This window comes from Pseudophryne corroboree, chromosome 6 (genome assembly GCF_028390025.1).
Source record: "Pseudophryne corroboree isolate aPseCor3 chromosome 6, aPseCor3.hap2, whole genome shotgun sequence".
Lineage (NCBI taxonomy): Eukaryota > Metazoa > Chordata > Amphibia > Anura > Myobatrachidae > Pseudophryne > Pseudophryne corroboree.
Window position 1 is genome coordinate 318499443 of NC_086449.1, and position 144179 is coordinate 318643621.

The 144179-nt window shown below is 42.8% G+C and overlaps 1 long non-coding RNA gene across 1 annotated transcript; it reads right to left on the reverse strand.

The window, feature by feature from the left end:
* Positions 1 to 24555: 24555 nt before the first annotated feature.
* On the reverse strand, positions 24556 to 79718 carry LOC134935225 (uncharacterized). The gene is made up of 3 exons (XR_010179998.1): positions 79605 to 79718; positions 29137 to 29283; positions 24556 to 24717 (listed from the first exon to the last, which is right to left on the reverse strand). It is a non-coding gene; the product is annotated as an uncharacterized LOC134935225 (long non-coding RNA).
* Between the last annotated feature and the right edge of the window lie 64461 nt (positions 79719 to 144179).

Below are 144179 nucleotides of genomic sequence, written 5' to 3' on the forward strand. Positions count from 1 at the left end.
TTCATTACAAACAATTAAGCAAATTAAGTAGTTTATGACAGACGGGAATGTGATGATCAAATTCAATTTTTTATATTCGAAATGAATTTCATTTTACATTTCTAGCTGTTATACAATGCACTTTTCTCATTTTAGTTATATAAATTATCTAAATGACACTTTATTACATTTACTCATGTTGTTAGCTGTACGGATGGTGTAATGGTTAGCATTAGTGCCTCACAGCACTGAGGTCATGGGTTCCATTCCCACCATGGCCCTAACTGTGTGGAGTTTGTATATTCTCCCCAAGCTCTAGTTTCCTCCCACAATCCCAAAAATATACTGGTAGGTTAATTGGCTCCCAACAAAAAATAACCCTAGTATGCATGTACATGTGTTAGGTAAAATATATATTGTAAGCTCCACTGGGGCAGGGACTGATGTGAATGGCCAAATATTCACTGTAAAGCGCTACGGAATATGTGTGCACTATATATATAACTGGTAATAATAATAATAATATTTTGAGTGACATAGTTATATACTAGTCCTGAGGTAGCTCCTCCATCCCCCTGCCTCATGCCTTGAACATCTCTACTTTTCTTACATACTGCCATCAGGCTACCTTCCGCTTGCTTGCACCTCATGTCATCTGTCTGTTGCCCCTTCCCACTAGATTGTTAGCTCTTCAGAGCAGGGTCCTCTTTCCTCTTGTTGTCAAAGCCCTCTTCTCGACATATTTCACTCACAGCTCTCTCCTACTCAGCGACCATCTTTACCTGCGTTTTCTCCTGCTGGTAAAGGTTCATCTCTATCTCTGGCTGCCAGCCCCAAGTAGTACAATGATTACTCCCTCGCTACTTACATCTCAGCTGTATTATGTTTTGAGAATTGTGTTGCTCTTTGTTACCTGTACTCTATTTCTGTTATTTATTTACTGTAATGCTAAGTTTTGTCTCCCTGTAGTATGCTTTGTACTGTGCTGTGAAACAATTGTGGCACCTTATAAATAAAATTTAATAATAATAATACAGTTAGCACGGAAAGGTTACAACACCAACAAATTTTATTTCTAGAAATTCAACTTTTGTTGACTCAGAGGAAAGCAACTAAACAAATCTAATTTGGCAATTCATCTAACAGGATGAAAAATGGTATTTGACTTAAAAGTGACTTGGAAAAATTCTATTGATAAATCATCTCAATAATGGCCCTCCTTCAGATAAAGTTGGAGTTGCTATTGCTGCTACTTACATAGAAGCAGCAGCTATAGCACTAATATGGTAATGCGACAGGAGGCGTCACGGTTCCTGCATGTATTACTGATCTGAGCTACATCCTAGGACGTAGTAACGGATCATCTATGACACTTTTAGTTGGTTGCATGACCTATTGGGTCGCGCAAGCTGGCTGCCATACAGTATTTGCCACTTTGTGACCAGGAAAGCTTCATCCTTTAAGCGATACACCTACATTTTAAGAAATAGAGGTCATTGCCGACCCCTTAAATATTGAGTATTGGTGACAAATTCACCAATACACGTGATTTTTGCCAGTGTTGAATTTTTCGACCAGTCGACATAACGGCACAGTTATTGAAAAAGTCAAATGTAAATTTCTGACCCCTCTATACCCAACACTACATTACTGGGCCCATTGTAGATAAACACACACACACACACACACACACACACACACACACACATTAGCACTGATAGAAAAATAATAATGCACATAGGCCACCACAGTTGAAATAATAAAGTAAATTGGTCACCACAGTTGAAATAATAACGCACATAGGCCACCACAGTTAAAATAATAAAGCCCAAAGGCCACCGCAGTGAAAAAAAAAAATATTGGGCAGGATTCAAATGTTAACGCGCCCCCTATCTCCCGTCTAAAGTGACAGGAGATAGAGGGGCAATATTCAAATGTTCCCCGTTTCTGCCCCTATCGCACCCAGCAGTACAGTCTGGTTTAGGCGAGCAAAGCACCTAAACCTGACTAAACTAATGAGCGCAATAGTGAAAAGACCTGTTTGGGCGCCCAAACGGGTCTCTGTACATGCATTTCAGCTCGCTATCTCCAGGGGGGATCTTGTCGCACCTGTCGGCAGTAACGTTAGAATACTGCCGGCAGGCACAATCGCAGCCGGGAGGGGAGTAATAACATCTGAGACCGGCCCATTGGCTTTACATGAAAAATAGCATGGGAAAATCAAACTTACATCTGTGTCTAAGCCTCAGGCTGTGGCGTACCTCATACGGCTGATTGGTGTGTCTATCCCTTTTATTATAACTAGGGGCCCCTGTGTCGTCGACCCCTCTTTTGGCTCCTGTGTGAGCCATGTCCCATTTCTTCCCCATGTGAAAGTTCGCTGGTCCTGGTGTAAGAGCCATATCCTCCTTCCCCTTTTGTGAGCCATGCCCCCCTTCCCATATGTGAGCCACCCCCCCCTTCCCACATGTGAGCCAAGTCCGCTTTCCCATATGTGAGCCATGTCCCCTTTCCCACATGTGAGCCATGTCCCCTTTCCCACATGTGAGCTATGTCCCCCTTCCCACATGTGAGCCATGTCCCCTTTCCCACAAGTGAGCCATGTTCCCCCTTCCCACAAGTGAGCCATGTTCCCCTTCCCACATGTAAGCCATGTCCCCTTCCCACATGTGAGCCATGTCCCCCTTCCCACATGTGAGCCATGTCCCCCTTCCCACATGTGAGCCATGTCCCCTTTCCCACAAGTGAGCCATGTTCCCCCTTCCCACATGTGAGCCATGTCCCCCCTTCCCACATGTGAGCCATGTCCCCCCTTCCCACATGTGAGCCATTTCCCCCCTTCCCACATGTGAGCCATGTCCCCCCTTCCCACATGTGAGCCATGTTCCCCATTTTTCCTATGTATGTGAGCCATGTCCCCCCATCCCCCTTTGTATGTGAGTTATGACCCCTCCCCCACTTCCCATATGTGAGCCATGCCACTTATACTGGACTGCCAGTGCCCACTGCTGTTCTCCCGACTCCACAGAGAGCGCCAACAGCGCGTCACCCTCCAGGCCGGCTCCTCTTAAGCCAGCGTACAGCTGCTGCCAGGGTTGCGGATGAATGTCATGTGATGACCGCGAACACACACTGCAGTGCACAGCTGAACTCACAGAGGTGGAGCGCTGCGATGATGCTGATTGGCACTCCGTTTCAGCTCGATGTCTTTTAACCTGTGTGTTCTTTTGATGCAGGAAAGTCAGGTCGGGAGACAGTCGAGGAGCCAAGTGCCCCCTTCAGGGTTCGAGCCCGACGGCATTTGACTCCGCTGCCTGCGGGACTTCTGCCCCTGAGCAGTAGTGGCTTAACAGAGCTGTAATGGGACACTCTTATTTAGGTAAAGTTCATTGAAGTCATGTCAACTGAACTGGGGGCTATGCAAAGTTCCATAAAATCTTACATAACCCAGTTTTCAGATATATCATATGAAACAAGTATAGGGTGGTGTAAGCTTGCTATGATGATGATGATGATGATGATGGTGAGTAACAATGTGTATGGATAGAGGCAGGTGTATATCTCTGCAAATGGGGGAATAAACATTTATTTCTGTGCGCACAATACACTGCCAATTTGCCTTCAACTCTGCTTAACCAGTTGCCTGGCATGTTGCATTGTTTGCAACCACATCAGTCTGCAAGTTATCTGGCCTGGTCACAAATGAGGTAAATAGCCAACTGCTGGGAGATATTCTTCTAGCAGCCGTCAATCACAGAAGGACCCTCCGATCCCTCTGCATCCTCTGCACTCTCCCCCACTATCTGCTGTGCTGCCAATCACTGCTGATCGGTCAGCACAGCAGCATCCCCCACCCAGCTGCTGCCCCCCTCCGAGGGTGACACACGGGTGCGGGCCGCACCCCCTGCACCACCATTGTTATGCAACTGATGCAGAGACCTTTTTAATACAAATATATATATACAATTGATAATTTTCCTGTGATCTACATTTAATACAGACAGCATTCTAGTACACTTAATAGATGGAGTATTTTATGTTAATGTTACATAGTTTTTTGTTACAGATTGGGTTCAGTAGGTGCTATGGAGAATCCCTCAGGTCATCTATGGCTCTGCTTATACTGTAGTTTCACCTGTCATTCAACCAAATTCTATTTAGAAGAATTCTCTCCTGGATGTTTCTGACAGGGAACATTTTAGTTGCCTAAGCATTTAAGCTAAAGATGTGCAGCAGGCATTTTTCGTGTTTTGCATTTTGGTTTTGGATTTGGGTCCGCGGTCGTGTTTTGGATTCGGACACGTTTTGGCAAAACCACCCTTTCGGATTTTTGACGGATTCGGATGCGTTTTGGATTCGGGTGTTTTTTTTTTTTAAAACTCAAACACAGCTAAAATAATAGAATTTGGGGGTAATTTTGATCCTATAGTATTATTAACCTCAATAACCATAATTTCCACTAATTTCCAGTCTATTCTGAACACCTCACAATATTATTTTTAGTCCTAAAATTTGCACCGAGGTCGCTGGATGACTAAGCTAAGCGACCAAAGTGGGCGGCACAAACACCTGGCCCATCTAGGAGTGGCACTGCAGTGTCAGACAGGATGGCACTTAAAAAAATAGTCCCCAAACAGCACATGATGCAAAGAAAAAAAGAGGTGCAAGATGGAATTGTACTTGGGCCCTACCACCCACCCTTATGTTGTATAAACAGGACATGCACACTTTAACAAACCAATCATTTCAGCGACAGGGTCTGCCACACGACTGTGGCTGAAATGACTGGTTGGTTTGGGACCCCACCAAAAAAGAAGCAATCAATCTCTCTTTGCACAAACTGGCTCAACAGAGGCATAATGTCCACCTCATCCTCATCCTCCGTTTCCTCACCCCTTTCACTGTGTACATCCTCCTCCTCACAGAGTATTAATTCGTCCCCACTGGAATCCACCATCACAGGTCCCTATGTACTTTCTGGAGGCAATCGCTGGTAAATGTCTCCATGGAGGAATTTATTACAATAAATTTTGATGAACATCATCTTCTCCACATTTTCTGGAAATAACCTCCTACGCCAATCGCTGACAAGGTGTCCGGCTGAACTAAACCCTCTTTCGGAGTACACACTGGAGAGGGGGGGGGGGTGGCAACTTAGGTAAAATAAAGCCAGTTTGTGCAAGGGCCTCCAAATTGCCTCTTTTTCCTGCCAGTATATGTACGGACAGTCTGACATGCCTACTTGGATGCTGTCACTCATATAATCCTCCACCATTCTATCAATGGTGACAGAATCATATGCAGTGACAGTAGACATGTCAGTAATCGTTGGCAGGTCCTTCAGTCCGGACCAGATGTCAGCACTTGCTCCTGACTGCTCTGCATCACCGCCAGCGGGTGGTTTTGGAAATGTTATCCTTTTCCTGGCAGCTCCAGTGGCAGTAGAAAATGAAGGAGGAGCTGTCGGCGGGTCACGTTCCGCTTGACTTGACAATTGTCTTACCAGCAGGTCTTTGAACATCTGCAGACTTGTGTCTGCTGGAAAGAGAGATACAACATAGGCTTTAAACCTAGGATCGAGCACGGAGGCCAAAATGTAGTGCTCTGATTTCAACAGATTGACCACCCGTGAATACTGGTTAAGTGAATGAAGGGCTCCATCCACAAGTCCCACATGCCTAGCGGAATCGCTCTGTTTTAGCTTCTCCTTCAATGTCTCCAGCTTCTTCTGCAAAAGCCTGATGAGGGGAATGACCTGACTTAGGCTGGCAGTGTCTGAACTGACTTCACGTGTGGCAAGTTCAAAGGGTTGGAGAACCTTGCACAACATGGAAATCATTCTCCACTGCACTTGAGTCAGGTGCATTCCCCCTCCTTTGCCTATATCGTAGGCAGATGTATAGGCTTGAATGGCCTTTTGCTGCTCCTCCATCCTCTGAAGCATATAGAGGGCTGAATTCCACCTCGTTACCACCTCTTGCTCCAGCTGATGGCAGGGCATGTTCAGGAGTGTTTGCTGGCTCTCCAGTCTTCGGCACGCAGTGGCTGAATGCTGAAAGTGGCCCGCAATTCTTCAGACCACCGACAGCATCTCTTGCACACCCCTGTCATTTTTCAAAAAATTCTGCACCACCAAATTAATTGTATGTGCAAAACATGGGACGTGCTGGAATTTACCCACATGTAATGCACGCACAATAATGGTGGCGTTGTCCGATATCACAAATCCCCAGGAGAGTCCAATTGGGGTAAGCCAATCTGCGATGATGTTCCTCAGTTTCCAGAAAAGGTTGTCAGCTGTGTGCCTCTTATGGAAAGCGGTGATACAAAGCGTATCCTGCCTAGGAACGAGTTGGCATTTGCGAGATGCTGCTACTGGTGCCGCCGCTGTTGTTGCTGCAGGAGGCAATACATCTACCCAGTGGGCTGTCACAGTCATATAGTCCTTAGTCTGCCCTGCTCCACTTGTCCACATGTCCATGGTTAAGTTAACAGTGGGTACAACTGCATTTTTTAGGACACTGAGGGCACTTTTTCTGACATCTGTGTACATTCTCGGTATCGCCTGCCTAGAGAAGTGGAACCTAGATGGTATTTTGTACCAGGGACACACTACCTCAAGCAATTCTCTAAGTCCCTGTGATCTAACGGTGGATACTGGACGCATGTCTAACACCAACATAGTTGTCAAGGCCTGAGTTATCCACTTTGCAACAGGATGACTGCTGTGATATTTCATCTTCCTCGCAAAGGACTGTTGGACAGTCAATTACTTACTGGAAGTAGTACAAGTGGTCTTCCGACTTTCCCTCTGGGATGACGATCGACTCCCAGCAGCAACAACAGCAGTGCCAGCAGCAACAGCAGCAGTAGGTGTTCCACTCAAGGATCCATCGGAGGAATCCTAGTTAGGAGAGGACTCATCAGACTTGCCAGTGACATGGCCTGCAGGACTATTTGCGTTCCTATCTAAGGAGGAAATTGACATTGAGGGAGTTGGTGGTGTGGTTTGCAGGAGCTTGGGTACAAGAGGAAGAATGGATTTAGTTGTCAGTGGACTGCTTCCGCTGCCACCCAAAGTTTTTGAACTTGTCAATGACTTTTGATGAATGCGCTCCAGGTGACGTATAAGGGAGGACGTTCCTAGGTGGTTAACGTCCTTACCACTACTTATTACAGCTTGACAAAGGCAACACATGGCTTGACACCTGTTGTGCGCATTTCTGTTGAAATAATTCCACACCGAAGAGGTGATTTTTTTTTTTTGTATTTTGACCAGACATGTCAATGGCCTTATTCATCCCACGGACAACAGGTGTCTCCCCGGGTGCCTGACTTAAACAAACCATCTCACCATCAGAATCCTCCTCGTCAATTAACTCCTCAGCGCCAGCAGACACCCATATCCTCATCCTGGTGTACTTCAACAGTGACATCTTCAATTTGAATATCAGGAACTGGACTGTGGGTGCTCCTTCAGCACTTGCAGGGGGCGTGCAAATGGTAGAAGGCGCCACCTCTCCCCGTCCAGTGTTGGCAAGGTCAGGCATCGCAACCGTCACAATTGGACTATCCTAGGGGATTTGTGATTTAGAAGAACGCACAGTTCTTTGCTGTGCTTTTGCCAGCTTAACTCTTTTCATTTTTCTAGCGGGAGGATGAGTGCTTCCATCCTCATGTGAAGCTGACCCACTAGTCATGAGGAACATAGCAGGGGGCCTTAGCCGTTCCTTACCACGCCGAGTCGTAAATGGCATATTGGCAAGTTTCTCCTGAGATGATTTTAATTTAGATTTTTGGGTCATTTTACTGAACTTTTGCTTTTTGGATTTTATATGTTCTCTACTATGACATTGGGCATCGGCCTTGTCAGACGATGTTAATGGCATTGAATCGTCTCTGCCATGACTAGTGGCAGCAGCTTCAGCACTAGGTGGAAGTGGATCTTGATCTTTCCCTATTTTACCCTCCAAATTTTTGCTCTCCATTTTTTAATGTGTGGAATTATATGCCAGTAATATATCTGGAATTAGACGGCAGTAATGTCTGGAATTAGATACCACTAGATAGATACCAGATACCACTGTGACTGGAATGATGATGACCTATGCACAGTGACAAGACACAACCACAGCACCCTACAGCAGCAAGATGCAGCACAAGACACTGATGATACTACGGACAACTGACACTGAGCAGCACGATTAGCACAAGACACTGTACTAGTATTAGTAATGTAGTATTACTGAGCACCACAAGACAATGAGCAGTGATACTGAGCACTGATGATACTGAGCACTGATAATACTGAGCACTGATGATACTATGGAGAACTGACACTGAGCAGCACGATTAGCACAAGACACTGTACTAGTATTAGTAATGTAGTATTACTGAGCACCACAAGACAATGAGCAATGATACTGAGCACTGATGGTACTGAGCACTGATGATACTACGGAGAACTGACACTGAGCAGCACAATGCAGCACAAGACACTGTACTAGTATTAGTGAGCAGCACAAAAGCACTCTGGAATTGTCACCCCCTAGATACCACTGTGACTGGAATGATGATGACCGATGCAGTCACAGGACACTCCTACCAGAGCACCCTACAGCAGCAAGATGCAGCACAAGAGAAACACTGTACTAGTATTACTGAGCAGCAATAAATACTGATACTGAGCACTGATACTGAGATTTGACACTGACCACGTCCTCTCTGTACCCTCTACAATGCACGAGTGAAAATGGCGGCGACACGCGGCTCTTTATATGGAATCCGAATCTCGCGAGAATCCGACAGCGGGATGATGATGTTTTGCCTCGTTCTGGTTTTCCGAGTCATGCAGGACCAACCAAGCCTGGCTCGGACCCTTGTTTGACACGTGAAGTTTGGTAGGGTCGGTTCTCAGAGAACCGAACCCGCTCATCTCTAATTTAAGCATTTGGTTGTTTAGTTATTGGCAGCACTTACTGGTGCTGCATGTGAAAGTAGCATGTGGGTAAAATGGCGTGGATGGTATTAGCATAAGGTGGTGTAAGCAGAGACTGTGATTGCATTATATATACAACATATGATGGCAAAGAGACTGTGATTGCATTATATACATATATATTATTCCCTAAAGGTTCTGGTAAAAGTGAGCCCTAGAGATCTTGTTCTCAAAGATATCTAAGAGTGAACAAATAGCGCAGTATTGGTAATTGATCTTTATATATATATATATATATATATATATAAAATGGCAAAGAGAATACAACACAATCATAGTGACCAGGGACAAATATCTGCCTGGATCATGGTTAATAGCTGCAGCCAGGAGCTGTGCTCTGAAGCCCAGCCTGACCCAGGTGCTTGGAGGGCTGGCACAGTTGGCACAGGTTACCTACTATCAGTTTTGTTATTTGGAGGCTATTTTTCAGCTCCGGGCCCTGCTCTGTACAGGACTATTACATTGTCTCCTTACTTCAATATACGGTAGTTTCCTCTGAAAACATAAGTGAAAAATCTATCACTGCACCACAAGGTAGGTGGTATTCTTTTCTGTACATAGTGAATTGAATCAATAGCTTCACTTCCAGCTTGTGTAGGTTTTGCAAAAATGCCCACATGTGTTTTTATGGCTACACAATGCACTGCTAAGCTACGAAATGCCACAAGCTGAGATAACTGATTCATCTCATCAGGAAGAGTCCTTGCTGTTAAGTCATATGAGTGAAGCCTTTGGAATATACTGTATTTACACTAGAAAAAAAACATATTGAATGGATACTACGCTATCAGCTGCATAGATAAAACATTTTAGTATGCCTTGATACATCAAAATACGTTATCAGTGCTTTCTTCCTCAAGGTTTGTGCATGTGTAGCAGGGCATGCTTAGGTGATACCACTATAGGTTAATACAAGACAGGGAATAAAATAACGGTTGCTACATACCTCAGTGCAAGCCTATTCAACTGCAGCCAACTACACACTGGCCTACTGTAAGTGCTACCTTATTATTATAGGCAGAAGTGGTATACAGCTTGTGTGCGAATTTCTTATGTCAAGGTAAAATAGATATAGTCAGCAAATATAAATATGAATGCTACTGTATTTCAAAATTATGCAGTAAACACAGTAAATATGTAGAATTACAGTTTATAAAAATGGATTTAATTGTATAATAACCCTTTTATTTGAAGTTATTATAATAATATGTAGCACGGCAGAGCGTACCCCTAAACCACACACACACACGGCAAAACCTGTAAAAATTATTTGGATAATAACCCTTTTATTTGGAGTTATTATAATAATATGCAGCATAGGAGAGCGTACCCCTAAACCACACACAGCAAAGCCTGTAAAATTAGTTGGATAATAACCCTTTTATTTGGCGTTATTATAATAATATGCAGCACAGGAGAGCGTACCCCTACACCACACAGGGCAAAGCCTGTAAAAATTATTTGGATAATAACCCTTTTATTTGGAGTTACTATAATAATATGCAGCACAGGAGAGTGTACTCATAAACCACACACACAAGGCAAAGCCTGTAAAAATCATTTGGCTAATAACCCTTATATTTGGAGTTATTTTAATAATATGCAGCACAGTAGAGCATACCCCTAAACCACACACACACTGCAAAGCCTGTAAAAATTATTTTGATAATAACCCTTTTATTTGGAGTTATTATAATAATATGCAACACAAGAGAGCGTACCCCTACACCACACAGGGCAAACCCTGTAAAAATTATTTGGATTAAATATTAATAACCCCTTTATTTGGAGTAAATAATATACAGCACAGGACAGCACCACTGGACTTATATGGCAGTACCACTGGAGTTATACGGCAGTACCGCTGGACTTATATAGCAGTACCCCTGGACTTATACGGCATTACCGCTGGACTTATATGGCAGTACCACTGGACTTATATGGCAGCACCACTGTACTAGACATATATGGCAGCACCACTGGACTGGACTTATACAGCAGCACCATTGGACTTATGGCAGCATAGGACACCACCACTGGACTTATGGCAGCACAGGACACCACCACTGGACTGATATAGCACAAGAAAGTACCACTGGACTGGACTTATACAGCAGCACCACTGGACTTATGGCAGCACAGGACACCACCACTGGACTGATGTAGCACAAGACAGCACCACTGGACTGGACTTATACAGCAGCACCACTGGACTCATGGCAGCACAGGACACCAACACTGGACTTATGACATCACAGAACACCACCACTGGACTGATGCAGCACAAGACAATCAGTACCACTGGACTGGACTTATACAGCAGCACCACTGGAATTATGGCAGCACAGGACAACACCACTGGACTTATGGCAGCACAGGACACCACCACATGACTGATGCAGCACAAGACAGCACCACTGGACTGGACTTATACAGCAGCAATGGACTTATGGCAGCACAGGACACCACCACTGTCACTGGACTGATGCAGCACAAGACACCACTGAACTGATGCAGCACAAGACACCACCACTGGACTGGATTTATACAGCAGCACTGGACTTATGGCAGCACAGGATACCACTACTGTGACTGGACTGATGTAGCACAAGACAGCACCAATGGAATGATACAAAAGAGCACTTTGCCACCCCACGCGCCACGCCACTTTCCCACACAGACACTGAGGGGACATGTCCTCTCGCTACACTCTCCAGGACTGGAGTGAAGATGGTGGGGCAGTGGTGCAAAATATACAAAGTCTGGATCTTGCGAGAATCCGACACCAGGATGATGACGTTTTGCCTCATGAGTGTGGCAGGAAAAACCGAGCTGGACTCAGATCTGGACTCAGATCGTGAAGTCCGGGGGAGTTCATATCTCTGAGATCCAAACCCACTCATCCCTATCTATAATGGGTGCAAAGTGTTCGGTACACACAGACTACCGGGTCCAGGGGCCCCCACACCACACACCCACATAATTATACTTATCTCTCCAGAGTCCCGCCGTGGCGGCTGGCTGTGCAGACAGAAATCACTGGTAAAATAACCACCATGGCATGCGCAATAGAGATAACAGAACAAGGAGCAGGCGCCATGGGAGACCTATACTGACCACATACCCAGATAAGGAATTATCTTTTAATAGCATTTTAATTTCGATCATTTGTGTTTGTATTTATTGTCCAATTTTTTAACTGTGCATAATTGTTTAATAAATAGTATATTTATTTTTTACCAATTGGACATAGTACCTTATTGTTTTACACCATTGGTCGCTTTATCCTTCATTCCAATTTATCAATATATGTAATAATATACAATATGTTAGAATGTAATAGCAATAGCCACCATAGAATCCAAATACAATACAACAGAAAGACTAGGGCTGGCAAATAATATAAACAACAGATTTACCACCAACAACAACATCATCATCCTCATCATTACATCACTTATATGATTAATTTTAAACAGTAAAACAAAACTGTAAAAATGTAGAGTCAGTTACTACAATAAGGCAAACTAAGATCCAACATACATTATTGTGTGCACTAAAAATACTTCATAATACTAAACCACAGTATACAGTATGCTGTCACTCACAAAAGATGATGCAGTGCCTCCATCTAGGTCCTAATAGTGGACTCTCTGCCACAAATAGGTGACTTCTTTACTCTACCAGGTTGACTTGGAAGATTCCCTGCTTGAATTTCCAGACACAAGTTATTTATATATTAAATGGGGAAAAGGCCACAGTGTCACATTACAGTTTGCTGTTATCAGACATATGGCAGTAATATCTGAGATAATAGTTACCAGCCCATCAAAATAATGGAGCAACATAACTTTCTACTTTCATAATGTGTCTCAGACTATGTACACTTATTTAATATTGACCGAGTTTCTATAATGCTCTTAATACAGTGCTAAACTCACATCAACTGACTGTAAAAATAAATACAGTCTGATACAGCTCTGGAAAAACGTCTTGAATTATTATGAAGAAATTTAAAATATTTAGGTTAATCTGGCTCAGTTTTTGGATTAATTCTAGATCAGTGTAATACTTGTAATATTTTCTGGTTATTTAGAGTTATGTGATTTGTACCAGAGGTATTGGGTGTACATGCGGAATACATAGGTGTGACCGGCTGTCAGTATGCCAGTAGTCAGAAGACTGACAGCGGCATACTGATGGTGAGTATACCCTCCCCCCTAACCCTAACCCTGACTTCCCGCAGCCTAATCCTAAACCTCCCAACCCCCTGCAGCCTAACCCTAAACCTCCCCAGTGATTCCTAAACCCAAACCCCCCTCCCCACAGCCTAACTCTAACCCTACCCAACTTTCCCTACCTAAACCTAACCTACATTAGAATGCCCTGTTGCACCCAGTTATGCTCTTTCAGTTTCAAGAAGAGATGAGTTTGGTTTGCACATTACTTTGAATTATCTTTGGTTGCATACCCTTGGTTCCAACATTTTTTGCAGAGTTAAAATATATAATATATGCACCACAAGTGGACTTGTGTTCAATTCTGCATCCACTCCATTATGGTTACATGGCACATAAGTCATTGGTCAAAAACACATGTTGCAAGATTGTTACAGAAAATGCATTTGTTTGTAGCTTCTCTCTATTAAGGGCTACATTTTACAGTCTGGACCAAGCGCTACTTACTGTAGAGTAATTCTGAAAATTCCATGAAAAATTATTCCAGTGCTGGGTCATTGTATTGATGGTCAGATTATATTTGATTTCAAATTATTAAAATTACTTTTTTCATGTATTATAAACTATGTAGTTGTATCTTCATATACTGTACATCTTTTAAATTCCCTTAATAAAAAACTGATCTATGGCCACACTAAACACACATATATAAGCTACAATTTACAGATTGATTTAGAGTTAATAATTTTATTTATTTACACATTTTTTCTTATGTATTTTTTACAAATAAAAAAGTTTATAAATAACATTTTAAAAGAAATTATCAAATGCAAACAGTATTATCTCCACTTTGGGATACAAAAATAGTTCCGACAATTGTGACACTTAATAATTCCCAGCCACCACATTTCCTTGTCTGTCCAAACTCTCTGTGACCTTTAGAACTATTCTGTTTTAAAATTTAAATTAAATTAATCCTTGTTGCAAACATCAGTGATTGAGCCAATAACTTGTGGTAACCACTATAATGGATATTCCTAAATTACTCTTTAATTGCTCATGCATGTAAGCTAATACTAATGAAATGTCCATCATAGTTAATTTGAGTGTGCCTAATTCTTCTCAATAAGAATTAATACATTTTAGTAAGACTAACCAATCAATAACTTTTTTCTGCATTCTTATAGGTCGTTTCAACATGAGTATCAGCATGAACACTTAAGAAATACCCAACGTTATTTATACCGTAATTCTGAAATTAGACATTATTTGACAATTTACAAAAATGAACAAATCTTTTTTCTCATATTCAAGTAAATTCATCAATGACAGCAAACCACTTTATATACAGAAATATTGAGGCAAAATTGCAAACTTATGTAAAATGACAGCTGTACTGTAAGTTAATATTTATGATAGATAAATGTAGTGTTATATTTCTATTCATAAGAGTCATGTCCGTGGGTGCTTGAGCATCCCCAATATGTGCATTGCTACTATCCATGTCCACAGATTACATATGTGGGCACACACTATAATTTAAAAGAGTTGGCTCCTATACTGTATTTCTAAAAGAGATATGAAGGGAATACCATATGTTTGTTTTGGCTGTAAAACAGTCTTTTTGTTTTGGTTTTGGCAAAACCACCCAGATGTGTTTTTGTTTTAGATTTTGAAATACTTGGACAAAAATAATTGAACTGTTTTTGTTCCTACCTTCACATTTTAATTAGTAGCATTCATTTTCAGTCATTTACATTGAATTGTACAATGGCCACTGTCAATATTGTCACCAATAGTGGCTGTAGGCAAGATGGCTGGCTGAAACAGAAACATATGGCGGTTTAATAAAAAATTAAACCAAGTTATGCATCAGTAGTAGACAGGATGGTTATTTTAGAAAAGAATAAACACCAAGGTATACATTTGACCCTGCACAGAACCCCCACCCCCCACTCTCCAAAAAACAACAACCATACAATAAAATAAAATAAATCTTTATTAAAAGTTCAAGTGGTTAAATGAAAAGGTTGTTGTCAAATCTTTGATAGCAAGTGGCAAAACCTCCGAGAAGTTTCCCCAAAAGTAATCAATACAATTGTATACATTTGAGCAATATTGGAAACAGTGACTGAATTTCAAGATAACAGTTCTGCTTTCCTTATATTTTTGTGGTGTAGCAGCAGTTACAATTAGCTACAACTTTGCTTTTGTTTTGTGTTTTCAGCAAATCTGCCCTCAAGTGTTTTGGTTCAGATTCTCATTTGGTTTTGGATTTCTTTAAAAAAATGTAAATCATCTAAAACCATGTAATTTGGGCATATTTTTGTTTCTGCATTTTTATTAACATCAATAACGTTCATTTGCAGTAATTTCCAGTCAATTTTGACAACTTCACAGCTCACAATATTGTTTTCACTAATATTGACCAAAACCTGCAACAAGCTGACTGGCTAAGCGACAGAGCAGCAGCACAAACAAACACATGGCACTTTAAAAGAATGTATCACATCTATGAAAAATAGTTGCACAGCATTGGCAGACAGGATGACAGTTTAAATAAACTACAATTTTTTTTTCCATTAATCAGGAAATACAGATGTGTCCTCATACATCATTGCTTCAGTTATGCCAAAACAGGCCCTCTTGTCACACCTGCTAGACTCTACTAGTGTTGTGCATCTTTTTGCCAAAGATGCATGTTAGTCGCAAACGTGATACAGCTAAGTCGCACCAAGAGACTGTGTTGATTAATTTGATAAGCAACACTTTTTTATATCTGTGTGCAATACAGTGATATAGAGAGTAGCCTTCTTGTAAATGAGCTGGAGATCCGTGTTATATACTGCTGCTGCTGCTGCTGCTGAAAGTGATACAACCCCCAGTGGGCTGTAACAGTCATGTATTCTTTAGTTTGACCAGTATCACTTGTCCAGATATCTGTAGTTAATTGGATAGTCAGTACAATATTTTTTTTAGGCAAAGGATAACTTTATGTTTCACTTCCCGATACAGGTGAGGAATTGCTGTTCTTGCTAAATGGAATTGAGATCGAATTTGGTAGCAGGAACATATGACCTCAACTAAGTACCTAAAACCAGATGCATTGATGGCATATACTGGATGCAGATCTAATGCTAACATACCCATCATGGCTTCAGTGATCCACTGCCTAACAGAATGGCAGCTGTCTTACTTGGTTCTTCTTGCAAATGCTTGTCTTACAGTCAATTGCTGTTTTAAATTAATAGTCTACTTGGTCACCTTCTGGGATGAGGAGTCACTCCCAGCTGCAGCAGTCCCAACATAGAAGGATTCTTTTTGGAAATCCTGAAGGTTAGGATACAAAAGTATTACCTTCGATCACTAGTGAGGAGGCGGATGATGAGGGTGTTGGCAGTGGAGACTGCATGTGATGGTCTAAACTGCCGGTAGCTGATGCTGGACTGCTTGTTATTATTTTACAGTATTTTTAAGATTTTGATAAAGAATGTGCGTGAACCACCTTCAAATGATGTAACATGGAGAAGGTGCAAAGATGGTTAATGTCCCTACCTCCACATACTTTGGACTCACAAATGGTATCGATGCTTTGACAAATATTGTCAGGATTTGGGTAAAAATGGTTCCACACAAAAGAGGTGGATTTTTTGGCTATATACCAAAGCATGACAATGTCCTTCTTATCATCATTGGCAAGTACTGCTGTCAGTGGTGGCTAGTTTACTGTACTTTGACACAACAACATTGTCTTAAATGTCTTCTTGGCCAACACATTCATCATCAACATCAGATAGACAAATAGACAAATATCCCTCTCATCCTTTTGCACGTCCACAGTAGCATCATCAATCTCCATGTCTGCTCTAAACCATCACTATCTTTATTTTTAATACTACATATCCTCATATTTGCAGAGGGTTCATAAATGGTGTAAGAAGGCTTCTCAATGATTACAGTGTCAAAATCAGAAATGTCCAACTTAGATATAGCACTTGTGGACACCCTTAGGGATTTGTGAAGTTTGTGAACAAATAGTTTGTTCTTTCGCCTTAGTGTTCTTCTTTTTGTGTACCGATTTGCCTGTGTTTCAAAGATGACACATCTAGATTTCGAGAAAAAAGGTGTTGAATGCAAGCTTACAGAAGAAGGACCACCATGGTCTGAGCCTTTCCTTGTGGTTTAAGGTATTTTGGCAAGTTAACAGTGTATATATTAATGTGAAGGATCTCTATTGATATTAAGGTTGTACAATAAGGTTTCTGCACATTTTTTAAATTGAGTAAAACATTGGTAACTAATAAGTACTCCAGTCACTAAAAACAGCAAAATAACTTATGTTCTTCACATACTTTTATCATATATCTATTGATAACTCCTGTCAATAATTCTATAGTTACTGTACTGTATTAAAAATTTCAGTGGTGATAATGGGCACCTTTGGTATGTGCCATTGTTTATCTCGTTGTATAGAATATAGATTTCAGTACTCTCAAAGAGACCAAATTTGCATATGTCTTCTTTCTGGTAGCCCTAGTAGTTGGTGTAAAAAAGTTTCTCTGCATCTACAGAAAGCATTAACCTGGTCTTCTTTTTGCCTACATGTTACTCCTCTATGTTTAAATATTGTCTTCTATTGTCAGGAGCTTGTTGTCCTACTTTGTCTGGGTTTAATAAATAAAAGATCATTGAATTTATGTTGCTTTTATCCTAAGTTCTAATGTCTGTATTTAGAGGATCAATAGGTCAACAGATCTGGCAATGGAAAGGGTCCCTGGTTTTCAGATAACTGCAATCCAATCCTTCCCCCAGCTTTTCTTTTAAAAACACTTTAAAAACACTTTTGAGAACTGTCATTGTAAATCTTGGTATGGATTGGGTGTTATTTTTTTAAATGTTACATTAAAAATAGTTTGTGTATTCATCAGTGCTTGAAGCATTATCATTTCTGTTCACCTGGGGTTATTTTATGCTGTTTGTATTATTCTTTTTTTTTTAATGTTGCTGTTCCACAATACCTATTTTGCACTAAAAAGAGTTGATGCTGAGTTGGATATATGCCAGTCTGCATAGCATACAATATGCAAAATGGTTCCCCGCAGTGCCAGAAAATAGGCAGCACGCATATACTAATATGCAGCTTTGCTATAAACTTACACTTGTGACTGGAGAGTCAGCATAGGTATGGTCTAACAAAGATTAACTATAGTAATGACATGTTTGCTTTATTGTGAACAGATGCAGATCCACACATATATTTTTATTTGTAGGTGCCTAATGGCTATAGCAAATACACACTGATCATGAAGATGATGATGACTTCTAGCCAGTTGATTGGCTGTTTCTAAATTGATAGGTGCTTTCTTCATTGCTCATGGACATATTCTAAGATTTTGTGAGCATATTTACCAAGATTTATTTCATAGGGCAGTTATTACTACGGTATTCAATAAGTCTGTTTTATTTTATTTTATTGATAAACAATCAAGAATAAGTAGTATGTTATCAAAATAAATGTTTCCTATATTGGTTTTATGTGTCTGACAAAATCCTACCACTTATGCTACTGTTGTAAACTTGCACGCATCTTGTAATTTTTGTTACTTTGTATATGTATGTACAGATGAAGCTATGCTAATCGATGCTCTGTTTGTGACTAGTTGCACCCTGCCGGGAGCGAATGGGATGCGCGTGCGTCGTAGACACATACGTGCCCCATTCACTTTGAATGGGACTGTCTGAGTACGCTAGGTGGTGGGTCGAGGCGCAGGTGCATCTAGATATGCCGCTAAACCCTGCCTGCGATGTAGCCATGCTCAATGAGCATGGCTCCATCTGTAATTTGGACAAAAATGCAGTTAAACTCAGCAGGAGCCCCTAACTCTTTTTGAAATTGTTTGGTTGATCTTTTAATTCTGGCTGTTCATAAGCTGCAGTACTTCAGGCAGAAACTTTCTTATACCTTTTGTCAAAACACCTGTTTTAACTATTATAACAACCAATTTAACTCTGTTAATAAAGACACAACAACTGTATATGGCATTAAATTGTTCATCAAGTTATTGATGACATTTAAAGATAAAAATTATGGCAAATAAACAGGAGGCAGGCAGAACATTACTTAGTCTAGTAATATAACAGGCTCTGCAACCACAATAGCCTTAATACATCAAAATGGGGTGCAATCACCTAGCCCCATATAATAAGATTAAAGCCTCTGCAACCACAGTAGACTTAAGCTATCAAAATTGGGTGCAATCATCCAGCCCAAAAATGCACAGCTGGCAAGTTATTTATCCTTCATATCCACACCAAAACAGTGAGACCCATCTGGTAAGATGGAGTCACTGACCTCCATAATAGAGACTAACAGTCAACATTATCCTGTAAAAGAGAATGAACCTGCTGTGCACCATAACTGATTTGATCAACCAGACACTGTGGCACTTTAAAGAAAAAGAGGAGGATGGGAAGTTTGTCAGCACATTCCCTGAATATCAGACACATAAAGACTCGTAAGGCCCAGATCCACCTCTCCCTAGCTGAGTGATTGGCTAGCCACAATAGTCATAACATAGGTTTTAGTCCAGCCTACAAGTCTAGGCTTTGTGTCAGAATTGAACCCTTGTTCAGATTTATTGGACTTCTCTCAGCCTATATATCTGTATCGCTCATAAATGCCTTAGTTATTTTTGGGTCTGATTCTAGTACAGCAAACATTGTGTCTTCCAATCTTTACTGGTCTACTGACTTGTTTACATGCTTGTTTATATACATAGAATTTGACGGCAGATAAGAACCACTTGGCCCATATAGCCTGCCCCTTTTTTAACCATATTTTTATTTCAAACCTTTTCTCTGCTGTTATTGTTGTTACTTTATTGTAACTGAAAATATAAATAAAGCTGATCACGTTATACAAAAATAAAATTGGAATTTATGTGTTTTTCTAATGACTTTAATCACACAGTATAACCATTAATCTGCATAAGAATTGCCTAAAATACATTTTATACAAAAAATATGTGCAATATCAAAGACACACGCATTTAAAAAAAGCACTTAAGATTGCTATGCATTATATTTTTGTGAAACGAATAAAAATTCTCCCCCTTTTTATCACATAGTTGGCAGGGAAACAGCTTCTTGAAATAGCGCCAACTTGCTTTGTCTAAATAATCGCAAAGGATTTGGAACTCATAAATTCAAATTGAAAATAAATACTAACATTATGCATCTCTGTGAAGACTACAAACTGTTTAGTAGTAACAAAAAAAAAAAAGAAAAAAAAAGGAGAAGAAGCTGTGTGTTGGGATTTGGAAATGATTAAACTGGAGAAACTCATTCCATTACCCGAGCAGTGACCTATTGTATTTACTTAACCAGTCATATGAAACATTAATATTATTGATAGAAAATGCATTGTTGCTGTGGCTAAATGAAAGGAAATGACATTGACATTATCCAGTAATATAAAGGTTCTGCAAGGATAACTTCACATCAAAGATAACGTAATGTTTGGGATGAGGCCATATGCTTTATTAGCACTTTTAGCAATCTAAGTACAGATAAGAGAGATAGCAGTGCTCACTAGATAATTACTCTTATACACTTAAATGGTTTTCTCAATTTTTCTCTATTTTTGTGCACCTAGGCTGACTGTAAAGTACTATGATTTTCTTCCCTGGCTGTCAGATGACAGTAAACAGCTGGATTGCTATACATAAAGTCATTGGCAATGCACCTACTATTAAGCAGGATGAAACCTTACCTGACCACCAACCACAATAATTTAGTGGATATATGGAAGTCATGCATAAAACATTAGTTGCCTCCGGCTTCTCATGGACCATTGCCCATTCAGAGGTCTTCAAAATGAACTATATTAACTACAAAACACACATTTCAACCATTAACACTTTACAGTAACTGTTAACCACAAGATGTTACTAGTTATTGCCATGGACATTGCTACACATCAATATTCTCTGTAATATTAATATTTTGTTCCTTCCTTTCAAATCCTCAACAATAATGTCATATATCAACCATCACCCATGCATCTACAACTGTCTGCTCTGAAAATTCCCAACCTGCTATCATAGGGGACAACATTGGCCCTCATTCCGAGTTGTTCGCTCGTTCTTTTTCATCGCATCGCAGTGAAAATCCGCTTAGTACGCATGCGCAAAGTTCGCACTGCGACTGCGCCAAGTAACTTTACTATGAAGAAAGTATTTTTACTCACGGCTTTTTCTTCGCTCCGGCGATCGTAATGTGATTGACAGGAAATGGGTGTTACTGGGCGGAAACACGGCGTTTCAGGGGCGTGTGGCTGAAAACGCTACCGTTTCCGGAAAAAACGCAGGAGTGGCCGGAGAAACGGTGGGAGTGCCTGGGCGAACGCTGGGTGTGTTTGTGACGTCAACCAGGAACGACAAGCACTGAACTGATCGCACAGGCAGAGTAAGTCTGGAGCTACTCTGAAACTGCTAAGTAGTTAGTAATCGCAATATTGCGAATACATCGGTCGCAATTTTAAGAAGCTAAGATTCACTCCCAGTAGGCGGCGGCTTAGCGTGTGTAACTCTGCTAAATTCGCCTTGCGACCGATCAACTCGGAATGAGGGCCATTGTCAGATATCACTGGAGGGGAACAGAAAGAAAATGTGCTGTAATTTCTATAAAGACAAAGCAACAGTATTTTCGGACTAAAACTTGACAAATTTTCCATTAATGATTAATCCCTTAATGGCTGGCTCAGAGTTCAGACAAAGTAAATAGCAGGAGAATTTATAAATGGGTTCTGCCTAAAACATAAACAGGGTGAAAGGGTATGCAGTAATAAAGTTGACTTCCAGAATGTAGACAAGATCTGAATGTCGATGTGGAAAGAACGTCGACATTAAACATTTCAATATTCACAACTGACATAATGTTGAGATTGGCAAAATATCGACCTGGTGAATAATTACAGATGATTTTTGGGTTAGGGTAATATTAGGGTTAGGTTAAGAGATTAGGTTTAGGGTTAGTGTAATATTAGGGTTATGCCGCAGTTAGGATTAGGGTTAGAGTAAGATTAAGTTTAGGCGAAGCTTATTATTATTATTATTATTATCCTATATTTTTATGGCATCACAAGAGATCCACTGCACCTAACACAGTGCATAAACAAATGAGCACAACAAGAAAATGACTTACAGTACAAGACAATGTAGGACAAGTATATGGTATATAAACATTTCTGCATCAGCGGACTTGACACTGAATTAAGCATCAGGGTGGCAAGAACCGAGCGTAAGGTGCTGTTGTAGGGCATATGGAGAATATAGTCTAAGAGAAGGAAAACTACTTAAGGGGAGAGTGCCCTGCTCCTGAGAGCTTACATTCTAAAGGGGAAACAGACAGGGGTGACACAGATGGGGTAGACAGTGAACGTGGAACAGAGGGTTAGGGTGAGAGATGGCTGGTTTTAACAAAGAAGTGGGTCTTGAGAGCACTTTTGATAGATAGGTGGACAGTCTGATGGGGAGAGGTAGATAATTCCAGAGATACAGTAGGGAGCAGCATGTGCAAAATTTTGGAGGTGGGATTGTAAGGAAGTAATCAATAGAGAGGAGAAGCAACGTGCATTAGCAGAGCAAAGAGGGTGGACAGAAGTGTAAAGGGAGATATGGTCAGAGATGTAAATGGGAGAGGAATATGTGAGGGGTTTGTGAGTGTAAAGCTGAATACACACTATAGGATTATCTGTCCAATCTTTCTAGTTGGAATGGAAATCTGGTAATGTATAGGACCAAATAACAATTGACCATTTGCTCCCAAACAATGGAAAACAGAAAAAATGGTAATTCAGACAAATTGATTAAATCTGTTTGATTTAACCAATTTATCTGAACAACAATTTTTGTCCATTTTCCAGATATTGGGAGCAAATGGTTGATTGCTCCCAGACATTACCATACAGTATTTTCGTTACAACCAGCCAGGTTGGACAGATAATCTTATAGTAGTGTGTATCCAATTTAAGAAGCTTGAATTGGATTCTGAAGGAGTACCAGCAATGCCGCCATCAGGGTGGACTGTTGGGACAGGAGTCCTGGGCCCGGATAAAGAAGGGGGCCACCACTGGCTCCTTCCACCAGCCAGAGACATACAGCAGCAACTGCCACTGTGTGAATAGACCTGATGGAAGACAGGATCTTCAGTGACATCATACTGTAGGTGGAACCGAGAATGGGAATTGGCAGCTGGAGGTGCATGTGAAAGATCCGGGGAGGGAGAAGTCAAAGTCAGTGGTGTTGTCAGCCACTGGGGCCATGCATTCCAGGCAGCCCAGGGACACAGGGCGTGGACAGGTGCAGTGACAGGGGTGGATGGCAGCCAGGGAGGGAGTAAAGCCTGCGCTGCTTAACAGACAACATCCAGATGGTGGTTTTGGTCACTTGGATTCATATGGAGGAAGCTGGGAGCCGTGAAAGTTAATTTCTTAATGAGACGCAGCGAATGAACTTCAGCGGCACACGGAGTTCAGCGGTATACGGAGTTCAGCGGCACACAGAGTTTTTAACGTGATACAGGAAGCCGGAGGACGGGTAGCGGCAGAAACAAACCCCCGAGTGCACAGCTCTGAGCAAAAGCCATATTCTCGGAGTAGGGGGAAGGTCACTCTGCATTTTCAGTGTCCGGGAGGTCCGGTGAGATAAACCCTGTTTTATAAAAATTCAATGCCGAACTGTTATATCTGCTGAATGCTGAAAGCTGTCTCATTGATACTTCACTTTGAACGGTTATCCCCAGTGAAAGTTGCTTTGCCCACTAACAAAGGATTGTGGGTTTTTTTTGCATTTTTTATTGACTTTTTTTATTGACTTTTAAATAAATAATTTTTGTCTCATATTCTGGATAAACGATTTCTTTGGAAATATATACTAAAGGGAATAAGAACTATCTGTACATGAAATCATTCAAAAAACAGCGCTGTGTGAATCCCTGAGATCTTTCTTGGTTTTTATCCAGATGGTGGAGACCTAACGGAGCACCCTGAAAAGCACGGGCATCAATACATCTCATCCCTTACGCACTCTGGGCAGAGGCAAGTGAAGTGGGCAAGGTGAAGGAGGGAAACTGCGCAGGAGTAGCAGCCTTTGTTGACTCCCTGTATAACATCATGTGTCTCTATATCATTATCATATGTCCTTCATATAGTGACCATCTGGTCTATATGTATACACTATATATATATATATAAAAAGAAAAAAGGGTGATTCTGGGTGCGCTAGAACATACCGTAACTGTCATCCACAACCGTACAAATATAAACAATAATTCGGGAATCCAAATGTTTAATACATAAAAACAGGGGATTTTACCCTTCACATAAAAACAGTCCTTTCTGGATTTTAGGCAATACAATACGTACAAATATATGATAATAAGTGTACAACCAATGTTGGTTCAATATTACTGGCTGAACTGCATGTGGCAACGGGTGGAGGCAGATCTTGAAGAAATCCAACGCATTTCGTCCCAATCTGGGACTTCTTCAGGGGTATTAATCTAAACAAAGATATATACTAACTTAATAAAAGGTATATGGCTCTTAATCATTGTTAATAACAGGTAAGCCTATACAAACCGGGTGCTAACTAGTTTAGGGAATATCAGAGCTGGTGAGTAGCACTGATAACTTTACAATTAGTTTGTCTCCATATTTACAAAAATGATACCAGGGTTACAAAAAGTTCAAATGTAAAGCCGTTTGACATTACACGGGATATTAGAAACTGGTTAAACGTTGTAATGACCACTTAACACCCTAAATAGCAGTTATAGATGGCAACCTGGATCTAAAATCAATGACTGGGGAATTAAACTAATATAGGGATAAACCTACAGTAAACTACATTATCCCGATTTGTGTGCAACCCAGTATTGGCATATGTTTAAAGAGAACTGCCCATTTACATCAGTACATGGTTAGATGACAATAAGTTGGAACAGGATGGGCCCATAAGATATTATACGAAGGAAACTACATCAATTCCTTCATTCAAACCATGAGGGGTTAAGGTATCGAGAGTAAAGATCCAAAAACTCTCTCGTTTTGCAAGAAGTAGATCTCTGCTGCCACCTCTGATAGGAGTTTTAATATGGTCTAAAACAGTAAATACAAACGTGGAGGTATGAAGCTCAGAGTTGTGTTTAGCAGCAAAATTATATATATATTAGTGATGAGCGGGTTCGGTTCCTCGGAATCCGAACCCCCCCGAACTTCACCCATTTTACACGGGTCCGAGGCAGACTCGGATTTTCCCGCCTTGCTCGGTTAACCCGAGCGCGCCCGAACGTTATCATCCCGCTGTAGGATTCTCGCGAGATTCATATTCTATATAAGGAGCCGCGCGTCGCCGCCATTTTCACTCGTGCATTGGAGATGATAGGGAGAGGACGTGCAGCATTCTCTAAGTTGTGTTCAGTGTGCTGCAAATATCTGTGTGCTGCAAATATTTGCGCTCAGTGTGCTTGCAAATATCTGTGCTCAGTGCGCTGAAGTGAAAATATCTACGTTCTCTGCCTGAAAAACGCTCCATAGCTGTGCTGCATTGTAGTATATAGCAGGAGGAAAGTGCAGAATTTTGATGACCAGTGACCACCAGTATTATATCAGTACGGTACAGTAGTCCACTGCTCTACCTACCTCTGTGTCGTCAAGTATACTATCCATCCATATTCCATACCTGTGGTGCATTTAAGTTTTGCGCAGTATATATACAGTAGGAGGACAGTGCATATTTTTGCTGACCACCAGTATATAATATATAGCAGTACGGTACAGTAGTCCACTGCTCTACCTACCTCTGTGTCGTCAAGTATACTTTCCATCCATACCTGTGGTGCATTTAAGTTTTGTGCAGTATATATATAGTAGGAGGACAGTGCATAATTTTGCTGACCACCAGTATATAATATATAGCAGTACGGCACAGTAGTCCACTTCTCTACCTTCCTCTGTGTCGTCAAGTATACTATCCATCCAGCGACCTTGGTGCACCTCTTTTTTTTCTTTGCATCATGTGCTGTTTGGGGACTATTTTTTGAAGTGCCATCCTGTCTGACACTGCAGTGCCACTCCTAGATGGGCCAGTTGTTTGTGTCGGCCACTTGGGTCGCTTAGCTTAATCATCCAGCGACCTTGGTGCACTTCTATTTTTCTTTGCATCATGTGCTGTTTAGGGACTGTTTTTTGAAGTGCCATCCTGTCTGACACTGCAGTGCCACTCCTAGATGGGCCAGGTGTTTGTGTCGGCCACTTGGGTCGCTTAGCTTAGTCATCCAACAACCTCGGTGCAAATTTTAGGACTAAAAATAATATTGTGAGGTGTGAGGTGTTCAGAATAGACTGGAAATGAGTGGAAATTATGGTTATTGAGGTTAATAATACTATGTGATCAAAATGGCCCCCACATTTTATGATTTAAGCTGTTTTTGAGGGGTTTTTGTAAAAAAACACCCGAATCCAAAACACACCCGAATCCGACAAAATTTTTTCAGGGCGGCTTTGCCAAAACGCGTCCGAATCCAAAACACGGCCGCGGAAGTGAAACCAAAACCAAAACACAAAACCCGAAAAATGGCATGTGCACATCGCTAATATATATATATATATATATATATATATATATATATGTATGCACTACACCCTTTTTTATTACGAACTGTCCTATCTGTATAGTATGTGTGTGTGTGTGTGCGTATATATATATATATATATATATATATATATATATAAAAAAAAATGAGTCAGTGCATAATGTTCCATCTATGTATTACTACGGTGCTTGTTTTCTCTTGATTTCATTTACAGTACTTTATGCTCTGGAATAACCCCCTAAATCAGTGTACTGTACATGTAATGTCTGTTATTGTTATTGTTGTCATGCTTTGTATTGGATGTATAGCCCATTACCAACGAATGTGTGGGGGATTTGGCATAAATTGTGGTTGTGTTGTTTGCTATGGAGTGCATGATTATTAGAGATGTGATGCTGGCACTTTTTGTGTTTTGTGTTTTGGTTTTGGTTCTAATTCCACTTACATGTTTTGGCTTGGTTTTGCCAAAACCACCCTTTCGTGTTTTGGTTTTGGTTTTTGATCTGGATGATTTTTGAAAAAAACATAAAAACAGATAAAATCACAGAATTTGGGGGTAATTTTTTCTCCTACGGTATTAACCTCAATAACAATCATTTCCTCTCATTTCCAGTCTATTCTGAACACCTCACACCTCACAATATTGTTTTTAGGCCTAAAAGTTGCACCGAGGTAGCTGTATGATTAAGCTAAGCGACACAAGTGTGCGGAACAAACACCTGGCCCATCTAGGAGTGGTACTGCAGTGTCAGTCAGGAGGACAGATATAAAAAAAGGCCCCTAACAGCACATGATGCATAGAAAAAAAAGAATTGCAATGAGGTAGTTGTATGACTAAGCCAAGCGACACAAACAATTGACCCATCTAGGCATGGCACTGCAGTGACAGACAGGAGGGTAGATATAAAAAAAGGTCCAAAACAGCACATCATGTAAAGAAGAAAAAGAATCGCAATGAGGTAGTTGTATGACTAAGCCAAGCGACACAAACAATTGGCCCATCTAGGCGTGGCACTGCAGTTGCAGACAGCAGGGCAGATATAAAAAAGGCCCCAAATAGCACATCATGTAAAGAAGAAAAAGAATTGCAATGAGGTAGTTGTATGACTAAGCCAAGCGACATAAACAATTGGCCCATCTAGGCGTGGCACTGTAGTCGCAGACAGGAGGGCAGATATCAGAAGAATGCCCCTAACAGCATATGATGCAAAGAAGAAAAAAAGGTGAGCGAGGTTGCTATATGACTAAGCCAAGAGACACAAACAATTGGCCCATCTAGGCATGGCACTGCAGTGGCAGACAGGAGGGCAGATATAAAAAAGGCCCCTAACAGCACATGATGCAAAGAAGAAAAAAAGGTGCACCGAGGTTGCTATATGACTAAGCCAAGTGACACAAACAATTGGCCCATCTAGGCGTGGCACTGCAGTGGCAGACAGGAGGGCAGATATCAAAAAAGGCCCCTAACAGCACATGATGCAAAGAAGAAAAAAAGGTGCACCGAGGTTGCTGTATGACTAATCTAAGCGACACAACCACCTGGCCCATCTAGTAGTGTCACGCAGTGGCTGAATGTCGAGAGTGGGCCGCAATTGTTCGGTCCACTGACAGCATCTCCAGCACGCTCCAGTCACTTTAAAAAAAATCTGCAATTGGTGGACATATACGGCAGTACCCCAGGACTAATACAGCAGTACCCCTGGACTCATACGGCAGTGTCACACAGGATGGCACTTTTCAAAAACTAGGCCCCAAACAGCACCTCATGCAAAGATGTCGAAGAGGTGCAATGAGCAGGGCCGGTGCAAGGGTGTTCGGCGCCCCCCTGCAAACTATAAATTTGCGCCCTCCCTACCATACTCAATAAAGGGACAGTGCATGCCAAAGTCGCATGCCGCAAATGGGTGGGGCAATGCCACACAATAGTACCAATTGCAAAATTGCTAATGATAAAATCGCATGCTGGGTGCTGCCCAGCACAGGGCTGATTTGTGGATGCCCCCTGCCTCTGCAGCCAGGCAGCAAAGGCAGACGCAGAGCTGCCCCGAACACGCCTCCGTTTCCCACGCCCGATCAAACGCGCGCCACCTCCCCTTCAACGCCACGTTGCTGCCCCGTACCACCCCGCAAATGCCTCTGCCTGTCAATCAGGCAGAGGCATTTGCATAACTGAGATGCGATCGCATCTCCCCACCCACGCAGAGTGGGTATTGTGTGTGTGCACTGCGGGGGAAAGAGGGGAGATGCTATCGCATCTCAATAGTGACTGCTACTGAATACCCCTTCAGTTGTCTTGCCTTGTCCCCCCGGCTTAACTTAACTTACTTTTCTGCCAAACGCGGACCCGCTTTGCCTCCGATGTGTGCGGCATCACTGGTATTTGTGCTGGAGCTCCCTTTCTGCTGGGTAGGGGCTTGGAGCCTCTTCTCGCAATATGGATGGACCGCTCTAATAGTTGTGCCAGTAGGCTGCCTGTAATGCAAGAATGCTGTGATGGGTAACATGCTTAGGGGGATAGGGCTACAGATGACAAGTGGCCCCACAGAAAATCTTCCCGCTATAGGTGACCTGCCAGTGCTCGAAGTGGCTGCTGTATACCGCCCCACTTTGAGCAATACATATCTATCTATCTCTATATATATATATATATCTCTCTCTATATATATATATATATATATATATATATATAAATACACACACACACACACACACACACACACAGTATATACATACAAACACACATATAGTCATGCGATGGTTCCCTAGAATGGGGCTGCCATATCCTTGTAGAAGAAACCAGGCAGCGCTCAGCGGACTTGATGAAAGAAATTTTTAGTGTATTATGATACAAAAGAAGGCATTGTGTGCCGACAATTCAACACCGAGGAGGCCGTTTTTTCTTAAGGAGACATTCCAGTCCCATCCCAGGGAACCATTGCATGACTAGATTATCCATAAGGAGGGCACCGTGGCATTCATTTCCAACAACAGTGGGTGCCCACTCACAATTATCTGTCAAAATATATATATATATATATATATATATATATATAAAATGGAAATCCACTCCCACATATATAGAGATAGATTGGTATATAGACAGATACAGATGGAAGATAGATAGATAGATAGATAGATAGATAGATAGATAGATAGATAGATAGATAGATAGATAGATTAAAATTGGACACACACAGAACCGATACCCGTTACTGGAACAGCATGTGTATGTCTGTGTATGTACAGTGTTTCAGGTGCAAAAGAAATTAAAATTTATAGCAAAACACAACAATATAACCTGGATAAATGTGCTTGTCACCCTACAGTTAAATTATCAATTGCTGCTCCCACTTTATAGCCTGAAGTTACGCTATATAGATTTCACCAGTATGTATAGATAAGAGAGCGCATACATTTTAAACACATTTGTTACACAATAAAAATGTTTTTCCCTTATAAAAGATACATTTTACCCATTGGTCATTCACATGTATACATATTAGTACTGGATAGAAACACTTCAGGTCTTTGGTATCTGATATATTGCTTCAATGTAGTTGATAAGTTCATTTATATATAAGCACATCAGTCCGTAGCTGTTTAGCTCTTACCATCCACCGCTCTTTTACCTGTATTGTTCTCAATCTCCCTATACCTTCACTCAGCCTAGGTGGCCGATATCGGTAATGTCCAGCTGTTAGAAGCCCTGGATCTCTATCCGTGCAGGGGCTGAAGGTATGGGCAAACCGCCTGTATGGAAATCATGGTGGCTGGGTCCGGAGGTAAATGCTGTGTATAGCGGCAGTGAGGTCCCTGCATCCGGTGTTTACTGTGCAATGGCAAAGCCTGAGAAATGTATTCACCGGGTACCCGCTTCGGCAATGAGCCGCTTAGCTTCTCTCGTCCGCTGCCACAGTAGGGATTGCGGTATCAGGTAGAGAGCGGAGGCCTACTGTAGCACCGTGCAGCTTAGCTTCACCTCTCCACTGCCAGAATGGTCTGTGCTGTTTGCAGATGGAAAGCGGAGACCGGCTGTAGCGACATACCGTATGATCTCTCCTTATTACAGTTGAAGCTGAATTAGCCGCCTACAGGAGGGGAGCATAGGAAACAACAACGGAGCAAGCAGGTGTTTTCCAAGTCACAGTACAGAAAGTCCTTAACGTGTTTCTCCGTTATATCTTTCTAACGGTTTCATCAGAAGGTATGTCCTTGTGCTCACAAGTCCTTGTATTTAACCAGGGTATCCTCAGCTACGAACTGATATGCTTATATATAAATGAACTTATAAACTACATTGGAGCAATATATCAGATACTAATGAACTGAAGTGTTTCTATAGCCTCCAGTACTAATATGTATACATGTGAATGACCAATGGGTAAAATTTATCTTTTATAAGGGAAAACATTTTTTATTGTGTAATAAATGTATTTCAAATTGATGCTCTCTCTTATCTAGATAGATATATAGATAGGTGAGACAGACAGACAGACAGACAGACAGACAGACAGACAGACAGACAGATAGATAGACAGACAGACAGACAGATAGATAGATAGATAGATAGATAGATAGATAGATAGATAGATAGATAGATAGATAGATAGATAGATAGATAGATAATCACACAATCACACATAGAAAGAAAACTCACCTAATTCCTCTGTAGGGTCCCGGGCAGTCTCTCTGATGATCAGGGCCCTGGCAGGTGAGATGACTCAGTGGAGATGGGGGCATCTAGTTGCTCCTGGCAGTACTGCAGTCAGCAGTAACTGCTGCTCTCTCTCTCCCGCACCCAGCTTTTATTCTGCGTCCGTCCCTCCGCCCCCCCTCCTTCCTCCCTCCAGCGGCACAGGAGATCACATCAGCGGCGGGGCAGGGCTAGAAGATGCCGGCGCCGCTGCTTGTATGGTGTGAGAGGCGTTGTGGAAGCCGGCAGCAGTAGCGCACAGCAGAAGGAATGCAGAGCAGGGAGAGCGCCTTTCCAGCATTGGCGCCTACCTGCTTTGCATCCCTTTGCTGAGCGGGTTCCGCCGGCTCTGGCAATGAGGTAGCTGTATGACTAAGCCAAGCGACACAAACAATTCCAATTGGAATTATATGTCCAAATCACAGGAATAAATTGGCAAGATCACTGTAATTAGTAATTATACGTCCAAATCACTGGAATTAATTGGCAAAATCACTGTAATTATACGTCCAAATCATTGGAATTAATTGGCAAGATCACTGTAGTAATTATACGTCCAAATCACTGGAATTTATTGGCAAAATCACTGTAATTATACGTCCAAATCACTGGAATTAATTGGCAAAATCACTGTAATTAAAAGTCCAAATTACTGGAATCACGGGAACTGTAATGGCCTCAGTTATGAGGGCTTCCACTGTCATGTGAAGCTGAACCACTAGTCATGAATTAGTAATTAGTAATTATACGTCCAAATCACTGGAATCAATTGGCATAATCACTGTAATTATACATCCAAATCACTGGAATTAATTGGCAAAATCACTGGAATTATACGTCCAAATCACTGGAATCACTGGAACTGGAATGGCCTCAGTTATGAGGGCTTCCATTGTCATGTGAAGCTGAACCACTAGTCATGAACATAGGCCAGGGCCTCAGCCATTCCTTTCCACTCCGTGTCGTAAATGGCATATTGGCAAGGTTACGTTTCTCCTCAGACCATTTCAATTTCTTTTTTTGGGTCTTTTTACTTAACTTTGGCTTTTTGGATTTTACATGCCCTTTACGATCACAATGGGCATCGGCCTTGGCAGACGACGTTGATGGCATTTCATCGTCTATGTCATGGCTAGTGGCAGCAGCTTCAGCACTAGGAGGAAGTGGTTCTTGATCTTTCCCTATTTTATCCTCCAGGTTTTTGTTCTCCATTATTTGTTGGGAGTTATATAAGACAATGGGGGTAATTCCAAGTTGATAGCAATTGGGCAAAACCATGTGCACTGCAGGGGAGGTAGATATAACATGTGCAGAAAGAGTTAGATTTGGGTGGGTTATTTTATTTCTGTGCAGGGTAAATATTGGCTGCCTTATTTTTACACTGCAAATTAGATTGCAGATTGAACACACCCCACCCAAATCTAACTCTCTCTGCACATGTTATATCTGCCTCCCCTGCAGTGCACATGGTTTTGCCCAATTGCTAACAAAAATCCTGCTGCGATCAACTTGGAATTACCCCCCATATGCGGCACAGGAATGACTGGAATGACTGATGGCCACTACACTACCACTGGTCTGATGCAGCAAAACACAGCAACACTGTAAGGGACTTGTTGTTATTATTATTATACAGCAGCAGTGGACATATAGCAGCAGCGTATACCACTGTGACTGCCTCGTCACTGGAATAACTGATGAACAGGACACTACCACTGGTCTGATGCAGCACAACACAACAACACTGTAAGGGACTTGTGGTTGTTGTTATAATTATTATAATACTGTAGCAGTGGACATATAGCAGCAGCATATATAGTCACTGGAATGACTGATGGACAGGACACTACCACTGGTCTGATGCAGCACAACACAACAACACTGTAAGGGACTTGTGGTTATTATTATTATAAGGCAGCACTGGACATATATCAGCAGCGTATATCGTCACTGGAATGACTGATGGACAGGACACTACCACTGGTCTGATGCAGCACAACACAACAACACTGTAAGGGACTTGTGGTTGTTGTTATTATTATACAGCAGCAGTGGACATATAGCAGCAGCATATACCACTGTGACTGCCTTGTCACTGGAATGACTGATGGACAGGACACTACCACTGGTCTGATGCAGCACAATACAAAAACACTGTAAGGGACTTGTGGTTGTTCACTATGACTGGCTGGACTAATGCAGCACAATACACTGACTACACTGGACTGGACAGCACAACACAGCACAAGACTCACCACCCCACTTTCCCGCCTCCACACAGACACTGAATACTGAGGACACATCCTCTCAATGCACTCTCCGAGACTAGAGTGAAAATGGCCGCGACGCGCGGCTCCTTATATGGAATCCAAATCCCACGAGAATCTGACAGCGGGATGATGATGTTTTGCCTCGTTCGGGTTTCCGAGTCAGGTGGGAAAACCCGAGCCTGGCTCGGAACCGAACTCGAAAGGCAAAGGCCGGTAGGGTTCGGTTCTCTGAGAACCGAACCCTCCCATCTCTAATGATTATATATATTTATATAGTTATACAGGTTTAATGATTTAACTGTGCAGTTATGAGTCATTAATTTTGAAGGTGCTTGAGAATATTGTGTTTAAATGCAAATTTGTTATGCCACTTTGCTTATTGATTGAACTCATGAAACTTGTTTCCTGTAATTGGTGCACTTAGGAAATGACAGTATAGTCCCATACACACTGGACGATTTTGAGCTTAAAGTAGCTCACTTTTGGCATTTTGAGCTAGTTTGAGCTCAAACTCATCCTGTGTGTGGGCTAGAGTGAGCGCTGATGCGCGCTCCCATATCATCGCTAGGCCCGCCGTATGTCGAGCTGTTTGTACAGCCAAGTGAGGCACTTTCCACAGTCTTCTATTGTGGAATGTGCTTCACCCCCTCTGGGGAAATCCTATGTCAGAATGATTGCGTCCTCACCATGATTCACTGGTTCAGGAGAAGGCAGGGCCATGATGAGCCAATTCAATGTGAATCATTCACAATGTCGACAGTTGAAAGTCAATAACCTCAGAATGTTGACATGTGAGATCCCGACATACTCAGATATTGGCATTCGGGTTAGGTTGCATTAAAGGTGGGTTAGAATTATGCACTAGGTGAAGGTTACTGTAGGATTAGGCTGCGTGGGTGGAAGCAAGGTTCAGCCTTTAGTGATATTGTTAGGGATTAGGGCTAGGTATAGTGGGAGAATAATCGCTACAATGCAACTCATCAGATGTCTGTGCTGGAACTGCTCCTCACATGACTGCTTGAACCTGGAAGGTGGCACTAAAGACACTTCTAGGTGGGATTTATTGACATTACATAATGTTGACATTTCAGCAGTGATGATGAATGTTGCCTTGGTTGATGCTGACATGCTAAGCCTATCAACATTTCAACCTCGTCGGCATTCTTATATCAACATTTTAAATGTTGACATAATGAATGTCAACCTACAGTAGTATACCACTTTTGTTGATAAGTATGAATGAAATCTGTTCATCATACTCTCTTTCCCTCTGCATCAGATTGCCTTGTTAGTAAGGAGGTGTGACTGAACCTTGTCACTATAGGCGCTGGAACATGGAGGACAAGGGAATGACTCACCCTCCCCACCAAATATTTGAGAGGCACCAAAGTACTGGATCGTGGGGTGCAGTGCAACCGCCTTCTACAGTTAATACAAGCAGTGTCACCTCCCACCTCATAGCCCTTCTCTGCTTGCCTCCAGGTCCCTACTCCCCCCTGCACCCAGCTCCAACCCCTACAGTGTGTGGCAACTTACTATGCATTGTCCCTCCCTCTGGGACCAGTCCTGTGCCCTTCTTACCTCCCAATCAAAGGCGTAGTGTGGAGACCTGACACCCGGAGCAGGGTCATGTCACAGCACACCCATCCACTACCACCACACATACATACCTGCATACGTACATATATAGATTCACACACATACATAAACACACACATATAGACAGATATATGCACATACACACATAAACACACATATATACACATATAGACATACATAAACACACATATACACACACAATCAAATATACACACAGATAAACACATAAACACACAGACATACAAAACACATACATGTACTCACACATACTGTATACAAAGATATATACACATATACACACAGACATACATAAGCACACACATATACACACATATATACACACACAGACATGTACATGTATACACATAAACACACACATATGCACACAGACATATACACACATTTACACACAAACACTCACATTTACACACACACACACACACACACACACACATACATACATACATACACACACACACACACACACACACACACACACACACACAGACATATACACATAAACACACATATACACAGAGTATACACACATTAATTCTAACCAAGAGAGCAGCAGCAGATCCGCTCCTCGTTCTAGAGGGTCGGAGCTTCTATATGATTGACCTCTGTGTGTAGAAGGAAAGGACTAAGGAAAGGGAAGGGGTGGCCACCACACTGCCTGCATGTTTTTTATCAATGAATGCAGATACCTGACAGCCAGAAAGGTCCTTCTGACAAGTCTCCAAACCTCCACTCTTCCCTTACAACACACCACACTACCACTACACTGTTCTGGACTCTCTGCACTGCAATCAGTGACATGGAACATGCAGGCAGTGTGGTGGCCACCCCTTCCCTCTTTTCCAGTCATCTCCTCCAACCCCGAGATCCTGGCTTTCAGCTCTGTTACAGAGAGCTGGCACCTTCTGTTCCCAGTGGCGCCTAGAGCTCAAACTCCACCCTCGCTTTGCCCCTGCTCCCACTTCATATGTTCCTCACCTCTTCCCCCTCAGCTCCCCTTTGTCCTCCCACCCCCTTACCTTGCAGCACCCCCTGACTTCCCCCAATTTCAAACTGGGAAGTTTCATTATCTTCCATGCATAGCCTCAGCCAAGGTATGAGCTATGAGTGGATAAAGTCATTCACATGTTACAGTTATGGTTTGGGGGAATATTTATTATACACATTTTATGGTAAATCACCTGAAAAATGTGGATACAATTAAAATGTAAGTATACCCCAAAAGTATTACAGGAGTTCCACAGCAGATATCCAGGACATCTGTTGCACTTTCCTTGTTTCCCATCACAATAGTGATGGCATTAGCCACTAAAGTCTATGGGCTACATATGGCACAACTTACCAGGAGAGGGATTGTCCAGATGCCTCCCTGGTAACAGCTGCTGGTGCATTTGCTGAGTAATGTCCACACATGTGCAGTAGGTCCACAGCATAAAGTAAGTTGATCCCTAATGCAATCACTTTAGTTTACACATTGGGGGTCATTCCGAGTTGTTCGCTCGTTGCCGATTTTTGCTATACTGCGATTAGTCGCTTACTGCGCATGTGCAAGGTTCGCACAGCGCATGCGCTTAGTTATTTTACACAAAAGTTAGGTATTTTACTCACGGCATAACAAAGCTTTTTCATCACTGTGTTGATCGTAGTGTGATTGACAGGAAGTGGGTGTTTCCGGGCGGAAACTGGACGTTTTATGGGAGTGTGCGGAAAAACACAGGCGTTCGAGTTGCAAAACGCAGGAGTGGCTGGAGAAACGGGGGAGTGGTTGGGCAAACGCTGGGTGTGTTTGTGACGTCAAACCAGGAACGAAAAGGACTGAGCTGGTCGCAATGGCTGAGTAAGTCTGGAGCTATTTAGAAACTGCTAAGAAATTTCTATCCGCAATTCTGCGAATCTTTCATTCGCACTTCTGCTAAGCTAAGATACACTCCCAGAGGGCGGCGGCTTAGCGTGTGCAATGCTGCTAAAAGCAGCTAGCGAGCGAACAACTCAGAATGACCCCCATTGCTTGGATGGGCTTCTATCGAGCACTTGTCCCTAGATGTGATTTTTAATACATATGGGCAGAGATTAATTTCTTATTCCCCAAACAGCAGCAATAAGAAATTTTATTTATTGAGTCTAAACCTCAAAAAAAACAGTAAATGGGCCCGTCAATGTTAAAATGCACGTGGTTTCTCTGGCACTGTGGTGCCCTACAAATAAATTATAATGATGATGTGGTGTGTCTATGTGGAGTGGCTTGCCAGTTTTAGTATGCACATTTTGATGTGTTTGCCATCCTGCAAATCTCACTTGCTTTAGCACATATAAATGATGATTAAAGTGAGTGACAGCATGCAATAACATTCAAAGTAGACAATTCATTTAGCTGTGATTTCCGCAAAGTTCTGATGTTGCAACGGTTTCTCTGACACACAGCGGTCAACAACATTGCATATTTATGTATCCCATAGAGATGCACAGGAAAATAAGAAAATTTGTTGTAGCATAATTCTCAGGGTTGAGCACAGTATAAAAGCCTGGTCACTCAACCCCGAGAATTGATGGCCTTTAGGGAGTAACTGAATGAGATTTTTCAATCTGCTGGGGAGTGGTGAAATCTGAGGTTGTAGACTAGTGTGTTAGGAGTGTGCCTGCAATATGGACAAAGTAATTTAGGCAGCAGACTGCCTGTGGTTTTCTACTGTGGTAGATGTAGATATACTGCATGGAACTTGTTTTAGAGAATGACTCTGGACAGAATAATAAAAACTTTTCATTTAAGATGAGTAGAGATGAGCGGGTTCGGTTCACAGAGAACCGAACCCCCCGAACTTCACGTGGTTTACACGGGTCCGAGGCAGCCTCGGTTCTTCCCGCCTTACTCGCAAAACCCGAACGGGGGAAAACGTCATCATCCCGCTGTCGGATTCTCGCGAGATTCGGATTCCATATAAAGAGCCGCGCGTCGCCACCATTTTCACTTGTGCATTGTAGATTGAGTGGAGAGGACGTGGCTACATTCTCTGCCAGAAAAGCCCATTATCAGCTAATGTCAGCTCAATATTTGTGCTCAGTATCAGTGCTGCATTGTGGTGACCAGTATACTGCAGTACAATAGTCCATTGCTGTATCTTGCTGCTCCATCTCAGTTCTAGTATCCTCAACAGTGCTCAATATCTGTGCTCAGTATCAGTGCTGCATTGTGGTGACCAGTATATAATACTGTAGTACAATAGTCTATTGCTGTATCTTGCTGCTCCATCTCAGTTCTAGTATCCTCAACAGTGCTCAATATCTGTGCTCAGTATCAGTGCTGCATTGTGGTGACCAGTATATAAAACTGCAGTACAATAGTCCATTGCTGTATCTTGCTGCTCCATGTCCGTTCTAGTATCCTCCTCAACAGTGCTCAATATCTGTGCTCAGTATCAGTGCTGCATTGTGGTGACCAGTATATAATACTGCAGTACAATAGTCCATTGCTGTATCTTGCTACTCCGTGTCAGTTCTAGTATCATCAACAGTGCTCAATATCTGTGCTCAGTATCAGTGCTGCATTGTGGTGACCAGTATATAATACTGTAGGACAATAGTCCATTGCTGTATATTGCTGTTCCTTGTCCGTTCTAGTATCCTCCTCAGCAGTGCTCAATATCTGTGCTCAGTATCAGTGCTGCATTGTGGTGACCAGTATATAATACTGCAGTACAATAGTCCATTGCTGTATCTTGCTGCTCCGTGTCAGTTCTAGTATCCTCCTCAACATTGCTCAATATCTGTGCTCAGTATCATTGCTGCATTGTGGTGACCAGTATATAAAACTGCAGTACAATAGTCCATTGCTGTATCTTGCTGCTCCGTGTAAGTTCTAGTATCCTCAATAGTGCTCAATATCTGTGCTCAGTATCAGTGCTGCATTGTGGTGACCAGTATATAATACTGCAGTACAATAGTCCATTGCTGTATCTTGCTGCTCCATCTCAGTTTTAGTATCCTCAACAGTGCTCAATATCTGTGATCAGTATTAGTGCTGCATTGTGGTGACCAGTATATAATACTGTAGTACAATAGTCTATTGCTGTATCTTGCTGCTCCATGTCAGTTCTAGTATCCTCAACAGTGCTCAATATCTGTGCTCAGTATCAGTGCTGCATTGTGGTGACCAGTATATAAAACTGCAGTACAATAGTCCATTGCTGTATCTTGCTGCTCCGTGTCAGTTCTAGTATCCTCCACAGTGCTCAATATCTGTGCTCAGTATCAGTGCTGCATTGTGGTGACCAGTATATAATACTGCAGTACAATAGTCCATTGCTGTATCTTGCTGCTCCATCTCATTTCTAGTATCCTCAACAGTGCTCAATATCTGTGATCAGTATCAGTGCTGCATTGTGGTGACCATTATATAATACTGTAGTACAATAGTCTATTGCTGTATCTTGCTGCTCCATGTCAGTTCTAGTATCCTCAACAGTGCTCAATATCTGTGCTCAGTATCAGTGCTGTATTGTGGTGACCAGTATATAATACTGCAGTACAATAGTCCATTGCTGTATCTTGCTGCTCCATCTCAGTTCTAGTATCCTCAACAGTGCTCAATATCTGTGCTCAGTATCAGTGCTGCATTGTGGTGACCAGTTTATAATACTGTAGTACAATAGTCTATTGCTGTATCTTGCTGCTCCATCTCAGTTCTAGTATCCTCCTCAGCAGTGCTCAATACCTGTGCTCAGTATCAGTGCTGCATTGTGGTGACCAGTATATAATACTGCAGTACAATAGTACATTGCTGTATCTGGCTACTCAATGTCAGTTCTAGTATCATCAACAGTGCTCAATATCTATGATCAGTATCAGTGCTGCATTGTGGTAACCAGTATATAATACTGCAGTACAAAAGAACATTGCTGTATCTTGCTGCTCCATCTCAGTTCTAGTATCCTCAACAGTGCTCAATATCTGTGCTCAGTATCAGTGCTGCATTGTGGTGACCAGTATATAATACTGTTGTACAATAGTCTATTGCTGTATCTTGCTGCTCCATCTCAGTTCTAGTATCCTCAACAGTGCTCAATATCTGTGCTCAGTATCAGTGCTGCATTGTGGTGACCAGTATATAATACTGCAGGACAATAGTCCATTGCTGTATCTTGCTGCTCCATCTCAGTTCTAGTATCCTCAACAGTGCTCAATATCTGTGCTCAGTATCAGTGCTGCATTGTGGTGACCAGTATATAATACTGCAGTACAATAGTCCATTGCTGTATCTTGCTGCTCCATCTCAGTTCTAGTATCCTCAACAGTGCTCAATATCTGTGATCAGTATTAGTGCTGCATTGTGGTGACCAGTATATAATACTGTAGTACAATAGTCTATTGCTGTATCTTGCTGCTCCATGTCAGTTCTAGTATCCTCAACAGTGCTCAATATCTGTGCTCAGTATCAGTGCTGTATTTTGGTGACCAGTATATAATACTGCAGTACAATAGTCCATTGCTGTATCTTGCTGCTCCATCTCAGTTCTAGTATCCTCAACAGTGATGAATATCTGTGCTCAGTATCAGTGCTGCATTGTGGTGACCAGTATATAATACTGTAGTACAATAGTCTATTGCTGTATCTTGCTGCTCCATCTCAGTTCTAGTATCCTCCTCAGCAGTGCTCAATATCTGTGCTCAGTATCAGTGCTGCATTGTGGTGACCAGTATATAATAATGCAGTACAATAGTCCATTGCTGTATCTTGCTGCTCCGTGTCAGTTCTAGTATCCTCCTCAACAGTGCTCAATATCTGTGCTCAGTATCAGTGCTGCATTGTGGTGACCAGTATATAATACTGCAGTACAATAGTCCATTGCTGTATCTTGCTGCGCCATCTCAATTCTAGTATCCTCAACAGTGCTCAATATCTGTGATCAGTATCAGTGCTGCATTGTGGTGACCAGTATAAAATAATGTAGTACAATAGTCTATTGCTGTATCTTGCTGCTCCATGTCAGTTCTAGTATCCTCAACAGTGCTCAATATCTGTGCTCAGTATCAGTGCTGTATTGTGGTGACCAGTATATAATACTGCAGTACAATAGTCCATTGCTGTATCTTGCTGCTCCATCTCAGTTCTAGTATCCTCAACATTGCTCAATATCTGTGCTCAGTATCAGTGCTGCATTGTGGTGACCAGTATATAATACTGTAGTACAATAGTCTATTGCTATATCTTGCTGCCCCATCTCAGTTCTAGTATCCTCAACAGTGCTCAATATCTGTGCTCAGTATCAGTGCTGCATTGTGGTGACCAGTATATAATTCTACAGTACAATAGTCCATTGCTGTATCTTGCTGCTCCATGTCCGTTCTAGTATCCTCCTCAACAGTGCTCAATATCTGTGCTCAGTATCAGTGCTGCATTGTGGTGACCATTATATAATACTGCAGTACAATAGTCCATTGCTGTATCTGGCTACTCCATGTCAGTTCTAGTATCATCAACAGTGCTCAATATCTGTGATCAGTATCAGTGCTGCATTGTGGTGACCAGTATATAATACTGCAGTACAATAGAACATTGCTGTATCTTGCTGCTCCATCTCAGTTCTAGTATCCTCAACAGTGCTCAATATCTGTGCTCAGTATCAGTGCTGCATTGTGGTGACCAGTATATAATACTGTTGTACAATAGTCTATTGCTGTATCTTGCTGCTCCATCTCAGTTCTAGTATCCTCAACAGTGCTCAATATCTGTGCTCAGTATCAGTGCTGCATTGTGGTGACCAGTATATAAAACTGCAGTACAATAGTCCATTGCTGTATATTGCTGTTCCTTGTCTGTTCTAGTATCCTCCTCAGCAGTGCTCAATGGCCCTCATTCCGAGTTGTTCGCTCGGTATTTTTCATCGCATCGCAGTGAAAATCCGCTTAGTACGCATGCGCAATGTTCGCACTGCGACTGCGCCAAGTAACTTTACTATGAAGAAAGTATTTTTACTCACGGCTTTTTCTTCGCTCCGGCGATCGTAATGTGATTGACAGGAAATGGGTGTTACTGGGCGGAAACACGGCGTTTCAGGGGCGTGTGGCTGAAAATGCTTCCGTTTCCGGAAAAAACGCAGGAGTGGCCGGAGAAACGGTGGGAGTGCCTGGGCGAACGCTGGGTGTGTTTGTGACGTCAACCAGGAACGACAAGCACTGAACTGATCGCACAGGCAGAGTAAGTCTGGAGCTACTCTGAAACTGCTAAGTAGTTAGTAATCGCAATATTGCGAATACATCGGTCGCAATTTTAAGAAGCTAAGATTCACTCCCAGTAGGCGGCGGCTTAGCGTGTGTAACTCTGCTAAATTCGCCTTGCGACCGATCAACTCGGAATGAGGGCCAATATCTGTGCTCAGTATCAGTGCTGCATTGTGGTGACCAGTATATAATACTGCAGTACAATAGTCCATTGCTGTATCTTGCTGCTCCGTGTCAGTTCTAGTATCCTCCTCAACAGTGCTCAATATCTTTGCTCAGTATCAGTGCTGCATTGTGGTGACCAGTATATAAAACTGCATTACAATAGTCCATTGCTGTATCTTGCTGCTCTGTGTCAGTTCTAGTATCCTCAACAGTGCTCAATATCTGTGCTCAGTATCAGTGCTGCATTGTTGTGACCAGTATATAATACTGCAGTACAATAGTCCATTGCTGTATCTTGCTGCTCCGTGTCAGTTCTAGTATCCTCCTCAACAGTGCTCAATATCTGTGCTTAGTATCAGTGCTGCTTTGTGGTGACCAGTATAAAATAATGTAGTACAATAGTCTATTGCTGTATCATGCTGCTCCATGTCAGTTCTAGTATCCTCAACAGTGCTCAATATCTGTGCTCAGTATCAGTGCTGTATTGTGGTGACCAGTATATAATACTGCAGTACAATAGTCCATTGCTGTATCTTGCTGCTCTATCTCAGTTCTAGTATCCTCAACATTGCTCAATATCTGTGCTCAGTATCAGTACTGCATTGTGGTGACCAGTATATAATACTGTAGTACAATAGTCTATTGCTATATCTTGCTGCTCCATCTCAGTTCTAGTATCCTCAACAGTGCTCAATATCTGTGCTCAGTATCAGTGCTGCATTGTGGTGACCAGTATATAATACTACAGTACAATAGTCCATTGCTGTATCTTGCTGCTCCATGTCCATTCTAGTATCCTCAACAGTGCTCAATATCTGTGCTCAGTATCAGTGCTGCATTGTGGTGACCATTATATAATACTGCAGTACAATAGTCCATTGCTGTATCTGGCTACTCCATGTCAGTTCTAGTATCATCAACAGTGCTCAATATCTGTGATCAGTATTAGTGCTGCATTGTGGTGACCAGTATATAATACTGCAGTACAATAGTCCATTGCTGTATCTTGCTGCTCCATCTCAGTTCTAGTATCCTCAACAGTGCTCAATATCTGTGATCAGTATTAGTGCTGCATTGTGGTGACCAGTATATAATACTGTAGTACAATAGTCTATTGCTGTATCTTGCTGCTCCATGTCAGTTCTAGTATCCTCAACAGTGCTCAATATCTGTGCTCAGTGTCAGTGCTGCATTGTGGTGACCAGTATACTACTCAGTTCTGGACGTGTCTGGACGTGTCTGCAGGAGCTCCTGAGCTCCATCTGGTTACCTGAGGGATCCCGCCCCCTCTCCCAGCTGTGGGAGCTTGGGAGCGGGCAGCAGTGCTAAGGGACTCCCCTGCCTGGAAGGGCCCAGCTGGGGTCTGTGTCTTTAACTATTAGGGGGTGCCAGGAGGTACCCTTTAATCATGAGGAGGTCACGGAGGATTTTACTGGCTTCCCCAGTGAAAGTAAAAAAGAAAGGGAATGAAGGAACATCTGGCAGGATTGCAATGGCGGCTGCTTCTGCAAAAGAACAGAAGAAAAAGCTTCCGGAGTCAAGATCTGAGTGCCCAGGACCTGCAGGGGCTAGAGGTGAGCAATATACCCCCTCCGTGCAAAGGGGGGGTACCTCAGAACAAAAAGCGCAGAGAGCAGAGAGCCCTGGAGCAGGAGCTGTAAAAGGTCCTCTCGCTGAAGGGGAAATTGTGCCTGCGGGTCCATTTAAGGAAGGGGAGCGGCAATCGGCGCTGCACGGAGCAGAGAAACCCCAAGAAGGGTCTCTGTCCATGGTAGCCCCCCTTACAGTGTCAACAGCAGCAGGTACCCCTGGGGGTGGTGTAGCCCCTGGGGGGAATGCTGTAATGGCCGGGAGTCCCTGTGAGGGGAGAAGGGGGAAGCTGCAGGACGGAGGAGAGCGGCTGGTGCCGCTGGTTGAAAAAATAAAAGAAAAAGAAATGGAAAAAGTATACTGGTATGAAGCCTCCCCCGAGCCTCCTGAGCAGGCAGATAGTACCTTTGGGGGCAAGCTAGCTCCTAGGGGGGGATCTGCGGATGCTGGGGGGTTAGGGGTTAAAGAAAAGGAGGAGTGCAGTATGGAGGAGAGTTCGGCATCGGAGGGGTTAAACTCAGAATCAGAGGAAGATTCAAGTACAGAAGAGATCCTGGCAGGAATGTCATTACAAGAGTTAATATATGAATCCAAGAAAGTTAATAACCACATCACAGAGGCAAGGAAGAAAAGGAACAAGTGTCAGGTATGGGAAAGACAACGGTACAGGGACCAAATAGAAGATCTTACCCTGTATCAGGCACGTATAAAGGAGAAAATGGTGGCTGCCCAGGAGGATTTTAGCAAGAAGGGAAATGAAGAAAATCCTCCGGCACGGCAAGGGTTAACAGCATTGCCAGCTGCTAAGGATTCCCCTGTAGCGATGCAAGGTCCAGCGGAGAAGGGGGAGCGGCCCCAGAACGGAGTCCCGGGTGACGGGGAAGTGGAGGAGGAGCCAGCAGTAGCACAGTACCAAGGGAGTAGAGGGAACCCTGATGACGTGGCCAGTGGAAAGGAGAGTCCAGTTTCTATGGAGGCAGAGGGGAAGTCTGTGGCAGAAGTTGAAACTACTCCGGCTGGCGGAAAAAAAAATGAGACGGAGCGCCCAGCACAGCGGCAGCAGGGGGATCCTGGAGATGTGGCAGGTAAAGGAAAGAGTGGAAAGGTGAACGGAGCTGCAAGTGCCAGGACCAAGGTATCAGAGAGGAGTGGTGCGGGGATCCCGGTGGTAAAGCAGAAGATGTCAGAGGATGGCCCGACCAGCATGAGTAGTGGCAAAACAGCTGCGCAGAATGGAAAGGAGCTTACTGGAGACAGTAAGCTGGAGGTGAGTGACCTTAGCAAAGAAAGAAAGGAGGCAACTGGGGGAGTACCAGAATTTTTTTTTGGGTGGAGGGGGCCCAGTTGGGCTTTTCAGGGGGGAGGGGGGCCAAGGTGGAAGCAAAGAGAACTTAAAAGAAAGTATAAAAATTAAGAAAAATGAAAGTGAGAAGTCTAGCAAAGTCCAAGGTCAACCAAGGCTGGAAAAAAAACTACTTTCAGAACATGAAAGGGAAGTTGTGGAAACTGTGTATGGAAATTTGCAGGCACCTGAGAGGATACGGGCCGCTGCAAAGCTGATAAGTGCAGTAACTCTGAAACATAAAGACAAAAGCAAGAACTTGGTGCCTGGTAAAGAAAAAATAAATATGATACCTATTCTTGTTCCACCCCCAGGCCCTACCCCTGTCTTTGGTGCTGCTACAGGTACTGATGGTGTATTGAGGGAAGTGGAAACTTCTTATGCTAAGGTACTGAGCAATCCAATTGTTTCAGGGCAGGGTGGAGATGCGGGGGGAGGTAATGCAGAAGCGGGAGGGTTCGGTAGAAGAAAAATAATACATTTTAAGTGGGTGGGTGAAGGGGGCGCCCCTTCAAAAGTAGATTTCTTAAGGAAATTTTTTGATTTGGGTTTTGTGGCCAGGCAGTTGTACTCCTGCATTCACCCTGTGAACTCAAATGAGTTTGATGTGGCCTTTATGGCAAACAGGGTGATGCAGGAGTGTTTCTCAAAGTTGTCTGATCTGGAAGAGGGGAGTTTTTTCAATAATTTTACTTTCTTCATGACGGGGAAGGTGGATAGCACAAGAGTGTCTATTCTTGTGCGAAATGAGACAATTCCAGAGAACGACATAAAATATTGGTTGAGCAGGCATTGTGAGAAAATACTAAGCCTTGAGAAGTCGGACTATACGTTGGGGGTGTGGGGTGGAGCATGGTCTGCAAATGTGTGTTTGACGAAAAGCTGTGAGGGGGTGAAACATCTGCCGTCCGCCGCGTATATTGGCCGCGATCGCATTCAGGTGTTCTACCAGGGCCAGCCGAAGACTTGCTTTAAGTGTGGTGGCCCTGGGCATTTGAGCCATGAATGCGACGCGGTCAAATGCAATTTATGCGGCGGACTGGGCCACACCTCAAGGTCATGCAATAATATTTGTTGTAATTTATGTGGTGGTGAAGGGCACCCTTACAGTAGGTGTCCGGAGGCGGAAAAAACAAAGGAATGGAGAAGTAGGAGGGAGAGTATTGAAGAATTAGGGACGAAGAATAAGGCAAGAGTGGTGGAAGAAAGGGGAAAAGAAGTGCGAAGAGGGTCAGTGAAACTGAGGGAAGGAAAGACGGAGTGGAGTTTGGCGGGAGGAAGGGTGAAGGGGAAAGAAGATGAGGAAGAAGGTTTTCAGCTAGTGATAAAAGGTGGGAAAAGCAAGAAATCAGTAATTAAGGAGGACTTATTATTATTTAATAGGTTTGAGGGAGTTCCCACTGATGAAGAGGAGGGGGAGGTGGTAAAGGAAAAGGGTGGGTTGGTGCTGAGGAGAAAGAAGGTAAGGAAAAGGAGGCAGAGAGAGAGGGGAAGTGGGGAAGGAGGAAAGAAGAAGAAGGAGAGGAAGGACAGTTGTAGGGAAAGTTCAGGCAGGGAATCAGAAAGTGAACTAGAATGGGACCCAGCAGGTTCATCCCTAGTGGGAAAAGAAAAAGTAGAATCAGAGATAGAGGAACTGAAGATGGAAGAAACAGAGGAGTCGCAAGAGGGGAATGGACAGCAGGTCTTGATAGAAAAGGAACCTCCTGTAAAGGATTCTATCCGGAAACCCCCGGATCCTGGTTCGGGTGTGGAGGGAGCCGGGATGAAAGAAGGAGAGGCTGTTGTAAGAATGGAATGTGGTGTTGGTGGTGGTGATGGTGATGGTGGTGGAGGGGAGAAGTGAATAAGGATAATGGGTAGTGAAACTCAATCACCAAAGAAACATGGATCTCCACCCTATACGATGTGCCACGATTAATGTGGCTTCCGTTCTTTCCGATAAGGCTCGATTTATGGCTTTTGATTTTTTTAACAACCAGGATTTTGATATTTTGTTTTTGCAGGAGACCCGGGTTAACAGGTTGGCGGCTCTCCACAAAGCCAAAAACGAGTGGAGAGGTGGGCCCTCCTATTGGTCTCTAGCGGCTGAGCCTTATGGTGGGGTGCCGGTACTTTTTGCCGGCATAGTAACTGTGCACAAGGTTATTGAGTTACAAATTGGAAGGTGTATGATCTTAGATGTCACCTTGAGAGGGCATGACCTAAGGCTGATCAATATTTATGGGCCCCAGAAAGCCTGGGATAGGAAATGCCTTTTCAAGAGGATCAAGCCATTTCTTTTTACGGCCCAGCAAGTTGTTTTTGGTGGCGATTTTAACGCCGTAGTTAGGCCAAAAGACAGGGGAGGAGCCAAAAAAGCCATGGGCTATGATTCAAATTATTTAGTATCAATGGTTAGACAGGCTGGTTTGGTTGATGTCCATATTCGGCACCATCCAGACCTCACGGGTTACACATATTTTAGTGGTCAGAGTAGGACTAGAATAGATAGATTTTTTGTTAAAGAAACTTCCAAGACTTTGCCTTCACAGGTAAGGTTGGTAGAATTTTCGGATCACGGGTTCTTGACTTTTTCTTTGAATGCCTCACAGTCGATCTCGAAAGGAAGGGGCCTATGGAGGCTGAACTCAGAGCTCTTAAAGGAAGAGAAGGTAAGACAATCTTTTAGGGAATTCTTCCAAGCACAGGAAACACTGTTGGAGGCAGGATGGAGTAGATCGGAGTGGTGGGAGGAGGTCAAAGAGAGGACCCGAAGGTTTTTCAAGTGGCTGGTAGTAAGGAAAAACTTGGTAAAAAAAAATGCCTACTATGCTCTGAGGAGGAAATTAGATTTCCTGATCTCTGAAAGAGGAGATGATGGGGAAATCTCCCGGGTGAAATCTCAGATGCAGCAGTTGCAGTATAGTCGACTTTCGTCTTTGATTCAGGAGAGGGATTATGGCAAGTACCACTCCCCGGATCCCTACCAGAATTGTAGGCGAAAGATCGAGTTAAAGGAAATCAGAGGTCTGATTGATGGAAAGGGTGTCGTGCAGGAGGGAAGAGAGGGAATCCTGGAAGTCATTAGAACCTATTACACTGATCTGCTGTCTGAGAAGGCACTTAGCAGAGAGAGGATGGAGGAATTTCTGGGGAGGATACCAGGGCTTGTGGAACCGGATGCCTCAATTGATTGCTTAGAGAGTGAGATATCTGTGGAGGAGGTCAGAGAAGCAATTGGCGGTTTAACATCAAAAAAGACACCTGGGCCAGATGGTTTGACAGCTGAATTCTATAAAGAATTCTCAGACGTCCTGGCACCTCGTCTCGTGGAGGTTTTTAACAGTGGCCTGGCAGAGGGAGAACTCCCTCCCTCCATGAGGCTTTCTGCGCTTATTTTACTCTCTAAGGGAAAGGACCCGGCTCGCATTGAGAATTGGCGCCCCATAGCACTTCTCGATACGGATAGGAAGGTGTTGGCAAAAATCATATTTAATAGGCTGATGGAATTTTCCGGGCAGTTGCTCTCGACTTCTCTGCATTGTACTGTGAAAGGTCGAAGCACATTTAGTGCTGTCCTTGGTGTCCGGGAGGCCATAGAGCGGTGCAGGGTTGAGAAGTGGGGGAAATACTTACTGGCATTGGATCAGTCCAAAGCTTTTGACCGAGTCAACCATGAGTACCTCTGGACTTTGCTGGAAAGGTATGGCATTCCAGTTAAACTAGTCAATTGGCTACGTATATTGTACAACAAGGCCGAGAGCTTCCCGCTTGTTAATGGTTGGGTAGGGCCTGCCTTTGTGGTGAACTCTGGTGTCCGTCAGGGTTGCCCCCTGAGCCCTCTTCTTTACGTGTTTGCGATCGATCCTTTTATTCGGAGGATTGAGGACAGCATGGTGGGAGGGGTGCAGCTGGGCCAGGGAGAACAACTAAGGGTAATTGCCTATGCTGATGATGTCACAGTGGTTCTGTCTTCAAATACAGAGGCCTGTGATGTGGACCAACTGATAGGCGAATACTCTGGAGTCTCGGGCTCCATGATAAATCAGGACAAGTGTGAAGCTTTCTGGATGGGGGAGGAAGGTAGAGAATTTGACCTTCCGGACAGCCTCCCCGTGGCCAGCCATCCAATTAAGATTCTAGGAATAAGATTCGACCAGGGCGATTATGCCACAGCAAATTGGGAAAGGATACTGGAAGAGGCGACCCGGAAAGTAAAAAGTTGGAGAGGATGGAAATTCTCCCTGAGGGAAAGGGTTGATTTGTGTAAAACCTATCTGATTCCATTGTTTTTATATGTCAGTTATGCTTGTTTTTTGCCAGAACAACTGTGGTCTAAAATTGGCTCTTTGTGTTTCTTGCTGTTGTGGGGAAACAAAATGAATATGGTCAAGAGAGGCATTGCATGCAAACCGAGGACCAAGGGGGGACTGGATATGGTCAACCCGGTGGTGTTTTTTATAACAGCTTTTTTAAAAATGAATTTTGGGGGTCTGTTTTCAGAGAACCCCCCTCGGTGGGCAGACGGTTTTAGAGAATGGATATCTCCCTTCCTCACAGTATGGATAGAAGGAGGTCACTTGAGAAACTCTCGGCGTAGAAGAGGCCACCTCCCGATCTATGTGATCCAGTGCTTGAAAGTGATTGGGCGATGGGGCTTGGGAGTGGGGGAGTTAAGAGATCTCAGTAGGAAGGAGTTGGGGAAGAGGGTCTTGCAAACTCACTTCCATGTCCCATTGGCCCTGAAGGATTGCCCAGAAACTGTATGTTCAGAAGGGATTTCTCTGATAAATTCTCAGAGGATCCCGTTGAAATTTAGGGACATCGCCTGGTTCTCATTCCATGGGAAGCTCTATGTTAAGGGGAACCTGAAGTTTAGAAGATCCAATGATCGTGATTGTCCACGGGAGGAGTGTCAGGGTCAGGAGGAGAGTATGGACCATTTCTTGCTTCAGTGTCCTTTTAATATAAACATTTACAAAAGAGTGTCAAGAGCTCTAGGAATACCTTGTCTTTCTGGTTTGGATTACCAGGGATGGGCATATGGGGCATTCAAAGGGTATGAGGATTTTGATTTATGCACAATTTTTATGATAAGTCTAGCTGTCAGGTATCACTTATGGAATGCACGGTGTCAGGTTTCATTGAGAAATAAAATCCTTCCCTGCGAAATGGTGGAGGGCTTAATACTACATGAGGTGAAGCGGATGATGGAAATGGAGGAAGAGAGATTGGATGTCATCAGTTGGTCCCACTTGTGGCGCCAGCTGAAGCCCCCTTAGTGGGTGACGGAAAATTTCTAGCCTCCAGGTACTGGGAAAAACTTTTCTATAACTATCTCAATTTTAAGTTGAAATAGAATTTTGAGACTGGTTTTCTTTTATAAATGGTTGCATACACTGGAAGTGCTGCCAAGATTATTATTGACTTCTCGTTTAAATGTTGGTTTGTTTGGGATGAAAGTAGAGTAAATGGTATAAAAGGTGAGAGGATGGGTGGAATGAAAGTGGAGTGAATGGTGGTGGTGGGGAATGAAAGGAGGAGCGAGAGAGGAATGTATGGGCTCAAGAACAGGTGAAGGGGAAGCATGGAGGAAGAAGAGGAGGCAAATTGTGGTAAAAGAAAGTTTCTAAAGGAAATTGTTAGAGTTAAGGGAAAGTGTGTAGGGAATATGTAAAATGGGGGAAAATGTTAAAAATAAATGGAAAATTTCTGTTATTGTTCAATTTTTTTACTTTATTTATATGTTGTAAATTTGTATATATGTAAATAAGATGTATGAAGGTTGCAATATTCAAATAAAAAACATTACCAGTATATAATACTACAGTACAATAGTCCATTGCTGTATCTTGCTGCTCCATGTCCGTTCTAGTATCCTCAACAGTGCTCAATATCTGTGCTCAGTATCAGTGCTGCATTGTGGTGACCATTATATAATACTGCAGTACAATAGTCCATTGCTGTATCTGGCTACTCCATGTCAGTTCTAGTATCATCAACAGAGCTCAATATCTGTGATCAGTATTAGTGCTGCATTGTGGTGACCAGTATATAATACTGCAGTACAATAGTCCATTGCTGTATCTTGCTGCTCCATCTCAGTTCTAGTATCCTCAACAGTGCTCAATATCTGTGATCAGTATTAGTGCTGCATTGTGGTGACCAGTATATAATACTGTAGTACAATAGTCTATTGCTGTATCTTGCTGCTCCATGTCAGTTCTAGTATCCTCAACAGTGCTCAATATCTGTGCTCAGTGTCAGTGCTGCATTGTGGTGACCAGTATACTACTCAGTTCTGGACGTGTCTGGACGTGTCTGCAGGAGCTCCTTAGCTCCATCTGGTTACCTGAGGGATCCCGCCCCCTCTCCCAGCTGTGGGAGCTTGGGAGCGGGCAGCAGTGCTAAGGGACTCCCCTGCCTGGAAGGGCCCAGCTGGGGTCTGTGTCTTTAACTATTAGGGGGTGCCAGGAGGTACCCTTTAATCATGAGGAGGTCACGGAGGATTTTACTGGCTTCCCCAGTGAAAGTAAAAAAGAAAGGGAATGAAGGAACATCTGGCAGGATTGCAATGGCGGCTGCTTCTGCAAAAGAACAGAAGAAAAAGCTTCCAGAGTCAAGATCTGAGTGCCCAGGACCTGCAGGGGCTAGAGGTGAGCAATATACCCCCTCCGTGCAAAGGGGGGGTACCTCAGAACAAAAAGCGCAGAGAGCCCTGGAGCAGGAGCTGTAAAAGGTCCTCTCGCTGAAGGGGAAATTGTGCCTGCGGGTCCGTTTAAGGAAGGGGAGCGGCAATCGGCGCTGCACGGAGCAGAGAAACCCCAAGAAGGGTCTCTGTCCATGGTAGCCCCCCTTACAGTGTCAACAGCAGCAGGTACCCCTGGGGGTGGTGTAGCCCCTGGGGGGAATGCTGTAATGGCCGGGAGTCCCTGTGAGGGGAGAAGGGGGAAGCTGCAGGACGGAGGAGAGCGGCTGGTGCCGCTGGTTGAAAAAATAAAAGAAAAAGAAATGGAAAAAGTATCCTGGTATGAAGCCTCCCCCGAGCCTCCTGAGCAGGCAGATAGTACCTTTGGGGGCAAGCTAGCTCCTAGGGGGGGATCTGCGGATGCTTGGGGGTTAGGGGTTAAAGAAAAGGAGGAGTGCAGTATGGAGGAGAGTTCGGCATCGGAGGGGTTAAACTCAGAATCAGAGGAAGATTCAAGTACAGAAGAGATCCTGGCAGGAATGTCATTACAAGAGTTAATATATGAATCCAAGAAAGTTAATAACCACATCACAGAGGCAAGGAAGAAAAGGAACAAGTGTCAGGTATGGGAAAGACAACGGTACAGGGACCAAATAGAAGATCTTACCCTGTATCAGGCACGTATAAAGGAGAAAATGGTGGCTGCCCAGGAGGATTTTAGCAAGAAGGGAAATGAAGAAAATCCTCCGGCACGGCAAGGGTTAACAGCATTGCCAGCTGCTAAGGATTCCCCTGTAGCGATGCAAGGTCCAGCGGAGAAGGGGGAGCGGCCCCAGAACGGAGTCCCGGGTGACGGGGAAGTGGAGGAGGAGCCAGCAGTAGCACAGTACCAAGGGAGTAGAGGGAACCCTGATGACGTGGCCAGTGGAAAGGAGAGTCCAGTTTCTATGGAGGCAGAGGGGAAGTCTGTGGCAGAAGTTGAAACTACTCCGGCTGGCGGAAAAAAAAAATGAGACGGAGCGCCCAGCACAGCGGCAGCAGGGGGATCCTGGAGATGTGGCAGGTAAAGGAAAGAGTGGAAAGGTGAACGGAGCTGCAAGTGCCAGGACCAAGGTATTAGAGAGGAGTGGTGCGGGGATCCCGGTGGTAAAGCAGAAGATGTCAGAGGATGGCCCGACCAGCATGAGTAGTGGCAAAACAGCTGCGCAGAATGGAAAGGAGCTTACTGGAGACAGTAAGCTGGAGGTGAGTGACCTTAGCAAAGAAAGAAAGGAGGCAACTGGGGGAGTACCAGAATTTTTTTTGGGTGGAGGGGGCCCAGTTGGGCTTTTCAGGGGGGAGGGGGGCCAAGGTGGAAGCAAAGAGAACTTAAAAGAAAGTATAAAAATTAAGAAAAATGAAAGTGAGAAGTCTAGCAAAGTCCAAGGTCAACCAAGGCTGGAAAAAAAGGGAAGTTGTGGAAACTGTGTATGGAAATTTGCAGGCACCTGAGAGGATGCGGGCCGCTGCAAAGCTGATAAGTGCAGTAACTCTGAAACATAAAGACAAAAGCAAGAACTTGGTGCCTGGTAAAGAAAAAATAAATATGATACCTATTCTTGTTCCACCCCCAGGCCCTACCCCTGTCTTTGGTGCTGCTACAGGTACTGATGGTGTATTGAGGGAAGTGGAAACTTCTTATGCCAAGGTACTGAGCAATCCAATTGTTTCAGGGCAGGGTGGAGATGCGGGGGGAGGTAATGCAGAAGCGGGAGGGTTCGGTAGAAGAAAAATAATACATTTTAAGTGGGTGGGTGAAGGGGGCGCCCCTTCAAAAGTAGATTTCTTAAGGAAATTTTTTGATTTGGGTTTTGTGGCCAGGCAGTTGTACTCCTGCATTCACCCTGTGAACTCAAATGAGTTTGATGTGGCCTTTATGGCAAACAGGGTGATGCAGGAGTGTTTCTCAAAGTTGTCTGATCTGGAAGAGGGGAGTTTTTTCAATAATTTTACTTTCTTCATGACGGGGAAGGTGGATAGCACAAGAGTGTCTATTCTTGTGCGAAATGAGACAATTCCAGAGAACGACATAAAATATTGGTTGAGCAGGCATTGTGAGAAAATACTAAGCCTTGAGAAGTCGGACTATACGTTGGGGGTGTGGGGTGGAGCATGGTCTGCAAATGTGTGTTTGACGAAAAGCTGTGAGGGGGTGAAACATCTGCCGTCCGCCGCGTATATTGGCCGCGATCGCATTCAGGTGTTCTACCAGGGCCAGCCGAAGACTTGCTTTAAGTGTGGTGGCCCTGGGCATTTGAGCCATGAATGCGACGCGGTCAAATGCAATTTATGCGGCGGACTGGGCCACACCTCAAGGTCATGCAATAATATTTGTTGTAATTTATGTGGTGGTGAAGGGCACCCTTACAGTAGGTGTCCGGAGGCGGAAAAAACAAAGGAATGGAGAAGTAGGAGGGAGAGTATTGAAGAATTAGGGACGAAGAATAAGGCAAGAGTGGTGGAAGAAAGGGGAAAAGAAGTGCGAAGAGGGTCAGGGAAACTGAGGGAAGGAAAGACGGAGTGGAGTTTGGCGGGAGGAAGGGTGAAGGGGAAAGAAGATGAGGAAGAAGGTTTTCAGCTAGTGATAAAAGGTGGGAAAAGCAAGAAAACAGTAATTAAGGAGGACTTATTATTATTTAACAGGTTTGAGGGAGTTCCCACTGATGAAGAGGAGGGGGAGGTGGTAAAGGAAAAGGGTGGGTTGGTGCTGAGGAGAAAGAAGGTAAGGAAAAGGAGGCAGAGAGAGAGGGGAAGTGGGGAAGGAGGAAAGAAGAAGAAGGAGAGGAAGGACAGTTGAAGGGAAAGTTCAGGCAGGGAATCAGAAAGTGAACTAGAATGGGACCCAGCAGGTTCATCCCTAGTGGGAAAAGAAAAAGTAGAATCAGAGATAGAGGAACTGAAGATGGAAGAAACAGAGGAGTCGCAAGAGGGGAATGGACAGCAGGTCTTGATAGAAAAGGAACCTCCTGTAAAGGATTCTATCCGGAAACCCCCGGATCCTGGTTCGGGTGTGGAGGGAGCCGGGATGAAAGAAGGAGAGGCTGTTGTAAGAATGGAATGTGGTGTTGGTGGTGGTGATGGTGATGGTGGTGGAGGGGAGAAGTGAATAAGGATAATGGGTAGTGAAACTCAATCACCAAAGAAACATGGATCTCCACCCTATACGATGTGCCACGATTAATGTGGCTTCCGTTCTTTCCGATAAGGCTCGATTTATGGCTTTTGATTTTTTTAACAACCAGGATTTTGATATTTTGTTTTTGCAGGAGACCCGGGTTAACAGGTTGGCGGCTCTCCACAAAGCCAAAAACGAGTGGAGAGGTGGGCCCTCCTATTGTTCTCTAGCGGCTGAGCCTTATGGTGGGGTGCCGGTACTTTTTGCTGGCATAGTAACTGTGCACAAGGTTATTGAGTTACAAATTGGAAGGTGTATGATCTTAGATGTCACCTTGAGAGGCATGACCTGAGGCTGATCAATATTTATGGGCCCCAGAAAGCCTGGGATAGGAAATGCCTTTTAAAGAGGATCAAGCCATTTCTTTTTAAGGCCCAGCAGGTTGTTTTTGGTGGCGATTTTAACGCCGTAGTTAGGCCAAAAGACAGGGGAGGAGCCAAAAAAGCCATGGGCTATGATTCAAATTATTTAGTATCAATGGTTAGACAGGCTGGTTTGGTTGATGTCCATATTCGGCACCATCCAGACCTCACGGGTTACACATATTTTAGTGGTCAGAGTAGGACTAGAATAGATAGATTTTTTGTTAAAGAAACTTCCAAGACTTTGCCTTCACAGGTAAGGTTGGTAGAATTTTTGGATCACGGGTTCTTGACTTTTTCTTTGAATGCCTCACAGTCGATCTCGAAAGGAAGGGGCCTATGGAGGCTGAACTCAGAGCTCTTAAAGGAAGAGAAGGTAAGACAATCTTTTAGGGAATTCTTCCAAGCACAGGAAACACTGTTGGAGGCAGGATGGAGTAGATCGGAGTGGTGGGAGGAGGTCAAAGAGAGGACCCGAAGGTTTTTCAAGTGGCTGGTAGTAAGGAAAAACTTGGTAAAAAAAAATGCCTACTATGCTCTGAGGAGGAAATTAGATTTCCTGATCTCTGAAAGAGGAGATGATGGGGAAATCTCCCGGGTGAAATCTCAGATGCAGCAGTTGCAGTATAGTCGACTTTCGTCTTTGATTCAGGAGAGGGATTATGGCAAGTACCACTCCCCGGATCCCTACCAGAATTGTAGGCGAAAGATCGAGTTAAAGAAAATCAGAGGTCTGATTGATGGAAAGGGTGTCGTGCAGGAGGGAAGAGAGGGCATCCTGGAAGTCATTAGAACCTATTACACTGATCTGCTGTCTGAGAAGGCACTTAGCAGAGAGAGGATGGAGGAATTTCTGGGGAGGATACCAGGGCTTGTGGAACCGGATGCCTCAATTGATTGCTTAGAGAGTGAGATATCTGTGGAGGAGGTCAGAGAAGCAATTGGCGGTTTAACATTAAAAAAGACACCTGGGCCAGATGGTTTGACAGCTGAATTCTATAAAGAATTCTCAGACGTCCTGGCACCTCGTCTCGTGGAGGTTTTTAACAGTGGCCTGGCAGAGGGAGAACTCCCTCCCTCCATGAGGCTTTCTGCGCTTATTTTACTCTCTAAGGGAAAGGACCCAGGTCGCATTGAGAATTGGCGCCCCATAGCACTTCTCGATACGGATAGGAAGGTGTTGGCAAAAATCATATTTAATAGGCTGATGGAATTTTCCGGGCAGTTGCTCTCGACTTCTCAGCATTGTACTGTGAAAGGTCGAAGCACATTTAGTGCTGTCCTTGGTGTCCGGGAGGCCATAGAGCGGTGCAGGGTTGAGAAGTGGGGGAAATACTTACTGGCATTGGATCAGTCCAAAGCTTTTGACCGAGTCAACCATGAGTACCTCTGGACTTTGCTGGAAAGGTATGGCATTCCAGTTAAACTAGTCAATTGGCTACGTATATTGTACAACAAGGCCGAGAGCTTCCCGCTTGTTAATGGTTGGGTAGGGCCTGCCTTTGTGGTGAACTCTGGTGTCCGTCAGGGTTGCCCCCTGAGCCCTCTTCTTTACGTGTTTGCGATCGATCCCTTTATTCGGAGGATTGAGGACAGCATGGTGGGAGGGGTGCAGCTGGGCCAGGGAGAACCACTAAGGGTAATTGCCTATGCTGATGATGTCACAGTGGTTCTGTCTTCAAATACAGAGGCCTGTGATGTGGACCAACTGATAGGCGAATACTCTGGAGCCTCGGGCTCCATGATAAATCAGGACAAGTGTGAAGCTTTCTGGATGGGGGAGGAAGGTAGAGAATTTGACCTTCCGGACAGCCTCCCCGTGGCCAGCCATCCAATTAAGATTCTAGGAATAAGATTCGACCAGGGCGATTATGCCACAGCAAATTGGGAAAGGATACTGGAAGAGGCGACCCGGAAAGTAAGAAGTTGGAGAGGATGGAAATTCTCCCTGAGGGAAAGGGTTGACTTGTGTAAAACCTATCTGATTCCATTGTTTTTATATGTCAGTTATGTATGTTTTTTGCCACAACCACTGTGGTCTAAAATTGGCTCTTTGTTTTTCCTGCTGTTGTGGGGAAACAAAATGAATATAGTCAAGAGAGGCATTGCGTGCAAACCGAGGACCAAGGGGGGGCTAGATATGGTCAACCCAGTGGTATTTTTTATGACAGCTTTTTTAAAAATGAATTTCGGGGGTCTGTTTTCAGAGACCCCTCCTCGGTGGGCAGACGGTTTTAGGGAATGGATATCCCCCTTCCTCACAGTGTGGATAGAAGGAGGTCACTTGAGAAACTCTCGGCCTAGAAGAGGCCACCTCCCGATCTACGTGATCCAGTGCTTGAGAGTGATTGGGCGATGGGGCTTGGGAGTGGGGGAGTTAAGAGATCTCAGTAGGAAGGAGTTGGGGAAGAGGGCCTTGCAAACTCACTTCCATGTCCCATTGGCCCTGAAGGATTGCCCAGAAACTGTATGTTCAGAAGGGATTTCTCTGATAAATTCTCAGAGGATCCCGTTGAAATTTAGGGACATCGCCTGGTTCTCATTCCAAGGGAAGCTCTATGTTAGGGGGAACCTGAAGTTTAGAAGATCCAATGATCGTGATTGTCCACGGGAGGAGTGTCAAGGTCAGGAGGAGAGTATGGACCATTTCTTGCTTCAGTGTCCTTTTAATATAAACATTTGCAAAAGAGTGTCAAGCGCTCTAGGAATACCTTGTCTTTCTGGTTTGGATTACCGGGGATGGGCATATGGGGCACTCAAAGGGTATGCGGAATTTGATTTATGCACAATTTTTATGATAAGTTTAGCTGTCAGGTATCACTTATGGAATGCACGGTGTCAGGTTTCATTGAGAAACAAAATCCTTCCCTGCGAGGTGGTGGAAGGCTTAATACTACACGAGGTGAAGCGGATGATGGAAATGGAGGAGGAGAGATTGGATGTCACCAGTTGGTCCCACTTGTGGCGCCGGCTAAAGCCCCCTTAGTGGGTGATGGAAAATTTTCAGCCTCCAGGTGCTGGTAGAAACTTTTCTATAACTATCTCACTTTTTAGTTGAAATAGAATTTTGAGATTTGGTTTGATTTTAAATGGCTGCGTACACTGGAAGAGCTACCTAGTTTTGTTATTGACTCCTCATTAAATGTTGGATTGTCCTTGGAGAAAGTAGAGTGTATGGGGTGGTAGGTGAGAGGGTGAGTGGGTTGAGAGTGGAGTGAAAGATGGTGGTGGGGAATGAAAGGAAGTGTGAGAGTGGTATGCATGGGCTCAAGAACAGGTGAGGGGGGGTAAGGAGGAAGAGGAGGAGGCTAGTCTCAGGACAAGAAGGTTCTTAAGGAAGTTGTTAGACTTAAGGGGAAAATTAAAGGGAAAGATGGAATTTGGAAATATGTCAAACAGGGAAGAAGTGGTAGGAAAAAATGGTTAAATTTGTTTGAGATTGTTGTTCTTTTTTATTATTTATTTATTTATTGTAAATTTGTAAATGTGTAACTAAAATGTAAGAAGGTTGCAATATTTCAAATAAAAACATTACCAGTATATAAAACTGCAGTACAATAGTCCATTGCTGTATCTTGCTGCTCCGTGTCAGTTCTAGTATCCTCAACAGTGCTCAATATCTGTGCTCAGTATCAGTGCTGCATTGTGGTGACCAGTATATAATACTGCAGTACAATAGTCCATTGCTGTATCTTGCTGCTCCATCTCATTTCTAGTATCCTCAACAGTGCTCAATATCTGTGATCAGTATCAGTGCTGCATTGTGGTGACCATTATATAATACTGTAGTACAATAGTCTATTGCTGTATCTTGCTGCTCCATGTCAGTTCTAGTATCCTCAACAGTGCTCAATATCTGTGCTCAGTATCAGTGCTGTATTGTGGTGACCAGTATATATTACTGCAGTACAATAGTCCATTGCTGTATCTTGCTGCTCCGTGTCAGTTCTAGTATCCTCAACAGTGCTCAATATCTATGCTCAGTATCAGTGCTGCATTGTGGTGACCAGTATATAATACTGCAGTACAATAGTCCATTGCTGTTTCTTGCTGCTCCATCTCAGTATCCTCAACAGTGCTCAATATCTGTGCTCAGTGTCATTGCTGCATTGTGGTGACCAGTATATAAAACTGCAGTACAATAGTCCATTGCTGTATCTTGCTGCTCCGTGTCAGTTCTAGTATCCTCAACAGTGCTCAATATCTGTGCTCAGTATCAGTGCTGCATTGTGGTGACCAGTATATAATACTGCAGTACAATAGTCCATTGCTGTATCTTGCTGCTCCGTGTCAGTTCTAGTATCCTCCTCAACAGTGCTCAATATCTGTGCTCAGTATCAGTGCTGCATTGTGGCGACCAGTATATAAAACTGCAGTACAATAGTCCATAGTTGTATCTTGCTGCTCCGTGTCAGTCCTAGTATCCTCAACAGTGCTCAATATCTGTGCTTAGTATCAGTGCTGCATTGTGGTGACCAGTATATAATACTGCAGTACAATAGTCCATTGCTGTATCTTGCTGCTCCGTGTCAGTTCTAGTATCCTCAACAGTGCTCAATATCTGTGCTCAGTATCAGTGCTGCATTGTGGTGACCTGTATATAATACTGCAGTACAATAGTCCATTGCTGTATCTTGCTGCTCCGTGTCAGTTCTCGTATCCTCCTCATCAGTGCTCAATATCTGTGCTCAGTATCAGTGCTGAATTGTGGTGACCAGTATATAATACTACAGTACAATAGTCCAGTGCTGTTCTCGTTGCCCAGTGGCAGTTCTAGTATCCTCAACAGTGCTCAATATCTGTGATCAGTATCAGTGCTGCATTGTGGTGACCAGTATAAAATAATGTAGTACAATAGTCTATTGCTGTATCTTGCTGCTCCATGTCAGTTCTAGTATCCTCAACAGTGCTCAAAATCTGTGCTCAGTATTAGTGCTGTATTGTGGTGACCAGTATAAAATAATGTAGTACAATAGTCTATTGCTGTATCTTGCTGCTCCATGTCAGTTCTAGTATCCTCAACATTGCTCAATATCTGTGCTCAGTATCAGTGCTGCATTGTGGTGACCAGTATATAATACTGTAGTACAATAGTCTATTGCTATATCTTGCTGCTCCATCTCAGTTCTAGTATCCTCAACAGTGCTCAATATCTGTGCTCAGTATCAGTGCTGCATTGTGGTGACCAGTATATAATTCTACAGTACAATAGTCCATTGCTGTATCTTGCTGCTCCATGTCCGTTCTAGTATCCTCCTCAACAGTGCTCAATATCTGTGCTCAGTATCAGTGCTGCATTGTGGTGACCATTATATAATACTGCAGTACAATAGTCCATTGCTGTATCTGGCTACTCCATGTCAGTTCTAGTATCATCAACAGTGCTCAATATCTGTGATCAGTACCAGTGCTGCATTGTGGTGACCAGTATATAATACTGCAGGACAATAGTCCATTGCTGTATATTGCTGTTCCTTGTCCGTTCTAGTATCCTCCTCAGCAGTGCTCAATATCTATGCTCAGTATCAGTGCTGCATTGTGGTGACCAGTTTATAATACTGCAGTACAATAGTCCATTGCTGTATCTTGCTGCTCCGTGTCAGTTCTAGTATCCTCCTCAACAGTGCTCAATATCTGTGCTCAGTATCAGTGCTGCATTGTGGTGACCAGTATATAAAACTGCAGTACAATAGTCCTATGCTGTATCTTGCTGCTCCGTGTCAGTTCTAGTATCCTCAACAGTGCTCAATATCTGTGCTCAGTATCAGTGCTGCATTGTGGTGACCAGTATATAATACTGCAGTACAATAGTCCATTGCTGTATCTTGCTGCTCCGTGTCAGTTCTAGTATCCTCCTCAACAGTGCTCAATATCTGTGCTCAGTATCAGTGCTGCATTGTGGTGACCAGTATAAAATAATGTTGTACAATAGTCTATTGCTGTATCATGCTGCTCCATGTCAGTTCTAGTATCCTCAACAGTGCTCAATATCTGTGCTCAGTATCAGTGCTGTATTGTGGTGACCAGTATATAATACTGCAGTACAATAGTCCATTGCTGTATCTTGCTGCTCCATCTCAGTTCTAGTATCCTCAACATTGCTCAATATCTGTGCTCAGTATCAGTACTGCATTGTGGTGACCAGTATATAATACTGTAGTACAATAGTCTATTGCTATATCTTGCTGCTCCATCTCAGTTCTAGTATCCTCAACAGTGCTCAATATCTGTGCTCAGTATCAGTGCTGCATTGTGGTGACCAGTATATAATACTACAGTACAATAGTCCATTGCTGTATCTTGCTGCTCCATGTCCGTTCTAGTATCCTCAACAGTGCTCAATATTTGTGCTCAGTATCAGTGCTGCATTGTGGTGACCATTATATAATACTGCAGTACAATAGTCCATTGCTGTATCTGGCTACTCCATGTCAGTTCTAGTATCATCAACAGTGCTCAATATCTGTGATCAGTATTAGTGCTGCATTGTGGTGACCAGTATATAATACTGCAGTACAATAGTCCATTGCTGTATCTTGCTGCTCCATCTCAGTTCTAGTATCCTCAACAGTGCTCAATATCTGTGATCAGTATTAGTGCTGCATTGTGGTGACCAGTATATAATACTGTAGTACAATAGTCTATTGCTGTATCTTGCTGCTCCATGTCAGTTCTAGTATCCTCAACAGTGCTCAATATCTGTGCTCAGTATCAGTGCTGTATTGTGGTGACCAGTATATAATACTGCAGTACAATAGTCCATTGCTGTATCTTGCTGCTCCATCTCAGTTCTAGTATCCTCAACAGTGCTCAATATCTGTGCTCAGTATCAGTGCTGCATTGTGGTGACCAGTTTATAATACTGTAGTACAATAGTCTATTGCTGTATCTTGCTGCTCCATCTCAGTTCTAGTATCCTCCTCAGCAGTGCTCAATACCTGTGCTCAGTATCAGTGCTGCATTGTGGTGACCAGTATATAATACTGCAGTACAATAGTCCATTGCTGTATCTTGCTGCTCCGTGTCAGTTCTAGTATCCTCAACAGTGCTCAATATCTATGCTCAGTATCAGTGCTGCATTGTGGTGACCAGTATATAATACTGCAGTACAATAGTCCATTGCTGTATCTTGCTGCTCCATCTCAGTTCTAGTATCCTCAACATTGCTCAATATCTGTGCTCAGTATCAGTGCTGCATTGTGGTGACCAGTATATAATACTGTAGTACAATAGTCTATTGCTATATCTTGCTGCTCCATCTCAGTTCTAGTATCCTCAACAGTGCTCAATATCTGTGCTCAGTATCAGTGCTGCATTGTTGTGACCAGTATATAATACTACAGTACAATAGTCCATTGCTGTATCTTGCTGCTCCATGTCCGTTCTAGTATCCTCAACAGTGCTCAATATCTGTGCTCAGTATCAGTGCTGCATTGTGGTGACCATTATATAATACTGCAGTACAATAGTCCATTGCTGTATCTGGCTACTCCATGTCAGTTCTAGTATCATCAACAGTGCTCAATATCTGTGATCAGTATTAGTGCTGCATTGTGGTGACCAGTATATAATACTGCAGTACAATAGTCCATTGCTGTATCTTGCTGCTCCATCTCAGTTCTAGTATCCTCAACAGTGCTCAATATCTGTGATCAGTATTAGTGCTGCATTGTGGTGACCAGTATATAATACTGTAGTACAATAGTCTATTGCTGTATCTTGCTGCTCCATGTCAGTTCTAGTATCCTCAACAGTGCTCAATATCTGTGCTCAGTATCAGTGCTGCATTGTGGTGACCAGTATATAAAACTGCAGTACAATAGTCCATTGCTGTATCTTGCTGCTCCGTGTCAGTTCTAGTATCCTCAACAGTGCTCAATATCTGTGCTCAGTATCAGTGCTGCATTGTGGTGACCAGTATATAATACTGCAGTACAATAGTCCATTGCTGTATCTTGCTGCTCCATCTCATTTCTAGTATCCTCAACAGTGCTCAATATCTGTGATCAGTATCAGTGCTGCATTGTGGTGACCATTATATAATACTGTAGTACAATAGTCTATTGCTGTATCTTGCTGCTCCATGTCAGTTCTAGTATCCTCAACAGTGCTCAATATCTGTGCTCAGTATCAGTGCTGTATTGTGGTGACCAGTATATAATACTGCAGTACAATAGTCCATTGCTGTATCTTGCTGCTCCATCTCAGTTCTAGTATCCTCAACAGTGCTCAATATCTGTGCTCAGTATCAGTGCTGCATTGTGGTGACCAGTTTATAATACTGTAGTACAATAGTCTATTGCTGTATTTTGCTGCTCCATCTCAGTTCTAGTATCCTCCTCAGCAGTGCTCAATACCTGTGCTCAGTATCAGTGCTGCATTGTGGTGACCAGTATATAATACTGCAGTACAATAGTCCATTGCTGTATCTTGCTGCTCCGTGTCAGTTCTAGTATCCTCAACAGTGCTCAATATCTATGCTCAGTATCAGTGCTGCATTGTGGTGACCAGTATATAATACTGCAGTACAATAGTCCATTGCTGTTTCTTGCTGCTCCATCTCAGTTCTAGTATCCTCAACAGTGCTCGATATCTGTGCTCAGTATCATTGCTGCATTGTGGTGACCAGTATACAAAACTGCAGTACAATAGTCCATAGTTGTATATTGCTCTTCCGTGTCAGTCCTAGTATCCTCAACAGTGCTCAATATCTGTGCTCAGTATCAGTGCTGCATTGTGGTGACCAGTATATAATACTGCAGTACAATAGTCCATTGCTGTATCTTGCTGCTCCGTGTCAGTTCTAGTATCCTCAACAGTGCTCAATATCTGTGCTCAGTATCAGTGCTGCATTGTGGTGACCAGTATATAATACTGCAGTACAATAGTCCATTGCTGTATCTTGCTGCTCCATCTCATTTCTAGTATCCTCAACAGTGCTCAATATCTGTGATCAGTATCAGTGCTGCATTGTGGTGACCATTATATAATACTGTAGTACAATAGTCTATTGCTGTATCTTGCTGCTCCATGTCAGTTCTAGTATCCTCAACAGTGCTCAATATCTGTGCTCAGTATCAGTGCTGTATTGTGGTGACCAGTATATAATACTGCAGTACAATAGTCCATTGCTGTATCTTGCTGCTCCATCTCAGTTCTAGTATCCTCAACAGTGCTCAATATCTGTGCTCAGTATCAGTGCTGCATTGTGGTGACCAGTTTATAATACTGTAGTACAATAGTCTATTGCTGTATCTTGCTGCTCCATCTCAGTTCTAGTATCCTCCTCAGCAGTGCTCAATACCTGTGCTCAGTATCAGTGCTGCATTGTGGTGACCAGTATATAATACTGCAGTACAATAGTCCATTGCTGTATCTTGCTGCTCCGTGTCAGTTCTCGTATCCTCCTCATCAGTGCTCAATATCTGTGCTCAGTATCAGTGCTGCATTGTGGTGACCAATATATAATACTGCAGTACAATAGTCCATTGCTGTATCTTGCTGCTCCGTGTCAGTTCTAGTATCCTCCTCAACAGTGCTCAATATCTGTGCTCAGTATCAGTGCTGCATTGTGGCGACCAGTATATAAAACTGCAGTACAATAGTCCATAGTTGTATCTTGCTGCTCCGTGTCAGTCCTAGTATCCTCAACAGTGCTCAATATCTGTGCTTAGTATCAGTGCTGCATTGTGGTGACCAGTATATAATACTGCAGTACAATAGTCCATTGCTGTATCTTGCTGCTCCGTGTCAGTTCTAGTATCCTCAACAGTGCTCAATATCTGTGCTCAGTATCAGTGCTGCATTGTGGTGACCTGTATATAATACTGCAGTACAATAGTCCATTGCTGTATCTTGCTGCTCCGTGTCAGTTCTCGTATATTCCTCATCAGTGCTCAATATCTGTGCTCAGTATCAGTGCTGCATTGTGGTGACCAATATATAATACTGCAGTACAATAGTCCATTGCTGTATCTTGCTGCTCCGGGTCAGTTCTAGTATCCTCAACAGTGCTCAATATCTGTGCTCAGTATCAGTGCTGAATTGTGGTGACCAGTATATAATACTACAGTACAATAGTTCAGTGCTGTTCTCGTTGCCCAGTGTCAGTTCTAGTATCCTCAACAGTGCTCAATATCTGTGATCAGTATCAGTGCTGCATTGTGGTGACCAGTATAAAATAATGTAGTACAATAGTCTATTGCTGTATCTTGCTGCTCCATGTCAGTTCTAGTATCCTCAACAGTGCTCAATATCTGTGCTCAGTATCAGTGCTGTATTGTGGTGACCAGTATATAATACTGCAGTACAATAGTCCATTGCTGTATCTTGCTGCTCCATCTCAGTTCTAGTATCCTCAACATTGCTCAATATCTGTGCTCAGTATCAGTGCTGCATTGTGGTGACCAGTATATAATACTGTAGTACAATAGTCTATTGCTATATCTTGCTGCTCCATCTCAGTTCTAGTATCCTCAACAGTGCTCAATATCTGTGCTCAGTATCAGTGCTGCATTGTGGTGACCAGTATATAATTCTACAGTACAATAGTCCATTGCTGTATCTTGCTGCTCCATGTCCGTTCTAGTATCCTCCTCAACAGTGCTCAATATCTGTGCTCAGTATCAGTGCTGCATTGTGGTGACCAGTATATAATACTGTTGTACAATAGTCTATTGCTGTATCTTGCTGCTCCATCTCAGTTCTAGTATCCTCAACAGTGCTCAATATCTGTGCTCAGTATCAGTGCTGCATTGTGGTGACCAGTATATAATACTGCAGGACAATAGTCCATTGCTGTATATTGCTGTTCCTTGTCCGTTCTAGTATCCTCCTCAGCAGTGCTCAATATCTGTGCTCAGTATCAGTGCTGCATTGTGGTGACCAGTATATAATACTGCAGTACAATAGTCCATTGCTGTATCTTGCTGCTCCGTGTCAGTTCTAGTATCCTCCTCAACAGTGCTCAATATCTGTGCTCAGTATCAGTGCTGCATTGTGGTGAACAGTATATAAAACTGCAGTACAATAGTCCATTGCTGTATCTTGCTGCTCCGTGTCAGTTCTAGTATCCTCAACAGTGCTCAATATCTGTGCTCAGTATCAGTGCTGCATTGTGGTGACCAGTATATAATACAGCAGTACAATTGTCCATTGCTGTATCTTGCTGCTCCGTGTCAGTTCTAGTATCCTCCTCAACAGTGCTCAATATCTGTGCTCAGTATCAGTGCTGCATTGTGGTGACCAGTATAAAATAATGTAGTACAATAGTCTATTGCTGTATCATGCTGCTCCATGTCAGTTCTTGTATCCTCAACAGTGCTCAATATCTGTGCTCAGTATCAGTGCTGTATTGTGGTGACCAGTATATAATACTGCAGTACAATAGTCCATTGCTGTATCTTGCTGCTCCATCTCAGTTCTAGTATCCTCAACATTGCTCAATATCTGTGCTCAGTATCAGTACTGCATTGTGGTGACCAGTATATAATACTTTAGTACAATAGTCTATTACTATATCTTGCTGCTCCATCTCAGTTCTAGTATCCTCAACAGTGCTCAATATCTGTGCTCAGTATCAGTGCTGCATTGTGGTGACCAGTATATAATACTACAGTACAATAGTCCATTGCTGTATCTTGCTGCTCCATGTCCGTTCTAGTATCCTCAACAGTGCTCAATATCTGTGCTCAGTATCAGTGCTGCATTGTGGTGACCATTATATAATACTGCAGTACAATAGTCCATTGCTGTATCTGGCTACTCCATGTCAGTTCTAGTATCATCAACAGTGCTCAATATCTGTGATCAGTATTAGTGCTGCATTGTGGTGACCAGTATATAATACTGCAGTACAATAGTCCATTGCTGTATCTTGCTGCTCCATCTCAGTTCTAGTATCCTCAACAGTGCTCAATATCTGTGATCAGTATTAGTGCTGCATTGTGGTGACCAGTATATAATACTGTAGTACAATAGTATATTGCTGTATCTTGCTGCTCCATGTCAGTTCTAGTATCCTCAACAGTGCTCAATATCTGTGCTCAGTATCAGTGCTGCATTGTGGTGACCAGTATATAAAACTGCAGTACAATAGTCCATTGCTGTATCTTGCTGCTCCGTGTCAGTTCTAGTATCCTCAACAGTGCTCAATATCTGTGCTCAGTATCAGTGCTGCATTGTTGTGACCAGTATATAATACTGCAGTACAATAGTCCATTGCTGTATCTTGCTGCTCCATCTCATTTCTAGTATCCTCAACAGTGCTCAATATCTGTGCTCAGTATCAGTGCTGCATTGTGGTGACCATTATATAATACTGTAGTACAATAGTCTATTGCTGTATCTTGCTGCTCCATGTCAGTTCTAGTATCCTCAACAGTGCTCAATTTTCTGTGCTCAGTATCAGTGCTGTATTGTGGTGACCAGTATATAATACTGCAGTACAATAGTCCATTGCTGTATCTTGCTGCTCCATCTCAGTTCTAGTATCCTCAACAGTGCTCAATATCTGTGCTCAGTATCAGTGCTGCATTGTGGTGACCAGTTTATAATACTGTAGTACAATAGTCTATTGCTGTATCTTGCTGCTCCATCTCAGTTCTAGTATCCTCCTCAGCAGTGCTCAATACCTGTGCTCAGTATCAGTGCTGCATTGTGGTGACCAGTATATAATACTGCAGTACAATAGTCCATTGCTGTATCTTGCTGCTCCGTGTCAGTTTTAGTATCCTCAACAGTGCTCAATATCTATGCTCAGTATCAGTGCTGCATTGTGGTGACCAGTATATAATACTGCAGTACAAAAGTCCATTGCTGTTTCTTGCTGCTCCATCTCAGTTCTAGTATCCTCAACAGTGCTCAATATCTGTGCTCAGTATCATTGCTGCATTGTGGTGACCAGTATATAAAACTGCAGTACAATAGTCCATTGCTGTATCTTGCTGCTCCGTGTCAGTTCTAGTATCCTCAACAGTGCTCAATATCTGTGCTCAGTATCAGTGCTGCATTGTGGTGACCAGTATATAATACTGCAGTACAATAGTCCATTGCTGTATCTTGCTGCTCCGTGTCAGTTCTAGTATCCTCCTCAACAGTGCTCAATATCTGTGCTCAGTATCAGTGCTGCATTGTGGCGACCAGTATATAAAACTGCAGTACAATAGTCCATAGTTGTATCTTGCTGCTCCGTGTCAGTCCTAGTATCCTCAACAGTGCTCAATATCTGTGCTTAGTATTAGTGCTGCATTGTGGTGACCAGTATATAATACTGCATTACAATATTCCATTGCTGTATCTTGCTGCTCCGTGTCAGTTCTAGTATCCTCAACAGTGCTCAATATCTGTGCTCAGTATCAGTGCTGCATTGTGGTGACCTGTATATAATACTGCAGTACAATAGTCCATTGCTGTATCTTGCTGCTCCGTGTCAGTTCTCGTATCCTCCTCATCAGTGCTCAATATCTGTGCTCAGTGTCAGTGCTGCATTGTGGTGACCAATATATAATACTGCAGTACAATAGTCCATTGCTGTATCTTGCTGCTCCGGGTCAGTTCTAGTATCCTCAACAGTGCTCAATATCTGTGCTCAGTATCAGTGCTGAATTGTGGTGACCAGTATATAATACTACAGTACAATAGTCCAGTGCTGTTCTCGTTGCCCAGTGTCAGTTCTAGTATCCTCATCAGTGCTCAGTATCACTAATCATTGTCTTGTGCTGCATTGTGGTGACTATAATTCCAGTGTCTTGTGCTGCATCTTGCTGCTGTAAGGTGCTGTGGTAGTGTCCTGTCACTGTGCATAGGTCATCATCATTCCAGTCATAGTGGTATCTGGTATCTATCTAGTGGTATCTAATTCCAGACATTACTGCCGTCTAATTCCAGATATATTACTGGCATATAATTCCACACATTAAAAAATGAAGAAGGAAAATTTGGAAGGTAACTAGGGAAAGATCAAGATCCACTTCCACCTAGGGCTGAAGCTGCTGCCACTAGTCATGGCAGAGATGATGAAATGCAACAACATCGTCTGCCAAGGCCGATGCCCAATGTCATAGTAGAGAGCATGTAAAATCCAAACAACAAAAGTTCAGTAAAATGCCCAAAAATCTAAATTAAAAGCGTCTGAGGAGAAGCGTAAACTTGCCAATATGCCATTCACGACACGGAGTGGCAAGGAATGGCTGAGGCCCTGGCCTATGTTTATGGCTAGTGGTTCAGCTTCACATGAGGATGGAAGTACTCATCCTCCTGCTAGAAAAATGAAAAGAGTTAAGCTGGCAAAAGCACAGCAAAGAACTGTGCGTTCTTCTAAATCACAAATCCCAGAGGAGAGTCCAATTTTGTCGGTTGCGATGCCTGACCTTCCCAACACTGGACGGGAAGAGGTGGCTCCTTCCACCATTTGCACGCTCCCTGCAAGTGCTGGAAGGAGCACCCACAGTCCAGTTCCTGATAGTCAAATTGAAGATGTCACTGTTGAAGTACACCATGATGAGGATATGGGTGTTGCTGGTGCTGAGGAGGAAATTGACAAGGAGGATTCTAATGGTGAGGTGATTTGTTTAAGTCAGGCACCCGGGGAGACACCTGTTGTCCGTGGGATGAATAAGGCCATTGACATGCCTGGTCAAAATACAAAAAAAATCACCTCTTCGGGGTGGAATTATTTCAACAGAAATGCTGACAACTGGTGTCAAGCCATGTGTTGCCTTTGTCAAGCTGTAATAAGTAGGGGTAAGGATGTTAACCACCTAGAAACATCCTCCCTTATACGTCACCTCAAGCGTATTCATCAGAAGTCATTGACAAGTTCAAAAATGTTGGGTGACAGAGGAAGCAGTCAACTGACAAATAAATCCCTTCTTCCTCTTGTACCCAAGCTCCTGCAAACCACCCCGCCAACTCCCTCAGTGTCTATTTCCACTTTTTTGACAGGAATGTCAATAGTCCTGCAGGCCATGTCACTGGCAAGTCTGACGAGTGCTTTCCTAACTGGGATTCCTCCAATGGATCCTTGAGTGTAACGCCTACTGCTGCTGGTGCTGCTGATGTTGCTGCTGGGAGTCGATCGTCATCCCTGAGGAGAAGTCGGAACTACTACTTCTACTACTACTTCTAGTAAGCAATTGACTGTCCAACAGTCATATGCGTGGAAGATGAAATATCACAGCAGTCATCCTGTTGCAAAGCAGATAACTCAGGCCTTGACAACTATGTTGGTGTTAGACGTGCGTCCGGTATCTGCCGTTAGTTCACAGGGACTTAGAGAATTGCTTGAGGTAGTGTGTCCCCGGTACCAAATACCATCTAGGTTCCACTTCTCTAGGTAGGCGATACCGAGAATGTACACAGACGTCAGAAAAAGAGTCACCAGTGTCCTAAAAAATGCAGTTGTACCCAATGTCCACTTAACCACGGACATGTGGACAAGTGGAGCAGGGCAGACTAAGGACTATATGACTGTGACAGCCCACTGGGTTGATGTATGGCCTCCCACAGAAACAACAGCAGCGCTGCACCAGTAGCAGCATCTCGCAAACGCCAACTCTTTCCTAGGCAGGCTACGCTTTGTATCACCGCTTTCCATAAGAGGCACACAGCTGACAACCTCTTACGGAAACTGAGGAATATCATCGCAGATTGGCTTACCCCAATTGGATTCTCCTGGGGATTTGTGACATTGGACAACTCCACCAATATTGTGCGTGCATTACATGTGGGCAAATTACAGCACATCCCATGTTTTGCACATACAATGAATTTGGTGGTGCAGAATTTTTTTAAAAACAGCAGGGGCATGCAAGAGATGCTGCCGATGGCCCGAAGAAATGCGGGCCACTATCGGCATTCAGACACCGCGTGCCGAATACTGGAGCACCAGCAAACACTCCTGAACATGCCCTGCCATCAGCTGAAGCAAGAGGTGGTAACGAGGTGGAATTCAACCCTCTATATGCTTCAGAGGATGGAGGAGCAGCAAAAGGCCATTCAAGCCTAAACATCTGCCTACGATATAGGCAAAGGAGGGGGAATGCACCTGACTCAAGCGCAGTGGAAAATGATTTCAACGTTGTGCAAGGTTCTCCAACCCTTTGAACTTGCCACACCTGAAGTCAGTTCAGACACTGCCAGCCTGAGTCAGGTCATTCCCCTCATCAAGCTTTTGCAGAAGTAGCTGGAGAGATTGAAGGTGGAGCTAAAACAGAGCGATTCCGCTAGGCATGTGGGACTTGTGTATGGAGCCCTACATTCACTTAACCAGTATTCACGGGTGGTCAATCTGTTGAAATCAGAGCACTACATTTTGGCCACCGTGCTCGATCCTAGGTTTAAAGCCTACGTTGTATCTCTCTTTCCGGCAGACACAAGTCTGCAGATGTTCAAAGACCTGCTGGTGAGACAATTGTCAAGTCAAGCAGAACGTGACTCGCCAACAGCTCCTCCTTAATTTTCTACCGCCACTGGAGCTGCCAGGAAAAGGATAAAATTTCCAAAATCACCCGCTGGCGGTGATGCTGGGCAGTCAGGAGCGATAGCTGACATCTGGTCCGAACTGAAGGACCTGCCAACGATTACTGACATGTCGTCTACTGTCACTGCATATGATTCTGTCACCACTGAAAGAATGGTGGAGGATTATATGAGTGACAGCATCCAAGTAGGCATGTCAGACAGGCCATACTTATACTGGCAGGAAAAAGAGGCAATTTGGACGCCTTTGCACAAACTGGCTTTATTTTACCTAAGTTACCCCCCCTCCAGTGTGTACTCCGAAAGAGTGTTTAGTGCAGCCGGTAACCTTGTCAGCGATCGGCGTAGGAGGTTATTTCCAGAAAATGTGGAGAAGATGATGTTCATCAAAATGAATTATAATCAATTCCTCCGTGAAGACATTTACCAGCAATTGCCTCCAGAAAGTACACAGGGACCTGTGATGGTGGATTCCAGTGGGGACGAATGAATACTCTGTGAGGAGGGGGATGTACACAGTGAAAGGGGTGAGGAATCAGATGATGAGGAGGAGGTGGACATCCTGCCTCTGTAGAGCCAGTTTGTGCAAGGAGAGATTGATTGCTTCTTTTTTGGTGGGGGCCCAAACCAACCATTCATTTCAACCACAGTCGTGTGGCATACCCTGTCGCTGAAATGATGGGTTTGTTAAAGTGTGCATGTCCTGTTTATACAACATAAGGGTGGGTGGGAGGGCCCAAGGACAATTCCATCTTGCACCTCTTTTTTTTTTTATTTATCCTTGCATCATGTGCTGTTTGGGGACTATTTTTTTAAGTGCCATCCTGTCTGACACTGCAGTGCCACTCCTAGATGGGCCAGGTGTTTGTGCTGCCCACTTGGGTCGCTTAGCTTAGTCATCCAGCGACCTTGGTGCAAATTTTAGGACTAAAAATAATATTGTGAGGTGTGAGGTGTTCAGAATAGACTGGAAATGAGTGGAAATTATGGTTATTGAGGTTAATATAACTATAGGATCAAAATTACCCCCAAATACTATGATTTAAGCTGTTTTTGAGGGGGGTTTGAAAAAAAAACACCAGAATAGAAAACACACCCGAATCTGACAAAAATTCTTAAGGGAGGTTTTGCCAAAATGCGTCCGAATCCAAAACACGACCACGGAACCGAATCCAAAACAAAAACATAAAACCCGAAAAATGCCAGCTGCACATCTCTAAAGATGAGATTAATCAAACCTTCTAAAAAGGCCAAGTAGAAAAGTTGTCCACAGCAAACAATCAAATTCTAGCTATCATTTAACTAGTACAGTCTATAAATGATAGCTAAAATCTGATTGGTTGCTGTGGGAAATACCTTGCTTGTCCTGTTCAGAAATCTTGATAAATCTCCCCTTAGTTAGATACCAGGGCCAATATTTACTAAACATCCGAGTTTGTCCGATTTGTGGTTTTTTCCCAACACGGGAATTCACTAAGCACAAATCTCGGCAGTGTTTGGGCTATTCGTAATGGTTTGATTGGCAAAGTTCAGAAATACGAATGAATAGACCATCGGTCAAACGCGGCTGTTATTTCATACAACATGGGTATTCACTATTCATTCATATTTGGGTGTTAGTCTCTGAGTGCTCAAGTGCGGGTGTATTTTTTTGCGAATCGTTAAAAAGAGCAGCAAAAAAATAGACCTGCTTTTTCTAGTCGAGTTTGGATAACCATGCACGGATCAGTGAGATCTGTGCATGGTTATCTTTGGGAAAGGGTCTGTTTACTGTACAAACTGGGGAAAAAAATTGCGTGGGGTCCCCCCTCCTAAGCATAACCAGCCTCGGGCTCTTTGAGCTGGTCCTGGTTGAATAAATATGGAGGAAAAAATGACAGGGTTTCCCCCATATTTGATCAACCAGCACCGGGCTCTGCGCCTGGTCCTGATGCCAAAAATACGGGGTACAAAAAGCGTAGTGGTCCCCCGTATTTTTAACACCAGCACCGGGCTCTAGTTAGAGAGATAATGCCACAGCCAGGGGACACTTATTTTGGTCCCTGCGGCCCTGGCATTAAATCACTAACTAGTCACCCCTGGCCGGGGTACCCTGGAGGAGTGGGAACCCCTTAAATCAAGGGGTCCCCCCCCCTCCAGCCACCCAATGGCCAGGGGTAAAGCCCGAGGCTGCCCCCCCATCCAAGGGCTGCGGATGGGGGGCTGATAGCCATGTGTAAAAAGAAAGAATATTGTTTTTTGTAGCAGTACTACAAGTCCCAGTAAGCCTCCCCCGCAAGCTGGTACTTGGAGAACCACAAGTACCAGCATGCGGGGGGGAAACGGGTTCTCTGGTACCTGTAGTACTAATACAAAAAAAATACCCAACAAAAAACAGGACACACACACCGTGACAGTAAAACTTTATTACATACATGCACACCTACATACATACATACATACATACATACATACATACATACTTACCTATGTTCACATGATTCTCGGTCCACTTCTCCATGTAGACTCCATGGGGTACCTGAGAAAAAAATTATACTCACATAATCCAGGGTAGCTTCTGTCCTCTTTGTAATCCACGTACTTGGCAAAAAAACAAACCGAAAAAGCCGAACCACGCACTGATAGGGGTCCCATGTTTACACATGGGACCCCTTTCTCCGACTGCTGGGACCCCCCCTGACTCATGTCAAAGAGGGTCCCTTCAGCCAATCAGGGAGCGCCACGTCGTGGCACTCTCCTGATTGGCAGTGCGCTCCTGTAGTGTGATTGAGGCTGCGCACTGAAGATACAATGTAGCGCATAGGCGCTCCATTGTATCCAATGGTGGGAACTTTGCGGTCAGCGGTTGACCGCGAGTAACCTCACCGCTGACCGCAAAGTTCCCACCATTTGATACAATGGAGCGCCTATGCGCTAAATTGTATCTCTGCCGTGCGCAGCCTGACTGACAGCTCAGGAGCGCACAGGCAATCAGGAGAGTGCCACAACGTGGCGCTTCCTGATTGGCTGAAGGGACCCTCTGTGACAGGAGTCACGGGGGGTCTCGGTAGTCGGCGAAAGGGGTCCCATGGGACATGGGACCCCTTTCAGTGCGTGGTTCGGGTTTTTCGGTTTGTTTTTTTGCCAAATACGTGGATTACAAGCTCAGAAGAGGACCGATCTACTCTGGATTTTTGTGAGTATAATTTTATTTTCAGGTACCCCATGGATTCTACTTGGAGTAGTGGACCGACCCTGGTGTAAACATAGGTTAGTATGTGTGAATTTAGGTGTGCACGTATGTATTAAAGTTTTACTTTCAAGGTGTGTGAGTTCTGTTTTTATTTGGGTATTTTTTTTGCAGTAGTACTACAGGTACCAGCGGGCCCGTTTTTCCACCACATGCTGGTACTTGTGGTTCTCCAAGTACCAGCTTGCGAGGGAGGCTTGCTGGGACTTGTAGTACTGCTACGAAAAACAATATTCTTATTTTTACACATGGCTATCAGCCCCCATCCGCAGCCCTTGGATGGGGGGGACAGCCTCGGGCTTCACCCCTGGCCCTTGGGTGGCTGGAGGGGGGGACCCCTTCATTTAAGATATCCCCACTCCTCCAGGGTACCCCGGCCAGGAGTGACTAGTTTGTTATTTAATGCCAGGGCCGCAGGGACCAAGATAAAAGTGTCCCCCGGCTGTGGCATTATCTCTCTGACTAGTGGAGCCCGGTGCTGGTGTTAAAAATACGGGGGACCCCTATGCTTTTTGTCCCCCGTATTTTTGGCATCAGGACCAGGCGCAGAGCCCGGTGCTGGTTGTTTAAATATGGGGGAACCCCTGTCAATTTTTTCCCCATTTTTTCAACCAGGACCGGCTCAAAGAGCCCGAGGCTGGTTGTGCTTAGGAGGGGGGACCCCATGCAATTTTTTTCTTGATTTTTAACACTTTCATTTTTTTTAAAGGTGCACAATGAAGCCCTGCACGGATCTCACAGAGTCGGCCGGGATTCCTTGTGTTTTGTCAGGCAGTGTTTTACTCATCACTCCCGTAAAACACTGCCTGACATTACGAATCACATCGACATCGGAAAAGACGAATGTTGCAAACTCGGCAGCTTAGTAAATGACCGTATCAAGATTCAAAAAGTTGCAGTAAAATGCACCCGATACCATTCGAGTTCAAACACCCTTAAAAACGGCTAAAACACGAATATTAGTAAATATACCCCCAGAAGTGTTAGTGCAATATCTTGTTATACCTGTATACTTAGGTGCATGTTTTTTTTACACAGCCCAGTTAACTCCAGTGTTCGCTCAATCACCATTCCTAATATCTTTACTTTTACAGAAACATTAACAGGGACTCCTAGCCAGTCTAATAGAAATGAGCACTTATAGTATACAGTAAATATGGAGTAATTAGCTAATTCACTAAGGGAATCTTTACATGCATCTTACATAGGGATTCAGTATGAATTCCCGATGGTCAGCATGGCGGCGGTCACAATATCTACGCCGGCATCCCGATATGTGAAATTTCTGACAGGGGAAGGTAAGTATGTTCCCCCCAGACCCCTAGCCCCTATCCCTAACCCTTAATTTCCACAGCCTATCCCTAACTTCCCCAATAGTGCCTAAACCAAACCCCCCCACCTGTGGTGAGTAAACCTTTCACCCCTGCCCTGCAGCCTAACACTCCCACCTTGGTTGCTAAACCTAACCTCCTCCGGTGGTGCCTAACCCCCCTCCCCACAGCCTATCCCCCCCTTCAGACTAGCCCTACACTGCCCCTCCCCAGGTGGTGGCTAAACCTAACCCTCCAGGCCTAACCCTAACCTGCCCGCTTTACTTGTGTTCGGTATGCCATTTGTCAGGATGCCGGCATTGGGCTCCTATCCCTGTCGGGATTCCAGTGCCAGCATTCTGACGGGTGCCCAGATTTTGAGATTGGTATTCCGACTGCTGGTGTTATCTGCATCCCTTACATAGCAATACACACAAACATGCCTACACAGTTCCACATGCGATAGAGTGCCCAGCATACACCCTCCCATACCTATACAGTGCCCAGCTTACATCCCTCTATACCCACACTATGCCTAGCATACACACCCATACCAATACAGTGCCCAGAATACACCCCATACCCACAGAGTGCCCAGAATGCACCCTCCCATAACCATACAGTGCCAGCCTACACCCCCCTGCTCCCATACCTACAAAGTGCACCCCCCTACTCCCATACCCAGTGGTGCAAGTAGAAAAAATGTGTTATAGGTACTGTGTGCTCGCGCTCAAGGTGCACGCGCCCAAAAATGGGCGTGACCAAATGCCACATGGGGCATGGCCAATAAAAATTGGGGCATGATACTCATATGGGGGGGGGGCAAATACACATTTGACTCCAATAGTGCCAGATATACATTGCCCCAGAGTGCCAGATACACAAATGCCCCAGAATGCCAGATACACAAATGCCCCCACAATGCCAAATACACGAATGCCCCCACAGTGCCAGATATACATTGCCCCACAGTGCCAGATATACAAATGCCCCCACAGTGTCAGATACACAAATGCCCCTACAGTGCCAGATATACATTGCCCCCACAGTGCCAGATATACATTGCCCCCACAGTGCCAGATTATAAATGCCCACACAGTGCCAGATACACAAATGCCCCCTCAGTGTCAGATACACAAATGCCCCCACAGTGCCAGATACACATATGCCCCCACAGTGCCAGATATACGTTTCCCCACAGTGCCAGATATACATTGCCCCACAGTGCCAGATACACGATTGTCCCCACAGTGCCAGATACACAAATGACCCCACAGTGCCAGATATACATTGCCCCACAGTGACAGATATACAAATGCCCCCACAGTGCCAGATACACAAGTGCCCCCACAGTGCCAGATATACATTGCCCACAGTGCCAGATACACAAATGCCCCCACAGTGCCAGATATATATTGCCACCACAGTGCCAGATTATAAATGTCCCCACTGTGCCAGATACACAAATGCACCCACAGTGCCAGATTATAAATGCCCCCACAGTGCTAGATATACAGTGTTCCCTGCTCACTGCTGCTTGTTTGTGTTGTGTGAGGGGAGGAGCAGCGCTCATGAAGTCTGGTCTCTGCAGCTCCGGCGGCGGGTATCTCAAATGAGGCGCATGGACTGTTAGCCAATCAGAGCTCGTGGACCGGAAGCCAATCAGGAGCCGTGGCTGCGGGTCCGCGAGCTCTGATTGGCTAGCAAGCCGGTGCCTTATGAGATTCACCCCGCGCCACCGCAGCTGCTGGAGACCGCCGGACATCCCAGATAATTGAAGGACAGGAGAGGCACTGTGCTCTCCTCCCCTCACATAGCAGCCAGCAAGAGGCAGGTATAATGACAGCCCGGCGGTAGGGCGTACCGGCTGGGAATTTCTTACCGGTATGCCATACCGCCCCATACCGCCATACTTGCAGCGCTGCCCATACCCAAACAGTGCTCAGCATGCACCTCTCAAACCCAAACAGTGCCCAGCATGCACCACCCATATCCATGGTGCCAGGCATACATACATATCCATACATAACAGTACAGTAATACTCTGCTGTATAGTACCTGTAGCAGCAGAGTGCAGGGATATCTGAAGGCAAGGGTAATTACTGTTCTCAGTGCAGGAGGGCAGAAGCCAGAAGATATCTCTTTCTCTCTCTCTCTCTCTCTGTCATAAACTCTTCTCCTGGTGGCCGCAAACAGCAGCTGCATCTTACCTGTATCTCTGTACATTCAGGTCATAAGCTGCGTAAGCCTGGCCATACAGCATTCCAGTGGGGCCGTGGATTCCGGGTGGTTTAATTTAATAGTTTATGGGGCAGCAGGGGACTACACACTGAACTGGGGGCCTGATGCAAAATGCAGGAGAGTAGGTAAGCATGCTCTAACTCCAATCTTTATTACATAGATTTAAACAGAGCTGCTGGGTAAAGTAAGGTAACATTAAACAATATACTGTACATAGAGAAGATGTGAAAATTTCAATTTGAGTTTCAATGGTCGTTTAAACATCACAATATTTCATATTAGAATATTTAGTTAAATACACATCAGCACATACATAGAGGAAGGCCTGTATGACAAAATAAACATATTTAAAATTCAAAATTCATAATATTAAAATCCTTTTAACACTTCACTTACATCATTTTCTTAAATGTTTTCTTAGGGAAACTCAGTTTGGAAAGCCAATATTCACTCTTTGTTTAAAACAAGGAGATGTGCACAGATTACAGACTGCCTTGATAGCTGATGGATAATGCTGCGAGAAAGAGCAGAGTTAGAGGCTGCAGATACAGTATAATACTGAGCATGTAGGAGAAAACAAGGGCAAGCCTTTATATTGTGTCAATAAGTCTTATTGTCAGGGACATTTATCGGCAAGGCTGTGTGTAAGTGCAGTAAACAGTAGACAGGATTACATTGATGGCGCTTGATTTGTTTTTGCTTTCAGTCTTAAGCTCACATGGAGGATTTGTAATTTATAGGAGATAAACTATGCTCTCACACTTTCTGCTTACTAATGATGAGATCTTAGAGGGTTTATTTAGTATACTATAGTTATTCATAGTATATTGCAAATCTAGTTCTTTCCAAGATTGTAAATTATGTTCTAGTATTTTTACAGGAACTGCAACTGCTTTTCAAAAGTATGTTTTGTGATAAAGTCAAAACTCAGGTCTGGTAAACAAATATGTATATCTCCCAACTGTCCTGATTTAAGTAGGACAGTACCAATTTGAAAGCTCTGTCATACTAACACAATTAGTATTACACTGCCAGTATCAGTGGGCAGTTGGAGTGAAATGGCTGTCCACTGCTGCTCTGCATAGCAGAACAGCAGTAAATGGGTGCCACTTGCATGTTAAATGTTTAGTGAGACCATCAGCAGACAACAGACACCCTACAGTGCTCCCAGGTGTTTGACCATGCAAACTCAGTGAAGCAGTCATGACTCCTCAATACATGGCCATACGCACTGTTCTTAGATGTCATGTCCTATATTGGAAGGCATTAACTATATCAAGTGTATGAGTCCAACGGCGGAATGTAGTGGAGTTCAAGATCATGCCTTGTAAGTCATTGCCCATTTAAAAACGTTTGAGATTAGCTGGCAACCCGCATCTCCGACCCGCTCCGTGGACAGTGGCAGGTGGAGAGTTTGACTGGGGTGGTACACCTGGTAAACGATATTGTGTCCTAAGATGAGCTCAGGGAGGATAGAAAAGCTCCCGAGGTACATCCCGCAGCACCAGTCTACCATTCACACTTTAATGTGTGAATTGGCTAAGTGTGCACACTTTGAGGCTAACCCCTTACAGACTCAAAACACAGCAACAACTCCAAATTAAAATACTTAACGCAAACAACTGATTAAAGATGCCCACAAATGTTAAACCGATTTAAAATTTGGCTGTGTCTCCCCATATCAATGGCCATGAATATGTTTGCTGTACGCTATTCATCAAAACACTTACCTGATTTTAAGTTTGAAATTTGCAAGTCATTCTTGTGATTTATAGTTTGGATTAGTGATGTGCACCGGAAATTTTTCGGGATATGTGTTTTGGTTTTGGATTCGGTTCCGCGGCCGTGTTTTGGATTCGGATGCGTTTTGGCAAAACCTCACAGAAATTTTTTTGTCGGATTCGGGTGTGTTTTGGATTCGGGTGTTTTTTTACAAAAAACCCTAAAAAACAGCTTAAATCATAGAATTTGGGGGTCATTTTGAACCCATGGTATTACTAACCTCAATAACCATAATTTCCACTCATTTCCAGTCTATTCTGAACACCTCACAATATTATTTTTAGTCCTAAAACTTGCACAGAGGTCGCTGGATGGCTAAGCTAAGCGACCCAAGTGGCCGACACAAACACCTGGCCCATCTAGGAGTGGCACTGCAGTGTCAGACAGGATGGCAGATTTACAAAATAGTCCCCAAACAGCACATGATGCAAAGAAAAATAGAGGTGCAATGAGGTAGCTGTTTGTCTAAGCTAAGCGACCCAAGTGGCCGATACAAACACCTGGCCCATCTAGGAATGGCACTGCAGTGTCAGACAGGATGGCAGATTTAAAGAATAGTCCCCAAACAGCACATGATGCAAAGAAAAAAAGAGGTGCAATGAGGTAGCTGTGTGACTAAGCTAAGCGACCCAAGTGGCCAACACAAACACCTGGCCCATCTAGGAGTGGCACTGCAGTGTCAGACAGGATGGCAGATTTAAAAAATAGTCCCCAAACAGCACATGATGCAAAGAAAAAAAGAGGTGCAATTAGGTAGCTGTGTGACTAAGCTAAGCGACCCAAGTGGCCGACACAAACACCTGGCCCATCTCGGAGTGGCACTGCAGTGTCAGACAGGATGGCAGATTTAAAAAATAGTCCCCAAACAGCACCTGATGCAAAGAAAAAAAAAGAGGTGCACCAAGGTCGCTGGATGGCTAAGCTAAGCGACCCAAGTGGCCGACACAAACACCTGGCCCATCTATGAGTGGCACTGCAGTTTTCTAGCGAGAGGATGAGTGCTTCCATCCTCATGTGAATCTGAAACACTAGCCATGAACACAGGCCAGGGCCTCAGCCGTTCCTTGCCACTCCGTGTCGTAAATGGCATATTGGCAAGTTTATGCTTCTCATCAGACGCTTTTAATTTAGATTTTTGGGTTACTTTACTGAACTTTTGTAGTATACTTGACGACACAGAGGTAGAGCAGTGGACTACTGTACCATACTGCTATATATATATGCTGGTGGTCAGCAAAATTCTGCACTGTCCTCCTTCTATATACTGCGCACAACTAAAATGCAGCACAGGTATGGATGCATAGTATACTTGACAACACAGAGGTAGAGCAGTGGACTACTGTACCGTACTGCTATATATATACCGGTGGTCAGCAAAATTCTGCACTGTCCTCCTACTATATACTGCGCACAACTAAAATGCAGCACAGGTATGGATGCATAGTATACTTGACGACACAGAGGTAGAGCAGTGGACTACTGTACCGTACTACTATATATATACTTGTGGTCAGCAAAATTCTGCACTGTCCTCCTACTATATACTGTGCACAACTAAAATGCAGCACAGGTATGGATGCATAGTATACTTGATGACACAGAGGTAGAGCAGTGGACTACTGTACCGTACTGCTATATATATACTGGTGGTCAGCAAAATTCTGCACTGTCCTCCTACTATATACTGCTCACAACTAAAATGCAGCACAGGTATGGATGCATAGTATTTTTCTAAAGGTTATTAGTGTAGACCACTAGTGGGTACTACACTAAAAAAAGAGCTTAGTGTGTGGCGCACTCTTTTGAAATTATTATAAATTAATAAAATTTAATTTTTATTTCATAAATGAATCTCTATAGCCAGGCATATTGGTATGCATGATAGCCTGAGAGTGAACACTTACGTAATTATTGCCCAAAAAATGCTATGCACGGATAGTGATTAACTTATCCAATGAAATTAGGGCAAACATAATCAAATGCCAAGCTTGGTGATATATTACTAAAGATTTTCTATGCTGTAACGGTTATTAATACGGTTATTAATATCGGTTATTAATACGATTATTAATACCACCCATTACCAAGACTAATTTAGTCTGAAATCACTGACATAGTTCTGACGTTAACTACTCTTTAAAGGATATAATTACTATTTGAATAAAGAGATATTTAGCGCTATGCTACTATAGTAATCAATACTGATCACAAATATGAGTTTCAGAATTACCTCAAAGGGGACCCCTGCGTAGGTCTTCCAGGTCATTCCTCGTCCTTACATATGCATAAAAGGGCAATATAGGTGTGTATTGTAACATGTGTACACTTTGTCTGCCAGTCTATTATTCAGACTGCAGTGGCTGTGCAGATGTAATTTAATACGTTCTTTTGTATCCACAATGACAAGATACAATTGTGACCAAAAAGGCCATTTATGTCAGAGAACAGATAATAACAATGCTGTCTCTGAACCTGTTATAAAGAGATAATGTAGATCGTATGTGGGAACACAATAACTAAAATATGAATGCGCAGCCCCTATTTACTCAAAGAAAGCGCATAAACAGGTATGTGGGGTATGCGTTTCAAAGATTCACATATGTTATCTCCATAGTGGTACAGTTTCTAATTCATAAGCAGAAGTGTGAGTTAAATTAGAGAAACACATGCTACAATAGAGATGATATTTAAATGGTTTTAAGGCCGTAGAGGAACACATCACCTAACTGGGCACATGCACTAACAACGACCATATAGTTAGAGCAGTGTTGCGCAAAGAGGTATAATGGCACTCAATTATGTAAATGTCAATGATTAAATATCAACTTGATAAAATCAGCGCTGTGGTAGTTGTTCTCAAACTTTCTCTGGTCTCAAGATCATTATTTTTGTAGACATACCAGACTTTTCTAAGACATATAGCCTGTAAATTGTACACTTATCGCTTTGCTGATAGATGGCTTCAGTTATCTTTCACATTGATATCAATATAACCATATGCAGTAACATTCAGTTGAAATTTAAATAGTTTTAGGATATGTCTGGTGTAGTTTAGTCCAGAAATTCAAGCCATTCATAGGTGTGATAGCTAAGAGATAGAGAGTCCCAGGTGTATCATGACGGTTTCCCTTTCTGCTGTTGTCCCATGTGCCGAGGTGTACCTGGGCAGTGAATGGGAACAATGAGAGCGGGGAAAGGCCGTCCACCTGGAGACTGAAGGGACAGAGCAGTGCGAGCCACTTTTACTGTCCACGCTCTACATCCCTCCTCCCCTGTTGTGAGAACACATTGCAGGGGGGGCCCGTAGATGAGGAGCAGCGGATGAGAGGGCGGCTCTGAATACCTGTAAGGTTCTCCGTCTGGTGTGTCTTCTGGCGCGGTCAGAACTATACCAGCCTGTGGGAAGCCGATACGGGAGCTGGACGCCGGGTCGGGTATGATTCCCGCACCTCCGTGGATTCTGCACGTCCTGAGCGCGGTCAGAGCTAAATCATCGTGTAGGAAGCCGCTACTGGAGCAGGACGCCGGGTCGGGTGTGATTCCCGCACCTCCGTGGATCCTGCACATCCTGAGCACGGTCAGAGCTATGTCAGCGTGTGGGAAGCCGCTGCGGGAGCCGGACGCCGGGTCGGGTGTAATTCCCGAACCTCCGTGTATTCTGTACGTCCTCGTCCCGCTAATGATGACGTATGTTTCACATGAAGCTTGGTCAAATCAGTGATGCCATATGGAGGTGGGCAGTATTTAAAGCAGATACCGTGCATTGGTTGGTTAGATTTCACTCAATTTAAAGAGATAATCCTCAATTAATCACCACATCAAACCCAAAGGCAATGTTAATATTATTAATTGTATATATGTGTTCACACCAAATTAACCCTAACAACTGGTATACAGTCAAGATAGATGTGTCATAGTTGTGATCCTCTATGCACATAAGATTAGACAAAACTAAAGGGTAGAATAGAGATTATTGTGGAATTAGTGATTGATTATCCCATTAAATCAGTGAGCGATTCTCTTTTATCAATAGATGGAATCATATTAGAGTGATTTGATGATTGTCCTATATAAAGCAAGTGTTATTACCTTAAACACCCTTATCAGCTGTTATTATGGGGTGGGACACTTAATCTCACATGGATAGGTCTCTATATTCATACCGTGCTGGTGTATTTAATATATAATGGAAATTGTGTGAGTAAATTAATCCTAATGTATATTCTTTTATCCCTATATGCTATATATCTGTATGAGCCCTGCTATTTATATAAAGGCAGATAATCAATAGGCATAGGAATAATAAAAACTAATAATAAAATAAACTATAAAAGAGAACTGAAAAGAAATTGAGTTGTAAAGTGTGGGATAGACAAAGGTAAGCCTTAAGTGAAATATAAATGCATAAGTGTATATTATATGTGCGGTGAGATTAGAATTGGTCTCACAAGAACTGTAATAACAAAGCATATGTCATTGTAAAATAAAAAAGTTGCCTAATGGGTAGTATATTGTGATATCAAGAATAAGAATGAAAATAAAAATCTGATAAATTCGTTGTATTCATAATTAGCATAAAAAATGACTAAAGGATTTGAAATATAGTGTGCATGGAAATGAAAAGACAGTAGTGATAATTAGAGAAAAACGTTGCAATATTTGATTGCTTAGTTGAATAAAGCATGAAAAAAGAAAAGAACAACCATAACAATAAAGAAATATACTGTCCATGGGTGGTAAATTGATTATGCAGATAACTATTATTCTAAGGAGTGTAAAGATGGTATAATAACCCATAAAAAAAAAATATATATATATGATAAAAAATATAAATAAAATTAATACTGATGATAAGGTATATGGTGGAATATTCTAAATAATTTATTAGCTTGATTGGAGAGAGAGGAAACTATAATAATTTTATAAACTTTGATATTATTGTCAAATTAATCTTCCCATATGGAATGGGTGGAGAAGGGGTGGAAAATGGGTGGAGAGAAAGGGCAATTGAAAGAGGTAGAAAAAAGAAGTTTTATGGAGGTGAGAAAAAGGAGTCTTATGGAGGTACAGGAGGATAACTGGGCCGCTGTATTCGAAGAACAAAAGAAAAGAGTCACATGGGAAGAAAGGCCCCATAATTGATATTCTCATTTAGACCTTTGAGTGTCATGGTATCCAACTTAAAAATCCATTTACTTTCTAATTTTCTCTAACGTCCTAAGTGGATGCTGGGGACTCCGTCAGGACCATGGGGAATAGCGGCTCCGCAGGAGACAGGGCACAAAAATAAAGCTTTAGGATTAGGTGGTGTGTACTGGCTCCTCCCCCTATGACCCTCCTCCAAGCCTCAGTTAGGTTTTTGTGCCCGTCCGAGCAGGGTGCAATCTAGGTGGCTCTCCTAAAGAGCTGCTTAGAAAAAGTTTTTAGGTTTTTTATTTTCAGTGAGTCCTGCTGGCAACAGGCTCACTGCATCGAGGGACTTAGGGGAGAGAATTTCAACTCACCTGCGTGCAGGATGGATTGGATTCTTAGGCTACTGGACACCATTAGCTCCAGAGGGAGTCGGAACACAGGTCTCACCCTGGGGTTCGTCCCGGAGCCGCGCCGCCGACCCCCCTTACAGATGCTGAAGATTGAAGGTCCGGAAACAGGCGGCAGAAGGCTCTTCAGTCTTCATGAAGGTAGCGCACAGCACTGCAGCTGTGCGCCATTGTTGTCACACACTTCACACCAAGCGGTCACGGAGGGTGCAGGGCGCTGCTGGGGGCGCCCTGGGCAGCAATATTTAATACCTTTATGGCAAAAGAATACATCACATATAGCCATTGAGGCTATATGTATGTATTTAACCCATGCCAGTTTTTCTAAAACTACGGGAGAAAAAGCCCGCCGAAATAGGGGGCGGAGCTTATTCTCCTCAGCACACAGCGCCATTTTCCTGCTCAGCTCCGCTGTGAGGAAGGCTCCCAGGACTCTCCCCTGCACTGCACTACAGAAACAGGGTAAAACAGAGAGGGGGGGCATTTTTTTGGCGATATTTTGATATATTTAAGCTGCTATAAAGAACAACACTTATATAAGGTTGTTCCCATATATATTATAGCGCTTGGGTGTGTGCTGGCAAACTCTCCCTCTGTCTCCCCAAAGGGCTAGTGGGGTCCTGTCTTCGATAAGAGCATTCCCTGTGTGTCTGCTGTGTGTCGGTACGTGTGTGTCGACATGTATGAGGACGATGTTGGTGTGGAGGCAGAGCAATTGCCGATAATGGTGATGTCACCCCCCAGGGAGTCGACACCGGAATGGATGGCTTTGTTTATGGAATTACGTGATAATGTCAGCACATTACAAAAATCAGTTGACGACATGAGACGGCCGGCAAACCAGTTAGTACCTGCCCAGGCGTCTCAGACACCGTCAGGGGCTGTAAAGCGCCCTTTACCTCAGTCGGTCGACACAGACCCAGACACAGACACTGAATCTAGTGTCGACGGTGATGAAACAAACGTATTTTCAAGTAGGGCCACACGTTATATGATCACGGCAATGAAGGAGGCTTTGCATATCTCTGATACTGCAAGTACCACAAAAAGGGGTATTATGTGGGGGGTGAAAAAACTACCTGTAGTTTTTCCTGAATCAGAGGAATTAAATGATGTATGTGATGAAGCGTGGGTTAACCCAGATAGAAAAATGCTAATTTCAAAAAAGTTATTAGCATTATACCCTTTCCCGCCAGAGGTTAGGGCGCGCTGGGAAACACCCCCTAGGGTGGATAAGGCGCTCACACGCTTATCAAAACAAGTGGCGTTACCGTCTCCTGATACGGCCGCCCTCAGGGATCCAGCTGATAGGAGAATGGAAACTACCCTAAAAAGTATATACACACATACTGGTGTTATACTGCGACCAGCCATCGCCTCAGCCTGGATGTGCAGTGCTGGGGTCGTCTGGTTGGATTCCCTGACTGAAAATATTGATACCCTGGATAGGGACAGTATTTTATTGACTATAGAGCAATTAAAGGATGCTTTCCTTTATATGCGAGATGCTCAGAGAGATATTTGCACTCTGGCATCGAGAGTAAATGCGATGTCCATATCTGCCAGAAGGAGTTTATGGACGCGACAGTGGTCAGGTGATGCGGATTCCAAACGACATATGGAAGTATTGCCGTATAAAGGGGAGGAATTATTTGGCGTCGGTCTATCGGATCTGGTGGCCACGGCAACTGCCGGAAAATCCACCTTTTTACCTCAGACCCCCTCCCAACAGAAAAAGACACCGTCTTTTCAGCCGCAGTCCTTTCGGTCCTATAAGAACAAGCGGACAAAAGGACAGTCATATCTGCCTCGGGGCAGAGGAAGGGGTAAGAGAGGGCAGCAAGCAGCCCCTGCCCAGGAACAGAAGCCCTCCCAGGGTTCTGCAAAGCCCTCAGCATGACGCTGGGGCCTTACAAGCGGACTCAGGAGCGGTGGGGGGTCGACTCAAGAATTTCAGCGCACAGTGGGCTTGCTCACAGGTGGACCCCTGGATTCTGCAGGTAGTATCTCAGGGTTACAGGTTGGAATTCGAGAAGTCTCCCCCTCGCCGGTTCCTAAAGTCTGCTTTGCCAACGTCTCCCTCAGACAGGGCGACGGTATTGGAAGCCATTCACAAGCTGTTTTCTCAGCAGGTGATAGTCAAGGTACCCCTCCTACAACAGGGAAAGGGGTATTACTCCACGCTATTTGTGGTACCGAAGCCGGACGGCTCGGTAAGACCTATTCTAAATCTGAAATCTTTGAACCTGTACATACAAAAATTCAAGTTCAAGATGGAGTCACTCAGAGCAGTGATAGCGAATCTGGAAGAAGGGGACTTTATGGTGTCCCTGGACATAAAGGATGCTTACCTACATGTCCCAATTTGCCCTTCACATCAAGGGTACCTCAGGTTCGTGGTGCAAAACTGTCATTATCAGTTTCAGACGCTGCCGTTTGGATTGTCCACGGCACCTCGGGTCTTTACCAAGGTAATGGCCGAAATGATGATTCTTCTGCGAAGAAGAGGCGTATTAATTATCCCTTACTTGGACGATCTCCTGATAAGGGCAAGGTCCAGAGAACAGCTGGAGGACGGAGTAGCACTAACCCAACTAGTGCTGCAACAACACTGGTGGATTCTGAATTTTCCAAAATCTCAGTTGACCCCGACGACACGTCTGCTGTTCCTGGGAATGATTCTGGACACGGTTCAGAAAAAGGTGTTTCTTCCGGAGGAGAAAGCCAGGGAGTTATCCGAACTTGTCAGGAACCTCCTAAAACCAGGGAAAGTGTCTGTGCATCAATGCACAAGAGTCCTGGGAAAGATGGTGGCTTCTTACGAAGCGATTCCATTCGGCAGATTCCACGCACGAACTTTTCAGTGGGATCTGCTGGACAAATGGTCCGGATCGCATCTGCAGATGCATCAGCGGATAACCTTATCGCCACGGACAAGGGTGTCTCTTCTGTGGTGGTTGCAGAGTGCTCATCTGTTAGAGGGCCGCAGATTTGGCATACAGGACTGGGTCCTGGTGACCACGGATGCCAGTCTGAGAGGCTGGGGAGCGGTCACACAGGGAAGAAACTTCCAGGGAGTATGGTCAAGCCTGGAGATGTCTCTTCACATAAATATACTGGAGCTAAGAGCGATTTACAATGCTCTAAGTCTGGCAAAACCCCTGCTTCAGGGTCAGCCGGTGTTGATCCAGTCGGACAACATCACGGCAGTCGCCCACGTAAACAGACAGGGCGGCACAAGAAGCAGGACAGCAATGGCAGAAGCTGCAAGGATTCTTCGCTGGGCGGAAGATCATGTGATAGCACTGTCAGCAGTATTCATTCCGGGAGTGGACAACTGGGAAGCAGACTTCCTCAGCAGACACGATCTACACCCGGGAGAGTGGGGACTTCATCCAGAAGTCTTCCACATGATTGTGAACCGTTGGGAAAAACCAATGGTGGATATGATGGCGTCCGCCTCAACAAAAAACTGGACAGGTATTGCGCCAGGTCAAGAGACCCTCAGGCAATAGCTGTGGACGCTCTGGTAACACCGTGGGTGTTCCAGTCAGTGTATGTGTTCCCTCCTCTGCCTCTCATACCAAAGGTACTGAGAATTATACGGCAAAAGGGAGTAAGAACGATACTAGTGGCTCCGGATTGGCCAAGAAGAACTTGGTACCCGGAACTTCAAGAGATGCTCACGGAGGATCCGTGGCCTCTACCTCTAAGACCGGACCTGCTTCAGCAGGGACCGTGTCTATTCCAAGACTTACCGCGACTGCGTTTGACGGCATGGCGGTTGAACGCCGAATTCTAAGGGAAAAAGGCATTCCGGAAGAGGTCATTCCTACACTGGTAAAAGCCAGGAAGGAGGTGACTGCACAACATTATCACCGCATTTGGAGAAAATATGTTGCGTGGTGTGAGGCCAGGAAGGCCCCCACGGAGGAATTTCAACTGGGTCGATTCCTACATTTCCTGCAAACAGGATTGTCTATGGGCCTCAAATTGGGGTCCATTAAGGTTCAAATTTCGGCCCTGTCGATTTTCTTCCAGAAAGAATTGGCTTCAGTTCCTGAAGTCCAGACTTTTGTAAAAGGAGTACTACATATACAGCCCCCGGTTGTGCCCCCAGTGGCACCGTGGGATCTTAATGTAGTCTTGGATTTTCTCAAATCCCATTGGTTTGAGCCGCTCAAATCGGTGGAGTTGAAGTATCTTACATGGAAAGTAACCATGCTACTGGCCCTGGCTTCAGCCAGGAGAGTATCAGAATTGGCGGCTTTATCATATAAGAGCCCATATCTGATTTTCCATACGGACAGGGCAGAACTGCGGACACGTCCTCATTTTCTGCCTAAGGTGGTGTCAGCGTTTCACCTGAACCAGCCTATTGTGGTGCCTGCGGCTACTAACGATTTAGAGGATTCCAAGCTGTTGGACGTGGTCCGGGCATTGAAAATATATATTTCAAGAACGGCGGGAGTCAGAAAGTCTGACTCACTGTTTATATTGTATGCACCCAACAAGATGGGTGCTCCTGCTTCTAAGCAGACGATTGCTCGTTGGATTTGTAGCACAATTCAACTTGCACATTCTGTGGCAGGCTTGCCACAACCGAAATCTGTCAAGGCCCATTCCACAAGGAAAGTGGGCTCATCCTGGGCGGCTGCCCGGGGGATCTCGGCATTACAACTCTGCCAAGCTGCTACTTGGTCAGGGGCAAACACATTTGCAAAATTCTACAAATTTGATACCCTGGCTGAGGAGGACCTTGAGTTCTCTCATTCGGTGCTGCAGAGTCATCCGCACTCTCCCGCCCGTTTGGGAGCTTTGGTATAATCCCCATGGTCCTGACGGAGTCCCCAGCATCCACTTAGGATGTTAGAGAAAATAAGAATTTACTTACCGATAATTCTATTTCTCGTAGTCCGTAGTGGATGCTGGGCGCCCATCCCAAGTGCGGATTGTCTGCAATACTTGTACATAGTTATTGTTACAAACAAATTCGGGTTGTTATTGTTGTGAGCCGTCTGTTCAGAGGCTCCTACGTTTGTCATACTGTTAACTGGGTTCAGATCACAAGTTATACGGTGTGATTGGTGTGGCTGGTATGAGTCTTACCCGGGATTCAATATCCTTCCTTATTGTGTACGCTCGTCGGGGCACAGTATCCTAACTGAGGCTTGGAGGAGGGTCATAGGGGGAGGAGCCAGTACACACCACCTAATCCTAAAGCTTTATTTTTGTGCCCTGTCTCCTGCGGAGCCGCTATTCCCCATGGTCCTGACGGAGTCCCCAGCATCCACTACGGACTACGAGAAATAGAATTATCGGTAAGTAAATTCTTATTTTTGTAATTCTCTAGAGGAGTCACCTCCCCTGATACCCATTTGCAGTCTCTCAAGGCAGCAGAACTTGAGTTTGCGTGGAGATTTTGAATGTTTTCGTTGGAAGTGTCTGGCTACCGATGTTACCTGTCTGAATCTCATTAAGTCTGTTTCTACATTTCTAATGTTGCCCATGTGTTCCAAGATGCGGGTTTTGACTAGAGATGAGCGGGTTCGGTTCCTCGGAATCCGAACCCGCCCGAACTTCAGCTTTTTTCTCACGGGTCTGAGCGACTCGGATCCTCCCGCCTTGCTCGGTTAACACGAGCGCGCCCGAACGTCATCATCCCGCTGTCGGATTCTCGCGAGACTCGGATTCTATATAAGGAGCCGCGCGTCGCCGCCATTTTCACACGTGCATTGAGATTGATAGGGAGAGGACGTGGCTGGCGTCCTCTCCGTTTATAGAGAAGAGACTAGAGTAGAGAGAGACACAGTATTTAGTAATTTTGGGGAGCATTTTTAGGAGTACTACTACTTGCTGAAGTGTAGTGTGACTGTATATGTATATCTGACTTGTGGGGGAGACAGTGGGGAGCAGTTAGAGTCTGAGAGCAGGAGTACATATTTTAACGTACAGTGCACACTTTTGCTGCCAGAGTGCCAGCCACACTGCCATTGTGACCACACTGACCACCAGTATATTGTGATTGTCTGCTTAGGAGTACTACTTGCAAGTTGCTGATAGTGTGACCAGTGACCTGACCACCAGTTTAATTAATCACCACCAGTTTAATATATATATATAATTGTATATATATATAATTGTATACCACCTACCCGTGTTTTTTTTTTTTCTTTCTTCTTGATACATACTATAGTAGCTTACTGTAGCAGTCTGCGGTGCTGAGCTGACAGTGTCCATCAGGTCCGTCATCAGTCATTACATAATAAATATATATACCTGTCCGGCTGCAGTACTAGTGTAATTATATATATATATATATATATATTAATTTCATCTCATTATCATCCAGTCTATATTAGCAGCAGACACAGTACGGTAGTCCACGGCTGTAGCTACCTCTGTGTCGGCAGTCGCTCGTCCATCCATAATTGTATACCACCTACCCGTGGTTTTTTTTTTTCTTTCTTCTTGATACATACTACTATAGTAGCTTACTGTAGCAGTCTGCGGTGCTGAGCTGACAGTGTCCAGCAGGTCCGTCATCAGTCATTACATAATAAATATATATACCTGTCCGGCTGCAGTACTAGTGATATTATATATATATATATATATATATATATATATTAATTTCATCTCATTATCATCCAGTCTATATTAGCAGCAGACACAGTACGGTAGTCCACGGCTGTAGCTACCTCTGTGTCGGCAGTCGCTCGTCCATCCATAATTGTATACTAGTATCCATCCATCTCCATTGTTTACCTGAGGTGCCTTTTAGTTGTGCCTATTAAAATATGGAGAACAAAAATGTTGAGGTTCCAAAAATAGGGAAAGATCAAGATCCACTTCCACCTCGTGCTGAAGCTGCTGCCACTAGTCATGGCCGAGACGATGAAATGCCATCAACGTCGTCTGCCAAGGCCGATGCCCAATGTCTTAGTACAGAGCATGTAAAATCCAAAACACCAAATATCAGTAAAAAAAAGGACTCCAAAATCTAAAATAAAATTGTCGGAGGAGAAGCGTAAACTTGCCAATATGCCATTTACCACACGGAGTGGCAAGGAACGGCTGAGGCCCTGGCCTATGTTCATGGCTAGTGGTTCAGCTTCACATGAGGATGGAAGCACTCAGCCTCTCGCTAGAAAAATGAAAAGACTCAAGCTGGCAAAAGCACCGCAAAGAACTGTGCGTTCTTCGAAATCCCAAATCCACAAGGAGAGTCCAATTGTGTCGGTTGCGATGCCTGACCTTCCCAACACTGGACGTGAAGAGCATGCGCCTTCCACCATTTGCACGCCCCCTGCAAGTGCTGGAAGGAGCACCCGCAGTCCAGTTCCTGATAGTCAGATTGAAGATGTCAGTGTTGAAGTACACCAGGATGAGGAGGATATGGGTGTTTGCTGGCGCTGGGGAGGAAATTGACAAGGAGGATTCTGATGGTGAGGTGGTTTGTTTAAGTCAGGCACCCGGGGAGACACCTGTTGTCCGTGGGAGGAATATGGCCGTTGATATGCCTGGTGAAAATACCCAAAAAATCAGCTCTTCGGTGTGGAAGTATTTCAACAGAAATGCGGACAACATTTGTCAGGCCGTGTGTTGCCTTTGTCAAGCTGTAATAAGTAGGGGTAAGGACGTTAACCACCTCGGAACATCCTCCCTTATACGTCACCTGCAGCGCATTCATAATAAGTCAGTGACAAGTTCAAAAACTTTGGGCGACAGCGGAAGCAGTCCACTGACCAGTAAATCCCTTCCTCTTGTAACCAAGCTCGCGCAAACCACACCACCAACTCCCTCAGTGTCAATTTCCTCCTTCCCCAGGAATGCCAATAGTCCTGCAGGCCATGTCACTGGCAATTCTGACGAGTCCTCTCCTGCCTGGGATTCCTCCGATGCATCCTTTCGTGTAACGCCTACTGCTGCTGGCGCTGCTGTTGTTGCTGCTGGGAGTCGATGGTCATCCCAGAGGGGAAGTCGTAAGCCCACTTTTACTACTTCCACCAAGCAATTGACTGTCCAACAGTCCTTTGCGAGGAAGATGAAATATCACAGCAGTCATCCTGTTGCAAAGCGGATAACTGAGGCCTTGACAACTATGTTGGTGTTAGACGTGCGTCCGGTATCCGCTGTTAGTTCACAGGGAACTAGACAATTTCTTGAGGTAGTGTGCCCCCGTTACCAAATACCATCTAGGTTCCACTTCTCTAGGCAGGCGATACCGAGAATGTACACGGACGTCAGAAAAAGACTCACCAGTGTCCTAAAAAATGCAGTTGTACCCAATGTCCACTTAACCACGGACATGTGGACAAGTGGAGCAGGGCAGGCTCAGGACTATATGTCTGTGACAGCCCACCGGGTAGATGTATGGACTCCCGCCGCAAGAACAGCAGCGGCGGCACCAGTAGCAGCATCTCGCAAACGCCAACTCTTTCCTAGGCAGGCTACGCTTTGTATCACCGGTTTCCAGAATACGCACACAGCTGAAAACCTCTTACAGCAACTGAGGAAGATCATCGCGGAATGGCTTACCCCAATTGGACTCTCCTGTGGATTTGTGGCATCGGACAACGCCAGCAATATTGTGTGTGCATTAAATATGGGCAAATTCCAGCACGTCCCATGTTTTGCACATACCTTGAATTTGGTGGTGCAGAATTTTTTAAAAAACGACAGGGGAGTGCTAGAGATGCTGTCGGTGGCCAGAATAATTGCGGGACACTTTCGGCGTACAGGCACCACGTACAGAAGACTGGAGCACCACCAAAAACGCCTGAACCTGCCCTGCCATCATCTGAAGCAAGAAGTGGTAACGAGGTGGAATTCAACCCTATATATGCTTCAGAGGTTGGAGGAGCAGCAAAAGGCCATTCAAGCCTATACAATTGAGCACGATATAGGAGGTGGAATGTACCTGTCTCAAGCGCAGTGGAGAATGATTTCAATGTTGTGCAAGGTTCTGCAACCTTTTGAACTTGCCACACGTGAAGTCAGTTCAGACACTGCCAGCCTGAGTCAGGTCGTTCCCCTCATCAGGCTTTTGCAGAAGAAGCTGGAGGCATTGAAGGAGGAGCTAAAAGGGAGCGATTCCGCTAGGCATGTGGGACTTGTGGATGGAGCCCTTAATTCGCTTAACAAGGATTCACGGGTAGTCAATCTGTTGAAATCAGAGCACTACATTTTGGCCACCGTGCTCGATCCTAGATTTAAAACCTACCTTGGATCTCTCTTTCCGGCAGACACAAGTCTGCTGGGGTTCAAAGACCTGCTGGTGACAAAATTGTCAAGTCAAGCGGAACGCGACCTGTCAACATCTCCTCCTTCACATTCTCCCGCAACTGGGGGTGCGAGGAAAAGGCTCAGAATTCCGAGCCCACCCGCTGGCGGTGATGCAGGGCAGTCTGGAGCGACTGCTGATGCTGACATCTGGTCTGGACTGAAGGACCTGACAACGATTACGGACATGTCGTCTACTGTCACTGCATATGATTCTCTCACCATTGAAAGAATGGTGGAGGATTATATGAGTGACCGCATCCAAGTAGGCACGTCAGACAGTCCGTACTTATACTGGCAGAAAAAAGAGGCAATTTGGAGGCCCTTGCACAAACTGGCTTTATTCTACCTAAGTTGCCCTCCCACAAGTGTGTACTCCGAAAGAGTGTTTAGTGCCGCCGCTCACCTTGTCAGCAATCGGCGTACGAGGTTACTTCCAGAAAATGTGGAGAAGATGATGTTCATTAAAATGAATTATAATCAATTCCTCCGCGGAGACATTGACCAGCAGCAATTGCCTCCACAAAGTACACAGGGAGCTGAGATGGTGGATTCCAGTGGGGACGAATTGATAATCTGTGAGGAGCGGGATGTACACGGTGATATATCGGAGGATGATGATGAGGTGGACATCTTGCCTCTGTAGAGCCAGTTTGTGCAAGGAGAGATTCATTGCTTCTTTTTCGGTGGGGGTCCAAACCAACCCGTCATTTCAGTCACAGTCGTGTTGCAGACCCTGTCACTGAAATGATGGGTTGGTTAAAGTGTGCATGTCCTGTTTATACAACATAAGGGTGGGTGGGAGGGCCCAAGGACATTTCCATCTTGCACCTCTTTTTTCTTTCATTTTTATTTGCGTCATGTGCTGTTTGGGGAGTGTTTTTTGGAAGGGCCATCCTGCGTGACACTGCAGTGCCACTCCTAGATGGGCCAGGTGTTTGTGTCGGCCACTAGGGTCGCTTAGCTTACTCACACAGCTACCTCATTGCGCCTCTTTTTTTCTTCTTTGCGTCATGTGCTGTTTGGGGAGTGTTTTTTGGAAGGGCCATCCTGCGTGACACTGCAGTGCCACTCCTAGATGGGCCAGGTGTTTGTGTCGGCCACTAGGGTCGCTTAGCTTACTCACACAGCTACCTCATTGCGCCTCTTTTTTTCTTCTTTGCGTCATGTGCTGTTTGGGGAGTGTTTTTTGGAAGGGCCATCCTGCGTGACACTGCAGTGCCGCTCCTAGATGGGCCAGGTGTTTGTGTCGGCCACTAGGGTCGCTTAGCTTACTCACACAGTTACCTCATTGCGCCTCTTTTTTTCTTCTTTGCGTCATGTGCTGTTTGGGGAGTGTTTTTTGGAAGGGCCATCCTGCGTGACACTGCAGTGCCTCTCCTAGAAGGGCCAGGTGTTTGTGTCGGCCACTAGGGTCGCTTATCTTACTCACACAGCTACCTCATTGCGCCTCTTTTTTTCTTTGCATCATGTGCTGTTTGGGGGGTGTTTTTTGGAAGGGCCATCCTGCGTGACACTGCAGTGCCACTCCAAGATGGTCCAGGTGTTTGTGTCGGCCACTAGGGTCGCTTAGCTTAGTCATCCAGCGACCTCGGTGCAAATTTTAGGACTAAAAATAATATTGTGAGGTGTGTGGTATTCAGAATAGACTGAAAATGAGTGGAAATTATGGTTTTTGAGGTTAATAATACTTTGGGATCAAAATGACCCCCAAATTCTATGATTTAAGCTGTTTTTTAGTGTTTTTTGAAAAAAACACCCGAATCCAAAACACACCCGAATCCGACAAAAAAAATTCGGTGAGGTTTTGCCAAAACGCGGTCGAATCCAAAACACGGCCGCGGAACTGAACCCAAAACCAAAACACAAAACCCGAAAAATTTCAAGTGCACATCTCTAGTTTTGACCATTCTGGTGTTTCATTCCCACATATAACATTTTACATGGGCATTGGATACAGTAGATGACATTAGATGTCTGGCAATTGGAGAACTCATGCATTTCAAGTTCATTCCCATTCCTATCCATGATATTTGGTCTTGTTTCGACATGTGCACAAACTGTACATGATCCACATGGGTACGTGCCTTTGATTTTGCTTTCTCGTCTTGGAAAACGACAGAAATGGCTCTTGACCAGCTTATCCCCTATATTTGGTGATTTTTTTCCAGCTCATTGATACTGCTGGGCCCAGATTGTTTACCAAGTCTGGGACATTAAGTAGTAGAGGCCAGTGTTTGTTGATTATCCCCCTAATCTCCTTCCACTCCTGGCAAAAATCCCCAACAAACCGTATCTCAGGTTTTTTTATTATTTCCTTCAACTGTGTTGATCTCTTGCTCTCCTGAAGGATAAGTGATTGCCTATCAATGTGGAGGAGGGTTCTACTGGCTTTTTTGATACATCTCATACTGTATCCTCTCTCTTTCAATCTTCCTGCGAGTTCTTTACTCTTGATTTTATATACCTCATCATCTGAGCAGTTCCGTCTTAGTCTCAGGAACTCGCCCCTGGGTATGTTCTGGACTGTAGCAGGAAGATGTGAGCTGATACTGAGTAACAGGCTGTTAGTGGCTGTGTCCTTCCTGTAGAGTTCTGTTGCCAGCATTCCATTCTTATCCCTATAAATTCTGAGATCCAGAAATGGGATGGACTCTCTACTGATCTCATAAGTCAGTCTGAGATTCAGATCATTGTTGTTTAGTTGTTAAATAAATTCTTTCAGAAGTTTTTCATCTCCCTCCCAAATAACGAAGATGTCGTCTATGTAACGCATCCAAGTGATTACTCTGCTGGTAAACGGTTCATTGGTTTCGCTGAATACCATCTCCTTCTCCCACTATCCTAAATATAGGTTGGCATACGTTGGTTATTATAGTTTCCTCTCTCTCCAATCAAGCTAATAAATTATTTAGAATGTTCCACCATATACCTTATCATCAGTATTAATTTTATTTATATTTTTTTATCATATATATTTATTTCTTTTTTTATGGGTTATTATACCATCTTTACACTCCTTAGAATAATAGTTATCTGCATAATCAACTTACCACCCATGGACAGTATATTTCTTTATTGTTATGGTTGTTCTTTTCTTTTTTCATGCTTTATTCAACTAAGCAATCAAATATTGCAACATTTTTCTCTAATTATCACTACTGTCTTTTCATTTCCATGCACACTATATTTCAAATCCTTTAGTCATTTTTTATGCTAATTATGAATACAACGAATTTATCAGATTTTTATTTTCATTCTTATTCTCGATATCACAATATACTACCCATTAGGCAACTTTTTTATTTTACAATGACATATGCTTTGTTATTACAGTTCTTGTGAGACCAATTCTAATCTCACCGCACATATAATATACACTTATGCATTTATATTTCACTTAAGGCTTACCTTTGTCTATCTCACACTTTACAACTCAATTTCTTTTCAGTTCTCTTTTATAGTTTATTTTATTATTAGTTTTTATTATTCCTATGCCTATTGATTATCTGCCTTTATATAAATAGCAGGGCTCATACAGATATATAGCATATAGGGATAGCAGAATATACATTAGGATTAAGTTACTCACACAATTTCCATTATATATTAAATACACCAGCACGGTATGAATATAGAGACCTATCCATGTGAGATTAAGTGTCCCACCCCATAATAACAGCTGATAAGGGTGTTTAAGGTAATAACACTTGCTTTATATAGGACAATCATCAAATCACTCTAATATGATTCCATCTATTGATAAAAGAGAATCGCTCACTGATTTAATGGGATAATCAATCACTAATTCCACAATAATCTCTATTCTACCCTTTAGTTTTGTCTAATCTTATGTGCATAGAGGATCACAACTATGACACATCTATCTTGACTGTATACCAGTTGTTAGGGTTAATTTGGTGTGAACACATATATACAATTAATAATATTAACATTGCCTTTGGGTTTGATGTGGTGATTAATTGAGGATTATCTCTCTAATTTAAGTGAAATCTAACCAACCAATGCACGGTATCTGCTTTAAATACTGCCCACCTCCATATGGCGTCACTGATGTGACCAAGCTTCATGTGAAACGTACGTCATCATTAGCGGGACGAGGACGTACAGAATACACGGAGGTACGGGAATTACACCCGACCCGGCGTCCGGCTCCCGCAGCGGCTTCTCACACGCTGACATAGCTCTGACCGTGCTCAGGATGTGCAGGATCCACGGAGGTGCGGGAATCACACCTGGCCCAGCGTCCTGCTCCAGTAGCGGCTTCCTACACGCTGACTAAGCTCTGACCGCGCTCAGGACGTGCAGAATCCACGGAGGTGCGGGAATCATACCCGACCCGGCGTCCGGCTCCCGTTGCGGCTTCCCACATGCTGGTATAGTTCTGACCACCAACAAAAATTGCGGGGAAATCTGCACTCTCTGATTTATAGACTGATAGAGTGAAAAAACTCACTTACATCGACCCCAATGTCATTTAGACTAAATGTACATAAATCTTGGGGGTGCTACCTACGACAACCAATTAGCAACACATATTATGGGGAAAAGAGAATGGGGTTGTACTAATGAGGTGCACAGAGAAAAATAATAAATTAAAATATAACTTTTATTATCACATTAAAGGCCGTAACTCGGTCAGCGTGGCGAAATATATGGTTAAAATGACAGATAGAAATTAGAAAGATCAAGTGCTCTAAGATAGAAAGTGATAAGATTTAAAATGTATCCACTCTGATGGATGCAAAAGCTACCAATGAAATTTACTTGAAATACTATTCCATTGACAAATGGATCTGTTATTTGTACTATTAATAGATCAATTATTGAATAATTAGTGAAACCACAATTCGTGGCTACTACAAACTTTCAGCTCCCAGTGTCCTCTATAATATAGATGTTGTTATAGATACTCTGTCTGAGTACAATAGTCTACCGTGAGCAGCCTACATGTGTCAAGGGAAACTTTTGGAGTTTGAAATAAACAAAATAATGATAATACTGATTTATGTGTCTTGAATTTACTAAACCAATTTCTCCTGGGTATTCACTCCCAGTGTCTACACAACTATATCACCAGCCACGTAGAATCTCCAAAATATGTTAATCGATAATTGGTAATTTATTGAACATGTATCATGGAATATAAGAACCAACTCTGTGGGAGATATCTTATTATTACAAATGTATCATTTTATTCCTAAAATACTGTGTATACAGCAAATGCTGCCTCTGCCACCACCTTTTCAGAAATGGATTGTGTCCGAATGGAGTTGATTAGGTCTATATATTGATGTTACATATGCAAGCAGATCGATAAACAATGAGTATATGAATGGTTAAGTGATTCTAGAGGCATTGATAGTTTGTGAAATGTAGAATTAATGGGACACATTCAATTGGCATTTGTGTGTTTGTAAGAAAATATAATACTGTAAGACACACAGGTAGGTATGCTATATCGGCATATATTCAATCAGTTTACATCAAATCGGGCATTCCCGTGTTTGCCGTATAGCAAGTTGTCAGCCTTCTGTGTGTGTGTTAAAGAAAAAAATGTACAGGACACCGGAGACTATGAAGGTGAAAAAGCTGCAGCGGCACCTAGTGAATCGGCATTTGTCCAATTAACGGGCATTCCCGTTTGCCGTGTAGCAGCACACTCCTTGAGAAAAATAGCCTGTTAACACACAGAGGTAATTAGGCTGCCTTGGTATATATTCAATCAGCATACAGACGTCCGGGCATTCCCGAATTTGCCGTGTAACAAGGTATCACCTTTCCATACATATGCTGAAAGGAAAAGTAACTCAGACACTGGAGACTATGAGGGTGAACATGCTACAGCGTCACCTAGTGAATCGGCATTTGTCCGATTAACAGGCATTCCCGTTTGCCGTGCAGCAGTACAAACCCCGTGAGCATAACAAATGTGGTAGTTAATGTAAAAGCATCAGAGCGGAGAGAAATGCCGATGCGCGCATTTTGCATATAGCTTTGTCGAGGCTTAACCCGACTGTGATTTCTGACAAGATATTTATTCATTCATTCCTATACAATGAGCCAATCACATATGATTCTGAGATCACGTGGCCCTCTTATCCAATACTAGTCCGTCACTCCCAGGTGATATTCTGGACCTGTTAGACTATCCTTAATTGCAATATACTACACGGCCGTATGAGGCATCACTGACCTCAAAGCATGTGTTCTGTGATTACTTTAATGTGCAGTCATTTCATAACCTATTCGCACAGAGCTTTACCTGCACCTTAAATCAATATTTCTCTGACATATTTATAAAGCGACTCAAAATCTAATTGTTGATTTTTAATTATTGATATTTAAATTCCATCTGGAAATCGGACATTCCAGGTTTCTTCATTAATATCCAGATCCTGATGTGTAAAGGAAATATACCAGAATGTCCCCTTCAAATTAATTTTCTAAACAGTGTAGACTCCTGTACCTCGGCGGACCTTGGTAAAATTGAGGTGATTAGAATTGATTATAAATAACTCTAATCTAGATTTACTATGCCTCAACTCCCTTCTGCATGTCTCTGGTCACTACACTAATATTCAGCCAATTGATAATCGCTATTGAATTGGTCTTTATATATTAGCGGATCCACAATATTGATCCTCCTATGCCATGTCTGCTTGTAATTTGCAATATTAGAGATGTATAAATTAATAATTTTTTGTTATTATATATGTATTATATATTTGTTTGGTGATAAATTGGACATGGCTGATATACTATGTACCAACCCTACAGATGTGAGTGTCAGGTCCTGAGAAAGCATAATGTGATAATAAAGTGAAAAGCAGCCCAGCTGCTGGTGATGTGGATACTATATTAATTTATCCATATGAGGTATACAAGTACCAACCCTACAGATGTAAGTGTCAGATCCTAAGAAAGCAAAATGTGATGATAAAGTGAAAAGCAGCCCAGCTGCTGATAATGTGAATACTGTATTAATTTATCCATATGAGGTGTACAAGTGCATTGAGTGACCACCACATAAATTAATCTAATTTTATACCTATAAACATAGGAATGAAGTATTGGAAATACCTACACTAAAAGTGCTAAAAATCGTGTGAAACACATTAAAATGCAAAAAAACACAAAAACAAACATACGTGAATGTGCTAAAATACGTGAAAGGATGATGATAAAAATATATATAAGGACTGACATTCTATTCATGGAAATAAAGACAACATGTATATTTATAATAATTATTATAATAATAATAAATCGTAAGGATCGTAAGGACTCGATTGCTGTCCATGAAACCCTGCATCAAGCAGATTAATGGCCAATTGTGGTATGCTGCGAATTTAACCGGCTTTATTCTTTGTGATACCGAGGTGAGTGAGAAAGATGTGTAATGTTGTTGTCATGAATGATCCTAGTAGTATTCTATGGGATTGATATTGTTCCTATGAATGGAATAATACCCTAATATAAGTCTAGTCCTAATATCCATACAGGGAGATAATATAAGAGAAAAACACATATTACTAAATGACTTAAGGTCACCTAAGATGTATAACTCTTGGGACCCATATCTTCTATCTAATTAAGACAGAGATGTAGATGTTAAGTGTTGATACCAGGGTTCTTAGAGTCCCAGACAGTATATCCAACCTTAACCGTTATGTTCTATCCATTAAACAACAGTATCTCGGTAATTTAGCATAAAAATGGACTGTAACTATTTGTTTAATTGAGGCCTCTTGGATGCATTGTATTCATAAGAAAAATCATCCTGGTCTCTGTTTTAAGTAGTTCCTGATCAAGATCTCCTCCACGTATCCCTAGTTTGATGTGCTTCATCCCAAAAGCCCTAAATCCACTGGGATCTGAATTGTGGAAATGATGAAAATGTCTAGCTACAGATGAGATGACTCTAAAATTAGCAAGGTCCCTGTCAGCATTACGTATATTGCCGGCATGTTCTAATATTCTTACTTTGAGGGGTCTTGTTGTTTTCCCAATGAATGCTTTATTGCAGGGACATTCTAGATGGTAGATAGTACCTACTGTGGTGCACGTGATTAGGCCTGATGTGGTCCATTTCTTATTAAATTTATCCAAATAAGATTTCTTAGGGACCATATATTTACAAGCTTTGCAGCGTCCACATTTCGTGGATCCAATTGCTGTTGACTTGGAAACTGCCTTTGACATGTGACTGTGAACCAACTTGTCCCGTACATTGGGAGACCTCCTCCAACTACATTTGACCTTGTCTGGTAATATTTTATTGAGATCACTATCCGTTTTCAAGACATGCCAATGTCTCTGTAAAATAGAATCTATATTACGCCATTGGACGTTAAAGGTTCCTATTAAACGAATGGGATCTTCATTCTGGGATCTCAGTTTGGGTCTAAGGAGGGATTCTCTAGAATGTAAATCTGTTTCTCTGATAGCTCGTTTGATACTCCTCCCACTGTATCCTCTTTCCCTAAATCTCCTACTTTGCTCCTGTCTCCTAATCCCAAAGGTTTCTTCATCGGAACAGTTTCTCTTAATTCGCAAGAATTCGCATTTTGGGATTGCATGAATGGTTGGAGGGAAATGGGCACTTTGGGCATGAAGAATGCTGTTCGTGGCAGTTTTCTTTCTGAAGTTGTCTATGAGAATGTAGCCTTCTTCATCCAGTCTTATGGTTAGGTCAAGGAAATTAATCTGTTCCTGACTCATTTCACAGGTCAGCTTGAGATTCAGATTATTACTGTTTAAGATGGAAATAAATTGTTTGAGATCTCTTAATTGGCCTTCCCATAGAAAGAAAATGTCGTCAATGTATCTACAGTAAAGGAGAATATTAGCTGTGTATTTCTCCATTGACTCATGAAACACGAATTCCCTTTCCCACCACCCCAGGTAGAGGTTGGCATAAGTGGGGGCACAGGCAGTCCCCATTGCTGTTCCTCTCACCTGGAGGTAGTGGGATTCATTGCAGACAAAATAGTTCCTGGTGAGAATAAACTGTAATAAATTGATAATGAAGTTGTTAAAGTCACTGTGTGCTTCCATATCCAGGAAAAACTTTGCTGCTTGGATGCCTTGTGTATGTTGTATGCTGGTGTAAAGGCTTTCCACGTCACATGACACCAGCCATACACCAGGATTAACTCGTAAATTTAATAATTTGTTTAAGACATCCATCGTATCTCGTAGATATGATGGTAAAGTGACGACATGCTTTCTGAGAAATTGGTCCACATAAATACTGGCTTTTTCAGTGAGGCTACCCTTACCCGATACAATCGGTCTGCCTGGGGGCTTCTTGTCATTCTTGTGGACTTTGGGGAGGAGATATAGTGTAGATGTTTTAGGATTGGTGACCTTAAGGAAGTCAAAATCTTTCTTAGGGATGATCCCATTCCTATATGCATCGGTAATCAGATTGTCATATTCCCTAAGAAATTTCTGTGTGGGACTAAAAATAAGTTTCTTGTAACAACTGATGTCATTTTCTTATGAATACAATGCATCCAAGAGGCCTCAATGAAACAAATAGTTACAGCCCATTTTTATGCTAAATTACCGAGATACTGTTGTTTAATGGACAGAATATAACGGTTAAGGTTGGATATACTGTCTGGGACTCTAAGAACCCTGGTATCAACACTTAACATCTACATCTCTGTCTTAATTAGATAGAAGATATGGGTCCCAAGAGTTATACATCTTAGGTGACCTTAAGTCATTTAGTAATATGTGTTTTTCTCTTATATTATCTCCCTGTATGGATATTAGGAGGACTAGACTTGTATTAGGGTATCATTCCATTCATAGGAACAATTTCAATCCCATAGAATACTACTAGGATCATTCATGACAACAACATTACACATCTTTCTCACTCACCTCGGTATCACAAAGAATACAGCCGGTTAAATTCGCAGCATACCACAATTGGCCATTAATCTGCTTGATGCAGGGTTTCATGGACAGCAATCGAGTCCTTACGATCCTTACGATTTTTTATTATTGGGAAGAAACATTTGTGATGATCCGCGACAAGATACCCCCTTGTTTGTGCATGGGTAACATAGTTACACACAAAATGACCACACAAGGGGGGTCAATTCAAAAAAAGACCAAATACCTATAATTATTCAGGTCGAATCACCTATAATATAGGGTTGGTGTTGCTCCCCAGAGTCAGAAAACCAAATATTCTAGAGAGAGAAAAGAAGACTCTATCTTGGGGGCACTCTTTGAAATATGACAAGGGCCAGATATACCCTCAAGTATCATTAAAATGTAACTTTTAATAGTATTTTTAAAAGAGAAATTTTTAACATATACACACACAAGTTTATTCATATACACCTTGGGATCAATTGTTTATCACAGGGGATTCAGAAAAAACACTAATTGCTCACTATGGAGCTTTTTGGTTCAAGGAACACTAATTGCTCACACACAGAAGTTTATTCATATACACCTTGCGATCAATTGTTTATCACAGGGGATTCAGAAAAAACACTAATTGCTCATTATGGAGCTTGTTTGTTCAAGGAACACTAATTGCTCACTAGGGAGCTAGTTTTTATTCATAGTTTTATATTCAGATTTTTTTTTAAATCAATAATGGTGTCTCACTGATTAAACAACCATATCGTGAACAGGTATAAATTTACCAAGCGTCTGCTGCTATTTTCTCAAAAAACCATGTGTTATTGTATAAATTCAATAAATACTCAAATAGCGTATATACACACACAGTGTAGAGAGATACAGAATGCCCATCACATTTATATGGTATCTTATGCGCTCATTCGTAGCCCAACATGAGTATTTGTTATAAAAGAAAGAAAAAAGGGAAAGAATGAGAGAAACTGATCAGTATGCCATGGTACATTGCCTCTGCTGTCTCACCGTCATGAGCACAAACTTTTTTTGTTAGCTCAGCGGCCGGTGGATGAGAGGGCAGCGACCTTGAAATTACTGACCGGAAAAAAGATAAATGGCCTTACTGCTTTCCCTGTTAGAGCGAATGGAATGTCCTGATATTCTAGAACATTGCAGGACACTGCATCGCAATCCTGGGATGAGTGTTAACCGAAATAAGGTATAATTCCTGCCTGCTTGTTTTCAAGTGATAGCAGGGAGATGACCGGCAGTAGTTCAAGGTTAAGCTGGTGCCGTGCACATTATCACACAAAATGCAATTACCAAAAAAGCCGTTCTCCACACTGGCTTTTAACAGATATTTTTTCTAAATTAAAGTATAAGTTGGGCTGAGGAGTGGCATAGAAAATTATATGACCGCAAACCCAGTCCTGTCGCTGAGATCACTTCTCCGTCATGTACTCTGGTCACTAGGACCGGTGCAGCGGACGGCAATAGGAAAACAGCAGCGCTATGGGTATTGCTGGCCGGAAAGAAGATAAGTGGCTGTACTGCTGTCCACGTTAGAGCGGTTGCAGCGCCTTGATATCATGGGACAGAGCAAGGACGCTGCACCGCAATTCGTGGATGAGAGCTAGCTGAAACAAGGAAAAAGATTACCGTTCTGAGGGCAGCAATACTTCTGAGCGGAGCAGCTTAAGTTGGTTGTAGGACCAGTGAATCTAACTTTCACAGGGCGACATTGCCATGCTGATTCCAGCCGTGCCACGGTAATCTTTTTCCTTGTGACGGAGAAGTGATCTCAGCGACAGGACTGGGTTTGCGGTCATATAATTTTCTATGCCACTCCTCAGCCCAACTTATACTTTAATTTAGAAAAAATATCTGTTAAAAGCCAGTGTGGAGAACGGCTTTTTTGGTAATTGCATTTTGTGTGATAATGTGCACGGCACCAGCTTAACCTTGAACTACTGCCGGTCATCTCCCTGCTATCACTTGAAAACAAGCAGGCAGGAATTATACCTTATTTCGGTTAACACTCATCCCAGGATTGCGATGCAGTGTCCTGCAATGTTCTAGAATATCAGGACATTCCATTCGCTCTAACAGGGAAAGCAGTAAGGCCATTTATCTTTTTTCCGGTCAGTAATTTCAAGGTCGCTGCCCTCTCATCCACCGGCCGCTGAGCTAACAAAAAAAGTTTGTGCTCATGACGGTGAGACAGCAGAGGCAATGTACCATGGCATACTGATCAGTTTCTCTCATTCTTTCCCTTTTTTCTTTCTTTTATAACAAATACTCATGTTGGGCTACGAATGAGCGCATAAGATACCATATAAATGTGATGGGCATTCTGTATCTCTCTACACTGTGTGTGTATATACGCTATTTGAGTATTTATTGAATTTATACAATAACACATGGTTTTTTGAGAAAATAGCAGCAGACGCTTGGTAAATTTATACCTGTTCACGATATGGTTGTTTAATCAGTGAGACACCATTATTGATTTAAAAAAAAATCTGAATATAAAACTATGAATAAAAACTAGCTCCCTAGTGAGCAATTAGTGTTCCTTGAACAAACAAGCTCCATAATGAGCAATTAGTGTTTTTTCTGAATCCCCTGTGATAAACAATTGATCGCAAGGTGTATATGAATAAACTTCTGTGTGTGAGCAATTAGTGTTCCTTGAACCAAAAAGCTCCATAGTGAGCAATTAGTGTTTTTTCTGAATCCCCTGTGATAAACAATTGATCCCAAGGTGTATATGAATAAACTTGTGTGTGTATATGTTAAAAATTTCTCTTTTAAAAATACTATTAAAAGTTACATTTTAATGATACTTGAGGGTATATCTGGCCCTTGTCATATTTCAAAGAGTGCCCCCAAGATAGAGTCTTCTTTTCTCTCTCTAGAAGATTTTTTATTATTATAATAATTATTATTATAAATATACATGTTGTCTTTATTTCCATGATTAGAATGTCAGTCCTTATATATATTTTATCATCATCCTTTCACGTATTTAAGCACATTCACGTATATGTTTGTTTTTGTGTTTTTTGCATTTTAATGTGTTTCACACGATTTTTAGCACTTTTAGTGTAGGTATTTCCTATACTTCATTCCTATGTTTATAGGTATAAAATTAGATTAATTTATGTGGTGGTCACTCAATGCACTTGTACACCTTATATGGATATATTAATACAGTATTCACATTATCAGCAGCTGGGCTGCTTTTCACTTTATCATCACATTTTGCTTTCTTAGGATCTGACACTTACATCTGTAGGGTTGGTACTTGTATACCTCATATGGATAAATTAATATAGTATCCACATCACCAGCAGCTGGGCTGCTTTTCACTTTATTATCACATTATGCTTTCTCAGGACCTGACACTCACATCTGTAGGGTTGGTACATAGTATATCAGCCATGTCCAATTTATCACCAAACAAATATATAATACATATATAATAACAAAAAATTATTAATTTATACATCTCTAATATTGCAAATTACAAGCAGACATGGCATAAGAGGATCAATATTGTGGATCCGCTAATATATAAAGACCAATTCAATAGCGATTATCAATTGGCTGAATATTAGTGTAGTGACCAGAGACATGCAGAAGGGAGTTGAGGCATAGTAAATCTAGATTAGAGTTATTTAAAATCAATTCTAATCACCTCAATTTTACCAAGGTCCGCCGAGGTACAGGAGTCTACACTGTTTAGAAAATTAATTTGAAGGGGACATTCTGGTATATTTCCTTTACACATCGGGATCGGGATATTAATGAAGAAACCTGGAATGTCCGATTTCCAGATGGAATTTAAATATCAATAATTAAAAATCAACAATTAGATTTTGAGTCGCTTTATAAATATCGGGAATATGTCAGAGAAATATTGATTTTAGGTGCAGGTAAAGCTCTGTGCGAATAGGATATGAAATGACTGCACATTAAAGTAATCACAGAACACATGCTTTGAGGTCAGTGATGCCTCATACGGCCGTGTAGTATAATGCAATTAAGGATAGTCTAACAGGTCCAGAATATCACCTTGGAGTGACGGACTAGTATTGGATAAGAGGGCCATGTGATCTCAGAATCATATGTGATTGGCTCATTGTATAGGAATAAAAGGTAAGGTATATACAGCGCTAACAGAAAACTGGATATGGGAAAATAATCACAATTTATTAAAAGACATTGTTGCAACAAGTAAATTCATATATAAAAGAAGGACAATATTTTGTCATTAAAAAATAAATAAATAAAGAAATATATATAGGGCAGGCACAGCAATTTTTGTTTGATAAATTACCACACGAGGAGACCGAATAGATGTACTGGTATGAGTCCTTGGAATGGTAGCCACAGTCCTAGGGAGCAGTTTGCAGTGCTAGCAGATGAAGTCCAAATATAAGAGGCAGATCTTTCAGATGTTTGATCCGGACTGAGGTGCGTCCTGTTGGATTAGTGGATCTTTCTGCGCCTCGTGGACATCCGCTATTTTTCCCAATTAGCTGGTGGACTTCTAGGCTGGTTTCCAAGTTCCAAGAATAGTTCCAGTGATATACGGCTCCTCAAAACCAACGCGTTTCGCTGTATTCACAGCTTTTTCAAGGTGTATGTGCCCTCTGTGTGGATGCCCTTTTTAAAGGCTGTGCTAATTGCCCATTGAAAACAGCTGAGATCGATTTTGAATATCTCAATACATCAAAAAACAAAACCATATCCAGTTCAAACTAATTGTAATCGGTGGAGACAAATGTATATTCATAAACCCAACAGAAATAATTAGTATAAAAGAAGATGTATATTAAGAATACAGGAATACTTCCTGTTTGTTTATGGGCAGGTCACATGACCGCATGTGTATGTCGTCATGTATTGGTTCAGTCCAGACATGTGACCTAATCACGTGACTTGGTCACGTGACTCGCTCCGGTCACGTGACTTGCTCCGGTCACGTGACTCGCTCCGGTCACGTGACTTGCTCCGGTCACGTGACCGGCGCCATGTCCGGACATACAGCACCTCGTGTCACTTCCTATCTTGTATTTATTAGACGTCAGGTCACATGTTGGAAGCAAACATGTGACCGGCATTATAGGCCGGAAATGCATCATTCCCTTACTCTGAAGCCTCTAAAGGATCACGTGACCGGGTGCAGAAATAGTTATATTGCCCTTAGTAGATGTTTTACCTTTATTCCACAATACAAATTCGTTATTATACTTGTGAAACTTCACTATAGGTAGTATAAATTCTTTAAATAGATAATTGTGGGTATATAAGGAAAGAGTAAAAATTCCATAACAGCGATATCTGTCAGCAGTTCCAATGCAGTGTTAATAAACATAAATAAACACATGAGGTATAAACTTCTTTCAATTTGTTTTATCATAGACTATGATCAGGTATAGACATTATTCCAAGTATATATCCAAAAGGTTGTCACATCGTTTATTTATAGAAAATAAGCATATACTTGGAATGAGCCTTTTCCTCTTCCTCTCTTTACTGACATCTTGTGGTGGATTTCCATAATGGTATTTCCTAAGGAGATATCTATTGATTTTCACAACCACCGTCAAAGATGTAATCTAGGGGGTTGATTTCTTTCAAGTATATGGGGGATATATAAATATATTGTATACATAAACCTTTCATGTTATGTGTATATATTTCCTTTCACAAAGAAAAAAGTAATATAGAGCACATATTCCATATTATTAAAGATATAGGTGGATTAATCATTTAAAATATATATAAGGGGATCAATTCATTTTCCTAAAATTACAGTACTGCATTTAATTCCAACCCTTCATTGAGACCACTGGGATGTAATGTATTAAGCTGAAAAGTCCAAAAAATCTCTTGACGGCATAGTTTAGTGAATCTGTCTCCCCCCCGGATTGTTTGCGGAATGTGTTCTAATCCGATAAGCCGTAGGGAGCTAGGGTCTTTGTTGTGGTGGTGAAAAAAGTGCCTTGATACACTATGTTTTGTGAAACCGATGGTAATGTTTCTACGATGTTCCATAAATCTAGATTTTAAGGCTCTGGTTGTTCTGCCAACATATTTGAGACTACACCCACACTCCAACAAATAAACAACCCAAGTTGTGTTGCAATTAATGAAACTAGAAATATTTATAAATTTCTCCTCTGATATTAGGTTTATGATTTTAGTTTTATTCCGTACATATGAACAGGTAGTACATCTGTTGGCCCCACATTTGTAGAAACCTTTTGGTTTCGTGGTTAGCCATGATGTTTCACCCTTTTTATATATTTCCCTTTCTTGTGATCTTATTTGGCTAGGAGCCAATATTGTTTTTAATGATTTATTTTTCTTAAAGATAAATTCTGGTTTTCTAGGGAGTACGTTACTTAAAATAGGGTCACTTTGTAACATATGATAATTTTGTTTCACTATATTCCTGATTTGGTTGGATTTGCTGTTAAATTTGGATATGAAAGCCAATTCTTTTTTCTCAGAGGGGTTTTTTTGTTTAGGATGGAGGAGTGTGTGTCTATCAATTTTTTCTACTTCTGCACTTATTTTGTCTGAGGTTATCCTCCAACAGGAAGTATTCCTGTATTCTTAATATACATCTTCTTTTATACTAATTATTTCTGTTGGGTTTATGAATATACATTTGTCTCCACCGATTACAATTAGTTTGAACTGGATATGGTTTTGTTTTTTGATGTATTGAGATATTCAAAATCGATCTCAGCTGTTTTCAATGGGCAATTAGCACAGCCTTTAAAAAGGGCATCCACACAGAGGGCACATACACCTTGAAAAAGCTGTGAATACAGCGAAACGCGTTGGTTTTGAGGAGCCGTATATCACTGGAACTATTCTTGGAACTTGGAAACCAGCCTAGAAGTCCACCAGCTAATTGGGAAAAATAGCGGATGTCCACGAGGCGCAGAAAGATCCACTAATCCAACAGGACGCACCTCAGTCCGGATCAAACATCTGAAAGATCTGCCTCTTATATTTGGACTTCATCTGCTAGCACTGCAAACTGCTCCCTAGGACTGTGGCTACCATTCCAAGGACTCATACCAGTACATCTATTCGGTCTCCTCGTGTGGTAATTTATCAAACAAAAATTGCTGTGCCTGCCCTATATATATTTCTTTATTTATTTATTTTTTAATGACAAAATATTGTCCTTCTTTTATATATGAATTTACTTGTTGCAACAATGTCTTTTAATAAATTGTGATTATTTTCCCATATCCAGTTTTCTGTTAGCGCTGTATATACCTTACCTTTTATCACTTATTCAGGGACCAACTATCCCTTTAAAACAGCAGCTGTAAAGGATAAGCATACCCTCTCAACAGCGCCGGACAAATTACCTTGGTAATTTATTTCTTTTTGCACATTCACATAGTTATCGTCTGGCTGCTGAGATGAGTTGCTTCTCCTCTTTTAATGATAGATACAATCGGAGACAAATGTATATGTCAAAATGGGACCATGACAGAAGTATAGCAAATGTGGATAAAGAGGATTTGTTGAAAAATGATTTTTTGAAGCTTGAGGATCTACTAAAGGCTGAGACCAAACATTGGCTTGACAGCGTAAACCTGCAAAAATATATTGATCAAAAACTAATTCCAAGGGGTTTGCGCCTATTCAAGCCCTCAATCTTTGGAGAGATCCCTGAGTTTCAAAATGAATGGGAAAGCATTTTAGATAAATGCTCAGTTCACTTGATGGAATTAGTTATTCGGTTTAGAAATAAGAAAGTGGAATCCTTGGTATCAGAGATAGACATTTTAAAGAAAAAACTTGACAATCATAAGACCTCCGCAGAATACTTGGAAAGAGACCGCGTAGTCTCTGAGAGGGTGATTAAATTTGAAATGTCTATCACTGAGATGAAATGTAAAAAATTCAAGCGGGATATAGATGATTTTAAAAATGGTGAAACTAGAACATATAGAGATAAATTTAGAAATTCAAATTCAGGTTTTAAACATAGAGTAAAAGGGAATATAGAACATAATAAGGGGAATCAAATGAATAGAAATTCAACTAGTCAGGATCAAGAAGAGTCCCCGAGTAGAAATATATCTACTCATCTTCAAAATAAAGGATACATACAGAGAGGGGCCAGACCAAAACAGGTCCAACAAAAAGAAAAATACCCTGCACGAAACCGCTCCTCTTCTTCCTCTTTTTTAGATCAGCGAGAATACCAATACAGAGATCAAATAAGGGGGAGAAGACAACAAACATATACCCCAAAAAGAGGCAGAGATCAAAGTATAGAGGACGACGGGGGGGCAAAAAAGAGAAATATAAGAGATTAAAAACTAGAAAACTAGCAAATAATAGTAGGAGCATATATAATCTATCCTCCAAACCTCTAACAAAAAGTGAGGTATCACTCTTATGCAAAGGGCTAAAATTCTCCCCCACAGAACCCCCTAATATGTTCGACCTCTATGTAGAGCTGAATAGGTTTATTAGGACCCTCTGCAGGAAAAGATTTTTCGCAAAAAAAGCGAATATAAACATTGAACCTAATGCTATACCCATTATTTTGGACTCTACAGATGATCCCGCTCTTAAAATATTAGAAGAACTTCAGGATGAGTCTCAGTCCCCTATTCAGACTAAAAAGATATATGACACCGATAGAAAGATATGCAAGTCCAAGTCAGATTTCTTCCCGATCAGTTTTAAAAGTAGTCAAGTGGAGACTTTCTATAGGGCCACTTTAGAAGATTTCCAAAACATATGCTCGTCAGAAATAAAATCTAAAAGTAATCTAAATAAGTGGGAAAAACGAGCCATAAGAAATCTGACTAAAGACACCACTCTTGTGATTAAGGGGGCAGATAAGGGGGGTGGGATCGTCATACAGAACAGAGAAGATTACGTCACAGAAGCGCTCCGACAATTAGAGGACGTGAACTTCTATGAAGTTCTGGCTGACGATCCCACCCACCGATACCATAAAGATCTATATGCACTTTTGTCAGCTGCATTTTCCGACAGTGTGATATCCAAAGATGAACTTAGATTTTTGTTTCCCCCTCATCCCACTATCCCCATTTATTATCACTTGCCAAAAATCCACAAATCCATCACATCACCCCCTGGCCGACCTATCATCTCAGGAGTTAATTCCCTCACATCTTCCCTTTCAGCTTATGTCGACAGTCACCTCCAATCACGTGTCTCTCGGTTAAGGTCACATATAAAAGATACCATGCACTTCTTAGAAATGATTCAAAACATCACTTGGAAATCATCTTATGCATTTGCCACTCTGGATGTATCCAGCTTGTACACAAATATTCCTCATAAACAAGGTGTACAGGTGGTAGATCGAATCTTAGCAGAAGATGCAGACCTTTCCGAGAGACACCGGGGGTTTATTGTCGACTCTATTAATTTCATATTATCTCACAATTATTTTCTTTTCATGGACACGTTTTATCGCCAGACAATGGGCACCGCTATGGGTACGAGATTTGCGCCGAGTTACGCCAACCTATATATGGGGGAGTTGGAGGATAACCTCATCTGGGGGGGCGGGCTCGGCGCACGTCTCGTCCTATACGGAAGATATATTGATGATTTATTTTTCATTTGGGATGGAGATATAGACACCTTTTCGGAATTAGTCACGTCCCTTAACAACAACACCTATAATTTAAAATTCACTTCCCACTACAGTTCCTCCAAAATCAATTTTTTGGATATCACACTGGAAATAATTGATAATTGTATTCACACTTCCAATTATATAAAAGAAGTGGGTCATAACTCATATCTAAATTATAGAAGCGCTCACCATCTATCATGGAAGAACAATATTCCAAAGGGACAACTTTTACGCATAAAAAGAAACTGCTCCTCCACCCAATCATTCAAGACGCAAGCTAAAGGTTTGTTAGAATCCTTTTCAGATAGAGACTACCCTCAACATCTACTAGACAAAATAAGTGCAGAAGTAGAAAAAATTGATAGACACACACTCCTCCATCCTAAACAAAAAAACCCCTCTGAGAAAAAAGAATTGGCTTTCATATCCAAATTTAACAGCAAATCCAACCAAATCAGGAATATAGTGAAACAAAATTATCATATGTTACAAAGTGACCCTATTTTAAGTAACGTACTCCCTAGAAAACCAGAATTTATCTTTAAGAAAAATAAATCATTAAAAACAATATTGGCTCCTAGCCAAATAAGATCACAAGAAAGGGAAATATATAAAAAGGGTGAAACATCATGGCTAACCACGAAACCAAAAGGTTTCTACAAATGTGGGGCCAACAGATGTACTACCTGTTCATATGTACGGAATAAAACTAAAATCATAAACCTAATATCAGAGGAGAAATTTATAAATATTTCTAGTTTCATTAATTGCAACACAACTTGGGTTGTTTATTTGTTGGAGTGTGGGTGTAGTCTCAAATATGTTGGCAGAACAACCAGAGCCTTAAAATCTAGATTTATGGAACATCGTAGAAACATTACCATCGGTTTCACAAAACATAGTGTATCAAGGCACTTTTTTCACCACCACAACAAAGACCCTAGCTCCCTACGGCTTATCGGATTAGAACACATTCCGCAAACAATCCGGGGGGGAGACAGATTCACTAAACTATGCCGTCAAGAGATTTTTTGGACTTTTCAGCTTAATACATTACATCCCAGTGGTCTCAATGAAGGGTTGGAATTAAATGCAGTACTGTAATTTTAGGAAAATGAATTGATCCCCTTACATATGGTTTAAATGATTAATCCACCTATATCTTTAATAATATGGAATATGTGCTCTATATTACTTTTTTCTTTGTGAAAGGAAATATATACACATAACATGAAAGGTTTATGTATACAATATATTTATATATCCCCCATATACTTGAAAGAAATCAACCCCCTAGATTACATCTTTGACGGTGGTTGTGAAAATCAATAGATATCTCCTTAGGAAATACCATTATGGAAATCCACCACAAGATGTCAGTAAAGAGAGGAAGAGGAAAAGGCTCATTCCAAGTATATGCTTATTTTCTATAAATAAACGATGTGACAACCTTTTGGATATATACTTGGAATAATGTCTATACCTGATCATAGTCTATGATAAAACAAATTGAAAGAAGTTTATACCTCATGTGTTTATTTATGTTTATTAACACTGCATTGGAACTGCTGACAGATATCGCTGTTATGGAATTTTTACTCTTTCCTTATATACCCACAATTATCTATTTAAAGAATTTATACTACCTATAGTGAAGTTTCACAAGTATAATAACGAATTTGTATTGTGGAATAAAGGTAAAACATCTACTAAGGGCAATATAACTATTTCTGCACCCGGTCACGTGATCCTTTAGAGGCTTCAGAGTAAGGGAATGATGCATTTCCGGCCTATAATGCCGGTCACATGTTTGCTTCCAACATGTGACCTGACGTCTAATAAATACAAGATAGGAAGTGACACGAGGTGCTGTATGTCCGGACATGGCGCCGGTCACGTGACCGGAGCAAGTCACGTGACCGGAGCGAGTCACGTGACCGGAGCAAGTCACGTGACCGGAGCGAGTCACGTGACCAAGTCACGTGATTAGGTCACATGTCTGGACTGAACCAATACATGACGACATACACATGCGGTCATGTGACCTGCCCATAAACAAACAGGAAGTATTCCTGTATTCTTAATATACATCTTCTTTTATACTAATTATTTCTGTTGGGTTTATGAATATACATTTGTCTCCACCGATTACAATTAGTTTGAACTGGATATGGTTTTGTTTTTTGATGTATTGAGATATTCAAAATCGATCTCAGCTGTTTTCAATGGGCAATTAGCACAGCCTTTAAAAAGGGCATCCACACAGAGGGCACATACACCTTGAAAAAGCTGTGAATACAGCGAAACGCGTTGGTTTTGAGGAGCCGTATATCACTGGAACTATTCTTGGAACTTGGAAACCAGCCTAGAAGTCCACCAGCTAATTGGGAAAAATAGCGGATGTCCACGAGGCGCAGAAAGATCCACTAATCCAACAGGACGCACCTCAGTCCGGATCAAACATCTGAAAGATCTGCCTCTTATATTTGGACTTCATCTGCTAGCACTGCAAACTGCTCCCTAGGACTGTGGCTACCATTCCAAGGACTCATACCAGTACATCTATTCGGTCTCCTCGTGTGGTAATTTATCAAACAAAAATTGCTGTGCCTGCCCTATATTTCTTTATTTATTTATTTTTTAATGACAAAATATTGTCCTTCTTTTATATATGAATTTACTTGTTGCAACAATGTCTTTTAATAAATTGTGATTATTTTCCCATATCCAGTTTTCTGTTAGCGCTGTATATACCTTACCTTTTATCACTTATTCAGGGACCAACTATCCCTTTAAAACAGCAGCTGTAAAGGATAAGCATACCCTCTCAACAGCGCCGGACAAATTACCTTGGTAATTTATTTCTTTTTGCTCATTGTATAGGAATGAATGAATAAATATCTTGTCAGAAATCACAGTCGGGTTAAGCCTCGACAAAGCTATACGCGAAATGCGCGCATCGGCATTTCTCTCCGCTCTGATGCTTTTACATTAACTACCACATTTGTTATGCTCACGGGGGTTGTACTGCTGCACGGCAAACGGGAATGCCCATTAATCGTACAAATGCCGATTCACTAGTTGCCGCTGTAGCATGTTCACCCTCATAGTCTCCAGTGTCTGAATTACTTTTCCTTTCAGCATATGTATAGAAAGGTGATACCTTGTTACACGGCAAATTCGGGAATGTCCAGACGTCTGTATGCTGATTGAATATATACCGAGGCAGCTTAATTACCTCTGTGTGTTAACAGGCTATTTTTCTCAAGGAGTGTGGGGGTCGGACTGCTGCACGGCAAACGGGAATGCCCGTTAATTGGACAAATGCCGATTCACTAGGTGCCGCTGCAGCTTTTTCACCTTCATAGTCTCCGGTGTCCTGTACATTTTTTTCTTTAACACACACACAGAAGGCTGACAACTTGCTATACGGCAAACACGGGAATGCCCGATTTGATGTATACTGATTGAATATATGCCGATATAGCATACCTACCTGTGTGTCTTACAGTATTATATTTTCTTACAAACACACAAATGCCAATTGAATGTGTCCCATTAATTCTACATTTCACAAACTATCAATGCCTCTAGAATCACTTAACCATTCATATACTCATTGTTTATCGATCTGTGTTCACGGGAGGCTGCCACATTGAGGGTATCTAATTTAACAGTAAAAACATGGTATTAAATAGAGCTGTTTAATAAGCCTTTTTATACCTACTACTCCCTCTATCAGTATCTATAATCAGCCTTAAGAACGTAGGGCAGCAATTGACTGGAGTTTATTAGTGAATTCCAGTGGATATACTGCCGTTATATGCAGCAAATGTTATATGTGATTTCACTATACTTCCAATGTTAGGCACAAGAGATTACTTCATTTGATAGACACAGATGAAGGTGCCAATCCCTGCTTGCATATGTAACATCAATATATAGACCTAATCAACTCCATTCGGACACAATCCATTTCTGAAAAGGTGGTGGCAGTGGCAGCAATTGCTGTATACACAGTATTTTAGGAATAAAATGATACATTTGTAATAATAAGATATCTCCCACAGAGTTGGTTCTTATATTCCATGATACATGTTCAATAAATTACCAATTATCGATTAACATATTTTGGAGATTCTACGTGGCTGGTGATATAGTTGTGTAGACACTGGGTGTGAATACCCAGGAGAAATTGGTTTAGTAAATTCAAGACACATAAATCAGTATTATCATTATTTTGTTTATTTCAAACTCCAAAAGTTTCCCTTGACACATGTAGGCTGCTCACGGTAGACTATTGTACTCAGACAGAGAATCTATAACAACATCTATATTATAGAGGACACTGGGAGCTGAAAGTTTGTAGTAGCCACAAATTGTGGTTTCACTAATTATTCAATAATTGATCTATTAATAGTACAAATAACAGATCCATTTGTCAATGGAATAGTATTTCAAGTAAATTTCATTGGTAGCTTTTGCATCCATCAGAGTGGATACATTTTAAATCTTATCACTTTCTATCTTAGAGCACTTGATCTTTCTAATTTCTATCTGTCATTTTAACCATATATTTCGCCACGCTGACCGAGTTACGGCCTTTAACGTGATAATAAAAGTTATATTTTAATTTATTATTTTTCTCTGTGCACCTCATTAGTACAACCACATTCTCTTTTCCCCATAATAGTTCTGACCACGCCAGAAGACATACCAGATGGAGAACCTTACAGGTATTCAGAGCCGCCCTCTCATCCGCTGCTCCTCATCTACGGGCCCCCCCTGCAATATGTTCTCACAACAGGGGAGGAGGGATGTAGAGCGTGGACAGTAGAAGTGGCTCGCACTGCTCTGTCCCTTCAGTCTCCAGGTGGACGGCCTTTCCCCGCTCTCATTGTTCCCATTCACTGCCCAGGTACACCTCGGCACATGGGACAACAGCAGAAAGGGAAACCGTCATGATACACCTGGGACTCTCTATCTCTAAGCTATCACACCTATGAATGGCTTGAATTTCTGGACTCAACAACACCAGACATATCCTAAAACTATTTCAATTTCAACTGAATGTTACTGCATATGGTTATATTGATATCAATGTGAAAGATAACTGAAGCCATCTATCAGCAAAGCGATAAGTGTACAATTTACAGGCTATATGTCTTAGAAAAGTCTGGTATGTCTACAAAAATAATGATCTTGAGACCAGAGATAGTTTGAGAACAACTACCACAGCGCTGATTTTATCAAGTTGATATTTAATCATTGACATTTACATAATTGAGTGCCATTATACCTCTTTGCGCAACACTGCTCTAACTATATGGTCGTTGTTAGTGCATGTGCCCAGTTAGGTGATGTGTTCCTCTACGGCCTTAAAACCATTTAAATATGATCTCTATTGTAGCATGTGTTTCTCTAATTTAACTCACACTTCTGCTTATGAATTAGAAACTGTACCACTATGGAGATAACATATGTGAATCTTTGAAACGCATACCCCACATACCTGTTTATGCGCTCTCTTTGAGTAAATAGGGGCTGCGCATTCATATTTTAGTTATTGTGTTCCCACATACGATCTACATTATCTCTTTATAACAGGTTCAGAGACAGCATTGTTATTATCTGTTCTCTGACATAAATGGCCTTTTTGGTCACAATTGTATCTTGTCATTGTGGATACAAAAGAACGTATTAAATTACATCTGCACAGCCACTGCAGTCTGAATAATAGACTGGCAGACAAAGTGTACACATGTTACAATACACACCTATATTGCCCTTTTATGCATATGTAAGGACGAGGAATGACCTGGAAGACCTACGCAGGGGTCCCCTTTGAGGTAATTCTGAAACTCATATTTGTGATCAGTATTGATTATTATAGTAGCATAGTGCTAAATATCTCTTTATTCAAATAGTAAAAATATCCTTTAAAGAGTAGTTAACGTCAGAACTATGTCAGTGATTTCAGACTAAATTAGTCTTGGTAATGGGTGGTATTAATAATCGTATTAATAACCGATATTAATAACCGTATTAATAACCATTACAGCACAGAAAATCTTTAGTAATATGTCACCAAGCTTGGCATTTGATTATGTTTGCCCTAATTTCATTGTATAAGTTAATCACTATCCGTGCATAGCATTTTTTGGGCAATAATTACGTAAGTGTTCACTCTCAGGCTATCATGCATACCAATATGCCTGGCTATAGAGATTCATTTTAAATTATGAAATAAAAGTAACATTTTATTAATTTATAATCATTTCAAAAGAGTGCGCCACACACTAAGCTCTTTTTTTAGTGTAGTACCCACTAGTGGTCTACACTAATAACCTTTAGAAAAATATACTATTACTTTAGCTTAGTGGCGCACCTCCAACCCATTATAATCTTGTTTTTTTCAAAAAGAAAGGACCACTAATTTCTCTTATTGGTTGGTTTTCTCTCAATTATATTGATAATTGTGTTGTGACCTGTGCATTGTCCCCCAGACCTTCTGTCTTTCCCTAGAGAATCACTGTATATACTGAGCCTCGCTCTCAGTTTCTGGACTCTTGCACGGTAGCTAATATTAATATACATTGCTTGTACTGCGCACAACTAAAATGCAGCACAGGTATGGATGCATAGTATACTTGACGACACAGAGGTAGAGCAGTGGACTACTGTACCGTACTGCTATATATATATATATATATACTGGTGGTCAGCAAAATTCTGCACTGTCCTCCTACTATATACTGCGCACAACTAAAATGCAGCACAGGTATGGATGCATAGTATACTTGATGACACAGAGGTAGAGCAGTGGACTACTGTACCGTACTGCTATATATATACTGGTGGTCAGCAAAATTCTGCACTGTCCTCCTACTATATACTGCGCACAACTAAAATGCAGTGCAGGTATGGATGCATAGTATACTTGACGACACAGAGGTAGAGCAGTGGACTACTGTACCGTACTGCTATATATATATACTGGTGGTCACCAAAATTCTACACTGTCCTCCTACTATATACTGCGCACAACTAAAATGCAGCACAGGTATGGATGCATAGTATACTTGATGACACAGAGGTAGACCAATGGACTACTGTACCGTACTGCTATATATATACTGGTGGTCACAGCAAAATTCTGCACTGTCCTCCTACTATATACTACAATGCAGCACAGATATGGAGCGTTTTTCAGGCAGAGAACGTATATATTTCAAGCACACTGAGCACAGATATTTGCAAGCACACTGAGCACAGATATTTGCAGCACGCTGAGCACAGATATTTTGCAGCACACTGAACACAGAAACTGAGAGAAGGCAGCCACGTCCTCTCACTATCATCTTCAAAGCACGAGTGAAAATGGCGGCAATGCGCGGCTCCTTATATAGAATACGAATCTCGTGAGAATACGACAGCGGGATGATGACGTTCGGGCGCGCTCGGGTTGACCGAGCAAGGCGGGAAGATTCGAGTCTGTCTCGGAACCGTGTAAAATGGGTGAAGTTCGGGGGAGGGTTCGGATCCCGAGGAACTGAACCTGCTCATCACTAGTTTGGATGAGTCCTTTGTTGCTTGCTGTTTGAAATATGTATTTAAGGTTCACCATTCATGTTAATATTCGCATTGTTCAATATTTTCATATTTATTTTTAAGTTTTATTTTTTAATCTTAAGTAGTTTAGCATTCCTATAATTTAAACAGTGAACACAATTGTGATCAGAGTTAAAATTTCTCCATTAGCCATTTTCATTCATCTATTACATAGTGCAAGTTTCCTTACAAAATCACATCATACAGTACTTGCAACAAGTTAAGGCAGATTTGTATTTACACTCTTACAAGAGCCTTATTACATTTAGCCTAGGGTCTGTGATTTTTAATGGGTGTTTCTGGGAGTTATAAGGGGAGTATGTTGCCAAAAGCAACTGCATCCAAAGATGCTGACCTGCTCACACATGAGGCAATAATCGGATGGAGGAGAAACTGTATCTGTCACGGTATTGCATCTAAAGACGCACAGGGACAAAAATTATACTGCAAGTAAGCATCACGGTTTCGTGAAAATCAAGTGTAACATTCATAAAAGAAACAGGGCCAGATGTACTAAGCCTTGAAAAGTGATACATTGCACAGTGATAAAGGAACAATCAACCAGTTCCTAACTGTCATTTTTCAAACCCAACCTGTAACATGGCAGTTAGGAGCTGATTGGCTGGTACTTTGTCACCATGCAATTTATCAGTTTTCAAGGCTTAAGTACATCTCCCCTACAGACACATCTGCAGAAGAGGTTCAATCACTCTTTTGTCTGTGTTCAACTCAGAATCATGCCCTAAAGTCAACATTCACAGTAAGCTTTAACTTTCACAGAGGCCTTCACAGAGCAAGGGTTAAAAATGTAAGGGGTGTCCCCTTTTTAAAGTCTGATTTGTCTAGTCCTCCTATTACAGTTAAGGGGTGGAGTTTTAGAGCTGAGTTGTTGGTTTATAATAGTGATCTCCTGGTTGGAAGATCTCACAGGAGTCGGGGCTGGGTTTATAGAAAATGATAGACAAGCAGAGTGATGTCTCCCTTGCAGCTGCAGCAGGGCAGTGATGCAAACAGCAGTGGCTGCTGATCCCTGGGTAAGGAAAGCTATCATATATATTACATACAACATCACATGTATGTTTATATGTGCTGACCAGTTCCACCCTGCAATGTGTGGTCGGAGCAGCAGCCGCCACTAAGTTTAGGCTCCTGTTTTCAATTAATATACCTTGTTTGAGCTAAACCATCAGTGGTTGGGGTGAAGAAACCACTCTCAGTGTCATTCAGATTTACTGCTGCTATCCGTGCCCATTTGTTGTTAGTAGCTCAGCACGGTTTGGATATTTCTAGTTCTGCTGCTGCTGGTGATGTTGATCTGTATAGGTGGGTTAGTCACTCTGTGTGGTGATAATGATGAGGCAGACACTGCTCAGTGCAGGTCATCCAATATTGCCACTGCTTTCAATGTACCATGCAGGTTTTCTGGTTTTGTCACTGTTATAAATAAACCATATTAGGTAGAGGATCAGTGTTGCTTGTCCAGACTGTGAAGGGTTTTTTTGTTGTTGTTTTTTTAAACACAATTTATTTATTTTCAGAAATCATGTCAAAAAGTACAAGAAATAATGTCATTAGAAATACAATACATCCATTGTACATGACATAATGATACAGTCAAAGAGAGAACCATAAAGCATTGCCTCAATAAAGCATTACGATACAGAACTATAAAGATCGTAGTATAAACAAAAGAGATCATTGAGGACAATATAAAGTCAAACTGAAGGAGAAAAATTCAAGATTCTCTAGACTGTAAAGAAAGAATTTCCTAGAAATGCAACATATTAAAGGAGAATAGAACAAGTAGCGTATACCTTTCTAACCAGAGAAAGGTAATACAAGAAATTACATTAATAATAAATAGAGTTAGAAATAAAAGAAAATAAAAAACACACTAACAACAATCAAAAGCTAAAGACTGGGAAAGGGTTTGGAGAGGTAAGGGGGGAGGGAAGGGGGGGAGGGAAGGGGGGGAGATAAGTTAACTCAACAGCCCATCATCTAAGGTCCGTCATATCTGCGTAACATAGTGGATGTAAAGATTAAAGCATTAATTTAAAAAATGGGACCAAAAACAAATGGAAGTATAAATATTTATGATTCACTATTCCTAATGTTATGAAATAATTGATATTCAGTATTTTCAAAGACCTTCAGAATTCTATTCTGGGTAGGTTGTTCCAGATTGCGTATGAAAGGTCCCCATTTAGAGTAAAATTTGTCTACATGTTTATTGAGGTCTGGATAAGTCGATCTCCTGTCTAAATATAGTAATTGTAGTAGTTTTTGTATAACCTCCCCTAGGGAAGGAGCAGATTTGGATATCCAATAAGTCAGAATTACTTTTTTGTCATGATAGTAACTTCAAATGGAATCATTTCGGTCTTTCGATCTTTCATGTCACAATTCCAAAAGTGAGCACAGAGACATGCCAGGGGATCTGGAGGAATTTTAATATTATATTATTTTGTAATAAAATTCAATATTTTATGCCAAATTTTTTTTACAATGCCACATGACCAAAAATAGTGAATAAAATGAGCTGATGAAAAAGAACATTTCGGTCAAGCCCCTGACGAGTCTAAAATCATATATTGTCATTGAGCGGGTGCTATATATGCCCTATGAATAGTTCTAATGTGAACTTCTTGAAGATATGATGATTTTAATATTTTGACATTTTTATCATAATGTTTCATTAACTCCGAGCTAGAGGACAGAATAGGTATATAAATTTTCCAAGATCGAAACAATTTACACCATGGTCGATCAGATATTGTCTGGGCGAGTAAGGAATAAAGCAGTTTAATATAATAAGGGGTAGATTGAAGCAAACGTAAAATGGTATTTAGAGGATCTTTGGAATTAATAAACCTAGTTGTGTCCTTCAACGATAAGACAAAATGTCTTGTTTGTAAGTACATAAAAAATTCAGAATTAGGTAAATGAAATTTTTGTTGGAGATCTGCAAATGAAAGACGTTTGCCACCAGGATCAAAAACTTGGAATGTAAGCACAAAACCTTTATCCCTCCAGCAGCAATAGGATCGATTAGACAGTGATGGTGAGAAGGAAGGGTTCCCCCATAATGGAACATAAGGAGTAGTGGAATAGTGTCTAGACAGTTATTTATTTATAGTGATCCAAGCAGCATATGTACTACAAAATAATGGGTTCAATAATATATAGGGTGGTATAAATGACTTTTTCGTAGGTAACAGTGCGCTAGGTTGAATATGGGGCCAGCAAAGCAGAATCAAGAGAAAAATCGGTATAATACAATGTAGAAAATAACCAGTCTGAAATATATTGGAAATGAATAGATAAAGTATAAAACTGTAAATTTGGAGCTGATACACCACCTTTAATACGAGGAGATTGCAATTTAGATAAAGCAATCCTAGAGCTTTTTCCCTGCCAGAGAAATTTAGAAGTCGGGTTATTAAAACGTTTGAGATCCGATTTAGATAAACCCATTGGCATCATTTGTAATATATAAAATATTTTAGGAAAAATAATATTCTTAATTACCACTAATCTTCCCAATAGTGAAAGAGGGAGAGACATCCAGGAGTCATAAAGGGCAAACATTTTAGAAAGAGTGGTGGAATAATTCAACTTATACAGAAGCGAAAGATCAGATGAAATATATATTCCTAAATATTACATTTTTTCCTTCTGTACTGTAAAATCTGAGGTAAGAGATAAGTCAGTGACAAAATTGGAGGGACCAGAGATCACGAGTATTTCAGATTTGGCAGTATTGATTTGAAATACCGCTGACATTCCAAAATCCTGTATAATTTTCATAACCACGGGAATAGACACTTGAGGGTTGGATAAAAATAACAAAATGTCATCTGCAAATAAAGCTATTTTTTGATCAGTATTACCAACTCTGATACCCATGATCTCCCTGGAGTTGCGAATTGAGATCGCCAGGGGGTTCGATGGCCAAGGCAAAGAGCAATGGGGACATCAGGCAGCCCTGTCGGGTTCCTTTACAGATATCGAAGGAGGTAGAGAGATGGCCATTGCAAAGAAGTTGTGATTTAGGGGTAGTGTATAGTGAACGTATGAAGGTAATAAAAATATGTGGATATCCAAACATTCAAGGGTGTGAAAAAGATGGGGCCAAGTTATTAAATCAGAAGCCTTTTTGGCATCTAAAGAAAGAATAATATTAGAAGTGTTTGTTTGAGAAGAGGATAAATGGTAAATAGTAGAAAGGACTCTTCAAACATTTAGCACTGAGTGTCTGCCACTGATAAAACCGGTTTGATTAGAGTGTATTACATGTGAAAGAGAATGTTTTAGATGATTTGCAAGAATTTTGGTCAAAATTTTATAATCAACATTTAATAATGAAATAGGGTGATACTAGCCCAGATTAGATAAATCACGGCCTGGTTTTGGTAAAACCTTTATGTAAGCTAAATTGAAGTAGAGCGGAATTTAACTGGATGTTAAAATATGATTAAAAAAGGCAACTAAGTGAAGTTCAATTTTGGGTAAGAGAAATTTATAAAATTTGCCTGTGTATCCATTGGGCTGCGGGGCTTTATATGATTTAAGGTGTGTGATCACTTCACAATTTCTTCAAGTGTTATGGGAGATGTCAGATTGGAAGCAAGTTCAGAAGGAATCTGAGGATAGGACATTTGTGGTATATAAAGGGTGGTGAATGTGAGGGTGTGACGCCAGATAAGGGGGGGTCTTAGGACACGGAGTAAAGAGATTCATAATATGACTTCATGGTTTCCGCTATTTGAAGGGGGTCTGTTGTGAGGGAATCATCCGGTAGACTCAAAGGGTGGACAAATGTTGGTAATTACATAGTAACATAGTAACTTAGTATCTAAGGTTGAAAAAAGACAATTGTCCATCGAGTTCAATCTATTTGTGGTCTCCTATGCAGGATTATTTTGTCTAAAATTTTGACTGATGCTGATGTCAGCTGTTGCATTTTATCCATTTTTATAGTAACTATAGTGCATGACTATGCACCATAACCCTGGATATCCTTATCCATTAGGAATTTCTCTAACCCATTCTTAAAGGTGTTGACAGAGTCCGCCATTACAACTCCCTCAGGCAGGACTTCCAAACACGTATCGTCCTTTAGTGATGAGCGAGGTTCGGTTTTACTCGGTTTTACACCGAGTAAAACCGAATCCGCTCATCACTATCGTCCTTACCGTGAAAAAGCCTTTACGCCGTATTGTGCGGAATCTCCTCTCCTCTAACCTGAGCGAGTGTCAACAAGTCCTCTGTGTTAATCTAACCAAAAACAGGTCCCATGCAAGCTCTGTGTATTGTCCCCTTATATATTTGTAGATGTTGATCATGTCCCCTCTTAGTCTCCTCTTTTCCAATGTAAACATGCCTAGTCTTTCAAGCCTTTCCTCGTATTCCAGCATCTCCATGCCCTTAATTAGTTTGGTCGCCCACCTCTGAACCTTTTCTAGCTCCAGGATATCCTTTTTGTAGTAAGGTGATCAGAATTGTTCACAGTATTCAAGATGTGGCCTCACTAGTGATTTATATAATGGGAGTATAATACCCTTGTCCCTTGCATCAATTCCCCTTTTTTATGCATGCTAATATCTTATTAGCCTTCTTTGCTGCAATCCTACTTTGGGTACTGCTGCTTAGTTTTCTATCTATGAGAACACCTAAGTCCTATTCTAGTACAGTATCCCCTAATTTTACCCCATTCAGTATGTAGGTGTTATTTTTGTTCTTGCTACCACAGGGCATTTGAGTTCCCTTCAATAAATTTGTTAACAACCTGGCAGTTTTGTTCCAAAATTTGTGAAATTGAAATCAATTTTAAACTTCAGTTTATCACCCATTTGTTGCAACAATTCGTCAAGTTTGAGTTTTAATTTGTGGTAGATCTGTTTGTGAATAGGGCTAGGATCTATTTTATATGTTTGAAAGGCTTCAGTTAATGGTTGTTGTATATTATTATTATTATTACATTTTATTTACAGGGCGCCACAAGTGTTTCACAGCGCCGTACAAAGGACAGTACAGGTAGACAAAACTTAGCATAACAGTAAATAAATAACAAAAATGGAGTGCAGGTAACAAAGAGCACCACAATTCTCAAAACATAATACAGCTTAGATGTAAGTAGCGAAGGAGTAATCATTGTACTACATGGGGCTGGCGGCCATAGATAGAGAGGGGCCATTTACCAGCAGGAGAAAAAGCAGGTAAAGATGGTCGCTGAGTGAAATGTGTCAAGAAGAGGGCTTAGACAAGAGGAAAGAGGGCCCTGCTCTGAAGAGCTAACAATCTAGTGGGGGAGGGGCAATAGACAGATGACATGAGGTGCAAGCAAGCAGGTAGAAGCCTGATGGTGGTATGCAAGCAAAGCAGAGATGTCCAAGGCATGGGGCAGGGGGATGGAGGAGCAGCCTAAGGACTAGGTTATGCATTGGAGGGGTACGCTTTGATAAATAGGTGGGTTTTCAGTGCCCGTTTGAAGCTTTGCAAGGTCGGGGAGAGTCTAATGGAGCGGGGGAGCGCATTCCACTGAAGGGGTGCAGCACGGGCAAAATCCTGAACTCGTGCATGGGAAGCAGTGACCAAGGAAGAGGAGAGGCGATGGTCATCAGCCGACCGTAGTGGGCGGGAGGGAGTATGAAGGGAGAGGAGGTTGGAGATGTAGGGAGCAGTGGAATTAGAGATGGCCTTGTATGTGAGGGTGAGGAGTTTGAAGAGGATTTTGTAGGGGAATGGGAGCCAGTGTATATTTTGTCGAAGGGGAGTGGCAGAAGTGGAGCGGCGGGAGAGGAAGATGAGCCTAGCTGCTTAGTTGAGGACAGATTGGAGGGGAGCGATGTGGGAGCAAGTGAGGCCAGTGAGGAGCACATTGCAGAGTCGAGACGTGAGATGACCAGTGAGTGGATGATAAGTTTAGTTGCACTCTGGGAGAGAAATGGCCAGATGCGAGCAATGTTGCGTAGCTGGAACTGACAAGATTGCGCCAGAGCTTGGATGTAGGGTGCAAAGGAAAGGGAGGAGTCAAGAGTGACGCCCAGGCAGCGGAGTTGGGGAACGGGGGAGATGATAGTGTTGTCAACAGTGATAGAGATATTTGTAGGGGGTGTTGCTCTGGCTGGGGGAAAGATAATAAGTTCAGTTTTATCCATGTTGAGCTTCAGAGAGCGCTCAGACATCCAGGAGGAGATGGCAGAGAGGCAGCTGGAGACCTGAGAGAGGACAGAGGGGGACAGATCAGGAGAGGAAAGGTAGAGTTGTGTGTCATCAGCATAGAGGTGGTATTGAAGGCCAAAGGAGTTAATGAGCGCACCCAGGGAAGAGGTGTACAGGGAGAACAGAAGGGGGCCTAGGACAGAACCCTGAGGGACACCAACAGGAAGGATGGAAGGGTGTGAGGTGGTTCTGGAGGCAGACACAGAGGAGCGGTTAGTGAGGTATGAGGTAAACCAGTCAAGGACGGTGCTAGAGAGGCCAACATTTTGGAGTGTGCGAAGGAGGAGAGGGTGATCCACGGTGTCAAAAGCAGCAGAGAGGTCCAGAAGGATGAGCAAAGAGAAGTGGCCCTTGGATTTGGCCGAAAGCAGGTCACTGGTGACTTTCACCAGGGCAGTCTCGGTGGAGTGGAGTGGGCGAAAGCCAGATTGTAGTGGATCAAGGATGGAGTGGTCAGAGAGGTAGCTTGTGAGACGGCTGTAGACCAGTAGTTTGGAGGCGAAAGGGAGAAGAGAGATGGGGCGGTAGCTAGTGAGTGATGAAGGGTCGAGGTTGGCTTTTTTGAGAATAGGGGAAACCAGAGCATGTTTGAATGGTGAGGGAAAGATGCCAGTAGAGAGCGATAGGTTAAAGAGGTGAGCAAGGTGGGAGCAGGCAGTGGGGGGGAGGGAGTGGAGAAGACGGGAGGGGAGGGGGTCCAAGTGGCAGGTTGTGGGGGGAGAGGATAAGATGAGGGAGTGGACTTCCTTGTCTGAGGTGGGACGGAAGCAGGACAGGGTGGAATAGATGGACGGGAGGGATGGTGGGAGCAGGGGGGCAGCAGAGGGGTGACGGGAGGAGATATAATTTTGAATATCCTCAATTTTGGAGATGAAGAAGGAGGCAAAGTCAGTGGGAGTGAGGGAAGAGGGGAGGGGAGGAGGAGGGGGCGAAGGAGAGTGTTGAAAGCTTCAAAGAGTCAGCGTGGACTGGAGGACTGAGAAGAGATGAGTGTTTGGAAAAAGGATTGCTTGGCGAGAGAATGAGCAGAGCTATAGGAGGAGAGGATAAACTTGAAATGGAGAAAGTCCGCCAGAGATTGGGATCTCCTCCAGGAGCGTTCTGCGGACCGTGAACATTTTTGTAGGAATCGTGTAAGTTTGGTGTGCCAGGGTTGGGGTTTGGAGCGGCGGAGGGGGACAGATGAGAGGGGGGCCACAGAGTCAAGAGCAGCAGTAAGGGAAGAGTTATAGAAGGAGGCTACAATGGATATAAACGTAGTTTCACTGGGTATAATAATGTGAGCTTGCGTTTTTCAGATGCGAGAGCAGAGCAGATAGGGTTAAATGCCTTCCGTGCGCGTGTTAGTTCTGCTGAGAAGTCTTGAAAAATATATAATCGGTGAGTTTCCCACATAAGGTTCCGATGCCATCTAGAAGCGGTCCAAAAGGCAACTTTGTGTAGGTAGTTCATACACCTAAACAGTATAACTCTAGGGCGAGATGATGGAGTACGAAGAGGTGGTCCCACCCGAAGAACCCTCTCAATTACAAGGTCTTTACAAACGTCAGTTATTCCCAACAAAGACGGTAGGGTGGTTTGCACAAAAGAAGACAAATCAAGCCCTTTAAGAGTTCCTGGGACCCCCACCAGGCAGATATTATTCCGTCGCAATCTATTTTCTGCATCATTAAGTTTATACCAAAGTTGACGGTTTTCTTTTTCAAGGTGTGTAATAGTGCACTGTGCCTGTGCCATATCATGGCATAAATTCCCAATTCTAATTTAATTTATTGTCACTTTATGAGTGAGTTGCTGTAACTGGGATGGGATATCTGAGACTGCCTTAGCCAGCAATGGACCCATCGTAGTAGTTATGGCTTCTACCATATCAGACTATGTAAGTGGTATGTCTAGTCATTTACCAACCTTGAAGTGGTCGGCTGTGGTGCTAGTGTGCATAGCAGCACTATTAAAATGTTTTTTAGCAGCTGGAGAAGAAGGCGGCGTTGTAAGACCAGGCGCCATGTTTGCTTCAGCCCTCCGCTTCTCCTGGCGTGGAGGCTACAGGGCCGTGGACGGCTTCACAGGCATACCGGAGGACAAAAACTTGTCCATCTGTAAGTAGGGGGAGCTGTATGGAGGCTGTTTAACAGCCGTGAATCGCGGTCCGTGAGCGGGTGCTGAGCCGGAGCTGTGCTGCAAGGAGCATGCCTTACAGCCTAGAAACTTGCGGGCAGATGTATTAACCTGGAGAAGACATAAGAATGTGATAAACCAGTGATAAGTGCAATGTGATAAACACACCAGCCAATCAGCTCCAATATGTAAATTAACAGTTAGGAGCTGATTGGCTGGTGCATTTATCACCTTGCACTTATCACTGGTTAATTACTTCCTTATGGCTTCAACAGGTTAATACATCTGCCCCTTGTTTAGCTACAGTATTCACTATATCACGCTGCACTGAACCTCAGTAGTTTATTGACTTTATTCACAAATATATTGATACATTTATCAATCATTAAGATACTCTGATTAGTACACAAATTATATCTAATGGTATGTTGTTGTTAGGGTCTCCTGCCCTGTGCTGTCACGTCATCATGGCAACCGGGGGACAAGGGCTAGTGGAGTAACCTGAGCGCAGCAGATACTCCGGTTCGGGTCTTTTGCTGTGCAGTGGTTATAGGCTCTGTGCACGGCAGGGGATCCGGTGCTGGTTTTTGTGCTCACAGTCTGTGAGGTCTGAGTGGGGCGTGGACAGCACCTGCTTTATAAGGCCTCTTTTCAGGGTAAGCAGATGCTGCTGAATCTTTGTTGGTTAGTCAGTTCATGAAAGTTAGCCAGTACTGTGTAGCTTTGTATTTGTTTGTTGCTTACTGCAAATAGGCCTGGGGATTTGGTATTACACTCTGCCAATCCAGACCTAGCAGTAAGACTGGAGTCAGTCGTTTAGCTTGCTGGGGTTCTGTACTACTCTGTGAACTTAGCAAGTTTGCGGCTGTATTCTAAGACTTGCCTGTCTAATCCTGTCTCACTGTGCTAGGTGTCAGGGGTCAGTTTAGTGGCAGTAAGCTAAAACCTGTGCACTGCAAGTGAGAATCAGGATTGTGGAGACTCTCCTTGTGTCTATCATTCCATCTCTGACCAAGGAGTTTACTGCCACACCCGTTGGTAACCCTTTAGGGTTTTGCTGTTGCCCTTAGCAACAGCATTTCGGGTTCTCTACGTATTAAAACACAACATCTTGCTTTTTCCATCTGTGCAGTTCTAATACAAGGGAGATACCAGTTCCTTAGCCTCTGGGCTTCTCTGTTCACTCTGTGTGTATTTTGTTACCCTATCACCTTCTGTGTACGTTATGTCATATTCCCCAGTTTGTCTGTGAGTCCATTTGTTTTGCATAACAGTTCAAACACCAGTACATTCCTGCAGACACTGGAGTGCATAACAGTTCTGACACCAGTACTTTCCTGCAGGCACTGGTGTGCATAACAGTTGTTTCTAGAGCATTCTTTGTTCTAATATACATTTTTATGTATGTCCTTATTACAGTATTTATCAATTGTGGATTTCATATCGCAATCAAAATATATATTATATAAATTATAGTGCATTATAGCAATTTTATGTAATGTGTATTGTGCAGCCAACCCTTTTCTTGTAAACAACTGGATGCACCTGCCCCTCTCTCAACATGGTAGAATAGTATTAAATTATCATAAGTGTAATACAGTATAGCCCAAAGTTTCTTATTACATGTAAATGCTACCACTAGCCATTTCAAAAGCTAATGTTGTAACATGCTTCAGGATATTTACTAAATTAATCTGGCAATTAAAAAACATCCAAAAATATCCTGATTCTGTCTCATACAAACAAATGCATTGGATGGCTTGATATCCAAGCTTTTTTCCAAGCAGCCTTTTTCTGCTACATTGCAGACTGGCCTGTGAATTGCAGCTATTTCACTAACATTTCCATAGATGAGGCTTTGTTCACCCCTTATGCCCCAGCGACATGACTTCACCTCTGTAGAGCACTTATCCCTCCTCATATACAGGATCACTTCTTTTTCATAGATACCTCGCCCTAGGCATAATGGCTAGCGGTCAACAAAAAAATAGGGAGGGAACTCTCTAGTTCCCATTACATACAAATTTGGGAGAACCCTGACTTTTTGATGGCCTTAATGCATGGTTTCTTGAACGTAAATACAAGGGAATCAAAGCCATTTAAGAAATCCTTGACCTGGGAGTCCGCATGCCTTCCTTCTATCAACTATGGGACAATATTAATCTTCCTAAATCTAACTTTTTATGTACTTACAGTTAAGGCATTTTGGGGGTCATTCCGAGTTGATCGCTAGCTGCCGTTGTTCGCAGCGCAGCGATCAGGCTAAAAATTGGCATTTCTGCGCATGCGTAAGGGCCGCTGTGCGCATGTGCAGCGTACTTTCACAAAAAACTATGCAGTTTTACACAAGGTTGAGCGACTCTTTTCCATCGCTCTGTTGATCGGTGAGTGATTGACAGGAAGTGAGTTTTTCTGGGTGGTAACTGACCGTTTTCCAGGAGTGTGCTAAAAAACACAGGCGTGTCAGGTAAAAACGCAGGCGTGCCTGTGGAAATAGGGGAGTGGCTGGCTGAACGCAGGGCGTGTTTGTGACGTCAAAGCAGGAACTAAACAGACTGAAGTGATTGCAAGGAAGCAGTAGGTCTGCAGCTACTCTGAAACTGCTAGAAAAAATTTCAGCACTGTTCTGCTAACCTTTCGTTCGCACTTCTGCTATGCTAAGATACACTCCCAGAGGGCGGCGGCTTAGCGTTTGCAATGCTGCTAAAAGCAGCTAGCGAGCGATCAACTCGGAATGAGGGCCTTTGTGTCATCTAAATCCTCCCACTTTCCCACTCAGCATTTACTCTCTTCTGACACATTTAGCTCCTTACTATGTGTTTTAACCTCAAATACATTTCAAATTAGAAAGCTTTACTCAGACTTGGTGCCAAAAGAACTGGCTACATTATAGGATCAAGGATTTGCCTGAGTTTACTGATTATCAAGAAATGTTTACCCCACTGCTAAGATTCTGATGGTGATGGGCTCATCTACACTGCAGGAGGTTCACCTTAAACTTATTAATTAGGCATCATTTTTGCAAATACTGAGGGGCCTATTTACCACCATCCGCATCCAGGATGTGGATGACAGGTGATAAAATCGCCCAAACTCGTACTGCAATAATTGATTACATCACAGGGATGTATCATTTGTCGCATGCAAGGACAGAGCTTGCGGTCAAGCTCTGTCCCTGCGATGACTCTCCATAGCATCATCGGGGTATTTTTTCGAAAAAATACCCCGAGGTCCTGCTGCACATGTGCCGTCCCCGACGACATCGCCACTACCGCCGCCCGGTCGACACCCCCGTCGCAACTACTTCCGCGCGCAGCGGACCCCCTCAGCAGATCAATCTACTTATCAGTCCAGGGAGCCGGTCCGCGCTGCTCCTGCTGGGCTGCCGGGCGCCGGATCCTGTGTGCTGGGCTGACACCCAGTGTTGTAAAGTGTGCTGCTGCTTAGCAGCGTCACTTTACTGCACCGTGGTCACAATTCAGCACATGGGGAACCTGGCACCTGGTAGCGCTCAGCGGAGCAGCAGACACCTGCTCCCTGGACATGTAAGTATTGTTTTTAGGTTTTTTTAACTTTTCTTTTATTCCTTTTTACACTTTGATCAGCGTGTGTGTCCATCGGACACACAGAGCTGATCACACTGCCGGGTCCCCGCTCAGCTTTCTCTGTCAGGAGCAGAGAAAGCTAGGCAAATGCCTGCCTATCGCAGTGCTGCCCTGTGATCTCGCCAGCCTGAGCTGGCGAGATTATCACAGGGCACACTGCGTTATTTCTTCACATTTTATTTTTAGTAAATTTGGCCACATCACATTTTCCATTATAAGTATGGGGAACACGATGCGACTTACTAAAAAAAAAGTGAATTAAAGGGTTTGGAGCAGTTTTTCATGAAAACTGCTCCAAATGCCCTTTAATACATTCAGGTGATACTAAAATAATGTGAAAAGGGTGTGAAACACCCTTTTTCACATTATTTTAGTAAAAATAATGTTAATGAATAGACCCCTAAGGCTGCATATATGCTTCTTGGAGAATTTGGTCACTGCCCTAAGTGTAACAGTCATTGTGCAGACCTCAATCACAACATAAGTTTGTGTACAAAGATCCACCACTACTGAAATAAAGTTCTGACTTTATCAACCACCTGTTTTAGCTTCACTTATCTTTCCATCATATAATGCTATTGTTTGCAAATATTACATAGTGATGAGCGGGTTCGGTTCCTCGGAATCCAAACCCTCCCCCCCCCCCCGAACTTCACCCTTTTTTGCACGGGTCCGAGCAGACTCGGATCCTCCCGCCTTGCTCGGTTAACCCGAGCGCGCCCGAACGTCATCATCCCGCGATCGGATTCTCACGAGATTCGTATTCTATATAAGGAGCCGCGCGTCGCCGCCATTTTTCACTCGTGCATTGGAGATGATCGTGAGAGGACGTGGCTGTCGTCCTCTCAGTTTCTATGTTCAGTGTGCTGCAAATATCTGTGCTCAGTGTGCTGCAAATATCTGTGCTCAGTGTGCTGCAAATATCTGTGCTCAGTGTGCTGCAAATATCTACGTTCTCTGCCTGAAAAACGCTCCATATCTGTGCTCAGTGTGCTGCAAATATCTGTGCTCAGTGTGCTAATTGCTTTATTGTGGGGATAGGGGACCAGCAGTATTATATAGTAGGAGGACAGTGCAGAGTTTTGCTGACCAGTGACCACCAGTATACGTTCTCTGCCTGGAAAATGCTCCATATCTGTGCTGCATTGTAATATATAGTAGGAGGACAGTGCAGAATTTTGCTGACCACTAGTATATATATAGCAGTACAGTACAGTAGTTCACTGCTCTACCTCTGTGTCATCAAGTATACTATCCCATCCATACCTGTGATGCATTTAAGTTTTCCACAGTATATATATAGTAAGAGGACAGTGCAGAATTTTGCTGACCACCAGTATATAATATATAGCAGTACGGTACAGTAGGCCACTGCTCTACCTACCTCTGTGTCGTCAAGTATACTATCCCATCCATACCTGTGGTGCATTTAAGGTTTGCACAGTATATATATAGTAGGAGGACAGTGCATAATTTTGCTGACCACCAGTATATAATATATAGCAGTACGGTACAGTAGGCCACTGCTCTACCTACCTCTGTGTCGTCAAGTATACTATCCATCCATACCTGTGGTGCATTTAAGTTTTGCACAGTATATATATAGTAGGAGGACAGTGCATAATTTTGCTGACCACCAGTATATAATATATAGCAGTACGGTACAGTAGGCCACTGCTCTATATACCTCTGTGTCGTCAAGTATACTATCCAATCCATACCTGTGGTGCATTTAAGTTTTGCACAGTATATATATAGTAGGACAGTGCAGAATTTTGCTGACCACCAGTATATAATATATAGCAGTACGGTACAGTAGGCCACTGCTCTACCTACCTCTGTGTCGTCAAGTATACTATCCCATCCATACCTGTGGTGCATTTAAGTTTTGCACAGTATATATATAGTAGGAGGACAGTGCAGAATTTTGCTGAGCACCAGTATATATATATATATATATAGCAGTACGGTACAGTAGTCCACTGCTCTACCTCTGTGTCGTCAATTATACTATCCCATCCATACCTGTGGTGCATTTAAGTTTTGCACAGTATATATATATAGTAGGACAGTGCATCAATTTGCTGACCACCTGTATATAATATATAGCAGTACGGTACAGTAGGCCACTGCTCTACCTACCTCTGTGTCGTCAAGTATACTATCCCATCCATACCTGTGGTGCATTTAAATTTTGCACAGTATATATATAGTAGGAGGACAGTGCATAATTTTGCTGACCACCAGTTTATACTATATAGCAGTACGGTACAGTAGGCCACTGCTCTACCTACCTCTGTGTCCTCAAGTATACTATCCATCCATACCTGTGGTGCATTTAAATTTTGCACAATATATATAGAGTAGGAGGACAGTGCATCATTTTGCTGACCACCAGTATATAATATATAGCAGTATGGTACAGTAGGCCACTGCTCTACCTACCTCTGTGTCGTCAAGTATACTATTCATCCATACCTGTGGTGCATTTCATTTGTGCGCATTATATATAGTAGTAGGCCATTGCTATTGATATATTACTGGCATATAATTCCACACATTAAAAAATGGAGAACAAAAATGTGGAGGGTAAAATAGGGAAAGATCAAGATCCACTTCCACCTCGTGCTGAAGCTGCTGCCACTAGTCATGGCCGAGACGATGAAATGCCATCAACGTCGTCTGCAAAGGCTGATGACCAATGTCATAGTAGAGAGTATGTAAAATCCAAAAAAATAAAGCTCAGTAAAATGACCCAAAAATCTAAATCAAAATCATCTGATGAGAAACTTGCCAATGTGCCATTTACGACACGGAGTGGCAAGGAACGGCTGAGGGCCTGGCCTATGTTCATGGCTAGTGGTTCAGCTTCACATGAGGATGGAAGCACTCATCCTCCTGCTAGAAAACTTAAAAGAGTTAAGATGGCAAAAGCACAGCAAAGAACTGTGCGTTCTTCTAAATCACAAATTCCCAAGGAGAGTCCAATTGTGTCGGTTGCGATGCCTGACCTTCCCAACACTGGACGCGAAGAGGTGGCGCCTTCCACCATTTGCACGGCCCCTGTAAGTGCTTGGAAGGAGCACCCGCAGTCCAGTTCCTGATAGTCAAATTGAAGATGTCACTGTTGAAGTACACCAGGATGAGGATATGGGTGTTGCTGGCGCTGGGGAGGAAATTGACAAGGAGGATTCTGATGGTGAGGTGGTTTGTTTAAGTCAGGCACCTGGGGAGACACCTGTTGTCCGTGGGATGAATATGGCCATTGACATGCCTGGTCAAAATACAAAAAAAATCACCTCTTCGGTGTGGAATTATTTCAACAGAAATGCGTACAACTGGTGTCAAGCCGTGTGTTGCCTTTGTCAAGCTGTAATAAGTAGGGGTAAGGACGTTAACCACCTAGGAACATCCTCCCTTATACGTCACCTGGAGCGCATTCATCAGAAGTCATCGACAAGTTCAAAAACTTTGGGTGACAGCGGATGCAGTCCACTGCCAACTAAATCCCTTCCTCTTGTAACCAAGCTCCTGCAAGCTACACCACCAACTCCCTCAGTGTCAATTTCCTCCTTAGACAGGAAAGCCAATAGTCCTGCAGGCCATGTCACTGTCAAGTCTGACGAGTCCTCTCCTGCCTGGGATTCCTCCGATGCATCCATGAGTGTAACGCCTACTGCTGCTGGCGCTGCTGTTGTTGCTGCTGGGAGTCGATCGTCATCCCAGAGGGGAAGTCGGAAGGCCACTTGTACTACTTCCAGTAAGCAATTGACTGTCCAACAGTCCTTTGCGAGGAAGATGAAATATCACAGCAGTCATCCTGCTGCAAAGCGGATATCTTAGGCCTTGGCAGCCTGGGTGGTGAGAAACGTGTTTCCGGTATCCACCGTTAATTCACAGGGAACTAGAGAATTGATTGAAGTACTGTGTCCCCGGTACCAAATACCATCTAGGTTCCATTTCTCTAGGCAGGTGATACCGAAAATGTACACAGACATTAGAAAAAGAGTCACCAGTGTCCTAAAAAATGCAGTTTTACCCAATGTCCACTTAACCACGGACATGTGGACAAGTGGACCAGGGCAGACTCAGGACTATATGACTGTGACAGCCCACTGGGTAGATGTATTGCCTCCCGCAGCAAGAACAGCAGCGGCGGCACCAGTAGCAGCATCTCGCAAACACCAACTCATTCCTAGGCAGGCTACGCTTTGTAGCACCGCATTCCATAAAAGGCACACAGCTGACAACCTCTTACGGAAACTGAGGAACATCATCGCAGAATGGCTTTCCCCAATTGGACTCTCCTGGGGATTTGTGACATCGGACAACGCCACCTATATTGTGCGTGCATTACATCTGGGCAAATTCCAGCACGTCCCATGTTTTGCACATACATTGAATTTGGTGGTGCAGAATTATTTAAAAAACGACAGGGGCGTGCAAGAGATGCTGTCGGTGGCCCGAAGAATTGCGGGCCACTTTCGGCATTCAGCCACCGCGTGCCGAAGACTGGAGCACCAGCAAATACTCCTGAACCTGCCCTGCCATCATCTGAAGCAAGAGGTGGTAACGAGGTGGAATTCAACCCTCTATATGCTTCAGAGGATGGAGGAGCAGCAAAAGGCCATTCAAGCCTATACAGCTACCTACGATATAGGTAAAGGAGGGGGAATGCACCTGACTCAAGCGCAGTGGAGAATGATTTCAACGTTGTGCAAGGTTTTGCAACCCTTTGAACTTGCCACACGTGAAGTCAGTTCAGACACTGCCAGCCTGAGTCAGGTCATTCCCCTCATCAGGCTTTTGCAGAAGAAGCTGGAGAGATTGAAGGAGGAGCTAAAACAGAGCGATTCCGCTAGGCATGTGGGACTTGTGGATGGAGCCCTTAATTCGCTTAACCAGGATTCACGGGTGGTCAATCTGTTGAAATCAGAGCACTACATTTTGGCCACCGTGCTCGATCCTAGATATAAAACCTACGTTGTATCTCTATTTCCGGCAGACACAAGTCTGCAGAGGTTCAAAGACCTGCTGGTGAGAAAATTGTCAAGTCAAGCGGAACGTGACCCGTCAACAGCTCCTCCTTCACATTCTCCCGCAACTGGGGGTGCGAGGAAAAGGCTAAGAATTCCGAGCCCACCCGCTGGCGGTGATGAAAGGCAGTCTGGAGCTAGTGCTGACATCTGGTCCGGACTGAAGGACCTGCCAACGATTACTGACATGTCGTCTACTGTCACTGCATATGATTCTGTCACCATTGAAAGAATGGTGGAGGATTATATGAGTGACCGCATCCAAGTAGGCACGTCAGACAGTCCGTACGTATACTGGCAGGAAAAAGAGGCAATTTGGAGGCCCTTGCACAAACTGGCTTTATTTTACCTAAGTTGCCCCCCCTCCAGTTTGTACTCCGAAAGAGTGTTTAGTGCCGCCGCTCACCTTGTCAGCAATCGGCGTACGAGGTTACTTCCATAAAATGTGGAGAAGATGATGTTCATCAAAATGAATTATAATCAATTCCTCCGTGGAGATATTCACCAGCAATTGCCTGCAGAAAGTACACAGTGACCTGAGATGGTGGATTCCAGTGGGGACAAATTAATAATCTGTGAGGAGGGGGATGTACACAGTGAAAGGGGTGAGGAATCGGACGATGAGGAGGAGGTGGACATCTTGCCTCTGTAGAGCCAGTTTGTGCAAGGAGAGATTGATTGCTTCTTTTTTGGTGGGGGCCCAAACCAACCAGTCATTTCAGTCAGAGGTGTGTGGCAGACCCTGTCGCTGAAATGATGGGTTTGTTAAAGTGTGCATGTCCTGTTTATACAACATAAGGGTGGGTGGGAGGGCCCAAGGACAATTCCATCTTGCACCTCTTTTTTCTTTCATTTTTCTTTGCATCATGTGCTGTTTGGGGACTATTTTTTTGAAGTGCCATCCTGCCTGACACTGCAGTGCCACTCCTAGATGGGCCAGGTGTTTAAGTCGGCCACTTGTGTCACTTAGCTTAGCCATCCAGCGACCACAGTGCACCTCTTTTTTTCTTTGCATCATGTGCTGTTTGGGGACTATTTTTTAAATCGACCATCCTGTCTGACACTGCAGTGCCACTCCTAGATGGGCCAGGTGTTTGTGTCGGCCACTTGGGTCGCTTAGCTTAGTCATCCAACGACCTCATTGCGCCTCTTTTTTTCTTTGCATCATGTGCTGTTTGGGGACTATTTTTTTGAAGTGCCATCCTCCTGACACTGCAGTGCCACTCCTAGATGGGCCAGGTGTTTGCGTTTGCCACTTGGGTCGCTTAGCTTAGTCACACAGCTACCTCATTGCGCCTCTTTTTTTCTTTGCATCATGTGCTGTTTGGGAACTATTTTTTTGAAGTGCCATCCTGTCTGACACTGCAGTGCCACTCATAGATGGGCCAGGTGTTTGTGTCGGCCACTTGGGTCGCTTAGCTTAGTCACACAGCTACCTCATTGCGCCTCTTTTTTTCTTTGCATCATGTGCTGTTTGTGGACTATTTTTTTGAAGTGCCATCCTGTCTGACACTGCAGTGCCACTCCTAGATGTAAGTAGTAGTCCTGCACTGCCTTATTCAGTATATCACAGTTTGTATGCGTTATAACAACCAACTATAGAGAGAATATTTAAATGGGAAAATTCCCTATTTCTAAATAACGTTGTTGGCGGTGCTCCCCAGAGGAAAAATGACAGTCAAATCACAAAAGGGTTGTCCCAAAAAAGAGGCTTGGGACAAAAGAAGCTAACCTCTTTGTGGGGGCACTCATTTGATTAATTATAGATTTATAAGTTAAAATGTAACTTTTATAAATAAAAGTTACATTTTAACTTATAAAACTTTTATAAATAAAAGTTACATTTTAACTTATAAATCTATAATTAATCAAATGAGTGCCCCCACAAAGAGGTTAGCTTCTTTTGTCCCAAGCCTCTTTTTTGGGACAACCCTTTTGTGATTCCACTCCTAGATGTGCCAGGTGTTTGTGGCGGCCACTTGGGTCGCTTAGCTTAGTCACACAGCTACCTCATTGCGCCTCTTTTTTTCTTTGCATCATGTGCTGTTTGGGGACTATTTTTTTAATCTGCCATCCTGTCTGACACTGCAGTGCCACTCCTAGATGGGCCAGGTGTTTGTGTCGGCCACTTGGGTCGCTTAGCTTAGTTATCCAGCGACCTCGGTGCAAATTTTAGGACTAAAAATAATATTGTGAGGTGTGAGGTGACTGGAAATGAGTGTAAATTATGGTCATTGAGGTTAATAATACAATGGGATCAAAATGACCCCCAAATTCTATGATTCAAGCTGTTTTTGAGGGTTTTTTGTAAAAAAACACCCGAATCCGACAAAAAATTTTCAGGGAGGTTTTGCCAAAATGCGTTCGAATCCAAAACACGGCCGCGAAACCGAATCCAAAACCAAAACACAAAACCCGAAAAATTTCCTGTGTACATCACTAATTACGTATGGAAGGCAGATTCTAGCATTAATAAGTTGCTATCCATTATCATATTTATTGTTACAGTAGCCAAAAGAATTCTCTGTAAATGGATCAAGAAATCTACACATATGATCAGTGAGATACAGGCTGTCCTAATGAAATTTATTTATTTTGTCCAAGAGATAACTTTTCGGATTTAGAACATGGTGTACAACGTTTTTTATAAGAAATAGAACCCTTAGATTAATACTTGCCCTACCAATGTCCAGTCTCAAATTTCCAGTGTCTTTGAATCAACCACATGGTTCTTGTTGCTCCAAATTGTCTGAATTTATCTTCATTTTGCCTTTCTTGATTATGCAAAGGTCCTTGTAGGTTATTATATGCCCCCTGTCTATGACATTGCTTATTGTTCTACTGTATATCCTTTGTATAATACTTTGAGTACATGTGTTTGATAAGTTCCCTTTTATTTATATTTTCCTTACCCTATGTTTATTTCTTCTCCGCTTTTTTTCACCTTTTATAATGTTAAAAAGTTGAAATCGTATCCTTTAATATAGGGGGTAATTCAGATCTGATCGCTGGCCTGCTAATTTTGCTGTCCTGCGTTCAGATAGTCGCCGCCTCCAGGGAGAGTGTATATTCATCGTGCAATGCTGCGATGCTATGTGTACGCCGAGCTGCTAAAATCCACTTTGTGCAGTCTCTGCTTAGCCCAGGACTTACTCATCCAGTGTGATCACATCAGGCTGATCGGGCCGGAG